General features: G+C 40.2%; 2 protein-coding genes and 3 long non-coding RNA genes across 5 annotated transcripts in view; 3 read left to right on the forward strand and 2 right to left on the reverse strand.

Annotated features, from left to right (window-relative positions):
- LOC116062204 overlaps positions 1 to 1621 on the forward strand; it is a 1930-nt gene extending 309 nt beyond the window's left edge. Inside the window, exons 1-3 of the long non-coding RNA XR_004107894.2 lie at positions 1 to 17; positions 1241 to 1358; positions 1578 to 1621. The exon at positions 1 to 17 is cut by the window's left edge and continues 309 nt beyond it. This is a non-coding gene — a long non-coding RNA (uncharacterized LOC116062204). The remainder of the gene's footprint in view (positions 18 to 1240; positions 1359 to 1577) is intronic.
- Positions 1622 to 31604: 29983 nt separating this feature from the next.
- Positions 31605 to 99514, reverse strand: opn7b (opsin 7, group member b). The gene is made up of 6 exons (XM_031316689.2): positions 99122 to 99514; positions 41418 to 41505; positions 41163 to 41325; positions 39166 to 39293; positions 33198 to 33532; positions 31605 to 33111 (listed from the first exon to the last, which is right to left on the reverse strand). Exons 2-6 carry the CDS (start codon positions 41503 to 41505, stop codon positions 32611 to 32613), a joined length of 1215 nt encoding a protein of 404 aa, XP_031172549.1. The 5' UTR covers positions 99122 to 99514; the 3' UTR covers positions 31605 to 32610.
- On the forward strand, positions 39081 to 40767 carry LOC116062132. Its single transcript, XR_004107887.2, has 2 exons — positions 39081 to 39217; positions 40404 to 40767. It is a non-coding gene; the product is annotated as an uncharacterized LOC116062132 (long non-coding RNA).
- On the reverse strand, positions 55952 to 57182 carry LOC116062224. Its single transcript, XM_031316874.2, has 2 exons — positions 56741 to 57182; positions 55952 to 56655 (listed from the first exon to the last, which is right to left on the reverse strand). Exons 1-2 carry the CDS (start codon positions 57180 to 57182, stop codon positions 55952 to 55954), a joined length of 1146 nt encoding a protein of 381 aa, XP_031172734.2.
- On the forward strand, positions 71136 to 84098 carry LOC116062130. The gene is made up of 3 exons (XR_004107886.1): positions 71136 to 71216; positions 72105 to 72111; positions 84087 to 84098. It is a non-coding gene; the product is annotated as an uncharacterized LOC116062130 (long non-coding RNA).
- Positions 99515 to 140023: the final 40509 nt, after the last annotated feature.

The following is a 140023-nucleotide window of genomic DNA, read 5'->3' on the forward strand; positions in this document are numbered from 1 at the left end:
TGCTGTCAAACCCCATGGTAAGCATCTTAACATAATGTTAATACAAATATTTCGACGTTTTCGCATGTGGAAGTTGGTGTTCCTCTGACAAATAACAAGATTTGTTAGTAAGTTACACCATGTCATAGTTTAAAGTAACTTTAGAGCCGTTAGATCAGGCTAACATCGCACTAGCCGCCCTTTTTCACATTCATTTAAAATTAAAATATCCGTGCTCTAGCTAAATGTACTAATCTGACTGAATCTGAATGTAAAGTTTACGTTAGCTAGCTATGTCTGTTGCTGTAAGTTAATTTACTGGCTGTTGTTCCATAATTTAATGTTAATGTAATTTGGCTAACCATAACGTTAACGTTACACAGGCCAGTGTTAGCTAGCTAGCTAAATCATATTTAAAAAAGGTGAAGAGGTTCAGGGGGCGTCTAATGGCAGGCTAACGTTTGTACTTTAACTCCCATTGTGATAAGGTTCTATTTTTACCCTGCTTATTACGAAAATGTAAAATTAGTTTTAGGACATTTTAGTAAAACTGTGGTTCGTTTCTGTACACTCAGCATTAAATCTGGTTAACAATTGGTTTTGAAAACGGGGTTCGGAGTGCCAACGGTCATAAAACATCAGTAATTAGATGGTGCCCGTTTTCGTTGGCTAACGTTAGCCTTCAAAACACCCCGATGAGCATAGCCACCTGTTACCACAATTTTCTTACTGCTAGCTATATCACTAACGTTGATTAATTAAATAAAAATAATTTACCTGACAAGCTAGCGTTAGCTTAATGTAGTTACTGCAACCTGATTAGGTTCAGTTACTGTCAGGACAGTCAATTTGACCATAAGCCTAGCTAACGTTACATAAAACTGCCATTAGCAGTTTATAATCGGCTTTAACAGGGACTGAACACATTCGATGGACGTATTGAATCACATTTGACTTTAAGATCAATACAATTATCAATATCACAATTCATTTTATTGGTACTTAACTTTTCTGTATCATGTTTATAGCAAGGGTAACTTTGGTAGACTTGTTTGCTTGTTTCACTAGTTATCCCTCATTAAAAAGGTGGTTCTTGCTAAGAATATCATCACCATCTTCTACTAAATGTCAGGAATACACTGTGTTCATTGCAAAATAATAGTTTGCAATACCTAAAATACTGCATCCTCACAAAAGAGCAGTATTTTTTGATAGTAGCTTTCACATAGTGTGTCTGTTTTTATGTTGGTATGGTGTATAGTGGAAGATCAGAAAACGTGGGCAGGAGTTGGGAGAGAAGGCAATGCAGAGATGAAGGACATCATACCACAAGAATAGTTGTGTGTGTATAAGCCTGATCAACAAGTAAAAAGAGTCAGGTATGTTATTGTCATATTAGTTTGATGCATGATGCAAATTACACACCTGTAATCAAAATCTGTCTAGTATTTGGGGCAGTTGTAGTGCCACTCATGATTCTTAGGCCTATTTGTTGCTCTATTTTTCCATCCCCTGTGTATTCAAGGGTTCCTAGACTTTCTATATCTACTACATTTTACTTGAATTATTAATTACCTCTGTATATTAATCTCTTTCAGATAACAGGAAAGAGTTTGAAAGCTATGATTTGACGACCACTGCTCAGAGGACAAGGCACTAATGATTCCAGAAAACAGAAAGCCAAAGAAGAAGACCTACACAGACTTTGAAATGGGTAGGTAATAAACTATTATTAAATCATATCCATATATCAACAGTACATATTTTAACCCTTTGGAAGTTACATTTTGCATAAAATACAGTGTTCAAAATGTAACCCTAACGTGGAGTAGAGGCTGTAGCAGAGACAGCCTTTTTTTTTTACTGAAATAATTGACATTATGATGGACAGTGGACAATATGATGACCAGTACTTGAATTTGTTCAGTAGTATTAGTGTGACAATCAGTTTTTGTTCTCCAACATGTACACGCTGCTGTTGTGAAGCAGGGATACACAGCTCACAAGTGTGTAGTCAAAAGAGAGAAATGCTGTATATTTCAGCGACTCCTAGAGATTAAGAAAAATAATGAATTTTCTTAATAAATAAATGTTATTCTTGGCTCAATTGTTCAGTGTTTTTAGGTTTAATTAACATTATCATGATCCCATAGGCATCCAAAAATTGAGAAAGGCTAAGCAAGTGACGTTTTTTAAAAAACTGAAACAGGGTGCGTTGGACATCCTGTTGTGTGTGCAAACACCTTTTTCCACGGGTTTACAGACACATCTCTACTGATTGGGTATCACCTAGAACACAGCCAATAATTGAGAGAGACACACCTTACCAAACGAGAAAACAACTCAAGTTGTTGCACACCATTCCCAGGAAACGTGCGTGCCCCAGCTCTTTGATTGAGGGGAAGCACACAGTCTCAGACTTTAAAAAACACTGGTTTAAGCTTTTAATAGTATTTTTGTACATTAGCCCTTAGTATAGACCAATGTAGGCTAATTATCTCAAAATCTAGCTACATGATCAAAAGGTTTTTTTTATTTTCAGAATAGCTTTTAATATGTTGTGTGCTATTTTCTATAATAATTTGAACTTGTGTAAATTGTCTTTGAGTACCCTGAAAAGCGCTTTATAAGTTGTACATTGTGCTTGATATGTCTGGTGCCCTTCTGATGCCATTTAGGGCAGTTTATTTTTGAATAAAGATGGAAATGGCAGTAATGAATTGGGATTTATTTGTATGTGTATAACTGTAGTCCCATGTTTCCAGAGAGTGGAGGACATGTGTTCTGTGCCAATTAGTTTTCCTGTAGCTTTGTTTGGCTCAGCAGCTAGTTTGAACTGGAAATGTATTAGACCTTTGTATGCGTCTCCAGTTATCTGCTGCTGAGACAATCAAATGGAGTTTTTGGAAAATGATCTAGTCCCATTTCAGAAGGTAGCATACTGTTCCAGATCATTTTCTAAAAACTCCATTTGATTGGCTCAGCAGCCATTGATAACTGGAGACGCATACCAAGGTGTAATGCATTTCCTGTTGAAACTAGCTGCTGAGCCAAACAAAGCTACACAGGAAAATGATCACATGGTACAGAAAACATGTCCTCCACCCTCTTGAAACATGGGACTACAGTTATAAAAGTAGTATAAAAACGACGTCTAAAATTAGTCTAAATTTGATGTTGAAAAGACGTCCACAAACGACCACATTTGGACTATAAATAGCTCTTACACGGAGGTCCCCTGGACGTCAACATTAGACGTGCGGTAGACGTTGAAAAAAGACGTCGCCTGGCGTAAACAACCCCTTCAGTGGACCGAAATTGGACGTCCAAAAATTACATAGAAAAGACGTCACTTCGACGTCACATTGCGCAGTGGGTGGGTAGTGCAATTGTGTCCAATATAGCATGCAGACCGTGGGAGCAACTTATTGTTTGTTGTTAAGATGTATACCCATGGGCAACGAAAGACCATTCTAAAGGTCAATGAAAAAACAGAACGCAGGAGATATTATTAAGCAAGATGAAACATTAGACCAAGTATAACAAGAAAACAAAGGCTAATCGATGAAACTGAGAAAAATATTACGTACAATTAGTGATAATTAATTACTTAATGAATTCTATTTTAATATTATAGCGGGTGGCAGTATCTCAGTCAGTAGGGAGTTGGGTTGGGAACCGGAGGGTTGCTGGTTCAAGTACCCATACGGCCCAAAGTATGGTGGTGGACTGGTTGCTGAAGAGGTGCCAGTTCACCTCCTGGGCACTACCAAGGTCCTTTTTAGCAAGGCACCAAACCCCAACTGCTCGGGGCGCCTTTCCATGGGCAGCGGCAGCCCCCTCACTCTGACATCTCTCCATTAGTGCATGTATAGGTACTGAACATGTGTGTGTAATTCAGGCCTGTGTGTAATTTGTATAATAACAACAGAATGAAAACATTGTAATTTCCCTTGCGGGATTAATAAAGTATAAATTATTATTATTATTATTATTATTATTATTATTAACAGTTAAACATCAGCATTCCTGCTACTAAAACCATAGTGACTTACGAACAACGAATGCCGTGCAAACAGTAACCAGTAACATAGCTCAAGCATGGCATTCGTCGTTCGACTGGTCGTGACTGTTTTCCCAAGATGGCGCCCGCCTGTATAGGTGAACGGTACTATCTTTTTAATAAACTCTCTGTACATTTACAAAGTTCTCAATGCTTCGGTTTACATGTAGGGACCCTCATTATGCTACCGTGGAAGTGTGGTGCTATTTTGAGCCTTGTTAGTGGTATAGAAATAGCAATTTCTTTTTACTTTAACCTTGCCCCGACGACTAGTGTTTTAAGATAATTAGCGGTTTGCGATAAAACCGGTCACATTCCATTAGCATGAAAACATATCCCAGAGAACGGTCGACTTGGTACACATATGTAATTAACCCCTAGGTTCATTTCATGCCAGATTTGTCCTTTAACTTGATTATTTTATTTATGGTAATACAAAACATCCTTTGTAACCGATCTCTTGAATACATTTTATCAGGTTTGAACTGCCAGTGTACACAAGGAAATTGGTATTTATCAAATGAACATATGCACAGCTGTGTTAACACAGCAAATTCAGTCATTATCTGCCTCATCTGAGTACATATTTGCTCTCTCAACAGAGGCGGCGCCAGGGAGGGGATAGGGGGTGCTGTAGCTACCACTAGGATTGCCATAGCACCCCCTTAGCACCCCCAAGAAATTGCTGTGGTTGATTTATAAATAAATAAAAAATCATTAATGTGTAAATAGTATAATTTATATTTGAAAAATGAATAAATACATTAATAAAACAAACTTTATTATTATTATTATATATTATTGATTATTTGTAGGCTAAAAAACACAGGTGATTGTATTCAGCCAAAGGGTGCAGCACACACTGAACTTTTGACCTTACTTCCGCAGTAACGTATTCACAAAGAAGAAGAAGAGCTCAATATTTGGAGCCGTTAGGATTAGAGAAGTGAGTCTAACGCTAGCAATGGATAGTTTTTTACTCCCTAAACGTCAAGGTGTGGAGACTTTATCAAAATCTGTAAATGAGACTGAAAGATATGGTTAACTTGTCACCAACCGGGACGAAGAAAAGCACAGCCAAGCCACAGTGGGTGAGTCAGCTGATAGGGGTCCATGCCAGAACTTATTATCTCTACTCTTATTTCTGCTTCATAGAAGAACATTACAGTGTGTTTTACAGAAATGTGAATAAATGGATCACCGAATCGCATAAAAAGTTAAACAGCGCACTGGACATCGGTTTATTTTTAGCCCAGAAAACGCGTTCGCCCTCAGTGGCTTATTTAGATATATTAAGTCGCTACAGATATGACTACATTATTTTGACCATACGTGCAAGTGTGAAAACTGTGAGGATACATGCGTGTGTGTGTTTATGTATGTGCTTGGCTATGGGTGGTGTATTTGGCCTGCTGCATTAAAGGGGTGATAGAATGCAAAACCGATTTTACCTTGTCATAGTTGAATAATGACAGTTTAGTGCGTAACTAGGACATACATAGAACCTCAAAATCCCATTGACACCTCTTTCCTCTGCAAATCTCACAATTTGAAACTGCCTCTGAAAATGAGCAAATCTCAACGAGCCGCTTAGTTGACGTCAACTTGGCGGCTCCTCCTCATTTGGCTCTAGTCTCTATCTTTGTCACGCCCAAACATTTACATAGGCTACACCACTGATCTGAGATCAGGTAGTCTTCTGAATAGGTCGCGTAGATCTCAGAAATTGTATACATTGTTAATCTGCTATTTTACCACTAAATTCACTTCTGAGACTTTTTTATGCGAGAAATCAACTATGTAGAGGTCAAATATGGGCCGGTTTACGAAAATTGATGTCTAATTGCAAATTTTGTCCGACTGTGTGTCGGAGTTCAGCGGCCGGTGCTGCCTGTGTTGCTGCCTCACCGCCGGCCTGCCTTCCTTCACAGACCCCGGCCTGCTGTGAGGTAGATGGCGCTCCGTCACGGCTGGCAGCCCACGGCACTCCATACCTGCGCAAAGTCACCGTTTTTTGGGTTAATGGACTACCAAACGCTGCTGCCCTGACAGAGCTCCAGGGCCTGCAGCTCCCCTCTTCCTGCTAAATGGCCGGTGTGTGTGAGTGAGAGCGCGGTCAGCGAGCTTGTTACGCCAGCAATCTCTTACCACAGGTTCCAGTTAATCTTATAATGTGTGTAATTATAATGTATTGAGTTATTTAAACAAACGATCGGGGAAATAAACACCTCTTGTCCGCGAGTCTCATTGATAGAGCCAGTGGCTGGATGGAGCTCTATCAATCAGCGCTAGCTAGCCTCCTCTTAGAATTCCTCTGAAATTCACAAAAATGCATTAAATTGAAATCGGACACCATTATTAGCTTTATAAGACCTTGGGGTAGATGTTATATAAGTGGTGTGACGAAATTCAAACTATAAATATACTCTAATTATGCCGAAAATGAAGCTAACTAGCCGCGATCTGTACACATAGGATTGAAGGGACAGTCGCAGCTAACGAAACCCCTAATGTTCACAAAAATTAATTAAATTCAAATCAGACACCATTGTTAGCTTTATAAGACCTTGGGGTAGCTGTAATATAAGTGGCGTGACGAAATTCAAACTGTAAATATACTCTAATTACGCCAAAAATGAAGCTAACTAGCCGCGATCTGTACACATAGGATTGAAGGGACACTAGCAGCTAACGAAACCCCTAATGTTCACAAAAATGCATTAAATTGAAATCGGACACCATTATTAGCTTTATAAGACCTTGGGGTAGATGTTATAAAAGTGGCGTGACGAAATTCAAACTGTAATTAAAGCTGCAAGCAGCAATGGACGGGCCCTCGCTTCTCTGTGCGCGTCGGGGTTACCGGCGTTTGCTACTCCTTGTGACCGTGCATTTGCGCGGCACTCAGACACTGCAAATCGTCACCAATGAAAAGGGAACTCCCTGCTGAGTTCAATGATACCTCACACAAGACTCTACGTCATACAGTTAATTAGCTGTGACAGCATAGGGGGCAGGCCAAACCATCACCAATGAAGAAGGAACTCTGCTGAGTTCAATGACACCTTACTTAAGACTCTACCTTAAATGGGTCACCAGTTATGAAAGGGGGCGTGGCTTAAGCATAGGGGGCGGGCCAAACCATCACCAATCAAAAACAAACTCTCTGCTGAGTTCAATGATACCTCACACAAGACTCTACCTTAAATGGTTCACCAATTATGAAAGGGGGCGTGGCTTAAGCATAGGGGGCGGGCCAAACCATCACCAATGAAGAAGGACCTCTCTGCTGAGTTCAATGACACCTCACACAAGACTCTACCTTAAGCGGTTCAAATGTTATGAAAGGGGGCGTGGCCTGAGTGAGTGGGCGTGGTTAAAGTATAGGGGGCAGCTTAGTATAACATGTAGACCACACATTATAAGTTTCATGTAAATCGGATGATGTTTGTCATATAAGGCTCATTTCCTGTTGCCAGCAGGGGGCGCTATGACCAAAAGTCAATATTGGCCTGTATTGACCCTTTGCACGTGACGTCACGCTCCACTCGCGCGAATTATGAACGCCATGACGGACGGCGGAAGAGCTATGCTGTAGATGGACGGCAAGCTAAACTCGTACGTTTTCGTTCGTGTTCTCACATTCACAATCTGCAGAGTAATCCTCACCAACACAAACATGCAGAGTAATCCTCACCAACACAAGCATGTGTATGTATTGCCTTTCAGTTTTAAATGAGTGATAAATAAAATTATCCTTAACCAGCTAGCTGCCATGCTAACCAGCTGTCCTGCTAACAGGTCCAACCCGATGACCCACATAACTAGCTAACATCGGTTATTCATTGACCTAGCTACATATCCAAAAAAGAAAGCCGTTCCCTTTATCATTTAACTTAAAACATATACAAAAATATCGGTTAAATTAAAGATGACATGGAACGGAAAATAGCTTCAAAAACAAGTTAAATGCGGGTCTGCGGAGCTCCTACCCCGGCTAGCTGACGAGTTAGCTGCAGCTAGCTTTGGACTGCTCGCTAGCTGCTACCCATCGCGTCGTAATATCCACTGATCAAATCTAAACATAGGCTATACAGCGAATATAATCACAGATAAGAAGATGGCTAGATGTTACAATTATGTGTGGTTACTACTGATCATAGACACTCCGTGATTTACTGCATGGATTAACGTGTGATAGATAATTAGTCTCAGGGGCGCCGGAGACCGGCAAAGTCACTGGGGAGATCTCAGGGGCGGTCTCATGGGTGCCAGAGACCGGAAAAATCTTAGGGGGAACAGGCATAGCAGGTTCAGGGAGGCTGGACGCCAGCCGGGGCTCAAGGAGGCTGGGCGTCAGCCGGAATTGAGGGGAGCGGCTAGCCAGCCGGGGTTCTGGGAGGCTGCTAGCCAACCGGGGCTCTGGAGGGCTGCTAGCCAGCCGGGACTCTGGAGGGCTGCTAAACCGGGACTCGGGAGGGCTGCTAAACAGCCGGGACTCGGGAGGGCTGTCGGGAGGGCCGCTAAACAGCAGGGACTCTGGGGGGTCAGATGCATGGGTCAGTTTGGGTACACTGGTCAGCTCGGTGACACTAGAAGGCTCGGAGACACTAGAAGGCTCGGGGACACTAGAAGGCTCTGGGACACTAGAAAGCTGGGGGACACTGGGCAGTACTGGGACACTGGGCAGCTTGGGGACACTGGGCAGTGCTAGGACACTAGTCAACTCGGGGACACTAGAAACATCTGGGACACTAGAAAGCTCGGGGACACTAGAAGGCCTAGGGCTACTAGAAGGCTTGGAGACACTGGGGAGCTCGGGGACACTGGGGAGCTCAGCCGTGCGTACGCTGACCAGGTAGCATCCGAGCAGTCCAATGCGCATGTGCGAGTGCAATCAAAGATAGTACAGAAGAAGAAGAAGAAGAAAAGAGGTCTCACTGGTCTCACTCTGTAGCTAAAGCAGAGACCAGCTGAAAAGAGGATCTGCAGTAGTGAGAGAGAGCGGTGCAGTACAACAAAAAATATGGTGTTTTTTGAAAATTAAACCATGTAAACCTATTCTGGTACAACCTTAAAATACAATTATGAACCTGAAAATGAGCATAATATGGGTGCTTTAACACACTTGCTTTTACACTGACTGATTGGAGGAAAGACTTTAAATTATATTTAATTTAATTTATTTGAATGTAAATATATTTGGGTATTGTTCTACTTGAACCATTCAATCCCTTTTAGTAATCCTTCATGATTTTTTTGATTTTTTTTTTGTATGTTTTTTTTTCCTATTGAAAAGGTCTCCCATGGCCCACCTGCAAGACACCTATAAGACAGCTCTGGATGAAATTATACCATGACAATTTCCGAGATGCAACCAATCGACTTACTGAGATACTTCAAGGAGACTTGCCTCAGCAATTCTTATGGCATAAGGACTGCCGAACAAAATACATGAATAAACGTGAAATAGAAAGGAAATTGAAGGCAGAATTGAAAAAAGATACCAAACCAAGTTCATCTGCATCCACCCCAACTCCGCAAAATGTTACTCTACGGAGCAAAATACCTCCAATAGATTGGAAAGAAAAACTACATCTCATACAAGAAATGAAATTCAGCAGCAGAATCCTACAAGCAGCAAAATGTGATTCATTCTTAAGAGTGTGACTAGCTTGTGTAAATGATCTTATAGCTGCAGAAGGAAGTTATCACATGACTTGCAAGACCAGGTTTGAACGTAGGACCAAACGCATGGAGTCACTTCCGAGCACAGACATGCCATTACAGTGGATATGCCAAGAACTTGAACAATCAGCAAAGCAAGCGGATATTCTGGATCTTGTACATGTGTGGGACCGGTACTCTACACTAGCTATTGAGGCTCAATTAGATATACCATCTAGATTTCTAAGCCGAAGGAACTCCTTCAAGGAACAAATAGCTGATCGTCTTGAGGGCTTATACGACTTTGTTGTACTGCATGATCAGCCTCAAAATGAACCTCTTACTGTCTTGGTTCCATCCAAATACCGGCATATTCCAGTATCAACAATGTTGAAAGACGACACCTCCAATATTCATAGAGTTATTCCTACTTTCAAACATAAGGATCAAGATATGTTCCTGAACATGGTCCATGTGGCATTGCAGATCCGAAGAGATATGATCTCACATCCAAAACAAGAGGGGATAGACATCAGTGAAAACAGAGCAATAGACAGTATACCCAACAGCCTGTACATGTTCCTCAACTTGTTACTAGGTGGTCAGCGCCTGCTGGAGGATGACGTTGAAGATTATGATAAGAACACAGCCAAACGACAGCTTAGAGTCCTCAGCATTGCACAGGCTACACGTTCGAAGGAGTTGGTGAACATGTTTCACCAGGCAGGTCATGTTATGAGTTACCGTGAGGTAATCAAACTTGACACTGAACTGGCTAAGACGACCTTGGTGGTTGGGATGGTGCCGTTGTTCCACAAAATCTGGTAAAGGGTCGCTTTGTTCATTTCTCAGCGGACAATGTTGACATCAACGAATACAGTCTGGACGGAAAAGGGACATTCCATGCCACTCAAGTGGCTGCCTGGCAATGTGGTCCACCTGAAGGTGATCTCCTTGAAGGAGTTGATCTTTACTCCAGGTCAGACACCCTCAACATTCCCAAGGCAATAACTGATATCATACCTGCACCAAAGAAAGGAATCACAGAGCGGCCAATCAGTGGTGTATTAGCAGCAGACTGTTTCACACAGTCATCTGAACAATGTCCCGCAGCACAGAAAGCACAAGCTACAGACATGGCCTTCTTCATGTCCAGGACATCTCAAAAACCAAAGCCTTCCTGGACATTGTATAATCGAAAGGCAAGCACAGTCAACCCAGAGAAAACTACAGTAGGGTACCTACCTATCATCCAGGCTCCTGCATCTGAACTTGATACACTGAACACAGTCGTCAAGCGAGTGCTCCTTGTCTCCAAATCAATGGAACAACAGCATGTCATTCTGACAGTGGATGAGGCACTTTATCCGAAGTTGCTAGAACTGAAGTGGTCAGTAGAAGAATACAAGGACGTGTTTATACCTTGCCTTGGAGGCCTTCACATTGCCATGAACTTCCTGGATGTGATAGGACAACACATGATTGATTCTGGCCTGAGGGAGCTATGGGTCAAGTGTGATCTTCTGGGAGCAAATGCTGCTCATCATGTCATGGCAGGAAAGGGGTATGCACGTGCTATGAGGACCCACAAGCTTACCCTGCAGGTTCTTTGGCAACTACTACTCCCACAGCTTTACACATATCTGGATGAGGCATGATGTTACACTGAGAGCTGAACTTGCAGATCTCTGCCAGTCCATAGATGCTGATCACATCGCACAAATGGTCGACAAACTGATCAAAGACCGATTCCAGCAGCCCATGAAAGAGTTTTCTGCATCACTTGCAGTTGATAACCCGAATGCTGCATTCTGGTGGGACTATATGACTATGGTCAGCATCCTACTCTGTTTCACAAGAGCGCAACGTGATGGATTGTGGGATCTCCACCTGTATGCTTTAAAATGTATGCTGCCCTTCTTCTTCAGGTATGATCATATAAACTACGCCAGATGGGGTACTGTGTACCTGGCTGAGATGTCTGCTCTCCCACCAGAAATCCTCCTTGAGTTTCAGAAAGGCAACTTTGTGGTAAAACGCAGTGATCGACGCTTCAATCAGGTTTCAACGGATCAAAGTACAGAATGGCTAAACGCTACAGGAAAAAAGAGTGGAGGCCTAGTAGGTATCACCAGGATACCAGCATCCCTCAGTAGATGGACACTGTCGTATAATCTGAGAACAGTCATAGCTTCTCAGACAACAGCGATGCTGAGACTGACAACAGATGATGAAGACGATGAGTACACACACACAGAGTGCACAAAGAGTAGAATGGAAAGAGGTGATGTGGATGAAAGCAGAATATGTCTATCATTAAAAGAGCACAGTGTGTTTCAAGATGGTGGGGACACACTCAAGAACATAATCAACAAAGACGTGGTCACACCCCAGATTCAACAATCTCTGCTTGGTGCAGAACACCTTGGACAGGCACAAATGAAAGTGTTTGTGGACACCAGATAGTGGCCAGCACTTGGATCTGAAGTCACCCATTCGAAAGAACAAAGCCAAAACATTTGCCTCTTTGTATGAAGTCGTGCAACTTTCCAAGAACAAGCAAAACATCATCAAAGTGGACAGGCAGATTCTACAAAGGCTCATCACAGCTTACAGAGCAGGTCGCAAGGTAGACCTGGAAAATATTCTCCAGCATGAACTCATGCCCATCCCGCCATCTCTGGCCGCAACTAACGGCAGTCTACATTCCACCAACAAATCTGTTTTAGCAAATATACTGACAAAACATATCCAAACCCCTGCAGATGTGCCCCTTCAGGAACCCAGCTGCTTTCTTATTGATGGCCAAGCACTTGTAATGGCACTTGGGAAGCCGCCTGACATCACAACATTCGGCAACTATGCCAACAGTGTGTGTGTGTGTGTGTGTGTGTGTGTGTGTGTGTGTTTGTTTGTGTGTGTATCTAGTACATAATGTAGAAAAACTTGGCTAGTCGAAGGGGAAAAAACGTGTGGGGGTTGCCCGCAGGCAGCGGTTGTAGGGGCAACCATATCAGCTGATGATAGGCTGAACCCCACCTCAATACATACTGCTTTTTATGCCTTAACAACACCTTAAAGCAGGGGTGGCCAACCAGTTAGGTATAAAGAGCCACAAAAAAAAACGCACCATATCAAAAAGCCACACAACACATGCACGTCCACACTACAACAGCAACAGTGTCTTCCAGATCTAATGACAGTCATAATACATAGCAGTTTTCATAGTTTTTTTTCTCACTTAGATTGACTCAGTGGGAAACCTGACAGTCTTTGTTATCCACAATCCTTTTCAGGTCTTGCTTGAACTTGGTTGTGGCCACTCGAAGCAACTCTCTCACTAATTTGTCACTAAAGGGGCTTTCAAACAATCGGATTCAGCAGTGAAAGGGTTAACGAGGAAGGTGATCTGTGGCCGCTGTTTTTCCTCAGGTTGCAGAATCTGTCCTCAAAACTCTGCTGCATTATTTTCCATTTTAAAATAATTGGCAAATGTATTGGCAGATGCATTCAAATGTGTTTTTTTTACTTATCTGAAATACTGTATGTTTCAGAAAAGTTAAAAACAACAATCAACCAATGACACAGCCCCCAGCCACACAGTAAGAGCCTCACAGGAGCAGGCAAAGAGCCGCATACGGCTCAAGAGCCACAGGTTCGCCACCCCTGCCTTAAAGGAAAGGTTTCACAATTTTTCAAGTCCGTCTTAAACCAATAGTCAGGTGCCCATATGAACATTGAAATTGAAACAGGTTTTGCTTGCTGTAATCATTCATCCTGTTTGTACTGGCCAAAGATACAACAAAAAGATCCCTTCCTAATATAGCGGGTACAAATATTTGCTGGCCCTTTAAGAGTTGGGCTTGTGAACGTGCAGGTGAGGGCGCACGGGCAGAGTTAGAGCGTGGTGCGGACGCGCAGGGAGGACAGAGCGGTAGCTGTGGGAAGCTATACTATTGCACCCAAAGTGATGATTTAAAGTCTATCGAGTGGTTATATAACGTGTCCTAAAGTCCGTAACGCGGCTACGTTTAGGTTTCCCATTTACTTTGCTTGTGTGAGCGACAAAACCGAGCTTCAGTGAACCAAAGTGAGTGTTAGCTTTAGCTTCTAACCGAGCTGCAGAGCGACGCACAGTCACAGACTAGCTACACGGAGGAAGACGGCTGGAAGAGCATTCAAGTGTGAGTCTAGTGCTGGTGTTCATATCGTCTAGGTCGTGCTAAATTTAACTTTACAAGAGTTTTGTGTAGTAAGAGCTAGTTTGAACGTCGTGGATATCGAGGAGTGCTGTGTTGAAAGTTACCGCCACCCCTCCCCCCACTTCGTGTGTGAACAGTGTGGGAAGACGCGATCTCAAGTTTGTAGCTGTGGGCCATCCTGCATGCAGAGGGAAAACGCCGGCTTTTCCTCCGCGGGTGCGACGGGTTCCCTAGGAAGTTTACCCTGCCAGCCATCAGACATCCTTCAAGTGCGATCTCTGCTGTTTGTGGGTAATATCTGCACCACACTTTGCTATTAACACTGACAACACAAGATACTGTGCGCAGTCAGAACCGAACTGTGAACTGGACCAACTGACGCTGCGCTTGTGCTCCCACACACACACACACACACACACACACACACACACACACACACACACACACACACACACACACACACACACACGCGCACACACTCATTTGTACTAGAAGGGACATCAGACTGCTATATACGTGCATTCCGTGCATTCACACCTACACCACACCAGCACCTAATGAACTGAACTTAACTGTACAGCAACGGCGCTGGTACGTACACCGGTGCTCAACATATGCAATACTCATGCCCACTCATACTGCTGAAGACCGAGAAGGCCACCGTATAGTCTGAAGCCCACTTTACTCTGCCTAAGAAGCTGGTGCTAGCCCAGGCTGCTAAACAGTGGACAACCTGCTCATTTATTTGAACACTGAGGCCATAGGCATTGGGTGTGGGGGACCTAGATCCAGTCTCACTCAGTCCTCCCCAGATTAAGTACTGAGTTACTCCTACAAGGCGGCGGCAATAATCCCAACCGTTACACTAATAAGGTTTTAATGTAAGTGATTAAAACACACAGGCCTCGTTCTGTGAAAGAAAACACATTCCAAAGTTTATCTGAAACTAATTTGGCTTCAAAGAATAATTTAGACAAATAAAGTGGGTATCATGCAAAGCTGGTTTAGTCCAAAAAGCCCTCTCTGTTTTACTATCCCTCCACTGCAGCAGAATACAAAAACATTGTCTGGGGAAACACAAAGAGGGACTTTTATTCTAAACAGACCGTAACTTTGGAATATATCCACTTGTTTTGACTAACTCAGACTGCTGAAGCCTCATATTATCTTAAGATAAGGTTTTGAGTACATTTTTGCACATAATGAGGACTGGATTTTGTACCCCATCGGTTACGTAATGGCCAGTATGAACAGGAGGAATGATTACAGGAAAGTAGAATTTTCTTGGAGTATAGTCTATTGTGGCCGTTCAATTTTTTTTCAAGTGAATCTAGAACAAACACCCATTTGAGGCATCTCAGCAGTGGTGGTTTCAGCTTGGTCCAGTTTTGCAGATTATGGACAGCAAACCTTTTGTTGTGTGGCAATATGTTAAATATATTCTCCCTTTGCTGATTTTGTTCATTTAAATTGCAATGAAATTGCGTACATATATTCATTCGCGTACTGACCTAAGTGATCCCCTGGCTTTTTCTCTTGTGCTACCACGCGATTGACAATTTCAACCCATTCTCACCCCAACTTGTAATATACTGACACTTGGTCAGTGTCAGGGTCAGACTTTTGGGCCAAAGGCACCTGACCGAGTGAGAATGTGTTGCCATTTTTGTTATTTAGTAAAATGTCTTGACAACTTTTGGATGGATTGCCATGAGAGGTTGGATTCATACTTTTGTGTTAAGGTGTTATGATGTAGTTATGGCGGCTACTTGCTTAGGCTTTTGAAATTATGTAGCAGGCTATGCTGTAGCCATGTAAAATGTAACTACACATCAGGGCTACAGTGGTGTGACAGAGAGAACACATTGCGACTGCAGGGATTGTGATTAGTGAGCCTGGGAAGTTATCTTTTCAATTCAATTCAATTCAATTCAATTTTATTTATAGTATCAAATCATAACAAGAGTTATCTCGAGACACTTTACAGATAGAGTAGGTCTAGACCAAACTCTGTACTTTACGAAGCCCCAACTATTACAGTGGTTGCCTCAAGAGCAAGCATTAGCAGTAGCTATTGCGACAGTGGCAAGGAAAAACTCCCTTTTTTGTTAGGAAGAAACCTCGGACAGACCCAGACTCTTGGTAGGCGGTGTCTGACGGCACCAGTTGGGGGAGTGGTGAATGGTGGCAATAATAGTCATAATAAAGATAGTGAAACAGTGATCACAATGGTAGTCATAGTAGTTCATGTCATAGTAGGGCACAGCAGGGCGTTACGGGGTGTAGTGTGGCACAGCAGCCTGGATGGACGCGGTTGGACGCGGCAGGACGCAGTCGGACACTGCGGGGAAACGCAGAGCGTAGCAGGGTGTAGTAAGTCCATAGCGTCAGCTGCACCCAGGACCCCGGTGTAGGTGCCACCCAATTCCAAGGCGATGTTCTGGGTGAAGAAGAAGCAAAGGGACTCCGGGGAGAAAACTCCCCAGAGCTAGGTTAGTAACAGGCATTTCTGGGACTAAGATGCACACAAAAGGAGACAAGTGAAAAGAGAGAAGAGGGAGCGGCTCATTGTGTCCTTGGAAGGAGCTTCCCACAGCAGTCTAGAGTTATAATAGCATAACTAAGAGAGGCAGGCTAAAGAGAGGGGCCCTGGACCGGGCTCGTACTCTCCCCTGCCGGAACGGGCTTGTACTTCCTGCCTCCCTCTACTCTACTATGCTGCAACTCCTCACTCCCTAACTATAAGCTTTATCAAAGATGGTGGTTTTCAGTTTATTCTTAAATGTGGCGACGGTGTCAGCCCCCCGAACCCAAGTTGGGAGCTGGTTCCACAGGAGAGGAGCCTGGTAGCTGAAGGCTCTGGCTCCCATTCTACTTTTAGAGACTCTAGGAACCACAAGTAGCTCTGAGTTCTGGGAGCGCAGTGCTCTAGTGGGACAATAAGGTACTAAGAGCTCTTCTATGTATGATGGTGCTTGACCATTTAGTGCTTTGTAGGTCAGGAGAAGGATTTTAAATTCAATCCTGGATTTTACAGGAAGCCAATGCAGAGAAGCTAATACAGGAGAAATGTGATCTCTTTTGTTAGTTCTTGTCAGAACACGTGCTGCAGCATTCTGGATCAGCTGGAGGGTCTTGAGGGACTTATTTGAGCAGCCTGATAGTAAAGAATTACAGTAGTCCAGCCGGGAAGTTACGAATGCATGGACTAGTTTTTCAGCATCGTTTTGAGACAGGATGTTCCTGATTTTGGCAATGTTACGAAGATGGAAAAAGGCTGTTCTTGAGGTTTGTTTTAAGTGGGCGTTAAAGGATAGATCCTGGTCAAAAATGATTCCTAGATTTCTGACAGTAGTGCTGGAGGCCAGGGCAATACCATCTAGGGTAGCTATATATTTAGATAATGAAGTTCGGTGGTGCTTGGGTCCCAGCACAATAACTTCCGTTTTGTTTGAGTTTAACATCAGAAAATTGTGGGTCATCCAGGATTTTATATCTTTAATGCACGCTTGAAGTTTAGCTAACTGACCGCTTTCGTCTGGCTTGATTGACAGATATAATTGGGTGTCGTCTGCGTAACAGTGAAAGTTAATTGAGTGTTTCCTAATAATATTGCCTAGAGGAAGCATATATAAAGAGAATAGAATTGGTCCAAGCACTGAGCCTTGAGGAACGCCATGGCTAACTTTAGCGTATTTGGATGGTTTATCGTTAATATTAACAAATTGGGATCGCTCAGAAAAATAGGACTTAAACCAGCTTAGTGCGATTCCTTTAATGCCAACTAAATGTTCCAGTCTCTGTAAGAGGATGGTATGGTCAATAGTGTCGAATGCAGCACTAAGATCTAATAAGACAAGTATGGAGACAAGTCCTTTGTCAGCAGCAGTTAGAAGGTCGTTAGTGATTTTCACCAGTGCCGTCTCTGTGCTATGATGCTTTCTAAATCCTGACTGAAAGTCTTCAAATAGACTATTTCTATGCAGAAAGTCACACAATTGATTAGCCACTACCTTCTCAAGGATTTTGGAGAGAAACGGGAGGTTAGATATAGGTCTATAGTTGGCTAAGACCTCAGGGTCGAGGGTGGGTTTTTTCAGAATAGGTTTTATCACAGCTACTTTAAAAGACTGCGGTACGTGACCCGTTAATAAGGACATATTGATCGTATAGATGTGGTATTGACCACGGGTAGTGCTTCTTTAAGTAGCCTCGTTGGAATGGGGTCTAAGAGACAGGTAGTTGGCTTAGCTGAAGAGACCCTTAACATTAATTGTTGGAGGTCTAAAGGATAAAAGCCGTCTAAATAAGTATCAGGTCTTATCGTTCTCTCTAGCCCTCCTGCGCCCAATGGTGAGCCGTTAGAAGCTGTGGGCAGAAGGTGATGAATTTTTTCTCTAATTGTTATAGTTTTATCATTAAAAAAGGTCATGAAGTCATCACTGCTCAGAGCTATAGGAATAGATGGCTCAACAGAGCTATGACTCTTTGTCAGCCTGGCTACAGTGCTGAAAAGAAACCTTGGGTTGTTCTTATTTTCTTCTATTAGTATTGAGTAATAGTCTGATCTGGCATTTCTGAGGGCCCTCCTATAATTTTTTAGACTATCTTGCCAATCCACACGAGATTCTTCCAGTTTGGTGGAACGCCATTTACTTTCAAGTTTTCGTGAGATTTGTTTTAATTTGCGAGTTTGGGAGTTATACCAAGGTGCTAGTTTCCTTTCCTTCATCATCTTCTTTTTGATAGGAGCAACCAAGTCTAAAGTAGTCCGTAGGCAGGCCGTAGCAGCGTCTACAAAGTTATCAAGTTGGGAGGGACTAGAGTTAACATAACAGTCCTTTGTTATATTAAGGCATGACATTGAGTTAAGTGCTGTTGGAATATCTTCCTTAAATTTAGCTATAGCGCTGTCAGATAAGCATCTAGTGTAGAAACTTTTATTTAATTTCGTATAGTCTGGTAGTAGGAATTCGAAAGTTATTAAAAAATGGTCTGATAATAAAGGATTCTGCGGAAATACTATTAAATCGTCAATTTTGATGCCATATTCTAGCACAAGGTCGAGGGTGTGGTTAAAACAGTGCGTGGCCTTATGCATCCTCTGACTGAAACCAATAGAATCTAGCAGTGAATTGAAAGCAGTACTAAGGCTATTGCTGTCAACGTCCACATGGATATTAAAATCACCTACAATAAGTACTTTGTCTGATTGAAGGACTACGCATGATAAAAACTCTTAGAATTCAGATAAAAACTCAGAATATGGACCTGGTGCTCGGTAAACAACAACAAATATAATAGGCTGTACTGTTTTCCATGTTGGGTGTTGAAAATTAAGAACAAGGCTTTCAAACGAGTTATAATTTAGTTTAGGTTTAGGATTAATTAACAGGCTCGAGTCAAATATGGCTGCAACTCCCCCTCCTCGGCCTGAGCCTCGTGGAATTTGGGTATTATTATGACTGGGAGGAGTGGCTTCGTTTAAACTAACATATTCGTCCAGCCAGGTTTCGGTGAGGCAGAATAAATCAACATGGTTATCTGATATCAATTCGTTTACCAATAATGCTTTCGATGACAGAGATCTAATATTTAATAGTCCACATTTGATTTTCCTATTCTGTTCTATCGTTGCAGTGGTTGTTTTAATTCCAATTAGGTTGTTTAGTATAGCACCTCTTTTGTTAGCGTTTGGTTTAAACGGTCTCAGTCGGGGGACAGACACGGTGGTTATGGGATTATGAATGGGTGATTGCTCTGAAGGGAGCACAGAGGGGCGTGTAGCGCTGTATCTCTGATTATTGACTTTGGGAGAGTGTGTCTGGTCAGTGTGCTTGTGGGAGTGTTTACGGGATGTAAACAGTCAATCAGAGGTCTGGGTATGCAGGGCGTGGTGCAAATTTCCACGTAGCATCTGGCTTCCGCGTGTATTGGGATGAATCCCATCCCTGCTGAACAGGGAGCCACGTTCCCAAAACAGATTGAAGTTGTCAATAAAACCTATCTTGTGAATGCTGCATGTGAGCTGGAGCCAGGTGTTAAGGGAGAGTAGTCTACTAAAGAGGCATGATCCGCGACCTAAAAACCGACTTCCCAGTGCTTTTTAAAGCCTCAATGAGAGTGGTAAAGTCTCGCCTTGTGCGCTCACACTCCTGAATCCGAGTGGACATGTCATTATGTCCACAATGGACTACGATGCGTTTGATAGAGGTCGGAAATGAGGGTATCAGGTCCATAACTTTAGCCAGGATGTCTGCAACTTTGGCTCCGGGAAAACAGTGTGTGACAGCATTATGAAACCGTAGGTCTCTAGTGATGGAGTCCCCAATAATTACTGTGGTTAGGGGGAAGAGCGGACGAGGAGTGGGGGGGTGTGGATAGCTGGTGACGGGAGCAAAACAGTCAGTGTCGGTTTCAGATGGGCAGGGAAAAGAAGAGGAAGATTGCTTACCGTTCGGTTGTGGGGATTGTTTTTGAGGAACGTTGTCATTTGGCCGATCCAGGCAGTGTAGGCCACCGGACCGTCTGACTACCGCATCCCTCAGAAGCTTTCGCCGCGCGGTAGCAATCGTCTTCCGTGACGACGGCTGGTCAGTCTGCTTTGAAGCGGGGCGAGCCCGGTGAGCCGCACTGGCCACCACCGGCTCCGACTCCGACAAAGCATTGAAGCGGTTGGAGAGGCTGAGGGCAGGAGGCGATGGAGCCCTACCTGAGGCTCTCTTTCGGCCGCAAACCACCTCAGTCCAGGGTGGCTTGATAACCGGTGTCGAGCAGGACGATGGGCGTGGGCAGGCAGCTGGGTCCCATTGCGCGGTATCCTGGAAGGCCGCCGAGAGAGATGAGATCCGGAGCGACTGATTATGAGCCACGTCCAAGCAGGCGGTTAACAAAGCATCTTTGGTTTTTAATTCCTCGGAAAGCCGACGAACATCTTCCCTGAGGTCTGCAATTTCTTTGTTTGTATTATTGAACAACGAGGAAATCCTGAGGGGGAGTGGGGACTCGCCAGGTGTAGAGGTTGCCATGAAGCTAGCGTTAGTTTAGCCGGTAGGCCTAGTCTTGATAAATTAGCGTGAGGCTAATACTTACTTACACGTAAAAATGTATCTTTGGTTTTAAAAACACTTTATTAGTATAATAAAAAATTACTCTTCAGTAATACAGTTGTGTTCAAAATAATAGCAGTTCAACATCACTAACCTCATGAATCAATTTTTTTGGTAGAAGTGATATTTCTACATGGCAAATAATTTACTAGTAAGTGTTATAGAGTCATAGAAAACCAACAGACCCAACAGTCATGACATGCATGCTGCTCATTCTGTGTAATTGAATCTGTAATTGAAAGGGGCATGTTCAAAATAATAGCAGTGTTGTGTTCAATTAGTGAGGTGATTGATTCTGTGAAGAAACAGGTGTCAATTATGGCCCATATTTAAGGAAGGAAGGAAGCAAATGTTGTGCATGCTGGTTATAGTGCATTTCACACTGAAATACTCAGCAAAATGGGTCATTCCAGCCATTGCTCTGAGGAACAGCAGACTTTGATTAAAAATTTGATTGGAGAGGGGAAAACATATAAAGAAGTGCAGAAAATGATAGGCCGCTCAGCCAAAATGATTTCAAATGCCTTGAAATGGCATCCAAAGCCTGAACAACGTGGGAAAAAACGGTCAACTACCATTCGAATGGATCGAAGAATAGCCAAAATGGCAAAGGCTCAACCAATGATCAGCTCCAGGAAAATCAAAGAAGACTTAAAGTTACCTGTGAGTACTGTTACGATCAGAAGAAGGCTATGTGAAGCAAAGCTATCAGCTAGAAGTCCCGCAAAGTCCCATTGCTGAAAAAAAGACGTACTGAATAGGTTGAAATTTGCCAAAGGACACATTGATTGGCCAAAGGAGAAATGGGGAAACATTCAGTGGACTGATGAGAGCAAAATTGTTCTTTTTGGGTCTAGGGGCCGCAGACAGTTTGTCCGATGACCCCCATACACTGAATTCAAGCCACAGTACACTGAAGACAGTAAAGCATGGTGGTGCAAAAATCATGTTATGGGGATGTTTCTCTTACTGTGGTGTTGGGCCTATTTATCGCATACCAGGGATCATGGATCAGTTTCAATACATCAAAATACTTGAAGAGGTCATGTTGCCTTATGCTGAAGAGAAAATGCCTTTTGAAATGGGTCTTTCAACAAGACAATGACCCAAAACACACCAGTAAGCGAGCAAAGATTGATGTTATGGAGTGCCAGCCCAATCCCCAGACCTCAATCCCATAGAAAACTTGTGGGGTGACATCAAAAATGCTGTTTCTGAGGCAAAACCCAGTAATGCAGAGGAATTGTGGAATGTAGTTCAATCGTCCTGGGCTGGAATACCTGTTCACAGGTGCCAGAAGTTGGTTGACTCCATGCAACACAGATGTGAAGCAGTTCTCAGAAATAATGGTTATGCAACTAAATATTAGTGCAGTGATTCAAAGTAAAGCAAACCCTTGAGACATTTTTCAGTTTATACAGTAAATATTTTAGTTTGTAAAGAAAAATGCAAATACTGCTATTTTTTTGAACAGCCTAATATTACTTTTTCTTCACTTTCTGTAATCGTATAGCACAAACTTGATCAATTTTGGTCAGGTTTTGATTTGGAATTGAATGTGCAGTGTTCCCAATGCATTGATATTATGTAATTAAAAGCTATTCTAAGGATTTTGAGCATTATTCACTTTTTTTAAATTACACAGATATTATTCTGAACACAACTGTACATCAAGCAAAGCCATTTCCACTGCAAAGCTACTGCTCACCGCATCACCATGGTTTTCAAGGTTGTAGCTGAATGAGCGCATTCAGTTTTGTCATGCTCCACTGTAACAATTAAAAACCATTAAAGAAAGTAGACATAAAAGTTGTAGGCTATTCATTCATGGAATCCTGAATTATATTTATTTATCATTCCATTTTACCCCAGAAGAAATGACGTGCCCTTGGATGTTTAACACTTTTTATACAATATTCAATATTTTCTAAACAAAAAAAGAATACCAAAAGATGTAAACATTTTTCACAATGAATCTGAAACTTCACTGACAACAATAATAATTTTAATAATTATAATGTAACAACAAAATCTATATTGATAGTTTTTCTTCAATATATCAACATACATATATGTAAAACACATCACATTCAGCCTTGTTTGTGTCTTAGAAACTGGGGAACTGAAAAACCTTTGACGTGTATGTATTTGCATTTATGTATGCCAGCGTAATAAAGTGCAGTCTAAAATTGCAAATCTACTGAGGGCATAGTTTGCTTTTCAGAAAAGACAAAAGGACAATAGGGATTCATATGAAGACTTTGCTCCACAGCTGCAGTCAGACAATTTAGATTCTAGTTGCATCCTCCTGATTGCATTTAACTTTATTTATAGTGGATTAGCACAGACATATTGAGAGTACGTATATGATTTAGCACATCATTCAGAATCAGTGTACTCTTCGAGAATTCAGTAACGACATTATAAACCATTATAAATACTGCATTTGAAATATTTCTGCTCATGTCTCAAATGGGATTAACAACGTTTTTTTGTCATGTTTCCAGGCTACTTTCTGACAGGTAAAATTCAGAAAGTTAAGAGTTTAAATAAGCACGTCTAATAAAAGTGTTGATGCCTTACACTGCAAATAATAATTGCATCCAACTCAAGCTGTTTCATGCACAATTCCATGTTCTGACATATCAGCACTTTAATTTCTCTGTAATTAAAATCACTCACAGGAAACTACTCGTCAAAGCTGCTGTAATGGCATCAATGACTTCTGCTACATGGATTTCTAAATATTAAATGCTTCATATCTCCAATTCAAATTTAGACAACATCCACAAATACATTCCATGATTCATTGGGAGGTAGAAACAATCACTTTCATAGAAGCTGCATATACTGTACAATAACATCATAAATGGATCATATTTCCCACTTGGATTATTATTTCCCCAACAACAACATTGTGGGAAATAGAGCTTAACTGATAATGGTCAACTGTAATGTCCATAATATTATGGCTGTGTAGTGTTAGTGATCTTGCTATTAGGAAATAAATAATAAATAAAGGAAAAATAAAGGAGCTAAAGGAAAATGGATTCCAGCTGCAGGGAGGGAAGCCACAAACCTGGGACCTGTTTGGCACTAAAACCCTATAATAAGAAACATTAATAGAAACCCTTTCAAAGCCACCAGTCAGAACTCACCACCCAGCCTGCCGCAACACACAATTATGACTGATGGATAGAAGGATGAATGGACCCCCATTTCAAGACACTGAAAGGGTTTCTACATCCCCTATTTACACATTGAGGCTTATATTCAAGATAATATATGAATTACATTTGGCATCTGTACAGACACATAATATGTACATACATGCAAACTAATGTTTACATGAAATCCCTGACATCTGATATAAATATATATGTGCATATGAGTAAAGTCAGTGGAGATGACCCAAGTAGGAATGGCTAGTGACTCAATAATGTACACTCAGGTACGTGCAGAGTTTGTTCCTTGAGTAACAGAATAGAAAAAAGAGACATCAGAATCAGATTTTCACATGTTTCCTGGTTTGTACATCCATCTTTACCCAAGAGAGTTAGCTGAACAAAGTCCACAGGACTGGAAGCCAAGTCTTTGATATGTATGTTCTTTGGTAACCTGCAAATTGTTAGAAAAATACCAGTGACCAAAACAACTTTTAGGCTTTGACAGTGAGTGTAAAGGTGACTGCAACCTTTGGTTCCAGCATGACACTTGTATTTCACAGATCCTTCAGCTTGTACATCAGTAATCTCCTAAAGCTTATATAGCCAACATGAAACAAGCAACGTCTTTCACAGATTGAAGTAGTAAGTATAATTGTATAGTTTTTCCTGGGCAAAAAATTTATCATGCACGGTTAGTAGGCTACTTATGTTCAACCTGGAGGTTATTAAGCAATAACCAGTAATGAGCTGCTACCCTGTACATCCATGAAGGTGTATACAATATAGTTGTTAGTTACATAGATGAAACCAGCAATTTCTCTGGAAACCTGATAAGAATCATTGACTGTATACATCAGTGAAAAAGCCTGTTTTTTTGCAAATGGTGCTTCTTTTAACAGCAGTAAGACTTTCACACCTACATGTGTCAGCAAAAGGTTCAAATGAGCAACATTGACATTAAACACAATGACAATGTCTAGGGGTTTTGCAATAATTCAATATTGACGTTCTTGCCTGACGATAGGGTTGTAAAATATGATCTCGAAAGGCTGGTTTAAGTAATAGATCCATGAGTTTCAAGGCTTATTAGATGCTTAAACACCACACAGCAATTTACAATCGTATGAGATAGGATTTTACAACTCCAGAAAGTTATCACGGCAGCAATCGTGTTGACTTTGACTTTTTCTCAACGAGGTAAACAGTAGAAAGGTTACTAGGAAGGTGCTTGCTAGGTTCAACATTTTTGCCAGATGGCACTGTGTGTTTTTGCTACAGCGCTCTGTGTCAATGCAGTGGCCTCATTGAAATGAATGAAGGGGGCTGCATTTTTTCATGCAGTGCTAATGTCAATCTAAACATAGCCTAAACCCACAGCTGAGATAAACTGTAAACTGAACTAACAAAGGTCTTACCTCAGGGCAAAGTGTTGTGAGAAAAGCGCAGGTAGTCTATTGATTCAGGTGCCGTGGGTGGTTTAGTATAAATTTCTTCAAGAAGCAGTCACTACGAAACAAAAATATTAAATAGCAACAAGTACAGTACAGTACAGTAGAAGTATCATAAGATTTTATGTGGGACTAAGATATTGCAACTGGTTTGATTATAGCTGGTTTTATTATTAAAACTATTTACTGTGTATATATATATATATATATATATATATATATATATATATATATATATATATATATATATATATATATCTCTTGTCTTATTACTACCAATGTCAGACCAGTAATTTGAGGAGTGCAGCCAGCAGCAAAATACATCACATGTACTGACATGCTTGTTTTGCATTACTTAAAGCAAATTATTTCATGACAAAGCGACAGTGAGAGATTGGAACTGGAAACGCTTTTATAGTTTTAGGTATTCTGTAAAACTGGATTGAACTAAGATTTTCCCTCTCACCATAGTAAAGAAAGTAATAATGACATGGCATGAAAGTCACTTCATTCAACCACAACATGCAATCCAGCAGATATTATTAATCTTGTCCATGGCAGGTATTTTTGTACTTCCATTTTATGAGTTATGCTGCCAGAGGAAAAGGTTAGTTGGACAAACACTGTGGTTAAGCTTTAGTATGCCCACTGGGCATTTTTTATTGGAACAATGTTGGAAGGTGATGAAGCAAAGCCTTATGTTTCTCATGTTACAAATCCAGGCCCTCTCTTTTGCAAGAGGAGCACTAACGCAAATAAATGGCCTATATACATGCATAGACATAAAAGTTAATTTCTCCTCTTTTGTTATAATAGCTTGTGGGACATGTTTAATATGTCCATTTCAATGTTCTTTTTTGTTGTTTGTGTGTCAGACCCAAAATAATTTGCTGATACACTGTTAGTTTCCCTTAGGAGCTGCGCAATAGTACTTATGCCCATGAAAGCACATGCTTACAGAGGGCAAATTACACACACACACACACACACACACACACACAGTATAAATAAACCACACGATTTTTCTTTCTCCCGCTTTCACACATGCATGCACACACGCACAAAGGCTTCACTAAAGGTTATCTGACCAGTTTAAAAAGAGCATTCCAGTTTATTCCTGTTTTGGGATGCATTTTCATAGGTTTGAACATCATTCCTGTTGGTGCTAATTACATACTGACCAGGTAAATTGATGAAATCTGGGAAAGCAACAACATTACTAAAGAGTAGTCTGATGCAAGTTTGAAAATAAATCTCCATATGTGTCCTCTGTAAACATCCATTACAGTTTACAGACAGACTTCCTGGCAATTTTGACCTATATTTGCCACGATTATCCACACACAGTTTTTCTATGCAATTAAGGATTGTAACTAGCAATACATTATTTATTATTTCTGACTAAATTATTGGCCTGTTTGTTCCTTGCCTTGTCTGACTTTGTTGTATAATCTGTCACAGTGTGCAATGGGCACAACTGAAGCCACATGTGCAAAACTCAAACTACAGTCTGCACAGCAGCAGTTCATGTGGACCAAACTCTAGCTCATTTTTCATTGCTTGCACACAGTTTTCAAAACTCTACACACTTATCCCATCACTTTAACCACAACGTGCACAACACTGTGGAATTACAGCACTTTGTTCAAATGCTAACATACTGCTGTCAAAACTGTTAACCACACATTCAAAACAGAATGGATTTCAGTCTGGTGCCTATCAAACACTGCTGATTGCAATTTTAGCTGAAAGCCTAAGCAGGTGTCTTGTTTTAGACTTGTGTTAGTGAACACTATTTAGTGAACACTACTGTATGTATGTGTATATATATATATATATATATATATATATATATATACAGTGTTGCTCATAAGTATTCATACCCATGCTAAAGTTGACTAAAAAAAGGAATAAAAAAAATCATCTTTTGGAAATTGATCTTAATGCCTTAATTAAAAAAATGAGGTAAAATCCGACCTTTTAAGGACACCAATTTTTTTTGTGAATGAATAATGTATTGTAAATAAATAAATGTTCTTCCTTAAAATACAGGGGCCATAATTATACATACCCCTATGTTAAATTCCCATAGAGGAAGGCAGATTTTTATTTTTAAAGGCCAGTTATTTCATGGATCCAGGATACTATGCATCCTGATAAAGTTCCCTTGGCCTTTGGAATTAAAATAGCCCCACATCACCACATACCGTTCACCATACCTAGAGATTGGCATGGTTTTATGTCAGTTAGCCTAATAGCTGGTTTGATTTGCATTGATATGGATCTTATCTCAGTTAGCTAGCTAGCTAGTATATATATATATATGTGTTCCGGCGCAAACGTTCCCTAGTGCTATTTTGCAGTTTCAGAAAACAATTTCGCCACAGAACAGGAAAAACCTAGTCTAAAGTCAGTGGCGCGTTATTCAGATGCTATTTTAAGGGCGCATTCTTGGCCGTAATGTAGAGTGTGCACACCGCGCAAATACTTTGCTTCTCTCATCTCACGGACCCAGCAGTTCCAATTTTTGCAAACCATACATAAATACAAGGAAAAATATGACCGTGTTTTACAAAACATTTCCATGAATCATGGATATGTTGATGACATAAATGAGGAAATATTAGAGGACTTAAGGAGATGTGATGTTGAACTGCATGTGCCGATGCCACTTAACCCAAATGCCCCAGCTGCAGCACGGGAGAGGAGAGACAGAAGAGCTGCATCGTCTATAGTGAGGTAATCTCGGTCTAATGTTAGTGACTGACTACATTGCAAAACTATCACCATGCATTCATAACCTCGAGATTCAGTGAGAGTGAGCCCAAAACATCATATGTTTTTGTGACGTTTCTTTATTTTTTTTATATTTTTTATATTTTAGATTTGCGTCGGGCGTAAGAGTCATTACAGTTTTCTTGATTGCTTTGACCTGCTTACAGTTTTTTTTCGATTGCTAAACGACAGTGGGCACAACTGGACCTACATGTGCAAAATTCTAACTACAGTCTGCACTGCAGCAGTTCATGTGGACCAAACTCTAGTTCGTTTTTCATTGCTTGAACACAGTTTTCAAAACTCTACACACTTATCCTATGACTTTAACCACAACGTGCACAACACTGTGCATTTACAACACATTGTACAAATGCTAACACACTGCTGTCAAAACTGTCATCCATGCATTCAAAACAGAATAGATTTGAGTCTGGTGCCTATCAAACACTGCTGATTACAATTTTAACTGAAAGCCTAAGCAGATGTCTTGTTTTAGACTAGTTAGTGAACATATATGGTATTTATACAGAGAAAGCTCAGAAAGCCTTTTTTGTATACAAACACCAAATAAGAATGAAAATGTAAACATATATACACAGCTATAAAAAAAAGTGAAAAACACTTCCTTTATTTAGAGATGATGCAGACATCCAATGTGATGAAGAAAACTTGCCGCATGATGCTGGAGAGAGGCATATACTATAAAATCTATATCTTTTCTTTAAATAAACTATTGAGTAGTGTGAAGTCATTCAAATTGTTCAAACTGTAAAGATGAAAAGTTTGTAATTTCTGTATTGGTGTTTGATACTAGTGTTTTTACTCTCAGTGTGTTCTGAGTGACAGTGTGTGTTATCTCAGTGAGGATTGTTCATAGTGTCTGGCTGCACTGAGCCTGTTTTGAGACGTGTGTGAAGAGTTGTGTTGCTGTGAATGAGTTTTGCAGGTGATGTGAACTGTTTAGTTCAGGTTCAGGACTGTTGGTAATGCAGACTGTAGTTAGAGTTTTGCACAGGTGGCTTCAGTTGTGACCACTGTCGTTTAGCAATCGAAAAAACTAAAGAAACTGGGATCCACTCGGTTTTCATTATCACTGTCTCAGCAGAGCAGAAGACACCTCTTGCAAATGTGTTAACCCTTTCTCATTGTATTGACACATTTTCCCCACCCTTTTGCAGAACAGTTAACACGGCTGTCATTCAAGCAGTCCAAACTCTATTGTTTTAGCAATGGTAACCAAACAGAAACAATCTGTTCCTAACTATTAGAAACTACCTACAGTATATGTATTATGTGTAATATTTACAGTATTTCAGTTTTCAGCCACAGTTTGAAAATAAGAATCAATGGAATCAATAAAATTTGCATCAAAGCATTTCTGATTCTGGATCCAATTCTCTGCAAGAAGGCAAATTTGACAACAAATGGCATGAAAGCTACGTACAGTAATAGACTACAGTGACAAGAAATGGTGCACTGATTCGCACTGATTGCTGTATTTTGTTGTCCACTGTGTAATGGTTGATTGGAAGAGCTCATACACTTGTTTGCAAGTTGTGTTGTTTGAAGGCAAAATTAGCTTTTGTTGCATATTTTAAACGTTTTGGCACGGTTAGAGCCTTTTGCAAACAAAATGTGTCATTTAGACCATGAGTGCCACTGTTTCGGCCTGTGTGTTAACTGTTTTGAAAATGTGGAGTTTGAGTTGACTGCTGCATCAAAGCAATCAAGAAAAACTGTAATCCCGCCGCTATAATAGCAACAGCGCCCCGAGATCTGCCCACAAAGCTACTTGCGTTTGATACTTGCGTTTCAGATCGTTAAAATAGGGCCCTATATCTTTACTATAGTAAAACTGCATTCTGTTTTTCAGAAAGTAATGAGGTGAAAGCAATGGAAACACCACATTCATTTGTATTTAGAGATGATGCAGACATCCAATGTGATGAAGAAAACTTGCCGCATGATGCTGGAGAGAGGCAGGATTAGTCGCACTATTCTTTGCTACTGTTATGTACCTTTAGTTTATTTCCAGTAATTCCATAAATTACTAGAGATAAAATACTATATTGAAGCAAACTGCTGATTTTCATTCCTTCTTGTTTACCTTACGTAAAAATTAGGGCTGTCAATCGATTAAAAAAATTAATCTAATTAATTACATACTCTGTGATTAATGAATCGAAATTAATCGCATACATAATTAACGGTGCCTGAACCGATACTTTTTAAGAAAGTAAAAAAAGAAAAGAAAACAAAGGGTACTAAACAACAGTTGGTGACATTAAAGAACGGCTTGTTTATTGCTAAGGCCATATGGTCCAAATTAAATGATTTAATAATAATGTATAACAATAACAATAACTTATTTCACTGGTAAATTGCTGTTGAATGACAAAAACAACCACCAGATGGGAAAAGGACATTTACAATAACTTCAAATGCACCACGAAGCTGTAGTTTACCAGTTTCATTGAACGCACCGTCTGTGTTGTTGCCGACGGCAGCTATAGATTGTTACATCCCGGTGTTGAATCCTCTACAGTAAAACACAGTCAAACTTTACACCGTTCAGCGTTAGCTGTCAGCATTGTAACCGTGTTTAATCCAGCTACTAGCTAGCGGTAGGCTAACGTTAGCTGCTGTCGAGTATAGTGTTAACTAGCTAGCGGTAGGCTAACGTTAGCTGCTGTCGAGTATAGTGTTAACTAGCGCCACGTGCAGCGGTGTTTGTGTTACCTGTATCGTCTTCAGAGCACCAGAGAGAAGTGCAGACATATCAGTGGCGCCAGATTTCGGTAGCCAGGGTTGGCAGGAAGAAGATTTTTAAACAAGTAAATGTTCCAGTTAATGATCCAGGCAGCACATTGTCGTCTCCCTCCTTAATTTTACAGTCCAATGGTGGTTAGAACGGCTCCGGGTCAAACGTCAATATGGAATGGATTAATCTGCGTTATTTTTTTAAATTAACACGTTATTTTGACAGCCCTAGTAAAAATTGGTATATTACATAAAATCTATATCTTCAATTGTTCAAACTGTAAAGATGAGAAAGTTTGTATTTTCTGTATTGGTGTTTGATGCTAGTGTTTTTACTCTCTGTGTGTTCTGAGTGACAGTGTGTGTTATCTAGATGAGGATTGTTCATAGTGTTTGGCTGCACTGAACCTGTTTTGAGAAGTGTGTTAAGAGTTGTGTTGCTTGGAATGACTTTTGCAGGAGATTTGAACTGTTTAGTTCAGGTGACTGTTGGTAGTTGTGGTATCTGCGGAGTTACTCTTCCACACATCATCACAGCATCACCACTATAGATACCACATAGTGCAGACTGTAGTTTGAGTTTTGCACATGTGGCTTCAGTTGTGCCCAATGTCGTTTAGCAATCGGAAAAAACTGTATCCAGCATATGTTCCTATGCAACATGTTTGGGTTTTGTAAATTTGTAGCTTACTTTAGCTGATGGTTCTCCCCGATTGTATAATTTATCCTAAAACAGGTTTTGCGTCGCTATCTTGAATATTGTTGTCTAGAGGACTCCATAGAGTATATTGAGAGAGAATAGAGCTTTTTCGGTGTTATAGATTTGATTATCTTTAGTACTGCCCCAATCCTTCTGCTTTTATAATTCAGTCATGCCTTCTGTCCTGGACACAGCTGATTAGACAAAATTGACATTGGCAACACCTCTTTGCAGAGGTATCAATACAGTACCCTGGGTAAACTATAGGAGGTCCATGTTCAAAGTGGGCCTTTGAGACATTCATCTATCCTCAGCAATGAGGAGACAGAGCTGTCTAATTTTAGGCATGCATTGATAAATACCTTTCAAATTAAACACATCATCAAATACAGAAGTCGTAATAAATACATAAAAGCTTAATGTTGATCAGTCAAAGTGATCGGATAGCTGAGGTGTGTTAATTTGACCTGATTAAATATTGTGGTTGCATGTTGGCTGTTCAGCTTGCTTATCCTTTATTGGCTTCTAACTTCTTGGCCTTTTTTTTGGCAGTATCACCTATTTGAGTTTTTAAACTTTGACCTTTAAAGTTATAAACTCTTTTCCTTCATTCAATGATTATCTTTTTTTCATTCCGTTTTTCCTTGCAATTAGTGTCTTTAAACCTTCATTGTTGCCATCTTTTACTCCATTACTCTTTTTATTTACCTTCTCACTGTCTGACTTTGTTTGATTCTCTAAAATAAGTCACTCTGCAACTCATTGGAGAGCTGACTGACAGCAACCTCATTATGTAATGATCCTTTAAGTATTCTCACAGTCTGCTGGGGGCTGTATTCTGTAAAGTTTTCTCTGGTACCAGTAGCTGTTTCAGGGTAAGGACAGTGTCTGCATGTCCTGTGGTTCTCCGGTAGCCCATTTGAGAACCTTGTCGAGTTACACTCTTCTTTGTGACTGGATTGCCTGCAAGTTCCCTTCTGTGCAGAGCTGTCCTGACACAGACATCCACAGAGTGTCGTCCTGCATTTGGCCACATCCCGACACAGGGACTTGCGGAAGTTGGGCTTGAAGACCAGATAGACAATAGGGTTGTAAAGGGTGGAGGACTTGGCAAAGATAGCTGCCAGAGCAAAAGCCATGGGTGGTACAGTTGTTGGGTTAACAAATGCTGCCCACATAGACACAATGGCATATGGACTCCATGCTGTCAGGAAACCAATGCAAACTGCCACTGAAAGCTGAAAAGAGACACAACATGTAAAATAAATTTGTTTTATTGATTTAGGTCTATATAATATGTTAGAAAATGAACCTAGGCATTTACCTTAACGATAAATGCCTGTGCATTGGTGATTTTGTTCTGTGGGGACATGTGCTGCTGCACTGCCTGGCGGGAGCCCCGAACGGTCAGCAGAATGAATGTGTAGGACAGAAAGATGACAGTGCAGGGCACAATGTAGCAGAAGACGAAGAGGCAGATTATGTAGCTCATAGCTGCAGAGTTTTGTCTTGGAGCATGCCAGTTGATGCAGCATGCTGTACCGTAAGGCTCGGCCCCATACTCTCCCCAGCCTGACAGGGGACCTACAGCAAAAATTCCAGCGTAGCACCAGACCCCAGCAACCAGAAGGCGTGCGTGGCAGTAGGAGAACTTGTTACCTAAGGAAAAACATAGCAGGGTAGAGACAGAGGCAGAGGAAGGAGATTGGGGGGTGATTACTGACAGATGAGGACATAGAGGAAGGATACAGACACAACAGCATAGTAACAATATGCTACTAAAGCATATTAAGTCTGGTTACCTGATGCTGATAACAGGCAATGATTGAGGAGGAGAAAGAGGAGGACAGAAGGAGGAGGAAGCGGGATGATATCGTACAATAAGATGAACAACTTGATAGGAAATTCCCCTCAGATGAATAAGTGCGTTGTTTACTGTAACAAGAACACGGATACAAATTACAATTTTTTTTCCAACGAATGCATATTTTAATGTGACCTCAGGCATGTTCAGATAAGAGATCCCACGACTCACGTGAATGCACATGTGAAGTTAGCAATTTTCATAATGCCAGGGACCCAAACATATGATTCTTTGTATATGGAGAGTAGCTGCTCTGCATGTTTACTTAGAGGCCAAAGAAAAGAAATTTGAGAAGTGCATACAAGACCCCATATAGGATCTTAATGGAAAATGTGTGGATTGTAATGTGTGATTTTTTTCTCTAAGTAATAATATTATCCTAATTACAGTATCTTCAGTTCCCTCTACTATTTTTCGCATTCACTCAATAACTTGCGTAATAATGATAATATTATATTGACTCCACTCACCACTTCTCTTAGTGATAATGTGGCACATAAAATCTATAGTCAATAGCCATTTTTTCTTTGTACAAGAGGCCACTGTTTCAGTACCTTGTGTAATGTTTGTACAGTCTAATTTCTGTGATTGGTTTTATATTTTATCCGTATCAGAACTCATATTAAAGCCATAGTGCGTAGTTTCTGTCACCCCCATGAGGAATTCTAAGTTATGACAACAAAACTGTCGGCGCATCCGCAAGACGCAAGCCTTATCTTTTAATTTGTATGCAACAGAAATGCGGTCAGTCCGTCTGTCACTTTCTTTTGTGTAGGTGTTTTCTTAGTAGTTCAATTACTAACTGAAGCATTTTGTGGGCGCTTTTTTGGGATTACAGCCATGCCTTCACCTGTTGCAGCAGTCGTCTTTGTCTCCAAGGCTGAACGCTGTTGTCCTTTTTCTTATACTTGTCCTGTTTTGTAAACATAGCCATACTGAGCAATACAGAGAGAGTTTTGTGGAGCTGATGGGCTTAATTAGCTTTGTGTCAACTCATTTGGCAATTGCTTGAATGTAATGTATGTTCATGAATATAAAATATCCATGCACTATAGCTTTAAATGTGAGTATACTACATTTATGAGACATTTATGTTTATAGCACGATTAGTGGTGGAGCACTCGCTTGTCATTACACTCGTGAATGTGAATAAGGGGATCCATGGGAAACACTGAACTGTCTACTGTAATTGATTTAGACGAGGGCTTCTTTAGCGTAGAATCAGTAAGAAGGAGAACAGGGAACCTAAGCTGCGATACAACACAGCCTCTTCAGTTGTATGTCAGCCCCTCTTACCCTTCAAGTTGAAGGTGAAGGGGGATGATTAAGCCCTGTGGCATTTGCTGAACTGTGTGGTGCTTGGGAAGGGGGCTGGTTAGCCATTACAGACGGCTTTTGTCTGATGTGAGGCTGATCACTGCACTCTCCAGCTATTCGAATGGCACTTAAAAGATTCAACCTGAGCTCTTTTTTCACATAGCTGAACTCAATTTTAAACAAAAGCCTTCAAGCATGTGTTCTTACATTTTATTTAAGGATGTACCAAACCTTTTCCTCCTGATACCGATTCCGATACCTCAACTCAGGGTATTTGATGGTACAGACTACCGATCCAATACCAGCTCTCCCTTTTGTCCCCAAATTTAAAATCTATTTACCAATGTACAAGTTCTGCCATATATTGTGAGCGATGTCGGCTTTGACTGTGATTGAGATCTATTAAGGCTCAATGGTGCCGGGAATGGTGAAATGTGTCAATTTTCACAGCTAACACAACTTAACATTAAGTGAGATAGCCCACACTGATTGTGTTGCCACCAGTTAACTGTGTCAGTCCTCTTTACAGTAACTGTATAGCAAATCCTCAGAGCCACCCTTCATTCTCCTCTATTTATACCTCATCTCTCACCTTTTCTCATTAGACCCTCTTATTTTGTTAATGAGGAAGAGTCATCCACCCTCAGACTTTTGTTTAATTGACTTTGATCTATAACAAACAAGTTCATCAGCAGTCATCAGTGGCTGTAGATTAAACCTAATATGAAGCGCCGGATCCACATGCTGCTGTTAGATAACTAATTGGTTGATGGACCTAAGTTGTCTCTAATCAGGGGATACTCCAGCCGTGACAAAAAACGAATAAAAGACAGGAAGAAAGAAGCACTCTCCATCATCCATTCTCCATCTCTTAAGTGTTTATTTCATCATTTAAGCACAGTCTTTAGTGCTTTGCTCAAGCAGGATATTTTAATTTGAATATGGCATGAAGTTTCCAGCGTTTACAATGAAGCCACCCTCCTCTATACATACAAATGGTTTAAGTTTGTTTTTTACAAGTGTTTAAATGATAACACACACACATGAAACATACATGTGTTTAGTAGCAGTTAGTATGTGTAAGTGTGTGAAGCATTTAACCTGTACAGATACACCTGCCCCTGAACCATGCACCAAAACTGCAGTCTTGTTTTCTCTTCTCATTTGGTAGCTCGAATATTTAGACTCAGACTGGGCAAAAGGCAATGCATTTCTTTTACAAACTGGAATAGAAATCTTTGTAGAAATAGTTTGCTGTCTCATCATTTCTATGAAGATATGTGTAGACTTCATGCTCTAAATAATAATCCCAGTAGGATATCTTTTTACATAGTCAGTTTCTTTAACATTTTTCCTCTTTTCACAGCAGTATAGAAACGATTTCTTTCAAAACAATTTGAACGTTTCTAATTCTGATTTCAATGTTCAATCCAATTAAACCAGAGTTTATTGTCCCTTGACAACTAAAACAGTTGCCCATTTTTAATTTAAAGAGATAACTGCTCTATAATAACTCAACGTGGAATCTAAACCTTGTGTCATCAGCCCATAAATGTTGTTGTTGCTGTACTCTCCTTCCCCCCAGTAACCCAATCCTCTGACATTTTTGGCGTTACTCCATAAACACAGCTCTTACACCTTTTTGTTTCTTTTCTCATATTTATGCAAAGTACTCCATGGAACTGATTCCTCACAAACCCACTCATCGGATTCTTAGCTTATCATCAAAATGACGGCATGCGGAACTGCCGTGACATCCTCTTCACACCACAGATCCTTTCTTCAGCAACCAAACAGAGGAACGTCTGAAATTCGTCAATTGTACGGCGTAGTGTACAGCATAGTTTTGCAGGCTGACATTTTTTTTAAATCTTGGTGAAGTGAATAAAATAATTTCGGTCATTGATGGTAGCTTAGCTTTTTAAAATGGCGAGTTTGTGCAGGATGTCCTGTGTCGTGCTAGTGACGATTCTCTTTGACCAATCAGTGGTTTGCAGTGTTTTAACTACACCTTCTAGCATCAGCTCGCTACGATCCTTGACCGAAGTGGTACCGCAAAAAGTACCAGGTATTAGCCAAAACGTTTGCTAATGGAAATCCAAAAAAGAAGGGTTTCAAGCGAGTTGAGTTGAGTTGAGCCATGCAGTGCCATACCATGCAGTGTAGATGCAGCAATAGTGACAAACCAGTGGGAAAATGCAAAACAGCTCACACAACAGCTATAAAAAATTCTGAACTGTGCCTCATTGCCTGTTGGTGTCACACGTCTAAAGATTGCATGATTATTGCATAGTAATTGTTTTCCTTATTGATGGTGTACATTAGCATATCGAAATCATGTCTAACCTGCTGCTGATCGTGTTTTTCAATTGGTGGTTGACAATGAGTTTGTCTGAACCTGCTGGCGCTGCAGGGCTGAAATTACCGTCTGGATCTTTGCATCAAAGATGGCGTATGTCCCTGTTGATTTTGTATTTGTGAGAATGAGCATGTCTGTGAGTCTGAATAGGGGAGCTGTCTGCTAGAGTGTATAAGGTAGTTTAGAAACAAGAGGACAGTAATGTAATGAATATAGTAAACACAGTTTATAATAATGTAAAATATGTCTTCATAAAAGAAGTTATAATTGTTGACAAACAATTATACATTAATTAACAGTTTAATATGTTCTTATAGCTGCATACAACTACATTATAGTGTGTTATAACACATTTATTAAATGTTTGAATACGAATACTGCTTAAAAATGTAAAACATTTAAATATGGGAATTTAAAGTAAATGTTAAGAAATGATTAAGAAGCATACATTGTTCCTGACTAATAGTCACATGTCAGCAATGTTACTAGATGAAGAAGGGATGGTCATAAGTAGAAGAGTAGATGACCTTAAAGCCAAAAATGCCACCAATATCGGTATTATCTCTCTCTCTGATGAAGATTTGACACAACAAATAAAATTAAATTGAATTAAGTGTCTAGTCATACAGTCCCTTACAGAGGTTATTCGTGGCTATCATGAGATTAGCTGAATAAATTACTCATTTTGCTCTGCTCTTGATGATGAACACCAATTAAAATTCATTAGTAAACACTGACAGTGTGGATGTAGCTGAAACATGCAGCTATGGAAACAGACAATTCCAATAATTGGATGGTTTGTAAGTTTTCAAATGCAACCCTGCAGGGGAATACATTAAAATGGAAGGGAGTACATTATAAAGCCTTGTAAACATCTCCTTATTTACATATCCTGCTGTTTTAAGAGGTTAAAGCTTTGAACATTTTACTTTGTAACAAGCCCTTAAGGTGCTGGCCTAACTACAATAATATTTCTCTCTAGATTCAAGGTTTGTTGGTTTCGGGGGAGAATCAAATCTCTTTCATTATCAATAAATGATTCAAGTCAAGTCAAAAAGCACACTCCTCATACCTAAACGACGTGGAAGGTCCATTTCCAAAGACTCCCAAAACGACACATATGACCGTTCTGTTTACTGTTGCAAAGTGGTGGTTTAATCATGTGGTCGTTCTGTTTAAAAAGGCTCAGTTTTAACTTTTGACAGTAGTAAATGTGAAACTGAAGTAGTTAAGTTTAGGCAACAAAAATACTTAGGGTTAGCAAAACATCAGGGATTGGCTTGAAATGAGTCAAGTAAAACTACTGAAATGAGGACTTAACGTGACATCAAGGACGTAACATCAACCGTAAAACTCGGTTCATTTCAAAATTACAGTTGACTTTTGGTTTCACATGGGCTATGAACCCCTCTTTCCTGAGTGAAAAGTTTGAGTGCGTTTGTTAGTTTGTTTGACCCATCCACCACCCCATCCTTGCTCCTTAAATGGAATTTGGCGCTATTATACTTTGTCACCTCAAATAATGTATAAATAATAGTGATAATTACTACAGTCACGAGAGGTCGCAGCCTAACAAGAAACAAAATTGTCGGTCGTTATGAGCTGCTTGCCTAATTGATACAGTGTTTTCTGGGTGAGTACAGGCTGCAAAAAAGCATTCCTTTGCTTTACAATAGTACATTGTTTTACTGTGATGATGTTTTTTTTTTTACATAGAATACTGAATTAAAGCATAAAGAGTGGTTGTCTTACCATAGTTTGGGCAGCAGACCTTGAGCCAGCAGACACAGGAGAGCACCGTGAGGTTGGTCAGACTGCACAGTCCAAACAAAACACCACAGAAGGCATAGGCAATACAGGTTGTCTCATTAAACAACCACCTGGATGGAGAGAGAAACAGAAGAGAACATTCATTTGTTACTGACTGATTTCTCTGCGAGATCCTTCTGGTGATTTACACCCAGTAGCTGAAATAGGTGATACATTTGCTGACCTTCCCCTGGGTCAAATACAACTGTAGTGAGCAGTGATGCATTTTGACCCAATCATGGCACATATGACATCTATCAGCCGCACATGCCCGAGGGATCAGAGCAAGCAGGGAAGGCCACGGGATGACGCAGGAGAAAAACAGTGGACAAAGTGCCATGTATTTCAACGTTTCATCAACCATTTGAATGCTTTATTTGCGTTGCATTTTTTTAATATCTAATGGAGACATTATGCTCCTACAGGACTGAGGTCAACCCCACCCTTCAAAAGAATTTTTGGACTATACAATAATTTAATTTTCTTTCAGATTTTCATTTCTTCTTATCCTCTATTCATTTAACTGTATAATGAAGGATGTAAGTTAATAGTGAAAGGTGAAGGGAACACAATGATATTAGAGGTAAAGAAGTGAATGCTTTTCCCTCCATTTATAAACATGTATGTCAATCTAGAAAATAGCTAATTATGATGAATTGGTTATTGTGCTTTAAAAAGCTTCTGAAAGGCCTACAATCGCATGGAAGACCTCATTGAAATGATGCCTTTCTCTGCTCCTGCACAAAAAATAAGTCAGTCTTTACACTGTAGTGATCTGGAGATATTGAATATGACATAAAATGTATTTTATAAAGATTTTTTTATTATATTAAGAGGACAGCTGCACATGGTCTTAACCGCCTTTACATGGGGGGGTGCACTTCATAAAATCTGAGCGACAATATGCACACATCACTGCTTGTAAAGCTTAAAGCTGCTGTGATCAATATTTTTTTAATACAATGTTTCAAGTGACTATGTGAAAGCACACAAGCCACACAATTGAAGGTTTAAAGTTGTACACACTCACCAACATCACCACATGTTCAGTTATTTTGAGTTGCGGTCACATAATGGTACATTAAAGACATTAGTTTGTTTGGCAATACACTGGTTCTACCACACAGTTTACACTGTTTGTCATTTAGTTTTGTATTAATTCATTTCTCTTTGTCTTTAAGTTACCTGGCTGCAGTTCTCGTCCCGGTGAACAAAAGATGGGACATTTTATGCAGAGGCCCTAGTCTTGAACCTTTCCAAAAGATCTGACAACAGTGGGGGATCAGGGTTTCTTCCTGCATGTTTTAGTTATGTCCATGTTGTCCTCCCCTCTGTGTGTTTATTGGTTTGGTCAGTGTGTATATACATGTCCCTCATGTCTCATTTGAAAGGTCTGTTAATTGAGTTAACATCTTGATTATGTTAGCCTTATTTTTTAGTAGAGTTATGTTTTGTTGACCTTTTTAATGGCCCTATAGCTATTTGCTTTATTTGCTTGTGGATCTTTGTTTTGGGGGAAATAAACCCAACCTTTTGAACTTTAAACCTGTGTTCTTGTGTTTCTTGACTGCTTGGTCCACGACAGTCGCTCATAGTGATGGACCTGAACTCAAAATTGTCACCTGAATCTGCAGATTTATAAATGTACTTTATTATTGGCTTAAATCTAAAAACAATCAAATTCAGATTTACTAATATTGATCTTTTATGTGTAATGTGAAATATATGGTAATGTAAACTCCGGCTCAGGTTGTTATAACCCTCTGATTCTCCGAAAACAATTAATCCAATCCAAATTTATTTATAGAGCACATTTAAAAACAACAACAGTTGACCGAAGTGCTGAAGACATGACATTCGTGTCCTCGATGGCAGCTACAGCCTGCTTCTATAGATAGATGAAAGGAGAAAGAGTGATGGAAACTTAAATGGCCACTTACATGTGAGTAAAGGCTGAGGGAATAGCCAGTGGAAACAGGGTTATGGTCATGCCCAGGTCACTGACAGCCAGGTTAACCACAAAGAACTCTGCCGGTTTCAGGGAGGACTTCTTTCTATAGGCCACAAACATCAGGATACCATTTCCCACCAACGATAGCATCCCTAGGAGACAGAGTGGCAGGAAACTTGAACTTTGAACACACATTCTGACAGATAAAGGCTGTAAACCGAGGAAAAAAAATCATATTACTTACCAAAAATTGTGTAGATAGTTCCCATGAGGAAGTCAAGGTCTTTTGATATTCTGGACACAAGCAGAAATGTTTCAGAGGCATTTCCCATCTTGACCAAACATCAAAACAAACAGACAGGGGAAAAGATAGGGAGAGAAAAATAATTTATGTTAAAATTGTTGCTATTGTTCTTAAGTTTTCGCCCTCAGGCAGCAAAAAATAAAAAGCAAAACCAATTTCTTCATTTACATCCTGATACCTCAGACAGGACAAAACACAAAGTGACTTGTGGATCAGACCACAGCTACTGTTACAATGCCCCATAACCGAGTTGCAATGATGAGCACAGTTTAGCTTCACTTTACCAGCCTCATTAGTACTGCTTTCACAATGACAGAGCCCACATTGGATGTGTGCTGCTGAGGTTTACTCCTACAGTGATGTAGCCTATATCTCTTACTACCAGGTAAAACTTGAGAAAACGCATAATAACCCGCATCACAACACAGCACTTCCTGTCACTTGTTAGCTCTATCACCAATTGTTTTGTGAGTAGTGACATAACAAACCAACCATAAGGGATGTTTACAATGTCTCCACCTCCTTCTCTTTTTAAAATTTGGAAGCTATAAACAGTCTCATCAAAGTGCAGAGGCTGCTCCCATGTACAAATCCAATACCATCCTTCACTTCAAAATGAGTCATTTGCATACACAGTATGGCCTGCAGTTTTCATTGTTGCTGAGGCAATCTTTTTTTAAAGGAATTCATGGGTGGAGATAACATGTAAATGTGTTCATAGCCTTTCTATTTACACAATGACTTCACCTCGACATACATGTTAAAGGGAGCCAGCAAAAGGAAGAGACGTTAAATCACCTGAGGGTTCAGAGTGGAGCTGCTTGTAGATAAATCCCTATTACACTAAACTCAGGAGATAATCTTCAAAGAGAACCAGAGGTGAGGAAATTATTTTAATATTTTCCTACATGGACCTTCTATTACAATTTTATGTGGCCTCCGTGCACAGGTTTGTGTGCAAATGCAAGTATTAACTTGTATTGTCCTTGTATATGTCCTCCACAGAGCTGCGAAGGAAGGTCTGGCTAGTCCTCACAGTATTCTGGGATGGGAGAAAAACGTGCCCTGGTTTATTGGCATTTCTTAAGTGGTGCTAAGCAATGGACGGCACCATGGTGCCGCTGCAAAATAGCCTCAGGAAGAAACGTGTTTTGGTGGAACATGTGTACTTTCAAAGGTTGTTTTAGTTGTGCAACAGAAAACTCAGATTGGACAGATAGTCTAGCTAGCTGTCTGGATTTACACTCTGAGGAGCAGTTAACCATAGTCCTCTTAAATCGACCAGAGTTTAAAATAACAACACAAAGAAAGCAGAAGGTAAAGGACATCCTGCCGAAAAGAGTTACATCCTGCGAAATTTCTGGCAGCACCGTAGCAATCCCGTAAGTGGAATGTCGTGGATATAGACTATACAAAGAATACACAAGTACAAGTAGTAATGAAAGTGTCAATATAATGAGAAATACATCCTATGCAAGAATACTTATAATACACCAAATTTAAGGCTAACAGTGTGCAGTACCTATATATGCACAAATCGAGAGATGTCAGAGTATCAGGTGCACCGAGCAGTTGGGGAAAGTGGCATCTCTTCAGCTACCAGTCCACCACTGTATTTTGGTCCATAAGGGGATTTGAACCAGCAACTCTACGGTTCCCAACCAAACTCCCTACCGACTGAGAGCCCATAACAAATGAATACAGGCTGTGTGTGTGTGTGTGTGTGTGTGTGTGTGTGTGTGTGTCTGTGTCTGTGTGTGTGTGTGTGTGTGTGTGTGTGTGTGTGTACAGCATAAAAATGTACTTATGCCTAATCCTGCAATTCCTATACTAAAAAGTAAAAGTAAAGTTAATTTACATAGGGAGAATGACACATTGAGTCCTCTGTGATTATCATGAGGGTGCGGGGAGTTAATGGTTTTGTTCACAGGTAGGAACCAGTGATGGAAGAAGTATTCAATTCAATTCAATTCAATTCAAATCACTTTATTCATCCCCAGTGCGCAATTAAATGACACAAAGAGCAGCATTATCCACCACATACAGTACATCATCAATAAAATAAATACATATATTACACAAAATAGTAATATATAAAAAGAAAAGGAAAAAAAGGGGGAATTGGGATGGGATGAGTGTGTCAGTCATCATGACTACACGTCTATGGAATGTTGTAGTGCAGTCCAAAGATTTGGGAGGTGTGTGTGTGTGGGGGGGGGGCTGGGAGTTTAGGAGCTGGACAGCCTTGGGGACAAAGGTCACCTTCCTCCTCTGGGTCTTACAGCCTTGACAGCGGAGTCTGCGCCTTGAGGGGAGCCACTCAAACATTGAAAACATGACGTGATGGATCACGAAGGATCCTACAGGCAGTCTTCAAGGTCTGCTGTTCGCATAGGGTGGACAGAGCTCTCAGGGGGCGTCCAATAACTCTGGAACAGACTTTAACAGTTTGATGTAAGCAGTTCCTGTTTTGAAGACTAATGGAATAAAACCTGTTGGTCAGAAAGTCTATAATCCACAAGGTAAGCTGATGATCCAAATGAAAGCGGGTGATGGGCTTCTCTGCCAGGATATGTGGCTGCATGGTGTTAAATGCCAACGAAAAGTCAGCAAACAGAAGTCTGGCTGTGGAGTTGGGGGTTTCCAGATGTTTGTGGATATTGTCTAGGATGAACATTTTAGCATTGTCGACCCCCCTCCCCACCCGATATGCAAGTTGGAGTGAATTCATCATTGGATCTGTTACCTTGGTGGTATAGTCATATATGACTCTCTCCATGTCACAGTCATCAAAATGATGACATCAAGATGTATTCACATCTTCAAAGAGACATTTCTATTTAGGAAGGAATCTTTTGACTAAAGCAGAAGGGATTTCAAGATGTCTACCCTGCCCTCTCTCTCAATGTCCATGATTCAACATATAAAGACATAAATACCATATTTACGAATTTTGTATGGAAAAACAGACACCATCATTTAAAAAAGAGCGGTGCTTTCTGGTTGTAAGGATGAAGGTGGATTTGAACTTGTGGACTTTTTGGTCTTGAATTACACCTATAAGGTGAAATGGTTGAAGGAATGTTTGAGAGCACCAGAGTCTTTATGGTATTTTATCCCCAATACCATTTTTAATAGTGTAGGAGGTCTTAAATTTGTATTCAAATGTAACTACAATATTACAAGATTGCTGTTAAAACTATCCCAATTTTATCAACAAGCTCTTTTGGCCTGGAAGCTGTGTCATTCTCATAACTTTTCTCCACACAAGTCTATCTTATGGAATAATGAATGCATCACTAAAGAGAACAAGTCACTCGATTTGCAGAAATGGATCAATAGAGATATTATCTTCTTAAAAAGATCTTTTTGATTGTAATAGCCAATTACTTAATTATGAATCCTTTCTCAGAGAGAAGGCATTCGCGATAACATTCAAAGAATATAACTCAGTTTTCAAATCTATACCTAATGGCATATTAGAATGAATGAAAAGTTATAAAAAACAAAATGAAGTCCCTGGTCTTAATTTTACTCTTTATATTGATGATATTGATATTATTAGCAGAAAATGTACTAATAAGCACATTAGAAAATGCTTTCTAAATTTAAAGAAAATAACACCTCGTGGGAAATTTTTCTGGAATTCTCATTTTACTGATGTTAACTGGCATAGGGCGTGGCTTGTTACTTTTAGATATTGTATCACGAACAAAGTTAGGGAATTACATTTGAAAATATTGCATAATATATATCATACAAACCTGTTTGTCTCGAAATTCATGACTGTTGATAACTATTGTAGTTTTTGTAAAACAGAACAAGAATCGTTAACCCACCTTTTTTATGGTTGTTCATTTTGTATTTCATTCTGGAAAAGCTTTGAAAATTATATGGTATCTAAAACAAAACATACGATCACACTTGAAGGGAAACAGTATTACCTATTTTGAATGTAAAGATAGAAAGTTATGTAATATTGTAAATCTCTTTATTTTATTAGGTAAGTTCCATATTCATAAGGCAACATTTTCCAGATCAACACCATATTTCAGACTATTCCAGATTGAATTTGACATGTACTTTGAGTCTCTTAAGTTGGTATCCAATAAGAAAGCTATTTTAATATCTGATGTCTACTCAGGTTTGTTTGATTAATTCATCTTTGTACCTTTGTATTTTTTTTTATTTGTTTCTGTTTAGTTTATTATCTTCATACTTAATTTCAAATTATATTTTTTGCACTTATTTATGTATAATTTTATTTGATTACAAACTGTGTTGACTGAATATTTGTAAACTATATTCTGAAAATAAAAAATAAAATATAAAAACAGAGAAGATGTATTCACATGATTTGGAAATACTCTATTACAAGTAAAAGTCCTGTATTAAAAGTTGTAAAAGTACAGAAGATTATTGTCAGCAGAATATACTGAAAGTATCAAGTATTTTCTAGGACATACTATACTATCACTTTTGAGTGACTTTTTTCGATATACTATACTATGACTTTGTTATCACTTTTTCGACATACTATGACTTCAACACTTTTTTCAACATACTATACTATGCCTTTTTATCACTTTTTTGACATTGAATACTATGTTTTTTTTCTAAATACTATACTATTACTTTTTATCACTTTTTTTCGACTTATGACTTTATCACTTTTTTGACATACAATACTAGGATTTTTAATCACTTTTTTCAATATACTATACTATGACTTTTTTTTAATCACTTTTTTGGACATACTACACTGACTTTTCAATGACATTTTTCGATAAACTGACTTTGTTATCACTTTTTTCAACATACTATAATATGCCTTTTTATCGCTTTTTTGACATACTTTAATATGAGTTTTTTATTACTCTTTTGGTCATACTATGACTTTTTTTATATACTATACAATGACATTTTTATACATTTTTTTCGACATACTATAGTATGACTTTTTTAGCACTTTTTTCGACATATGACTTTTTCATCATTTTTTGACATACTATACGATGATTTTTAATTTAAACTTTTTTTGACATTGAATACTATGACTTTTTTCGACGTACTACATACACTTTTTTCCGACATACTATACTATGCCTTTTATTACTTTTTTTTGACATACTATACTATGACTTTGTTATCACTTTTTCAACATACTTTAATATGAGTTTTTTATTACTCTTTTGGTCATACTATAACTTTTTAATCACTTTTTTCAACATCCTATACTATGACTTTTTACCACTTTTTTGATAAACTATACTATGACTTTTTATAACTTTTTTGGACATACTATACTATGACTTTGTTCGACATACTATACTATGACTTTGTTCAACGTACTATACTATGACTTTTTTGGACATACTATACTATGACTCTTTTCGACATACTATAGTATGACTTTTTCAACATATTGTTTCACTAACTGGTGGAAGGGGTTAATCCTGCTCCAATAAACACCAGCAATTAGGAACTTCACAATCTGACCCCAGGTTCGGCTCCCAGTCCGGGCTGGACCTCCTTGTGGGAGTTTGCATGTTCTTCCTGACTTTCATTGACATACTGTACCATGGAATTTTTATGACTTTTTCCCTGACATAATATACAATGACTCTTTTCGACATACTATACCATGACTTTTTTCGACATACTATACTATGACTTTTTAATGGCTTTTTTTTGCGACATACAATAGTATGACAGTATTCAATGCGGTATTTCAGTAGCTGATGGCTCAGTGATTACCTCTGTAGCAATGAGCCCCAGCAATTAGGGATAGCAGACGCTGACCCCTGGTTCAATTCCCAGTCCAGGCTGGGCCTTTTTGTGTGGAGTTTGCATGTTCTTCCTGACTTTCTTTGAAATACTATATTATGACTTTCGTATGACTTTTTTTTCCAATATACTATTCAATGACTCTTTTCGACATACTATACTATGACTTTTTTTGATGTACTATAACATCACTTTTTCATGACTTTTTTCGACATACAATAATATGACTGTTTTCAACGTATTTTTTACTTGCTGGTGGCTCAGTGGCTACGTCCTGCAATATGCACCAGAAATTAGGAACTTCACTCTCTGATCCCTGGTTCGATTCCCAGTTAGGGAATGTCTAGTTGTGTGGAGTTAGCTTGTTCTTCCAGACTTTCTTTGACATACTATACTATAGCATTTTTATGACTTTTTCCCCCGACATACTATACAATGATTCTTTTCGACATACTATACTATGACTTTTTCAACGAAGTATAATGTCTTTTTCATGACTTTTTTTGACATATTATACATTGACTTTTTAATGTTTTTTTTTTCGACATACTATACTATGACTTTTTTCAACTTACTATACCATGATGTTTTTGTGCCTTTTTTCGACATACTATACTGTGACTTTTTTTTCGAAATACTCATACTATGATTTGTTTGTGCCTTTTTTCAACATACTATACTATGACTTTTTTCGACATACTATACTATGACTTTTTTCGACATACTACACTATGATGTTTTTGTGCCTTTTTTCAACATACTATACTATGACTTTCAACATAGTATACTATGACATCTTTGTTCCTTTTTCGACATACTATACTATGACTTTCTTACAACCTTTTTTGACATACTATACTATTACTTTTTTTGTCACTTTTTTCGACATACCATACTATTACTTTTTTAATCACTTTTTTTCAACATGCCATACTATGACTTTTTATCACTTTTTCGACATACTATACTATGACTTTTTATCACTTTTTCGACATACTATACTATGACTTTTTAACACTTTTTTGATATACTATACAATGGCTTTTTATTACTTTTTTTCGACATACTATGTTTTTATTATCACTTTTTCTAAATACTCTACTATGATGTTTTTTTGACATACTATGACTTATGACTTTTTCGACACACTATACTATGACTTTTTAATCACTTTTTTTTTGGCTTTGTTATCACTTTTTCGATATACTATGATGTTTTATGACATACTATACTATGACTTTTTTCGACATACTATAGTATGACTTTTTATCACTTTTTGAACATACTATACTATAAAAAAAATTGACATACTATACTATGACTTTTTTATGACGTTTTTTTAACGTACTATACTATGACATTTTTGTGCCTTTTTTTGACATACTATACTATGGCTTTTTCGACATACTATACTATGACGTTTTTGTGACTTTTTTCAACATACTATACTATTAATTTTTAATAGTATAGTTTGTTTTTTGACATACTTTACTATGACTTTTTTCGACATACTATACATTTTTTCAACATACTATACTATGACGTTTTTGTTTTTTTAGATACTTTACAATGACTTTTTTCGACATACTATACTATGACGTTTTTGTGCCTTTTTCGACATATTATACTATGACTTTCTTATCACTTTTTTCGACATACTATACTATGAATTTTCATCACTTTTTTGTCATCAAATACTTTGACTTTTTTTTCGATATTACTTTTATATACTAAAAATGACTTTTTTCATTTTTTCGACATACTTTATGACTTTATTATCACCTTTTTCAACATACCATACTATGACTTTTTTATCACTTTTTCGACATATGCCTTTTAATAACTTTTTTCAACATACTATACTATGCCTTTCAATCACTTTTTTTTGACATTGAATACTTTGACTTTTTTTTCGATATACTATACTATGACTTTTTTAGCCTTGTCTCACAGAATTCTGTGAAATGATCACGAACTGTTAAACAGCGCATTACGTGGCGGTGGCATGGAATGTGTGAAAATTCTGTGTGGCCACCACGGAAAACAATGCCAATGTAATGTCAATGAGAAGATAACGTAGCATTAAGAGCGACTACGGTAGCGAGTAGTATGCAAGGCCGAAATTCCATGTAAGGAGGTTGGTTAGGGTGGTGGATGGGTCAAACACAGGCCTTTCACCCAGGAGACCGGGGTTCGTGTCCTGCATGTCATGTTTCCTAAAGTTGCTTTCTTCTTTTCCTAAACCCAACCGTCCCGTTCTTCTCGCGTGTCACAGAACTGTAAGCCCACCCACGACCTTTTCCTGAACCCAACCGTCCCATTCTTCTCGCATGTCACGGAACTGTAAGCCCACCCACGACCTTTTCCTGAACCCAACTGTCCCATTCTTCCCGTGTGTCAAGGAACCATAAGCCCACCCATGACCTTTTCCTTAACTTAAGGGGCCGTGTTCATTTCACGGAATTCTTCCGTGGGCCCATCACGGAATGTTTTGCGATTCGGTGAAACTGCCACAGATTTTGAGTTAAGGGGCCATGTTCATTTCACGGAATTCTGTGAGATCAGGTTGGACTTTTTTATCACTTTTTTGACATACTATACTTTGACTTTGTTATCACTTTTTTGACACACTATATTATGACTATTTTATGACTTTTTTCAACATACTATAATATGACTTTTTGATCACTTTTTTGGACATACTAACTATACTATGACTTTTTTCAACAAACTATACTGTTGCCACTCTTCCGTCCAAGACACAGCAAGAATATATGGCACTATATATGTCTAGTCTGACATAGTGACTGTCGTGACGTTCACTAACACTTGCAACAGACTTTGACCTGCAAAATAAGTTCATGAGTTTCCCTTTAATTCTGGAAAACTTGACATTTGTCAAAAAAACAACAGATTCATTCTGATACCTTCAGATGATACTGTGTCTGCCTGCCAGTCTAGTAATTTACATTTTTGCTCTCTTCTCAGCAGTGTCAGGGGTGCAACAGACAGGACTGGATTAATGTCTGTCTGAGAGGATGAAGTAAAGAGAGAGACACTGAAAATGAGAGAGGGAGAGAGGAGAGAGCAACCCCTGCTCACCCCATCAGTCTGAAAGGGGGAAAAAGAGATACAGAGTGAGGGAAAGTCATAAAGTGACTGTCAGCATGAAGCTGAATGGTGGAATTGGGGCTAATCATTGTAGAGGACATCTGTGACAACTTAAGCCTTGCTGACATACAAATGGATCTTACAGTCTACACACACACACAGACATATACAGACACATATACAGTACAAACAGAAAGAGGGCAAAATTGTCAAGGAGAGTGAAGGAGACAGACACTGTTGTAAAAGAATGGGAGGCTGGAACAAATAAGTGAGGACAAATGAAGGATGATGGAAATAATATAACTAAAACTGTCAGAAGTCGGGATTGAAAGCAGAATGAACAAAGGGACAATTTCAACATTCAGTAATACTGAAATAATCCACACTTATTGAATACCCTTAGGAAATACAAGGGTGAGTCAAATATATTTAGGAAACAGATAACTGTAGTGATATGTACACATACACTGATCCCTTGAGTCTCCAATGCTACAGTACACAGACTAGACACCAACTTCACTGTCAGACTGATCTTCTATCACAACAAAAGCAGCTGCCTTCTTATTTTTCCATCCTCCTCCTCAGTGTTTATGGAGCAATGGAATCAAACTGGCAAAACCCACATTTTAATTCACAGGGCTCCAGGTTGGGAGTTGTAGTGTTAAGCAGCAGTCGATGAATCATAATTGGAGCTAGTAAAATAATTATGACTTATATCAGATTACTAAACTTTAGCTCACCATTAAGATCCACAGCAAGGAACTAAATAAATCACATTTATCTGAGCACACTGCTACTATACATGAACAACGAACAGAGGGAAAACAGCAATATTGTTATCACATTTTCTGATCCTAAAGTTCTGGTCAATAATGGTTGCACACACACACACAGGCCAGTAACGTTTTGAATGTTATCGGTGATATCTTAACATAATTTTTAAGTGTCACAGGCAAGGATAGATGTAACATGATCCCGGCTGTAAGATTACGATGAAGCAGAGTTTCTGCATATTGAATTAGCTGGAGCTGGGAAATGGTTTTCTGAGTCCTGATTGCAGGTGTTATGTTATTCCAGCTGTGATGAAGTATCGGCCTGGATCACTTTTTAAGGTCGACAAATGATAGAAAAGACTGAATTTTGATCCAAAGTGTGTACTGTAAGCACAAACTCCAATGTACAGTGTGGAAACAAGTTACTCTATTTACTCAGAGCTCTGCACTTACTGAGCAATTACGAGTCTAGTTAGACTCATGAATAATGAGTCTAAACCTTGCATCAGTGACCTAAAATGTGCATGATATAGGATCCAGCCCTCTGGAGGGGGGAACACACATTACCCTCCAAATCACCCGGTCCAGATAGGTGCAACTGAGCCTGATTTTCATAAGCATGCTCTACACTATGACTGGGAAGGCAAATACTTTTCCCACAGTGCTATAAAAGACAAATGGGCAAAAAAAAATGAGAAACAACTAGAAAGAGATGTATCTTCAAGAGCTGAGATGATACAATGTATTAATACAGCCAATTCTATTAAATAACCATGATTATGTAAACAGGGCATGAGTGATTGTCTTGTTTTCCCCAGATATTACTGATGAAAGAGATACAGAAGAATGAGAATCCCTCTCTCACCCTTTTTTATTTTCCTCCTCAATCTTGTATCCTTTACCCTTCTACGATCAAAACTCATCACTCCTTTACAGTAGGACTGTCAGGGACCCAGCAGTTAGGCAAGAGGAGTCACAAGAGGATTTCAAAAAAGGGGTTTTTTATTTTACCCACAAAATCATTACAACAAAATAAAGATAAAGTTTGGGCCCTTAAAAGAGGTCAAACAAACAAACCGAACTTAAGCTCTGAACAACAACAAAAAAAACAACTAAACACTTATTCCAAAAGAAATATAATCTTAATTAACATTAACCGAATAAATGTACTAGATACAACACAAATCAAAACTCAAATATCTTGGGAAAAAATAAAGCTACACCCCCCCCAGACATAAGTAGTGGTAGAGTCCAATTTGGCCACCACCCCTTTAAAGCTGCTGTTGTTCCAGACACCACCCCTTTGTCCCAGCAGCCTGCATGCCTCACTCCAGGGTGTGGAATCCGCAACACTGGTAAGCTCAAAAGAAAACTGTTATAGCAAAAAGACAATCCAAAACTAATAAAGTATATATGTAAACCAAATCCAGTGTCTTGTACATTATTTAAACTAAATAACTGTTTACAACAAAATATATAATGTGTCTGAAAATATATAGAAACCAATCTTAAGGAAAACAGCATGAACTAAGATAAATGTTAGTGTATGAAGTTACCGCCTTTAAGATGGCTGTGTGGCCACAGCTGTGGCCATCACACACCCCCCTCCTTCAGAGCTGCCGCTGGGCCAGCGAGAGAGATAGTCTGCAGTGGTGTTGAACTTGCCAGGGATGTACTGGACTGTAAACCGGAACGGCTGCATGGCAAGGTACCACCTGGTGATCCGCCCGTTGGTATATTTCATCCTCTCCAACCACTGCAGTGCCTTATGGTCAGACTCCAAGATAAACTCTCGTACCATCAGGTAATACTTGAAGGAGTCAAGGACTCATTTGACTGCCAAGGCCTCCTTTTCCACCGTTGAATAACGGACCTCTCTGGGGAGCAGTTTCCGACTGATATGCCACAGGATGTCGTTCCTCCTTGGGTCCCTGGAGAAGCACAGCTCCCACACCCCTCTCAGAGGCATCAGTCTGTAACATGAACTGTTCCTCAAAGTTGGGATTATGTAAAACAGGGTTCTTACTCAGAGCTTTTTGAATGTCCTTGAAGGCTGCCCCTGCCTCCTCCGTCCACTGGACCTGGTTAGGACATCTTGAGCCCGTCCTATCTGTTAGTAGAGCAGCCCTGGCTGAAAAGTTGGGGATGAACCGATGGTAGAAGCCAGCCATCCCCAGGAAAGATCTTAGCTGCTTCCTGGTCTGTGGGAGAGGACATGACTCAATTGCATGGACCTTTTGAACCTGAGGTTTAATTAACCCGCCTCCAATGGTGAAACCCAGGTACTCTGTTTCCTTCTTAGCCAGAACACATTTGGCTGGGTTGATTGTTAAACCGGCAGAATGTAGGCGGTCCATGACCGCTTTGAGATGCTCCACATGTTTCTCCCATGTTGTACTGTAGATGACAATATCATCAAGGTATGCACAAGCAAACTCAGACAATCCATAGAGTACTTGGTCCATTAATCTTTGAAACGTTGCCGGAGCCCCATGCAACCCAAATGGTAACACCGTAAACTGAAAAAGCCCCCAGGGAGTTCGGAAGGCAGTCAGTTCCTGAGACTGCTGGGTTAGGGGGACTTGCCAGTAACCCTTACAGAGGTCAATGGTGGTTAGAAACTCTGCTTTTCCAAGGCGGTCAATGAGATCATCAATTCGTGGGGTGGGATAAGAGTCAAACTTTGAAATTGAGTTTAGATACCTGAAGTCGATACAAAACCTTATTGTCCCATCTTTCTTCGGAACCAGCACCACAGGATTACACCACTCACTCCTAGACGGCTGGATTATCCCCAAAGAAAGCATGAGGTCAACTTCCTTCTTCAGAGACACAAGGAGGCGCTCTGGTATCCTGTAACTCATACGTCTCACAGTTGCATCTGGTTTTAATACAATGTCATGTTCAATCAGGTTTGTGCGCCCTGGATATTCTTGAAATATTTCTGGGTGAAGTAGAGCTTGTACCTGAGATTGTTGATCCTTGGACAGATGGCTTACATCCAGCTCTGCTGACACTGGCAATGGCAGATACTGGTCATCCGCCTCCTCCTCTTCCTTTACAGCCTGAATCAGGAACACCTCAGCTCTCGAGACCCACTCCTTGAGGAGGTTCACATGAAGCACCCAGCTAGAACGCTGATGTCCTGGAGTGGAGACTTGATAGGTGGTGGGCCCCAACTTCTTCTGCACCTTAAAAGGCCCCTGCCATTTTGCAAGGAGCTTACTGTCACTGGTAGGCAGCATAACCAAAACTTTCTGGCCTGGTTGAAAGCCTCTCTGTCGAGCTGACTTGTCATACCAAGTCTTTTGGTGCTTTTGGGCCTGCATCATGTGTATTTGGGCCAATTCTCCCATTCGCTGCAGTTTCTCTCTCATCTGTACAACGTAGGAGATTACATTAATGGTCCCTTCTCTCCCCTGATCTCCTCCCCAGGTGTCCCTCAATAAGGCTAGGGGACCCCTCACCTCATGACCATACAGTAGTTCAAAAGGGGAAAAACCTGTGGAAGCCTGGGGTACCTCCCTGTATGCAAAGAGGAGGTAGGGAAGCCATTGATCCCAGTCAGATCCAGTCTCATTCACAAACTTACGGAGCATTTGCTTGAGGGTCTGATTGAACCGCTCCGTCAGCCCATCTGTTTGCGGGTGGTAGGGAGTGGTGCGTACCCTCTTTATGCCAAGAAGTTGGTAAACCTGTTTCAAAAGCTTAGACATGAAATTAGTACCTTGGTCTGTTAAGATTTCACAAGGGAAACCAACTCTTGAGAAAAATTGCACCAAGGAAAAAGCCACAGTTTTTGCTTTAACTGATTTCAATGGGAAGACTTCTGGATATTTGGTTGCATAGTCTGTTACTACCAACATGAAACGGTTTCCTGTTTTGCTTTTCTCCACCGGACCAACAATGTCCATCCCAAGGCGTTCAAAGGGGATACTTATAACTGGGAGAGGTTGAAGTGGAGCTTTGGAGGGACTTTTCATTGATGTCTTTTGGCACTGAGAGCAGCTTCTACAGAACTGGGCAATGTCAGATTGCAAACCTGGCCAATAGAAATGGCGCTTGATACGAGCTGTGGTCTTGTGTTTCCCTAAGTGGCCAGCCCAGGGAATTGAGTGGCCCAAGGTAAGTACTATTTCTCGGGCTGCCTGTGGGACCACTAGCTGCTTCACCTGGCCATTCTGATGATAAAGAACCCCGTTTTGTAGGACATACTCCTTTCCCCTGTCATTAGAGTTAATCTGCTTCCTTTCTCGTGCTCTCTGCAAAAGGGTAGACAAAGTTGGATCATTTTCCTGCATTTGCATTATATCAGTAGGTATTTGAAAACCCAGGGGCATATCTGGCGTAGTCTCGGCTGGTGGTTGTATGGCCGTGCCCCGAAATTTGTCTTGCCCTCTCTGACTGCGGGTCTTATGAGCCTTCCCGGGACATGACTCAAACTCCGCATCATAGAAGGGCAAGGCACTGAGAGCTATGGAATCTGCATCCACCTGCTTAGCTTGTGCTCTAGTGACAACATTACAACTTTGAACTGGCTTTATCAAGTCATAGAGCACAGGCAGGTCTTCACCCAAAACTACAGGGAAAGGTAAGTGATCCGCAACTCCCACATTTAACAGATAAGCCTGTCCTATCTCCAGATAAATATCAGCGGTGGGGTAAGACTTCTCATCACCATGTACACAGCAAATAGGAACCGTCTCCAAGGTGCAGATAGCATTAGCTGGTACATACTTTCTCTGTACAAGGGTCTGAGTGCTGCCAGTGTCAATCAGGGCTCTGAGGTTTACCCCATTGATTTTAACACCAACCATTTTCCTGATAGTTACTTTTGGGTTCAGGGTTAACACTCTGGCGTGAAACAAAACACATCTGGGTCAGCTTGACTGGATTCTTTGGGCACATCGGTTTAATATGACCTTCCTGTCCACAAAAGTAACAAATTGGTGTTCGGTTAGGAGCTCTGGGTGGTGCATATTGGTTCTCCCTCATGGAAGGCTTACCCGCTCCTGACGCCGACCTCTGTTGGTGCTGAGGGGGTATGGGCCTGTGGCAGTCCTTGCCACCCATACTACTCCATGGCTGGCCTTTTTCCCGGGCAGCCACAAACACATCCGCAAGAGTGGCAGCTTCAGCAGCAGATTTCGGCCCATGCTCCTTTACCCAAACCTGAAGCTCAGGGGACAGCATTCTCAAGTATTGTTCCATGATCAGAACTTCACTAATTTCATGAAGTGTTTTACCTTGCGGTTGTATCCATTTGACATACAGCTCTTTCAGCCTCCCATACAGCTCCTGGGGGCTCTCCTCAGGTTCCACATGGAGGGATCTGAACCTCTGCCTGTAGGTCTCAGGGTTAATATCATACTTTTTTAGAATCGCTGATTTCACTTTATCATATTCATGAGCATCATCCATATCCATATGCACATAGGCTCCTCTGGCCTTACCAGTCAGCAGTGGAAGGAGGCGAAAAACCCAGTCCACTTTTGGCCACTGCAATTCTCTCAAAGGTAATTAGGAAATGTTCAACATCATCATTTTCTGTTAATTTTTCAAGTCTAGGCTCATAAAGAGATCGAGACTGACCTGCTGAAGACATAGTAGGGTGGACCGACTCTGTAGAGGGTGAGGCTTGAGCTCTTGGATGATTCTCATTCAAATTGTGGTCCTCAAAGGGATCCGGTACTGTGGAAGCAGGCTCGGGGACTGGAGATGTACGATCCTCGACCTCTTGCTGCAGAAGGCGAAACTGATGCTGTAGTGCCTTGAACTGGTGCTCCTGGCGTTTGGCTTGCGCTCTCCATTCTTCTTCCCGGGCCTCCTGTTGACCCGCAAATGACCGGATAATCCCTGCCAGGTCACTCAGCGTTGGCTCTCTGCCATCGTCATCCTCAACACATGATGCTCCTTTTAGTGCTTCCTCCTCCATTGCGTCTTCACCGTCCACCCGATGTCCTCTCTCTGTATGAGTTGACTCAGTCTTCTTATTCTCTGTCTGACCGCCTCTTGTCCCTCTCACTCCTCGCATGCTTCACAAAATGGAGGAAAAACAAAAATGGTGGAACAAAAAAAAAACAAAAAAAAAAACCTTGCACTCCTCAACTGGCTGATCCCACCACTGCCACCATATGTCAGGGACCCAGCAGTTAGGCAAGAGGAGTCACAAGAGGATTTCAAAAAAGGGGTTTTTTATTTTACCCACAAAATCATTACAACAAAATAAAGATAAAGTTTGGGCCCTTAAAAGAGGTCAAACAAACAAACCGAACTTAAGCTCTGAACATAACAAACTCAAAAATACAACTGACCTCCTATAAGAGAAACAAAAGGGACTTATATACTGGCTGATCAAACCAGGTTTGACACCCAGGGGAAGACTAACAATAACACTAATACATAAACTACAAATAACAAAAAAAACAACTAAACACTTATTCCAAAAGAAATATAATCTTAATTAACATTAACCGAATAAATGTACTAGATACAACACAAATCAAAACTCAAATATCTTGGGAAAAAATAAAGCTACACCCCCCCCAGACATAAGTAGTGGTAGAGTCCAATTTGGCCACCACCCCTTTAAAGCTGCTGTTGTTCCAGATGCCACCCCTTTGTCCCAGCAGCCTGCATGCCTCACTCCAGGGTGTGGAATCCGCAACACTGGTAAGCTCAAAAGAAAACCGTTATAGCAAAAAGACAATCCAAAACTAATAAAGTATATATGTAAACCAAATCCAGTGTCTTGTACATTATTTAAACTAAATAACTGTTTACAACAAAATATATAATGTGTCTGAAAATATATAGAAACCAATCTTAAGGAAAACAGCATGAACTAAGATAAATGTTAGTGTATGAAGTTACCGCCTTTAAGATGGCTGTGTGGCCACAGCTGTGGCCATCACAAGGACACACAGATAGTACCCTTCACAGGAAGTCATATCAGTTTTTAAAAGTGACACAAGCTCACTGTGAACAGCACATCACTAGAATAATTTAAAAAAACAGTGGGGGAATAAAAAATATGAGTATAATGAATATTATAACTCAGTAGTAGTTTCTAACTTGCCAGTTAGCATCAGTAGTTTTATATACTATGTTGGCTGTGAGTCAAATTCCAGGTATGGTCTCAGTTCTGACAGAGCCCCTTCATTGACACGTGTCTATTTTTGATGATGGAGTGGAATATAAACTGGAATCTAAACTGCTCCAAATGGCCTCCATTATGGCTCGCTCCCTTCATTCCTCAACCGCCCGTCACTTCCTGCTAGTTGCTACTTGGTGAGTGGGAGAAGTGAAATTGCTTTTAGAGCCACCCCATCTCTCTTCTTCCCCTCCACTGTCTCATGTCCTCATATTTCATCCTCATGGTCTCCCTCAGGGTATTCATTCATCTAGCCTCCCCCCCATTTTGATGTTATTTCTCCTAAAAACTTAGCTTTTCTCCATTTTCATCTCCCTGGAATCATTTGTTTTGCTGTGAAAGCACAGTGCACAGTTTTGCTTGTTGCAGAGAGTTGTGCACATATCAATCTATCTGACATCTCCGTGAAGAGTCCAACTGTTAATATAACATAATATAAATGTACCGAGCCGTATCAGGGCCGATCCTGGGATATTTTAAAGGAACGGTATCGGTTTGAAATTCGATCTATTCTTAACTAAACTGTACTGTGTTTTTTCCACCTCAGCCTACATACTTTACAAATTTAATCAATGTGTAGGTAAATATAAGTACCGGATACGACTTGGAATATGCAGATACCCAATATTAAAGGACCCGGGGCCAAAGAAACTTGATCAGGACATCCCTAATATAGTAAGGTGAATATTAATAAGTGAAACTATGATCTCATCTTCAAACTTAAGTAATAGAAATTATTTTAAAATAAAAAGTCATATTTAGTAAAATGAAAAGGCTCTTTCATTATTCCTTTTTCAGATGTTTTGTTGAATGAATAAATCCTTCATTTTTATTTTTCAGCAACACAGGTTGTTATGTTATGTGTATGTATGTATGTATGTATGTATGTATGTATGCATGCATGTATGTCTCTGCCTCCATTTGCTAACAATTTCATGCTCTCTCTATTCTTTTTCAGCTTCTCTCTAAATAGGAGCTTTTAGAAGTGCAATCTTGTATGTATATAATTTCCGGTGTTAACATTTAAATAGGGTAATTCAAGTATGATGACTGCATGGAATACGGAGAAGGGAAACAATTTCACTTTGATAGGTAATTTTCATGTTCAGCATTGTGTCACAAACAACAACCAGGTGTTTGATAAATCGCAAACCTCAAACCTGAATCAACAGGGGAAATTTGCTTCTGTTCATGTCTCAAAAATATGTTAACAGTTCCAGAAATGAAATGTAAAATCAAATCTTGTTACTGTTACTGAAAACATCAAAACAGGATTCTGAATAGAAATCTGAAACACAATTGGTAAGAACCTAATTTGTAGACACTGAACTGTGGGTTCAAAGCAAGGTTTAGTTTTTTCTTGTATCTTTTTGTATCCTAGTCCCCTAATTATAGTGCAGAAGTTGTCATGTTTGTTGTTAATCCTCATATCTCATCTGAAATCCACTGTTCAGCTTTTTGTGCATGTTGCTCTCAGCTCTGCAAAGCTGTATCGCAAACTGTATTCAGCCTCTTTGGTTTATCCGATTATGTACTGAAGATGAGCAATAAAATAAACAATACACTTCATCACACTTGTTTTCCCTTTGAAAACAAAGAACATAATCTGAAAATACAGCTAAATAGGCTGCTGATTGCTCATCCTATGGGGACTTCTCTAACTCTGTTTTTACATGTATTTATAACTTATTTGTTGTTGTCAAATATGTTTTGATGCAAATGTAAATGCTGCATGGATTATAAGTAGGGCTGTCAATCGATTAAAAAATTTAGTCTAATTACATACTCTGTGATTAATTAATCGAAATTAATCGCATACACAAATAACGGTGCCTGAACCGATACTTTTTAAGAAAGTAAAAAAAGGGTACTAAACAACAGTTGGTGACATTAAAGAACGGCTTGTTTATTGCTAAGGCCATATGGTCAAAATGAAATGATTTAATAATAATGTATAACAATAACAATAACTTATTTCACTAGTAAATTGCTGTTGAACGACAAAAACAACCACCAGATGGGAAAAGGACATTTACAATAACTTCAAATGCACCATGAGGCTGTAGTTTACCAGTTTTATTGAACGCTCCGTCTGTGTTATTTTTCCGACGGCAGCTACAGATTGTTACATACCGGTGTTGAATCCTCTACAGTAAAACACAGTCAAACTTTACACCGTTTAGCGTTAGCTGTCAGCATTTTAACCGTTTTTAATCCAGCTACTAGCTAGCGGTAGGCTAACATTAGCTGCTGTCGAGTATAGTGTTAACTAGCGTCACGTGCAGCGGTGTTTGTGTTGCCTGTATCGTCTGTTTCAGAGCATCAGAGAGAAGTGCAGACATATCAGTGGCTCCAGATTTTGGTAGCCAGGGTTGGCAGGAAGAAGATTTGTATAAGTAAATGTTCCAATCAATGATCCAGGCAGCACTGTCATGGACAGCTGTCCTGGGGGTGTTTGTTTTTGTCTGTTTTCCCTCTCTCCCCTTTTTTCCCTGTTTGTGTGTCTGTCTGCCGGAGGAGCGGAATCTAGGTCAAGGGGCGTGGCCGGGCGAGCGACCTACCTGCACGGCTGCTGGCTATTCTTCATCACCACTGCTCAGCTGTGACAGATTCTCTTAATTACGGCTGCAGCTTTTAGCCCCGTTGGAATCGGCATTCGGCGCCAGATCGTTTCGTTTACCATAGTGACTACATCTACACCTGTTCGCCGTTTGCCGCTGTACACAAGCCCCTCGCCTCTCAGCCGTGCCACCCTCTGCCCGGATTCCTGTGAGCATTCTACAAGCCCCTCGCCTCTCTGCCGTGCCACCCTCTGCCTGGATCCCTGTTAGCTTTCGGACACACGACATCCTTCTTCGTCCGCTGCTATCCTGACCTCGTCACCAGCGCTGCAAGCTGACCTTCCTTCGTTGATTTCTTTTGTGATCATTAATTAAAGACACTAAAAACTTTTCTCTTTGTGTTCGTGTTGTGTGCCTCTGTGTTCTGGGTCGTAGTCACAGCCATAACAGAACGATCTGGCCATGGACCCTACAGAGGCATCACACACGGTTAAGGGAGATGGCGTCCAGCACGCCATCCAGTCCCAGGGAGCTCTATTAGGACAACATGATCAGTTAATCCGTTCGCTACTAGACAATAACCAACAATTACTTAATCAAGTCTCCAAGTTAACCGCTGAAGTAGCTAATCTGTCTGCCTGCAATCTTCCTCTCCCATCTCCTCAGCCTCCCAGCCCTCCTGCCGTCTCTGCAGATATGGTGGCGAGCCTGCCTCATCGGGAACCCCCTGTAACATCGCCCGAGCCTTTCACTGGAGAACTAGATAAGTGCCGGGGATTTTTTGCTCCAGTGCGGACTGATTTTCCAGCAAAGACCAATGTCGTTCATTACGGAATCCTCCAAGGTACATTATACACTGGGGTTGCTGAGAAGGAGAGCGTTGGCTTGGGCAGAGGCGGTTTGTTCCAATCAACAGCTAGTGGGATTAACTTTTGCTGATTTTTCTTTACAGTTTTTGACCACCCTGACCATGCAGGTAATGCATCTAAGAGGCTGTTAAACCTGAGACAGGGCACGGGCAGTGTGGCGGAGTATTCAGTGGAGTTTTGGACCCTAGCCGCAGACTCCAAGTGGAACGAGGAAGCGCTACGAGGAGTTTTTGTCAATGGTTTGAGTGAATCAGTCAAAGATGAACTAACATCTAGAGATGAACCTAGTGACCTGTTTTGTCTTGTTTCCTTGGCCATCAAATTAGACAATAGGTTACGGGAGAGGCGCCGGGAGAGAAACAGCCGATCACACAATTCATGACGAGCCTTTACACCACCGACCTCCCGTACCTCACCGCCTCGGGGACGCCCCTCCTCGTCACCAGACCCCATCACCAAGCCCCGGGAAGAGCCAATGCAACTGGGTCGTGCTCGGCTTACCCCTTCAGAGCGGTTGCATCGCCTCCAGGCTGGTGAGTGTTTGTACTGCGGGACGCTTCCCACTTTCTGGCTAAATGTCCTAAGAAACCAAAAGACCAGGCTCGCTAGTTAATGTGGGTCTACTAGCGAGCCCAGAATCAGATCCCGAACCCACTATCCCCAGACTTCAAATCCCAGCATCTCTCCAATACCAATCTTTGTCTCTTCCACTGTCTATCCTAATTGACTCCGGAGCTGAGGACAATTTTATTAGCCAAGAGCTAGTTACTCGGACCGCTATTCCCATTGAGCCACTCCCAAAACCCCTCCGAGTCACTTCCCTAGACGGACGCCTCCTAACTAAAGTAACTCATCAAACCGTACCCGTTACGTTAATCTTGTCAGGCAACCATCATGAACTTATTCGTTTCAAGATTATGACCTCCTCTACCACACCTATCATCCTCGGTTACCCTTGGCTTAGTCAACACAATCCTCAAATCGACTGGATCCGTCACGTCATTCATGGATGGAGTGGCCACTGTCATTCAGAGTGTTTGGGTTCAGCTGTGCCTCCCACTCCGGGTAAACCAGTGCGCCTGATAGACCCCCCCGACCTGTCATCAGTCCCCGTGGATTACCATGACCTGGCAGAGGTTTTTAGTAAGGACAAGGCGCTCTCGTTACCCCCCCATAGGCCTTACGATTGTGCCATCGAGCTGCTTTCTGGAGCCCCTTTTCCTTCTAGCCGTCTGTATAATCTGTCCTGTTCAGAAAAAGAGGCAATGGAAAAATACATAGGCGACTCGTTAGCGGCCGGCATTATCCGCCCTTCATCGTCCCTTTTGGGAGCCGGGGTTTTTTTTGTTGACAAAAAGGACAAGAGTCTACATCCCTGTATTGATTTTCGGGGGTTGAATAAAATAACAGTAAAGAATAAATATCCCCTGCCGCTAATAAACTCGGCTTTTGAACCCCTTCAGGGGGCCACTGTTTTTTCTAAACTGGACCTTCGAAATGCCTACCACCTCGTTAGGATTCGCCAGGGAGACGAGTGGAAGACTGCGTTCAACACGCATCTGGGTCATTTTGAATATCTAGTCATGCCTTTTGGGCTTACCAATGCCCCTGCTGTCTTCCAAGCATTGGTAAATGATGTTTTGAGGGACTTTTTGGACCATTTTGTTTTTGTGCATTTGGATGATATTCTCATTTTTTCCAAGTCTCCAGGAGAGCACGTGACTCACGTTCGGCAGGTTCTTCAGCGTCTCCTGGAGAATAAACTGTATGTGAAGGCGGAGAAATGTGAGTTTCACAAGCAGTCTGTTCCGTTTTTGGGATTCATCATCGAGAAAGGACAGGTTAAGGCGGACCCCGAAAAGATCAAGGCGGTGACAGAATGGCCCACACCATCAACCCGTAAGCAACTCCAACGTTTTTTGGGTTTTGCTAATTTTTACAGAAGGTTCATTAAAGATTTCAGTTGGGTGGTCGCTCCTCTCTCTAAACTTACATCCCCCAAAGTGCCTTTTCTGTGGTCCTCTGATGCTGAGCAAGCTATGAGTGTGTTGAAAAAACTGTTTTCCACTTCACCTGTGCTTATTAACCCTGACCCTGCGTTGCAGTTCATTTTGGAGGTGGACGCTTCGGACTCTGGGGTGGGAGCCGTCCTCTCCCAACGCTCCCCCTCAGATTAGAAGCTTCACCCATGCGCCTTTTTCTTAAAAAAACTGTCACCCGCCGAGAAGAATTATGATGTGGGTAATCGCGAACTACTGGCAGTGAAGCTGGCGTTAGAGGAGTGGCGGCACTGGCTGGATGGGGCGGAGCAGCCGTTTGTGGTCTGGACGGACCATAAAAACCTGGAATTCATCCAATCCACCAAAAGACTCAACTCTCGCCAAGCCCGATGGGCTCTGTTTTTCAGCAGATTTAATTTCACTCTGACTTTCAGACCAGGGTCCCGTAACATTAAACCTGACTCTCTGTCCCGCCAGTTCTCGGATTCTGAGGAGACTGGTGAACTCGGGAACTGTCCTGTCCCCCTCCTGCGTGGTGGCTGCGGTCCAGTGGGAGATCGAGTCCCTCGTTAGAGCTGCTCAAGCCACGGACTCTGGACCCGGAGATGGACCCCCGGATCGGCTTTTTGTCCCTGAGGCGGTACGGGCTCAGGTACGGCACTGGATTCACACCTCTCGCTTCGCCTGTCACCCAGGTATGCAAAGGACTCTTACTCTGTTAAAAAGACATTTCTGGTGGCCTGTGATGGAGGCAGATGTCCGGGCGTACGTTTCGGCGTGTTCAACCTGCGCTCGGGGCAAAACATCTCATCAGCCTCCCTCGGGTCTTCTTCAGCCTCTTCTGGTTCCCAGTCGTCCCTGGTCCCATATTGCACTGGATTTTGTGACCGGTCTGCCTAAGTCTGAAGGTAATGACACTATACTTACCATCGTGGACAGATTCTCTAAATCTGTTCACTATATAGCATTACCTAAATTACCGTCTGCCAGTGAGACTACAGACCTCTTAGTCCAACATGTATTCCGTCTCCATGGAATACCTGTGGACATCGTTTCTGATAGAGGCCCACAGTTTATCTCTCGTGTGTGGAAAGTGTTCTGTGCTGCTCTGGGTGCGTCTGTTAGTCTGTCATCAGGTTTTCATCCTCAATCCAACGGACAGACGGAGAGAGCAAATCAGGATTTAGAAGCGTCTCTTCGCTGTGTGGCTGCCCAGCATCCGACTTCATGGGCCAAACACCTTCCCTGGATAGAATACGCTCACAACTCCCTTACCACCTCAGCCACTGGCCTCTCTCTTTTCGAGGTAGCCCTGGGTTTCCAGCCCCCCCTGTTTCCTGCTCAAGAGAGGGAGTTGGCGGTTCCTTCGGTCCAGGAGAACCTTCGTCGTTGCCGTAAGGTTTGGAGCGATGCCCGGGAAGCCTTGCTGCGGACCTCCGAACGGAATAAGATGGTAGCAGATAGGCACAGGACCCCTGCACCCCTGTTCCAACCTGGGCAAAAGGTATGGCTCTCTTCAAAGAATGTTCCTCTCCAGACTGAATCCCGAAAATTGGTGCCTCGATTTTTGGGACCGTTTGAGATCAAGGCCATTGTGAACCCTTCCGCGGTTCGGTTGAAACTGCCGTCGGCTATGAGGATACACCCAACTTTCCATGTTTCGCAGTTGAAGCCCGTTTCCACCAGCCCTCTGTGTCCCCCTGCGGATCCCCCGCCTCCTGCTCGCCTGATAGATGACCACCCTGCCTACACGGTTCGGAGACTCCTGGACGTCCATCGGCGGAGTAGGGGTCTTCAGTACTTGGTGGATTGGGAGGGGTATGGGGCCGAGGAGAGAACTTGGGTACCTAAACGTTTTATTCTGGACCCTCAGTTGATCAAGGACTTCCACCGTGACCACCCTGATGGACCTAGTGGGACGCCGGGTGGCGGCCGTTGAGGGGGGGGTACTGTCATGGACAGCTGTCCTGGGGGTGTTTGTTTTTGTCTGTTTTCCCTCTCTCCCCTTTTTTCCCTGTTTGTGTGTCTGTCTGCCGGAGGAGCGGAATCTAGGTCAAGGGGCGTGGCCGGGCTAGCGACCTACCTGCACGGCTGCTGGCTATTCTTCATCACCGCCGCTCAGCTGTGACAGATTCTCTTAATTACGGCTGCAGCTTTTAGCCCCATTGGAATCGGCATTCGGCGCCAGATCATTTCGTTTACCATAGTGACTACATCTACACCTGTTCGCCGTTTGCCGCTGTACACAAGCCCCTCGCCTCTCAGCCGTGCCACCCACTGCCCGGATTCCTGTGAGCATTCTACAAGCCCCTCGCCTCTCTGCCGTGCCACCCTCTGCCTGGATCCCTGTTAGCTTTTGGACACACGACATCCTTCTTCGTCCGCTGCTATCCTGACCTCGTCACCAGCGCTGCAAGCTGACCTTCCTTCGTTGATTTCTTTTGTGATCATTAATTAAAGACACTAAAAACTTTTCTCTTTGTGTTCGTGTTGTGTGCCTCTGTGTTCTGGGTCGTAGTCACAGCCATAACAAGCACATTCTCGTCTCCCTCCTTCATTTTACAGTTGAATGGTGGCTAAAACGGCTCCGGGTCAAACGTCAATATGGAATGGATTAATCTGTGTTATTTTTTTTAATGCGTTATTTTTTCTCAGATTAATTAATCGAAATGAACGTGTTATTTTGACAGCCCTAATTATAAGATAAGATAAAATAGACTTTATTAATCCCACACTGGGGAAATTCCTGTGCTAGTGACAAAGTTGTTCTGTGTGCCAGAAAGGGTTTATTTTAACCCAAACCACTATCTTTTTTTCTCTACTTAACCAAAGTAGTTTTGTTTTTTAAGAATTATCCTGGCAGAAAAGACTTTCTAGCAGAAAGCCCTGAAGGCCAACTTCTCCCATGTGTGTTTGTAGTCATTATCCTTGAATTTGTTGTGCTTTTTCCAACACTATTTTCAGAGTTTTAAAATAGCTTCTAGTACAAACTTCAGAGGCCCACTCCTTTCTTCAACCTTTACTGGAAGTGTGTTAAGCTTGCTAGCCGTGCACATACATCCCACCCACAAAGTGGGTCACAAGATCTCTATTTGATACTAATGTATCTGTTACGCGCTCCCCACCCTGCTCTCTTTTTCCTCTGTTCATCTCAGGTGTTCCTGATATCTGATTGAGGGTGGCCCTGCCCCTGGATATAAGAGAGGCTGGGAGACAGAAATCTCTATCTGAGACTGAAGCAGCTCTGACCAATGTTGTCTGCTTTTTTCTTTTTTTGTGTTTTATTGTATTGAGGATGGAGGTCTGGTAGTCTAGTTTTCACGGCTTTGTTTATGTTAGTTAGTTACTACAGTGTAGGGGGGGGTAGTTCTGGGTCCAACGGCCCTTGATGGGTTGGCTTAGGCTTCTTCCCTTCTTTTGTTCTTTTTGGCCAGACCTCCAGACTCCCATAGTTTTGGTTTAATCAACCATAGTTAAGTTGTGAATAAACTTTAATTTACTTTAATTAATCCTCGGGTTTGGTGTTATTCAATATGTTGACATTTAGCCTAAGTTGTGTTTGTTTGCTGTGGCCGTAACATTATCAAAGTAGTGTAATCTTCCAACAACAACATAAAACAAATTGATCTAATATTTCAGCTATTACGAAATACAATCTATGGGCTTAAACAGTCATCTATCACTCTCTAAAGAAAGAAGAACAAGAGCAATGGGAAGAAATGTGGATAAACTATTCCTAAGCTTGTGTCTTTTTGTGCATTCGTAGGTGAATAATGATAAGTGTGGAGCTATGTAGGTCCATCTGACTCCTCCACGCCCTGCCGTTGCTCTGCCTGAGGCTAACGCTAGCATGCTAACGCTAGCATGCTACCTCGTTCTCAATAGCAAAGCACTGCTACAACACACACACAAGTTCACCATAATCTACAAAAGAACTACTTACATGTGCGCCCTCATTTAGAAGTCTCCCAGCTAATCCTGCCTTGTAACTGACTGAAGTTGTAGAAACCAAAGCCTTTCTTTTACTGTCTATGGAGCTAGCTAGCTGACATGATTTACATCTGAGCTACTGCACATGTGCGAGTGCAATCAAAGATAGTACAGAAGAAGAAGAAGAAATGAGGTCTCACTCTGTAGCTAAAACAGAGACCAGGTGAAAAGAGGAGCTGCAGCAGTGAGAGAGAGCGGTGCAGTACAACAAAAATATGGTGTTTTTTGAAAATTAAACCATGTACACCTATTCTGGTACAACCTTAAAATACAATTATGAACCTGAAAATGAGCATAATATGGCTGTTTAAGATGTGTACATACTCAATGATTATGTGACATCACACTAGTTTGAATGCCAATCTCTATGGAGTGATATTCCTATCTTTATTCAAGAGTGCATTATTTCAATTTGAGAGCATTTCTCACTAATATTACGTTCAGATGTTGTAATAATTTCCCTCAAAACCTTGCTCTCACACTCAAATAGTCACTGCTCATGCTTGGATTTGCTGTACTTGTGCTCAAACTTTGTGCTTGGACTCAGATATTTCTCCTTGCACTCAGGCTGATTCTGCGCGCTTGGAAATCTTCTCCTCTCGGATTTTTCCTGCGCTCGGATTGTTTGTGTGACAACCCTATCAAAATTCAGCAACCAATAGAATGCCAGCTGTAGTGTTGACCAATGATATGATCAATGCCCCGTTGAGGGTGCATTTGTTTATGTTAGAACATCCGTTGCGGACGCTCCTCTGTAACCCAAGTTTATTTACCCCCGCCGTGCATCGCTTTATTATTAGTATATGTCAATAATGTGCACAGAATGGTCGACGCTCTTTCACCTGCACCCATCAGGAAACGGGAGAAAGCTTTGAAGTGGGACATATCAAGTTACGTACACAAGTAACAGTAACAGAGTAACAGGGGCGGACTGGGACAAAAATTCTGCCCTGGCACCGTAGTCACACCAGCCCACAATACCATGCAGCCCACGGCATTCACTAATTACATTTGTGTACAAATGGTGAAATAATATAAGCAGTACCTTATGTAACATATTTTTAAACATTTAATGTAAGTAACTGGCAAACAATGCTTACTACTTTTTAAAGAGCACACGTTTATAACAAATCTGTTTATGCCGTTTGTATGCTGTTACTGTCATTCTCTACAGTATGTTGTTCTTTGTTGTCACTGTCTGTCTGTTTGTCTGTATTTCTCTCTGTTTGACACTGTACATATTGTCTGTCTGGTTCTCCATCTTTTCATCTTTTTTTAACTCTAACTCTGCCATTTTAATGTCTTTATGGCTGTCTGTGATTATACTTCAGGGTTTTTCCTTGCTCAGAATTTGCCTTTGGGGGAACACATAAAGCAGGGGGGTCTGGGGGTCCTCCCCCATGAAATTTTGAGGGTAAAAGACATTTTGGGCACCAATTTATGGTAAAAATGTCTATATTTATGGCAAGGAAATCACAAAATTCTGGTGGCAGGTAACAATTTAAAATACAAAATATAATGGAATATTATAATATTCAATAGTCCAGTAAGGGGGCTTTCACGTCCGGGACATGGGCCGGACAGACAAAGTCCAGTTGTTTTATGGGCTTTATGGTAACTTTTTTCCCCCAAAGAGCACGTTTTGCTCCCAAGTTGAAAAATGTAGGATTGACTTTCAGAGGCTACTGCTTTTACTGCTAAATTGTAGAATAACACAATTATGTTATGGATACAAAACGTTATGAAGTGTGTTTTCTACATTCTATTGATCAAAAATGATCAGTGATGGTGCATGGATTTTGAGACTATTGTAACGGACCACCACAGTTCATGCATACATGTGAACCGCGGATTAATTGCAGAGTTAAACCTACAAAGTGTAAAATGTGACACTACGTGAATGGGGCACAGCAGAAAGACAGCGCAGAACGACGCTGCTTGTTCAGGGTTGTCATGTGTAGGCTACTCCTCTTCGCATCAGGTGTTAAAACCAACTGTACCAAAACACTGAATTAGACTACTATTTAACGCGACAACGAGACGTTTTTAACCGGTAATGAAACTGTCAATGTAATACTTGATGCCGTCAAACGGCTGCGTGGACCGACAGCAATCAGAGCTCCGGCGGAGCTCTGCGCCCGTCAGCAGCGGCTTCTCGCTGCTGCAGCCGGTCCCCCAGAACATCATGATCACCGGGAGAGTCCGGTACAGCCTGAACCCTGCAAACGGAGATCCCGTTTGAAGGTGAAGTGCTTGATTTTGACTGAACGTCCCAATTTGAGTAACTTCTGATTGGGTCGGTCGGCCCATCTCGGGACCAGGCCGGCCGTTGCCGACTAGCCAAATGCTTAATAATAATAATTATTATTAATATTAATATTATTATTATGATTATAATCATAGTGAAATCGCGCAAGCGATAAAAAACAGCCTATGCGCTGTCGGTCTGTAAAGACAATTCATTTGTATATTTAAAAAAAAAAATCTGACCGGCCCACATTAAAAAAATTGGTCCGGCCCCTCTGGCATTTGCCAGATTTGCCAGATGGCCAATCTGCCCCTGGTGAGTAACATAAATTAAGCACGTAGCATATGGTGCTAGCCATAGCTAGCCTAGCTTGATGTCCGTAAACAAATAGCTTTTCTTTATACCGGTAGTTTAGCTTGCTAGCTAGATTGAACGACATATGACGGACAGTATGAGTGTATTTACAACTGGTATTTAATGACCCCACTTTGTATTTTTTCCTCATTTGGTTAACCATGTTCCTGGGGATTTGGCTAATTTCAGACATGCTAGCACATAGCCTAGCTTGATGTCCGTAAACAAATAGATTTTCTTTATAGTTTAGCTAGATTGAACAACATATGATGGACAGTATGTATGTATTTAATGACCCCACTTTGTATTTTTTCCTCGTTTGGTTAACCTTGTTCCTGGGGATTTGGCTAATTTCATGTTAGAGCCAATAGTAAAACCTAAACTGTAATATAACTGAAAGAACACCAGAAACTGGATTGTGTCCGTTTTTGCATCACTGTTGTGTGTTGTTCATCAGAATTTAGTCTTCATTCCTTCATATAATGTTAGTTTGAAAATGATGGATTCATATCAGTCTGTATAAAACGTTGTAATGTTAAGTACAATTGTATCACTATAATAAAAACAGATCTAGAAATGATTTGCTCATTAAATAGCAGTTTTTTTAATGAATACAAAGCAAACTGAACAGAAAAAAACAAGCATTTTGTTTTCTTTTCTTTTCTTCCAGTTGAGGCTGAAGGGCTCGACCAATGCTGCATCATAGCAGCACAGTGTCTTATCACCAACCCATGAAAGCTACAAGTCACCCTGCTGTTCCAGATCTACCTACTGTATGACTGACTACAGACTACAACCATCTGCAACATCATCTGCTCTTAAAGTCTCTTGGGGTCATATGGGACTTGGTTGTTCTCCATACTGCATCATACACTATATTATTTTTCTGTTTTGTTATATTACTAGGCTACAGACACTAAGAATCATTACTTAATCACAGTATATATTATTCTGGTGTACACTGTTGACATGACTCCCTGCTATTGATTATACGTCACTTTAGCTTGCTACTACCTCATAACTTTACCTTAATTGCTCTTGTATAGTTAATTTATCTTCTACGTATATACCTCCTATTTAATTCAATTATTCTTAACTTGTGTTGCAATACCTGAATTATCCCTCTTGTGAACACTAGGCTTATCTTATCTTTATTTTAGTTCATATCATAACCCTGCTCACAAACTCACCTGTACCTGGGTCATCTGTTTGCCAATATCAATGTTCCTGCTACAGTAAATCCTACAGGCAAAGTGTACTGCTTCACAGGAGTATGAACCATACGCTTTTTAGGTTTTGTGTCAAATATTGTGCAGTTTGTTATGAATTACTCATTGTTTTGATAAGGTAAATTAAAGCCGTTTAACAACTGCAAGTGTCTACTCTGGTAAATTTAATTGTACTGTTTTTTTTATAAAGATTACAGAACATGGAAAACCTATTTGCCTTGATAAGGGTTTTAATTTGTTGCAAATATGAACATGGCTTTATTCTTATTGCTCTGAAAAACTACAATGATTTAAGAAATATCAGTGATACTTATCAACATTTATTGAATTGATTGTATATGTGGGCAGACATTACAGGCACCTATTCATGTAAGCAGATAAAACAATAGTTCTCTCTTTTGTCACTTGGATGTAGGTGATGGTGCAGAAACAGGTGTGAAGTCCTTGTAGATCTCTGGCACTTTGAGGACAGACAGATCCAGCAACTCTCCACTGTTGTCTTTGTATAGTGTGCTCCTATTTAAGACAAATTCATAGACATCAACACATAAGATATTAGGTGTACATAGCTTTCTTTAACATCATTACTATCTTACCTTACCTTCTCTGCTTTGGATTTGTGGACATCACAGTCATTTTCTCTCTCGGGCCTTGTTGTGCACCCTGTAAATTTAAGCAAGATAAAGAAATGATAAGTGTATGTAACATGATTTTATAATTAAATTATTATCAGACTTGCCAACGTTCTTGATTTGTGCCACTACTGCCTGCCCTCTGCACACAGGTGAGTACAGGGGGAGCCAATGGGATTTTGAGTTTGGAGTAATGTACTGACTGGAACAACACAGTAGTGTGGTTGTACAACACTGGTCCATGCACACAGTGCAGCTGTGATGAGGCTCAACAGGGGTACTTCAGCCCCACCTGGAAGAAGGGAAACTGAAACAAAATACTTGTTTTTTTCTGTTCAGTTTGCTTTGTATTGATTTCATTAGGGTAAAAATAAATAACTGCTCTTTTAAATAGTGTTTTATTATAGGAGTGAAATTGTACTTACAACTTTCTATACAGCTATGTATGAATGTTTTTATTGTTAAAATAGTGTTATAAGAATTTAGAACAATATCTGAAAAACATACAACAGTGATGTAAATACTGATACAAACAATCCAGTTTCTTTTGTTTTTCAGTTACAGTATATTACAGTTTAGGTTTTACTATTGCCTCTAACATGTCTGAAATTAGCCAAATCCCCAGGAACATGGTTAACCAAACGAGGAAAAAATACAAAGTGGGGTCATTAAATACCAGTTGTAAATACACTCATACTGTCCGTCATATGTCATTCAATCTAGCTAGCTAAACTATGGGTATAAAGAAAAGCTATTTGTTTACGGACGTCAAGCTAGGCTAGCTATGGCTAGCGCCATATGCTATGTGCTTAATTTATGTTACTCACCCTCATAGTTGTGTACGTAACTTGATATGTCCCACTTCAAAGCTTTAAAAAATCCGAGAGGAGAAGATTTCCAAGCGCGCAGAATCAGCCTGAGTGCAAGGAGAAATATCTGAGTCCAAGCAGAAAGTTTGAGCACAAGCACAGCAAATCCAAGCGCGAGCAGTGACTATTTGAGTGTGAGAGCAAGGTTTTGAGGGAAATTATTACAACATCTGAACGTAATATTAGTGAGAAATGCTCTCAAATTGAAATAATGCGCTCTTGAATAAAGATAGGAATATCACTCCATAAATCTCAGTACAATAAGCAACCTAAAGTGTGGTGTGGAAACTTGAAACCTCCAGTGCACATAGACTGAGAATAGACTTTTCAGTGAAGTAAGACACATTTTGTGTCCAGTAGTTAAACCTTTGAAATTAACAATATTTGCATATTTGTATATTCTGGATTTTTGAGGACTAAGTGTAATTTCAAGAATTTGTAACTAATCAACTTTTTTTGTGTGTGGAAAACTCAGATATTATTATTCAAAGCAAAATATTTTGAAATGAATTAAAACATGTCTGGAGGGTATCTTTATCTTTATAAATATATTTTTTTACAAGAGTGAAGTTAGACGGCACTGGCATGTCTGGAAAAGTGCAAGTCAACAAAACTACAAAATTGTTAGTAGTAATTGCAAAGTGAGTATGGAGAATGTCTCTAACTAAAAAGTAAACCTAACTCAGACGGTTTTACAATCGGAACAACATACAACACCCTCTTACCATAGACCCGTAATTTGGATAAGGAAAATCTCCCAAATAAAAAGGGAGAAACCTCAGGAAGAGCAACAGAACATCCTTCTTCCAGGACGAGAGACATGCAATAGTTGGCATATGTAAATGACGGAAATAGAAGAATTACAATACTAGCTAAGTGCATATATAGTAAAGTAAATATTGCTCACTACTCTCTGTCTCTCCCACTGACTACAGCTTCAAATCCTTCTTGCCTCCCATTCTCATCTCATGGCCACCACTAATCCCAGAAGGCCTATCATTTATCAAAATGTACTTTAAAGCTTTTTGCACCACACACAATTCTCCCAAATATAATTTTTTGAGTTAGGAAAATGAATTTTGGATGATTTTAAGGAGAAGAGTGTTCAGCAAACTGATTCTGAAATAAAGGAGCATCCACCGTCTCATTTTGGTTGGCTGCATTTAGTTTTTTGGATGTAGTATGCCTCAGACCAATTCTACCATTCCTACAGCAGAAACATGGTCAGAAAATCTCAGATGGGCTTTCCAGCTGCATCACTGACACTGTCCTTATGCCAGCTGGCCTGCTGTGGCACAAAGCAAAACCACAGTTTGTTTAAGTTTCAATGATTTATAGACACTTAACCCTCACTTGTCATAATTGAATTACATAAGCCAATCGCCATGACATCACACATGTATGTGCATCCAAAGAGCAGCTGTTGGAGCAGTGATAATCAATAAACAGGGTCGGTGTGGAGAACTAAAATGCACCATGTCTGCAGCTCATGTGAAAACTATGACTGAGGTTGGTGATCTTCTAAGTAACCCCACATAGAGTAGAAAACAGAACAAGAAGGTAAGAAAAGAAAGAAAGAGAAGAAGGTTATGACAGCTTGTCTGTGCTCCTGTTTGGCATGTGGCTGACGGTAGCCCATCTAGGGCTCTTATTATCTTGTCTTGCACGCTAAGACCTCAGAGAAAACTAAGCTCTCTCAACCTGGTTTCCACTACTGACAGTATATAAACAACACTGGTGTACTGCAGCAGCCTGCCAAGGCAAGATTAGCTTGGCAAGTTCAACAGTTAGACGAGAGCGAGCCAAGTCAAGAGACAGGTGCAGGACCTCCAAGGGCAGACAGACAGAGGGACAAACACACACTCACATGTACACTGTTAGACAGCAGGCGCTTGCAATATTGTAAAAGAGTCACAAGTCCTGTTGTGATGTATCCATCATCTTCCATTTACAATTTGGGATTCATGAAAAGAACGACTTGTTACTAATCAAAAGCACTCAGTCTCATTACTAATCAGATGTGTGGCTAAGGGATTTTTTACTTGTCATGGTCTTTTTGCTGATGAATGTGGATCTATTAACTTTGAGTACCTGAACAATATTTGCGCTTGTTTTCTCATATGCTGCTATGATGCAGCAGTCACAGCACACCTTACTTACCCTCAATATAATAAGTGTGATTAAATAGATTTACATATTGGCCATGTCTAATAAACATTTTCAATACACAATGATGGCTTACGATGCATTTGTATGTTTTATATGCTATTTTCTTTCTTTTTTTGGCATCCTCGTCAGAGTTGAAATTTATAGCTGGTTTCAAATAATATAGCTCAATCACTCACATAAGAAAGAAGACAATAAAATCATCCTTGGGTCACCACAGCTGAGACCTTACAAAGGCAATTCCAGGGCATACTATTTCTCAGACACCACTGACTCAGGTAGTTAAATGGATTCATGTAAGGGCCTCTTGATCGTCATCAAAAATGAATACAGATAGCAGCAAGGCAATGCAACTTTATTTATATAGCACATTTTAGCAACAAGGCAATTCAAAGATGATTTTCTTGATTGATCAGTTAAATGTTTGGTCTATAAATTGTAAGAAAACAGTAAAACATGCATGCTATAATTTCATTTTCCATTTCACTTCCATTCTCATGTGTTTTTTCTGAAATATGTATCACTACAGTAGAGGGATACAGCTACATCATCTTCTCTCTGGTTTGACAAAATGAGTCACCCCTTTCACATTAGCCTACATAGAGCTATTTAATTGTCAATATCACAAATATTGTCCAATGCAGGTTTAAGAAAACATTACATGTTTACACTAACCACAAAGCACAGCTGAAGCTGACAATGATGGCATTAGTTTTGCAGGTAATTAGTCATAAACCAAATTGTTGTACAAACAAATTGATGAAAGGTTGGGGGATTAGCAGGATTTGGTAGGATTCATCCTTTAACTACAGACACAGCTCCTCTGTAACTCAACATTACAGTTAGTTACACTGGGATCTATGGCCTGAAGCGGCAGCATCTAATGTAATAAAGAGGGCATGTGAATATTCTTATTAGGGATGAGCGAGTACAGCATTATCTGTATCTGTATCTGTATCTGTTAACCATATGAATTATCTGTATCTGTATCTGTTAACCATATGAATTATCTGTATCTGTATCTGTACTCGGACTGGGCGGGGCCTAACCCGGAAGTGGACAGGATTTAACCTGGAAGTGGGTCGGGTTGTCTTGAAATGGCTTTAAAAAACTCCGATGACCGGCAGAGAGAGGGAGAGAGAGAGAGAGAGAGAGTGTGTGTGTGTGTGTGTGTGTGTGTGTGTGTGTAGCTAATTAATTTGTAATATAGTTTTATAACACTACTTCCTTTTTTTTTTTTTTATGAAATACAGTAAGACAGTGTCAGACACTCATGCATGAAGTAAAAAAAACTGGTTAGAGCCAGCTGACGGTTTAAAAAAGAAAAAAAATCTCCGACAGGCAGAGATGCAACGCAAGTTGCATTCTACCAAGCACCACATCTGAACAAACCCCACGTTTACCAGAACTCTACTGGTTGATAAGTAAGTACTACAAACCGAAGTAAAAAACAAACCTGAAGCTGAAGAAACCCTAAACATTAACAGAAAAGACCCGCAAACCTGAGTGACTGAGGGAGAGACAGAGAGAGAGAGAGCTGTTCTCTTCTCAGTGTTCTGTGTGTGAGTGAGCAGAGCGGGACACAGCAACACAATAAATCTGTATGTGTGTAGGGGAGGGGCACTGTGACTAGCCTATCACAGAACGCAGACACAGTCAGCTACCCAATGAGGATTTTTATTCAATCCGAGCACAGATATTGACTCGTATTACTCGTATAATACTCGTACTCGGCAAAAGTGCTTTATCCGTACCGGATACTCGTTTCAGCCGAGTATCCGGCTCAACTCTAATTCTTATATAGTGTTTGTTTAAGCTATTGCACCTAAAGCAGCTGAATTTGATCCTGTTGCTTTCACTTCTGAACTGCAAACAGACTAACTGAAATGCTGGGATTTTTTTCTATTGTTCTAAATCAATTCTAATTGCATATTTCCATTAATATACCTTATATTTATAAACTGTATATATAATGTATAATTAACCTTACCTAAAGGGGGTTTGGACAGTCTGTCCTGGCTGTCAGACTCATGCTCTTAAAGGAGAACTCCGGGAAATTTTTACGTTCATCTTGATCACTATACTTTTTTGAGTACTGTCTATAGCAAAAACCACGAGCCGAATTGGTGCTAGCAACATGGAGCTTCTGTAGCTAATGCCCAGAGCTCCCGTTAGCTAAAACGGCAGTTATGGGGGCATAAGCTAAAGAGTGCCTTTGTGCCTCTTAACAAACTCAAAATGCTATTAAAATGTCTGTGCAACATGAACAGGGCCCTTACATGACAACAAGATACGTTTAGCAACTTAGCCATTGTTGAAATTCACATACCCTGTTAGCTGCTAGCTGCCATCTAGGATGAGTGAGTGTGTTCAGCCAGGCTTCGGTAATAATCATCACGCTGCAGTCCCGTGTGTATTTGTAACATAAATATCCATTTAGTGTGCAATCCATCTGGCGTTGGTGAGTAGGAGTCTTGTCCGTGTCGATCGTTGTGGTTTCCTTAGCCGGACTAGCATGCCCGGCCGGCATCCCTGCCTCTGCTTCCTCCCAGCCCTCCTGGCTTCACGCGGCCGACAACAATCCAACGAGCGCCCGCTGGTCTGGTGTATGTCTTCCAGAGTCTTTCAAGCCTTCGCCGCGAAAAATTGTATTTTATTTCCCCCTCAAAAATAGGTAATTGAGCACTGTAGTGGTTATGACCATATTAGTGACTATGCTACATGGAAACAGACCAAATTATGTTTGGGTCCTGTACAGTAAAATAGTGATACTATAAGCTAGCTGTAGTATCGCTAAGTCCCATGGGAATTCAGTTGTAGCAGGAAAAAGGTAAATAGCAAATTTCTCTGTACAGGTGACACAGTTTTCATTACCTGGCTGTATGAGATCCCACTCTTTACAGCACAGGCTTTCTTCCTCGGTAGGCATTGGGTCACAACACCCACGCAAACACCACCAGTTGCCCGAAATCCGTGTCCTTGAAGCAGATGCTTCATCTGCCAGTTGCCCCTCTGTCTGTCTCGTTCTTTCCAACTCTTGTGATGCTAGTTCTTCGCCTGTATACTCGGGTTTGAATAAATAAGGACGACCATCAAACTCAAACGCCTCTTCCATGTGTTCAGTATCTTCTATATTCTCCAGTTACGTTACTCCAAACTTCTTCCCTTGTGAACAACTCCGATCTTCACTCTTCACAAACTACGCTCCTCCAACCTGCACACTACTAGTTACCTTTTTCCTGCTACAACTGAATTCCCACGGGACTTAGCGAGACTACAGCTAGCCGTCTAAAACACTATTTTACTGTACAGGACCCAAACATAATTTGGTCCGTTTCCATGTAACATAGTCACTAATATGGTCATAACCACTACAGTGCTCAATTACCTATTTTTGAGGGGGAAATAAAATAATTTTTTTCGCGGCGAAGGCTTGAACGGTCTTCTGGAAGATATGCGGGCGCTCATTAGATTGTTGTCGGCCGCGTGAAGCCAGGAGGGCGGGGAGGAAGCAGAGGCAGGGACGCCAGCCTCGTTTTGTTTGAAAATACTTCGAACGTCAACAAGAAGTGCCGTCACCCAACATCGCTTAGAGCACCTTTCAGCATCTATCCCTGCACATTCTTTTCAGTCTATGGTGTTATGTGCTTAACGCAACTTCCGTTTTTCCCTTGTCTAGTTTTCTTAGTTTTCTACACAGACTTGATAAAGCCTGCAGTACATACCGTAATATCATGGTTTTGAGGAATTATTAAATAAACTGCCAATAGAAATAATGTAAGAAATGGTAATTAAAGTCAATGTCATTGTAATCTTGCATTGCCAGACCTATCTTTACAGCGCTGTGGAGTAAGGTCTGGCTACACCACAGATACATTCTAGGATAGGAGGAAAAACGCTCTGGGTTGTTTGCATTTATTTAAACCAATCACAATAAGCCTTAGGTGCAGTGAAGGTGGCTCTGCAAAGTAGTCTCAGGAAGGAACTTGTTTTGGTGGAACATTTGCACCTCGCAAAAGAAAACATCACATAATATATAACAAATGAAGTTAACTGTTCACACAATTCCAGTAATGTGAGCTATTTAAATTAGCTGGATACATGGTTGAACGCAATTTGCTCTTACCAGTGTATCGGCGCGTGTACTTCGTTCATAGCAATTCCCACCAATCGGTCCCAAAACGTCCCAGTTAGATAGTAAGTGCCGTAAACATATTCTTTGTAAATCTTTACAATTATTCACTGAAAGAACCATGCAGGCCTGCCTTAATGCACAATCCAAATATTCTTCAAAACTTGCAACAGTAGCTCGCTAGCTCGGAGGTTGTTCTTGTTGTTTCTTGTGGCGAAGGGATTTTGATACATAGATAGCACCTGGGAAGACTTATCCTGGCAATGTACTTCTGTTGATTCAGACTTATGTCAATGTGAAATGGGATTTGTAGATCCTTGACTGTGTGCGGTCCCATTCTGTGCTCTGATGGCTTAACTTACATTTTTTTTGAAAGAAATGTCATCATTATTATGATGATCATTCTCTGTTATGTGTTTTTAATGTTTAGTTTTATCTGGGTCTATTTGTGTATGCCTGCATGTTGCATGTGTCCATGCTTCGGTGGTTTTTTTATAGTACATGTTTTGGGATTTAGGGTTTCAGATTTCTGCCATGCAGCTATTGCATGGAAGGAAAACAAGCAGTGACATTTGGAGCCGAGAGAAGAGCGAGTCTCAGGTGATGTTTTATTCATAGCAATGGGCCGGAATGCGCAAAGGGGAGAATGGCAACACACACCAAAAAATGGGGATGACAGAGGTGCCCAAGGTGTGATGGTCAGATTTTCTGGGATGTGTCTGTGTCTGTCACCTGATGCCAGCACGCAGAACAGATTACGTCAGGTTCTCCCGTGGTTACCATCACTTCAAAGTTTCATGACACGCTTTACTGTTGAATGAATCAGAAGTGGATAATCCCTAAGGGTGGGTTTTAGCCTGTTCAAATTTAAATGCAGAATACCCAGAATCTTTAAGCTCTGACGCTAACACATTTGTCATTTATCAAACTATCATCTCTTCTCACTCACTTTTTTTATAAGCAAAAAGCAATGGAAAACAAGATGGCAAATTTCTGACGCTTTCACCCATTACGATTCCATCACCAGCGATAGGTTAGATCAGCATTAAAGGCGTAGCAGCTTAAATTTTACGTTTGCCTGTTCTCTGGTCAATGTGCTGTCTACAGCTGTCATCTGTTGTTTAGCCAAAGATTGTTGAGCGAAAAGACACTGTGTAACACCATTGTACAACTTTGAGTGGACTGTGTGTTTTTGTAGTTGTAACAGAGTGGCTACTCGTCTCTAAAGAAATGATCTGACACCTCACATCAATTTGAGAATCTCCCAGGTAAACTTTGATTCATATCAACATTTTCCAGTAATGTGATCAACTGCCTTCTCAGCTTCTCAACAAAAGTTGATTACACTTTTTATTTTACCTTTAAGTTAGAAGGTAAACAAGGGATTGAAACACTGGACCACACTGGATTTGAATTTGATAAAATTGTATAGAACCCCATCCCTAATGATTCCTTTCTTGCCTCCAACAATGAAAACCTATATAAAATGGCACGCAGGGCCACCTCGCTACAGGACTATCAGGCTATTAGGTCACTGCCACTGGAGCCACTCATAAGACTGGCAGAGGAAAATCCACTTCAACACATCTGCATGAGAGGAGCACACCACTGTATGCTGAAGTGCTTATGCAGCATAGAATTATACTAACATGTTTCTGCTAAAAACAAAAAGCACTTTTTATCACCAAGCAGCACAGTTCAGACGAGAACGCTTTTAGATTACATATATTCAGACCCACCTATAAAGAAGAAAGATACAGAGCATTTTCCAACACATGCAGGCTGTTACAGTCAAGGCTTGTGACCCGAGTCCAAAAATGACAAATCTGAGCTAACCTTAACATTAGAACGAGCTGTCAGTCACTTAGTAACTGCAATTGGCCTTAGAAAGGAAAAAGTCCCAGGAGGCACATTGCAAGGATTATTACACTCTCTGCTGATGCCACTTTCACCCATTCAATCACACTTACATAGCTCTCAAGGTTGTTGTGTCTGGAGACCCATATGTCACCATCGATCAAGGCCACCTAATTCTTCCAGAGCTTTTGCTCCTTGTAATTATATTTTCGGTCTCCCTTTCTGCTTTCCAATGTTAAACTGCTTATTCCTATTACATTGAATAATGTCCTAATTCTTCAATGTGGCAGAGTGTGACTGAGTTTTGGGCCAGGGGCCTTCCTGTCATGTGGTTGGTCATTTGGTTTGTCATCAGGCAGATGATGCACTGAGGAGGTCATCGAGAAAGAATAAAAATAATACATACAGTGGAGCTTTTGTTCCTCTTTTAACTGTGAACTGCTGAACTGACCAGTACTAAGGGAAAAACAAACTGATCACATCAAATGCTTTTCTGTGATTGCATTGGCTGAGAATGTGACTGATAGACCAATGAATCCTGGATCAATTATTGTTAGAAAATAAATTGAAGCAATCATTTAAGGTTGAAGGAAAAGATTAGAAGCCAGAGTAAAACGCAATTAAGTGTTGGATTTAGACAAACAGGTGCAGCATACACAAAGTTAAAGGGATATTTCACAGCTGGAAAGATGAATATGTATTTAAATTGGGTCATTTATGTAGTAGAAATGTGAAGTAATTGTAGAAGTTGGTGTCTTCTAGACCGAGAAAAGCAAGAAAATATATTTTTGGCTCATGTGGATGAAAGAACCACTCCCAGAATGCACTTGCTTTGCTTCCCTATGAGCAGAGTGATAGAGAAAGACAGAGTGGCGACACTCCCATTGGACTCCGTTGTACGCTTTTTGCCGCCTACTTCCGGGGTATGCAGTCTTGCATAGTTCCAAACAATCCATTCACGGCGTCGGACATCATTCATTTTCATTGCTGGCCGTCGAGTAACTGCTGAGGTAAGTTGATTAAATAGCTACCTCTTTTGAATTGTCAACTGTCTATATTTTATCAGAGGCCATTTATGACGCATATACTGATATTTATTTGTATGTGTGCACAGCGTAATTATATATATTTTTATCTTGGTAGCCGACCGATTGCCTGCTAGTTTGTTAACTTGACTTTGCCAGCTGTGAAGGTATCGCTACACCAATACTGTTTTTACTGTTGATTTATTTAACGTTTTCCACTGTTTAAGTTCAATAATTGCAACATCTTTCCAGAAGTCAACGAGTAATCGTATTAAATTATCGTGATTTCAATATTGACCGAAATAATTATGATCATATTTCTTTCCATATTCGAGCAGCCCTAGCTGGTGCTGGCGACTGCTGCTGGTGCTGGCTGCTGAAATAAGAGGCAACTGGAGGCTGCGGACGGTGTGCCGGGGATGGAGAGGCCAAATACATCCATGGCAACCAGTAAGGTGTTTGGCAGTGGACTAGATGTTATGACCTTAGTTGAGGAAGTCTGCTGTGTTGAAATTGCCTTCTTAGTCTGACTCTTGCTGCCAAGGTACCCCTTATCATGGTTGTTTACCTTCCTGGCTCCAGCTTTATATGCTGCATCCTCCTTTGCAGTGTGCGGATGTTAGGCAGTAGAATCTGCATTTGCTGAAGGGTTTTATAACCAGTGGTGCCAGCGGTAAATCTTATTTGTATTGCTTTTTTTTAATTGTCTCCTTTCCCCACTGTATTCCCTTTTTTCTGTACGTGTTCTTGTTGTGTCACTCATTGTTTAATAAACAAAATACATTTCATTTATTCATCCAAGTGTAATGAGTTGTTATTCTTTAATATATGTGATACTTTGTGTATGGCTTAGTCTTAAAATTATCATGGTTGTGTGGTCAACTCCTGCCTCATCAGAAGAAGTGGGCTGGACACTAGCTAAACGCTGAATGGACTGTTGCTACTCTGCTTTCTCAATCACTCTCTGACCACGGGTAAGTGAATCGGAATTACAAGCAAAATCAAGGAAAATACAATAGTCCAGATGTGCAAAAAAGAACATCTTGAATCATCTTTGATTTAAAAAAAGATGTAGTAAGGTTAAGGTTAACCCTTGTGTTGTCCTTCGGGTCCCCGGGACGTTTTTTGCATTGGCATTGTCCCAGACATGTCAGAACGAACGCGTTTGGACAGGCTAATACAAAATGTAAATAAACTAAACAAGCCCCCGTGACACAAAGGACAATACAAGACAGTAGCCTAGTGCTACCCATGCTAACAGGGACGTGAAGCTTTCCCTCCAAAACTTAAAAACGTATCTATACATAGCTTTCAGTTGTCAACCTACCACTCCAAATGTAAAACTGACATTTACAAATATGCAATAACAATCAAACAAGTACATGCATATGTGTTTTTATTTATGTTTACCATTCAATATAGCAATCGCTGCTGTCAGTACCATAGTAGAACATGACAGCGCTGCGTGTGTTTGGAACTATACAGGCTTACATGAACCACGTGACCACACCGCTAGCGAGATCAACGAGTGTCGCAACTCTTACTATCTCTATGGCTCTGCCTACGAGGCCACACCCAAGCCACGCCTACCAGTTACAGAGGGCAGTCAAGTCAAGTCAAGTGGGTTTTATTGTCATTTCAACCATATACAATGTACGAAACAACGTTTCACCGTGGCTCAAGTGGTGTTACACATTTAAAATATATAAAAACGACATTTTATAAAAACATTATAAATATATAATATAAAAACGACATATGAGACAGGCTACATTTAGTGCACACACATTATAGACTATACATAAAGTGCAATTACTACTTAAAGTAGAGCATTTAAGACAGACAAGGGACAGGACAGACAACAGACAACAAAAGACAGGGCATAAGTAGACTTGTAACAGAGCACTGATTGTTGTAAGTTAGGTTCACCGTGAGGTGAAGGTAGAATATAAGAACTTTCTTGAGATTTGCGTGGTTGAAATCACCAGCAACAATAAATAGTCCATCTGGATGTGCGCTTTGGAGCTCACTGATAGCTCCGTAAAGGTCAGCTAACGCATTGGTAGCATTAGCGCTTGGTGGGATGTAAACACTGAGTATAAACACAGCCGTGAATTTGCGTGGAATGTAGAATGGTTGGCATTTAACAGTCACAAACTCCACCAGCGGTGAGCAGTAGCTGGATACAAGCACCACATTTCTGCACCAGTCCGTGTTAACATATACAGTATGGACAGCCCACCTCCACGAGTTTTACCCGACAGAGAAGCAACTCTGTCTGCTCGGAAGGCTAGCAGGCCTGGTAGCTGGATAGCTAGATAGAGTCCGGTACACTGTTGTTCAGGCATGTTTCGTTTCGTTGAAGTTGGATGTAGTCCAGTTTGTTATCTAATGAGCGGACATTTGCAAGCAGGATGGATGGGACAGGTGGCCGGCTAGCATTAGCTTTCCACCTAGCTCGAACTCCTGCCCTTGTTCCACGTTTCCGTTTTCTCGCACACCACTTTCGATGTCCCCTTCCAAGGCTAGCGGCATCAAGCGTCACCGCAGGCTGAGGTGCTGGTCTCCATAGCAGGCGAAGCTCACGTAGTGTGTCGAGTATTCCGTCTGTAATAAAGTTTCCTGCATATTCTCCGATCTGTACCAATGTATCCCGGTGGTACACATGTGCAGTAGTTTGAATGCACATAATTGCAAGGTTGCTGTTGCCTGTTAGCTTAGCTTCAAGATGGCTGACACAAATTGGACATTCTGGGAGTGAGGTCCCACCCCCTATGGGCGGGTTGAAAACATGCGGAACTAGCTCCTACTGGCTGTAGTCTCTAGCCTTTGGCCAAAAAAGCCTCCGATGACGCATAATGACGATTTTTGTGTCATCAGAGGTTTCTTTCCAGACACACAATACAGAGATCTCTCGTCTCAGGGGGACATGAGGGAGGGAAGCACGGTCACTCGAAAATACTACCCGGTTTCTACTGATACAAAGCTTAATGCTAATCGGTGAAGTATCCCTTTAATACCCAATGGCACTGCAACAAAAAAAGCATTCACTTCAATGAGACCACTGAGCATGTTCCTTGTATTATGATCTACTATGAAGTATCCACGCAAATAGATGCCACTATGATAGTAGTCTGGCTTACTGATGTAGAGTGCGGGTATAAAGCCTGACATTGCGCCGGATGTCAGGCATTCTCCTCCCCTTCCGATATCTCCGCTATCTATTTTTCAAGGGGACTGTCGCTGCATCTGAGGCTTAGCGCCACTAAAGACAATTGTGACTGTGAAGAAATACAAAGCACCCAGAGCGTTTTTTCCCCCGATACCAGAATGTTTTTTTTTTTTTTTTTTTGTGATCAATTTTTTATTGAAAAATGTACAAAATATATATAATCACATCATATACACAGTGTATTCCTTTCTTTTCCTACCCAGCAATGTAACAGAAATAAAGTCCTTTGTACATCCTTAGGAAAGCAACAGTATTAGAACCCCTATAACACCCCACACCCCCCGACCCCAAGGCGACTCCCTATAATCCCCCCCACCCAGGATCTCTCCCCTAATAAAAATATAACAGAAAGATCAATCATCAATGATCGGCCATGCTGCACCCTTTCTTTAACTAACTTGTATGCTGCCTCCCATGCCTGCAGAGTCTCATGGCTGGCCCTGTGCATACGGGCAACGGACTACTCCATCAGCACAATTTCAAGAAATGAATTGGCCCAGTGCTGCCAAGCCAAGGAATGTGGCGGCTGCCACCTAAGGGCCAGCATCTTCTTGGCTGCTGTGAGACCGGCCCATAGTATACGTTTATGCTGCAGGGACAGATTTAAAAAGGAGTCGTCATTAAGCAGAAGTAAGGCTGGGGAGACTGGGATCCTGATCTTAAGAATGTCACTTAAAGTGAGAGATATTTCCTTCCAGAATCTAACCACGCCGGGACACTCCCAATAAACATGCAAGAAAGACCCCTGGACATTAAGTGGGCAGAGATCACAGTTTGGAGACGTGGTGATCTTCATAGAATAACGCCTTCTGGGGGTGAGGTACATCCTATGAACATACTTATAGTGTATTAATTGATGGTTGGGGTTTTTGGATGTACCACTAAGATTTCCCCACACTGTGTTCCAGCAGATCTCTCTATCATGTACTTCATTTAAATCTCTATTCCAGATACCCTCTACTGGTAGGGGTTTATAGGGTCCAGAAATGAATTTGTAAAGTTTAGAAATCATCCCCTGTGTAGGTCCTACTGAAGCAAGTAACTTACGTAGGGAATGTGTAGGGAGAGCTGTTCCCCACGGGACACCGTATGCCCTCATAGCTGATCTTAACTGCATATAAAAGAAAAAAGATGAACCTGGAAGATCAAATTCAGCTTGTAGGTCATTAAAAGCTCATAAACCATGGGCACCATACAAATCTTTTAATACATTCACTCCCCTATTCTTCCAATGTGGAAATGAAAAGGGCACGTTACCAGTGAGTAATGAGAAGTTATTAAAAAGTGGTGTGTGGTTATGCCATTTATAATCTGTGCCAACATGCTTCATTACAGCATGGTAAGATGTGAGCAGAAATGATATAACAGGGCCTAGTCGTAATTTGGCTTTTTTCAATGGTATATTAGCATACACCAGGTCTTGCAACCTGTGAGGTAATACAATATTCTCCTCAATTGGTCTCCAAGAAGCGGAGGAACTAGGGTTGAACCATGTAGATAGAGGGCGTAGCACATAGGACCAGAAGTAGATTTTAAAATCTGGCAGAGCTAGCCCTCCTAGCGTCTTGTCTCGCTGGAGTCGTGAGTTTTAGGCGCGGTCTCTTTCCTTTCCATATGAATTTAGAAACTAATGACTGAAGCTTATCCCAATATCCCAAAGGGGGAGCAAGAGGGATCATGGAAGAGAAAAAATTAACACGAGGAAGTATATCCATTTTAACTATTGCTATTTGGACTTGAAGGGAATTAGGAAGATTCGACCAGCGCTCAAAGTCCTTCTCTATCTGACTGCATATACCTTGAAAGTTTTTTATTGCAATGGACGACGTGGAGGGAAACATTTCAACTCCAAGATATCTAAAGCTTTTAACTACTGGTATATGGGAGGGCAGGGTACCTTGAAGCGCATCTGAATTTAAATGCATCAGCGCTGACTTCGTCCAGTTAATTTTGTACCCTGAGAGTGAGCTGAATGTATCAAAAGAGGAGAGCAAATGTGGGATCGAAGAACCAGCACTGCCTACATAGAGAAGGATGTCATCAGCGTACAAGGATATACGATGCTCCGTGTTACAAAAAGTGATGGGTTGTACTGATGGATGTTGTCTTATTTTCTGCGCCAATGGCTCGAGGGAAAGAGCAAAAAGTAAGGGTGAAAGGGGGCAACCCTGGCGAGTGCCCCTTGATATTGGGAACTGGGCAGAACAGACTTGGCCTGTGCAAACCATTGCTGAGGGATTTGCGTACAAAACCTTAATCATATTAACAAAATGCATACCTAGCCCAAATTTGTCCAACGTTGTCCAGAGATATTCCCATTCTAATCGGTCAAACGCTTTTTCAGCGTCCAGCGATAGAATCGAGCAAGGAGGATCAATATTGCTAGCTGCATGAATAATATGTAACAGGCGACGCACATTATCAGCTGCTAGGCGAGTTCTAATAAAACCAGTTTGGTCGTTGTGTATAAGTTTTGTAAGATGTATCTCCAACCGGGTTGCAAGCACTTTAGCATATAGTTTAACATCCCCATTCAGGAGAGAGAGAGGTCTGTAATTATCACATTTAGTTAAATCTTTATTTGGTTTGGGCAGGACTGTAATTATAGCTGTGTTAGTGCTAGAATTAAATGCACCCTTATCAATGGCTGTATTAATCATGTCCAATAGTGGTTTGCCCAGTACATCCCAGAAAGTAAGGTATAGCCCAGGTGGAATTCCATCCCACCCAGGGGATTTGCCCTTTTTCAAATTAACAAGAGCCTTCCTCAATTCTTCTATAGAAATGGGGGTATTAAGTCGCTCTGACTCGTTGTCAGACAAAGAAATTAGATTAAGATCCTGAAAAAAATCTGCACACACCTCCGTATCAAGGGAAATTTCAGATTTGTAAAGAGACAAATAGAAAGATTTAAATTCAGTATTGATATCAAGTGGGTTGCTCAGGGTGCGAAGAGGTGTTTTAATGGCTGTAATGTGTGAATATTTTTCATGATTTTTCAATCTTAGAGCTAAAAGGTGACTTGGTCTGGCGCCACTGAAATAATATGTTCTTCTGGTTCTATGCATTAAGAACTCCGCCCTACGTCTTAACAAAGAGTTCAACTCACTTCTTGTCACAGCTATTCTGCCTTGTAATGCCTCAGAAAATGTGGCTTGTTGTTGCGCCTCTAGCTGGTTGAGAGTATTCTCCAGTTCAGTTATCTTAGTTAGTCTACTCTTATTAGGGAGGGATGAGAATGAAATTGAGGAGTCCCTAATACAACCCTTTATAGCGTCCCATAAAAATCTAGAGTCATCTACTGAGCCTGCATTAACATCCATAAAAGTATTTAACTTTTCTTTGAGAAAAGTACAGAAATCTCCATTTGTGAGAAGTGAGACATTAAACCGCCAGCATGGAGCTCTAAGAGGTGTACCCAGGAGTGTGAAGCATGCTGCGACAATGCTATGATCTGATAACGAACAAGGTTTGATGACAACATCATGTATTTCAGAAAGGGAAGTAGCTGAAGTTAATAAATAATCTATTCTAGAGAAACTCTGATGTCTTGCTGAATAAAAAGTATATTGTTTAGATGTGGGGTGGATAGCACGGTAAAGGTCTTTAAAACTAAATACTGACAGAAAGTTTTGAAAATCTTTTGATGCTTGTAGCTGTGTGGCCGTGGAGCGCTGAGCAGATTTATCTAATATCACATTTACATTACAGTTCATGTCTGCACCAAGGATGAGCGAGAAGTCCTGAAGGTGCAATAAGGCTTCTGTTAAGCTGGGAAAGAACTCTGGTTCATATTGGGTTGGGGCATAAACTGAAATAAAAGCAAATTTGCGTCCAGATATAATAGTCTTAATATAAGAAATCCTCCGATACCAGAATGTTAACTCATGCAGCCAGAAAATACTCCAGCGCTGACACCGTACACTCACACTGGTCTGAAGACTAATACAATTACAACCATACTGTACTGTTTAAACTGTTATACAGTTCTGCTGCCTGACCACAGCCCAAAGGCTATTGTCTGTAGCTTCGGGTTGGGTTCAAATTTGTAATTTTTTGATCAATCAAGCCAATCAAGTCAATGAAGCCCCATCTTCAAATCTTCCCTCCCACACATGCACCTATAAAACTAAACTTGGCTTTCACATTCTCTGATAAATACTCACATTAGTATAATACTTTGTAATACTCACAATCTTTCCATTCAGCCTACAATTGTCATACAGCCCACACACCAGTCTGCAGTCACTAGATTAGAGCAAACAGATAACTCCTGTTTTGGATAAAAACAGCCCTCAGCAGATTTCATGTAGGGATGTTAAATGAAGTTGTTTTTTCCTATTGAGGGAGAGTTTCAAAGCATTTCCACTTCAGAGGACTGTGGGAAGATATTTTTCTGTCTACCATCATGAAAGCAACCCCTCCAACCAAACCAATGCTTCCCTCACAATTCAGTAGATCCAGTTTCAAATATTCAGTGACTGGACAACATTCAAAATGCATAATAACAGAAAGTACAATAACATATATTAGCCTCACAGGTAATTTAACAAGACCAAGAGTCTACAGCCATACTATCAGCTCTGTGAGTGAGTGACTGAGTTTGCATCCTCAGGTGGGGCCAGGGGCCTTCTTGTCATCTTGTTGGTCATTTGGTTTGTCATCAGGCAGATGATGCACTGAGGAGGTCATCAAGAAAGAATAAAAACAATACATACAGTGGAGCTTTTGTTCCTCTTTCTGTGAACTGCTGAGCTGACCAATACTAAGGGAAAAACAAACTGATCACATTCTGTAAATGCTATATACAAGACACAGAGCCTTGTGTAAGACTTTTGTCTGACAGTAATGAAAAAACGGTTTCACTTACACCATTAATAAAGCTATACAATTTCAGAAATACTATAAACCATTGACACTAACACTGTCATTCATTAAAAAAGTTTTTATTGAACATATTAAGTCATTATTACTGCAATAGTCATTTTATTGTTAATACAATACCATAGTTATAGATAATATTTGCATTGTCAGCCATGCTATCGGCTCTGTGAAGCTGCACTGAGGCACAGTAGTGCTTTGAGCTAAATGCCAGTAGTCAAACCATCCTGTAGTTTTTGAGATATTTTCAATTTGGACCAAAGTGGTGGATCGACCGACCAACCGATAGAAGAACACTGCCATCTCTAGAGCCACGCTGCTAGATAAAAATGAACTTAAAATGAAGTGCAAGAGCCTCTGTAATAAATAACTTGAATGTTAGTGTGGATTAGAACATATCCAGTCTGTTGTATTGTAAGAGGGAAAGACAACAGAGAATTCCTAAAGTCTTTTATCATTATGTAGAGACAGATTATTTTTTACACATCATTGTTGGCTTGGCCATCAATTTATTTTTATTTCTGTGGTATATCCTTTGAGAGAATTTCAGAAACCAAATGCATGGATGGATAACCAAACAGGCCTACTAGGCACAGAGGTCAGTAAGCTGTCTGATATGTCTGCAGTATAAATGTTTAATTCTTCATCATTTAGTCTTTCTCCCTCCTCTCCCCTCTTATTTCTAAAACAGATTTTCCTCCTCCTGATAATGTAAATGAGTACAATCTATACCCATTCACAGAAAGCAGCCCAATTATTCTATTCAATTCATAAACACTCATGGCCTACTCCACAAAATAATGCAGTCATTAAAACTGTCTGCTTTTATTATCTACGCTGTTTCAATCTGTTTTTTTTTGTGACAATGTGGCACTTCACTCACCAGGTAATTTTCTGAAGGGCACTCTCTCTGGGGCCCGTTTCAGGAAGGAGATTTAACAAACTCTGAGTCTTACCCTGATCTCTGAGTTGATTTACCCTCAGATGGGAAACTCTGAGTTTTCGGTTCCAGAACAGCTGATTTGAGTTGGTTCAATCAACTCAGAGTAGGTTGACTCAGAGTTAAGCGTGTGCACCACCACTATAAAAAGGCAGCAAGAATGGAGCAATGATACTACGATTCACCATGGTAACAACCACAAACAAACTGGTCGGCGGAAATACTCATGCACATACAGCAAGTTTGAACATGTATTTCGTTTGTATTTTTTTCGTATTTTCGTTTCGTATTTTCGTTTCGAAAATTGCTGCTGAAGTACTGTAAATGCGTAAGTTCCAATATAGTGTATTAATATCATATTTAATCTTAAGTTAAATATTACTGGTGAAATGGTATTGAACCTTTAATCTATTTCATTTAGGTGCAATCCTGCGGGCGAAAAAGTACTAGGCCTACTAATCCCATTCTGAGGCTGCAGCACCATCATTAACAGAATTATAATTCATAATCTTTTATTTCAAAGGGTTTACATGATTCACCTGCAATACTGTGGGTCTCCTTTTTAATGACTTACTGGTTTGTGTCCAGGGAACACTACAAAAACGTTTCAGAGCGAGTCTCACTCTTCTGACGGCGCTTTGCTATACAGTGGCTTTACTAATATGCTCCGCATCACCAATGTTGTAAAGAAAACTGCCGTTTGCAAAAAACGTAATGCGACACAAATAATCTGCTGGGATGTAGAGCATGTCCACGAATGGTGACGTTAGTGATATTAGGACGGATAATGTTATAGGCTACATAACTGATAGACTGATACCGCTCAGGTAGGCTAGTATCTGGAAATGAAAATGCATCTATAGTCGGGGCCTCAATATCATCTCCCAACGTATGTTTAAATTCCTGCGGACTAATACAGCTTCTTCTTTAACGGGATCGTCGACAAAAGGAAATGCCGTGTTTTGAGAAAAAAACATGTTATAGTCTGCCTAACATGGTTAATAAACCAACCCTGTTTGTTTTATTCATGCAGATGACAAACTGCGGTAAAATGCGCCTGATACAGACTGAATGAATGAATGAGGAAATGAAAGCGCACTGTGTCTGAGGGAGGAGACTGAGAGAAACTCGAGGTTTATTGAAGAAAACCTGCTCCCGACCAGGTTAGGTTCACAGGCTCAGTTACCATAGTAACTGACTATGAGGTTAAGTTACCTCTCTTTCTGAAACGGGCTGGACTTACCCCTCTCTCTCAGGTTTGATTAACACCCTCATCTCAGGGTTAACAAACTCAGAGTTTTCACTAAACCTGCTTTCTCAAGCGGACCCACCTCTACTTTGCTTATTGTACTCTCAAGCCCCTCAGCAGCTCCTCACTGCTGTATTCATCATCTGCATCAACAGATGCCTCCTACATCTGCCCTTACACCATTGACCTCCACCTTTTATTGTCTTTTTATCAGTAGTACAGTATATCTACCTTGTTGGTTTCCATTAAAATATTTAATTCTACTTGTATGTATCCTATAAAATTACTTCTATTGCTCTGTATATATTTATGTCTTTATGTATACACTGCAACAGCACAAAAACACAGCAGCAGAGTAAGAACAAAAAGGAAAAATGATTTGATCCAAACACCAATAGAAACGTATACCAGACTAAAACAAGACGGGTCTACAGCAATGCTTGCAGCTATAGGCACACTGGTGCTTTGAGCTAAATGCTAATGTCAGCAACATGCTAACATGCTCATAATGACGAGGCCAATATTCTGATGTTAAGGAGGTATAATGTTGACAATGTTAACATTTGCTTATTAGCACTAAATGAAAGAGGCCCAGGCTATCTAATATTTTGAGGTTTCATGAACAAACAGCTTCCCAAGCAGCACAGTAGTACTGAGTGAACTATCTATAGTGAACTAACTACAGCTATCTTCGCAAATATTCATTCAAGTGGGGTCAAAGATAAAGAGACTACATAAATAACCACTCTGCCCCTTAAAATATTATTTTTATTTTACCATAGCCTTGCAACTCGTGAACAAAGAACAATGACAGATTTTGCACTTCTCTGTACAGGTTTTAGTGCTTGTTTCTATAAACTTCTGCAATTTATAGGGAGTTTATAAGGTGATATTTATTGCATTTTCCTAATAAGCATTATAATTCATTTTTGCTGCCTTCAGCGCCACCCTGTCGAGAATTCACCATACAACATGGTTGATGATAGATGACTTCACCATACTGCAGGCACCAGTAGCACTCTCTTGTCTTAATGGTATGCCATTCAGGCTCTTAACTACTATTTCCTAATTAAGAATAAGCCTTAGTCTTTTGTAAAACTACAACACCTCTTCCTTGCACTTCTCCCTCTACCTTTGTTTTCCCTGACAGGCTCGCTACTTTTACTACTTTACTTTCTACTTCACCCCCTCATCTTTCAAAATTATCTTCTCATCCTTTTACCCTTACATTTTGCTTTCCCTACTCAACATTCATTTGAGGAGCTGGAACTGTTGAACACCTTTTTCTACTCCACCACCTAAATGACTTGTCCTCTCGTTAAGATTGTGTCACCCCAAGACCTGACACAGTTGCCTAATCGTAAGTGTTGAGAATATTGTAGTTTAGGATCTGTGTCAGACAGACATGAGAGGCAGAGGACCAGAGGGAGAGTAACACTAAGAGGGAGACTGTGATATAATCTTTTCAAAATAGAAAGAAAGTCATGAGATGAAAAGAGACAGCAAGACATTTGGCTTTTTCCACTAACTTCAAACCAAAATCCACAGAAATTAGTAATTTCAAAGTTAATGGGATTGGAGTGTTTGTGTGCATAATACATGAGAGTTTGCAGTATGCAGTGTTTATTTAAATGTTTGAATGTGTGAAGGTATCTTGATTGTGTATGTTTAATCTAGCAAATGTGTTTGCATGAAAGTCTTTTGTAATGTTTGAATAAATTGAGGGAGGTTTATAAAGGAGAATACATGGTGACTATACAACTGTTGCCATGGATTCAACTTGGGAGCAACTTTCATGATTGCAAATTGTTTGCATTAGAACAACTGCTTTGATGATGGCAAAGCATCTGGTGTAATGCTGATGGGAAAGCAGTTACACAACTATTACAGTGGATTTCAGCAATCACACAGAACAAATGAGAAAAGCAGGAATAACTGAAGCAGCAGAACAAGCTGTAAGCGCTTTTGCTTTAGCTATGACCTACAGGATGTTAACTCTGACTGTCGTTCGCTAGATATTATAAAAAGATGAATGAGTCTATTTAGTAGTAGTCTATTTACGTCTGCCAACACATTAATTATTAATGTTGCAAAAAATACTACACTCATAACCACGAGAGACTTGAGACATGACTCGTGAGACTTGTGAGCATCTCTGTGACAGCCTAATACATAATGCACACAGTACATGGGGATAAGGATAGCTGACATTTGGTTGCTTGTCATTCAGGATATACTGTATCTACTCTGGGGAAATGTCCATGCTCGCAGATAGTCACCCACGGGTATTTATGCACAAACACATACTGTACAAAAGCCAAATCGATTTGTCTTCAGGGTACTGTAAATGGAGTAAAAGGCTTGATTAAGCTTTGAGGCAAATACCCCAATCTCTGTATAACATACAAACAATTGTTAAGCTTCCCATGCTCTAACATATCACACACTATACAATATGGGTTCAGAGAGGTTTCACAGTTTTATTACATGCTGTTACAATGTTAATTTCAGAGTCAAATATCAAATGTTTAATCTGAGAATTTGTGTAACATTGTTTAACTGGAGGCAGGCATGGATCGACTAAAATTAGCCAGAACATTTGGTAGTATGACAACACTACATTTCTCACCTTATTCGGCACACAACCAGCCTATTTTACAAATCCATGTAGTCTACTGAAACACACACAGCATAGTATAGACACACACTTAACACTCCCACAGAGTCATGGATAAGCAGCTGCTCAGCTGTTGGAAAAACACTTTTATTTTTAAACTGGCTGTTCAGTAAGGAGACACAAGTGAAGGGAATGATGGGAACTTGTCACAGCAAAGCATTTGGAGGGCTGCCCAATCATCATACAGTTACATTTTTCAATCTCTTGTTGATTCTTTTGGAATGAGCCAGGATTTAATGAACCTGAGACTAATTACCCCCGCCAAAGAAATTATGTTTTCGGCTTGGTTTGTCTGTTTTTTTGTTTGTAGGTTTGGTTGTCTCTCAGCAGGATTACAGAAAAAAAACTACTGGCCCAATTTGTATTAAACTTGGTGGAACGTTGTAGCATGGGACAGTCAAAAACTCTAATTGAAGTACAAGAGGCAATGGGTAATTATGGTAATATACAACTGCCATAATCAGAGTTCATTAGTAGTTCATTCCACAATGTTGCAGTTGAGAAATAAGCACACTGTGCTTGCTTTTGTGTAATCATTTAGTGTTGGCATCAGCTATGGTCACAGCTTTTAAAAATGTGATCTCAGCTCTCTGTCAGCTGGCTAAAGATTTACCCCACACCAGCCACAACACAGTGGGAATGAGTGTGAGCAACATCACTGCAGTTGTACCTGCAAACATTTAGACAAACAGTAGAAGATTATTTCATAATTCAGCAAATAATGTTGTTCTGACATTGTGTGACTTATTACAGTTGTGTTTGGACAGTCTCTTTAAGGCATGGTAACCAGCATTGTTCTTTGGCCAGCTTTGAGAACATCTTGTACCTTGTAACCTGTAATATTGTACGTGAATATACATGAAAAGGAAAATAAACTAAAGCCAGACTAAAGCCAATTCAATTTCCAACCCGCCTCCCCAGCTTGTTACACTCACTGACCACAGGAAAGGGTTATAATAACAATTCACAGCTATTAAATAGATATGCCTCTTGACTACTGATTTTTTCTTATCTGTATGCAAACCTATAGAAAGGACAGAAAAGATAATTCATCATCAATTCATGGCATTGCATTACATGGTTGAAAGGTCTAGGACTACAACGAGGTACAGTAGACTATGAATGGAAGTACATGCAAGGCATACCTGAGGACTGAGAATGACGAGGACTGTAAACGGTACGTTTTTCACCTCCACTCGGAGGACAAATTGGTTTTCAAACGTAATGACTCCTATTTGTCAAAACAGATTCTGTGCTTTCTGCTATGGTGCTCAAAGACTCTTTGTTGTAAGTTTTTTTTATGTATACAACAATTGACTAGTGTAGCTTTATATGTTCAAAGAAGCAACCAAGTGTACACAATATTCTTCAGCTGTGCAGAATTGTGCTCTTTAAGTTCACTGTTGCATCATCATGCATGAGGCGTGTCCTGTGACTCCAGTTGATTCATAACAGTAAGAACATTGTGGTGTCAACTTACCATGGAACCGTATCTCTCAAAGACAAAGGTTTTCTGATAAAAAGTCAGTGATTACTCTGTTTAAATGTGAGAGCACTTATTGTCTCCTTTATTGGCAAAGTTATTGAGCTCAATACAAGATACTAAATCAAAATATCAAAATTGTAGGAAAGTATTTGGTTTACACTTCCTCTGACCCTCATAACACCAAAAGCTGTATTTGCATCCCCTTACAGTCCAGCTTCATCAATCCTAACTTATGAAGTCACAAATCAGAGAAAACAATCTCATGATTAATATGAAGTGAGCCACTAATACCAGATCTTTAGAGAACCAAACAGCCCTGTGGGAACAGAAGGTTGTATTTTCCAGCGGTTCCCATCACAGTCTATACCCTCAGTCCCCAGACCTCTTATGTTGATATTCGTCGCACCAAATGCTTGCTCTTGGGGGGGAAATTGTTGGGTCTTTGTAAATTATAGAGCGTGGTTTAGACGTACTCTATCTGTAAAGTGTCCTTAGATAACTCCTGTTGTGATTTGAGACTATAAATCAAATTGAATTAAAATTGAATGTTGGATATTGGATGTAGGTTGCTTGATTATTTTTGCGCCTAGCAGGGCAAGTTTAGAATATCAGCAGCATAGGATGTTTGGATGTCTAGTCCTCAACCTAATATGGGGACATAAATCCTCTGCAACTGTAACGCAGATGACAGGCAACTCTAGTCCTGTCATTCATCCTCTGACTATTAAAATTCCAGTCACACAAGTGGATTGATTTCATAGTCTTCATTTCTTTTTAACCCTAAATACCTTGTATCAATATTTATTCCTGCCCTGATTCAATCAGAGAACAAAAATCCTTGAAGTCAATCAAATTTGAATCAGTGTTATGTGCACACAGAACCATGCTTTTGTGTTATACAACAGTTTAACTGTGCAACATTGAACTAAGCAAAACCAATTAGATAAATCAAGTTAACATCTGTTGAGTCCAGGCAGCAATTCAGTTAGCTAATCAGTTAGTGTATTTCCAAAATAAAATAATTATCCTTAGAATGACTAAAAATCCATAAAATGCTCAAAAAAGCTGCTAAACTGTGTTACTTCTTTTAGCTTAATGAAAATGATACCATTTTGAATGACATGTTAATGCATATTAAGCAGTGCCCATGGTTATTTATGCAATGTTCATAATAACTAACATCTAAAAGCAGATCCATTCAGAAGACACACGTATGTGTCACGGTTGAGGTAGACTGCAGAAAACAGACCACTCTTTATTACAGGGTTAGTGCAGGTAAGGCAAAACTGGTCTCAAGATAACAAAACCAATGATCCAACAGACTGAACTGAAACCCATGACTTAAATACAAACTAATCTGACAAGGGGATGAAGTGCACCTGCAGAGATGGTCAGAGAAACTCAGGTGAGGGGAATGAGGTGATAATGCATGAACACAGGTGTGGTGGTAAACAGCCGTGAAAATCACAGGAAGTAAAACGTTGCAAAATAAAACAGACTAAAACAAAACCCGAGAGAATGTTGCAGAGAGACGCAACAGCAGAGAGTGCTTCAGAAAGTTAAGGTTCACATTTCAAAAGGAAAAAAAAGCTGCTGAGAGACTTTTGATTAACACTGTTTGTCATGAAAGTCTTTATTACAAGCACTTTCATGCAACTTCCCCCATCCACTTAGAAAAGGAGCGACAGGAAATAGCAAGCCACATGTGGGACAGGGAACCACTTTGTTGCCTGTTAATTAAGATTTTAAACAGTTTATATAGTTAAAAAAAACACTTCCTATGATAACTCACACTTGACACTTACTACTGCATCTATATGATGTATTAAACATACACTTTCTGTACAATGTATGCCAGACTCAAATCTAGTTTCTTTAGTCGTGATAGGACTGCTAATGGCTAACGCAATCCACATGGAAAATTCCAAGTAACTTTCACTCAATAAACCGTACTGTACGTCTTCGATTAACCTTCAGCATGCGTGCTTAATAGAGGTTGAAGTCTACAGACTAATAAAAACGCATCGCCACAATCTGCTTAAGCCACATGAAAACAATCAGCCAACTGCCTTTTGGCAAATATAGTTTAGTAATAAAGTAATGTATATTTATCACATGGACACAAGAGCCGGGAAGAAATAGCATAGCGTTCATCACTTTATATAGGAAAGTCCATTTGGATGTTTGTACACATAAATCAGGTCAAATTAGACACAATAAACAGTGAAACTTAAGCCTAAAACAAGCGCAACATGATCTACTGTGCTGTTGGGTTCCAAGCTTGTTTTTTTTCTAAATCAACAGCATGCTTACATAACAAAACATGTCATTGGGGGTTGCAGTTAATTATCTTTAGAGAACAAAAGTATCCAGTGCAAGTCCCACACAGCATGCAGTAAATAAAACACTTTTTTTCTGCTTACCTTAATGAGAGGGTATGCCAGAGATGGCTGGGGATCATTGGTGTTGAGTCAAGTCCAGAGAAAAACTGGTCAAACCTTCACCAACGTGTGGCAACACCATAACCAGAACAGTTCAAAACAGACTTGTATGTAGCCGCTGGGACACTCTAGTGTGGGCTACGCACTCAGGCACTCCCTCAAAGTCACTGAGCGAGAGGATCCACTCGCAGGCAGCAGCACCCAGACAGCTGTGCTAAGAAAGATCCAATAGACGACAGATAAGACAGACGTGATGCTGCCTAGTGCTGCTGGTCTCTCCTTCTCGCTCTGTTTCTAACAGCCTGCAGCTCCCACTCTCTCCACCCAGTCTCTGTTGCTCCGCAATCCCTCTCTTTCTTGAATACACATGCATTCTCCACACTGCATCTCCCCCATCTCCCCCACTTTCCTCTCTCTCTCTCTCTCTCTCTCTCACACACACACACACACACACACACACACACACACACACACACACACACACACACACACACACATTCTCAGTATTAGCGTTTTATGTTTCGTTTTTTATTCTTCACACAGCATGCTCTTGTCGTAGATCCCTGCATGCAGAATGACTTTCAAAGGTTTTTAATATCTCAACCAGTCTGTATTTTATAGTTCACTTATTTTTCAAATTGCCTGTTTAACAGAGTCATTATATTCGCAAATTCTAACTCAAACCCTGAACATAAAGAAATGCATTCTCTTGACAGTATTTATCATTGCTGCACAAAACCTGAGTGGACACCTCATTTTAATTTTAAATATACACTGTACAGTATACAAGAGGAAGATATAGAGGCACAGAAGAGGAAAAGACAAAGACAGAAAGATAAGAGTGACAACAAGAGGCAAAGGGAAAATGACATGATACAAAATGGATATCTGGATGTGGAGAGGTCTGCAGGGTGATGTTGAGAATGGGGCAGGGGTTTGGCTTTGAAGTGCAAATGAAAGCAAAATGTCATGGTTTATCTCTGCTAGCAAGCTCAGTTTTTCGCCACCAGCAAAGGCACACTGGCGTGATTACACCCTTGCTCGCTAGTCTGTTTGAATGCAACACATTAGATGATCTACTGGGAGCATTATCCATAAAAAATAGGTTGCACACACAGTAAATTAATTAATGTATGAACCTAAAAATGCAATTAATATATGCTCAAGAATGACAATGATAGTGCTATTGCATCCATTCATCTATATATTTGAATGCCTTAATTCAGTGCAGAGCTGTGAATGTGGAATACATGAGAGGGGGATAGAAAAAAAGAACGGGTAGGGGCAAAGCAAAAGCCAGTAAGCATTAAATGAATTAAATGAATGAAAAACCTAAATTCTAACTGAGGAAGAGTTACTTTTATGACTTAGCAGGGGTTCTGGCATTGCCGTTTGTCTTTTACAGTGAGGAGCAATCCAGTTTAGATAGACCACCCTCCTTCCATACCCCTCTGACCATCTCTGCTGTGTCTTGTGGTCCAGTGTGACTCCTTATAAGACACTAGTGATGTTTACAGGGATCAGTTTGAAATTAACATTTTGCACACAGCCTGTGACCACACAGGACAACACATGCCATGTGCACACTCATGAGTACTCCTAAAGGGAGGTTGACAAGGACACACCATTGCTGCCAGGTCTATTGAAGTGATCCAAATTGAAGAGGAAGGTCGTAGTTGCCATAATTGAGACATTTCACTCAAAGCCAGAAAAGCCAGACCATGTATAAAGATCTTCTGGGCACTATGAATGCCTGTACAAAATTCTGTGCCAACCCATCAAGTATATGTTCAGATATTTTACTGGATAAGGGAAAACATTAACCTGCTGGTGGCATTACAGAAAAAAACTAGGATATTACCAAAGTCAGTAAGATTCATCCTCTGCAGAACATAACGTCTTTGCAGAATGTCATGGCAATCAAGCGAAGAGTTGTTTAAGCCTGAGCTTTCAAATCAACTGGAAATCAAGAGTTTTGATTGAGTTTTAAATCGTAACAAAGTGATAACAGTGACATTGGGCTGCAGTAAACAAGCAGTACGGTAAAGGAAAATGCATTTGCCTCTGGTATGAACAAACAAATACACTCACTAACAAAGTAATTTATGCAGTAAATAAATGCGCCTGTACCATAAATACTACAGAGAGGGTCTCTGTATGTTGAACTGTCTCTGTAAAGCTCTCTTTGTGTAATCTGTATATACATACACTATTTCTTGTTTGGCAGAATACTATATGTCTATATGTATATTCTCTGATAGACAATCTCTGAAAGTGTGTGCAGTCTCTTGTAACATCAATTCCATCATCCATGCAAGCCCCAGGGCCATATTGACTTTGTACACATCAAGCACATTTCATGAATCGTCTAACAGCTTTAAACACTGGTTATGTTGCACTATAGGTTTTTCTTCCCCAACCTTCATTTAAATTGGCTAATTGGCTACAGTTTAGATAATGTAGATCACCTTCTCATCTTTTTTCCCCTCCTAAATGCAAAGTAGTGACTCAAACAGTGACTGAAGACTGAGATTCATATGGTCATATGTATTTTAATTAAGCAGAACATATTGAACTGTATGTGTGCATGCACTTGCATGTTTGTGTGGTAGGTGATAAATCCCAGTTTTGCAGCTGGATGCCTTTCATCTTTTCTTAATGTATATTTCTTTCGATTTTACTCCTTCCCCCTATTCCCCTTGTTGCAGCATCTCATGTCTCATCTCACTTGTTTAACCTTTCGCTTGTGCTTATGTTCACTCCATCATTCAATGCTTACTCATTGAAAATGACTTGCAATCTCTCCCTTCTTCATCTTACACTGTATCTGAGCACATCTCTCAAAAAGCTCTGAGCTAAATGCCAAATAATTAATTAAATTAAATAATTTAAATGATTTAGGGAATGTTTTAACATTTCCATCATACATTGACTTAACCCATATGTTATCATAAAAGAGCTTGCATATAGAAGGAAATTGTTTTGTGATGTTTTTGAATTCCAATTAGTTTTGTTTTTTAAGCTTGCAGCAACATTCTGTGAGTGATGATTTTAGAGATTCAACTTTAGATTACATCAAAATGGCCAGTAAAGGATTCTGCACATTACAGCTTTCCACTCTATCTTTTCTATTACTTCTTTGTCTTTGGTCCCTGTGATATGGATTAGCCCTACCAGGGGCCAATTCATCATTTCCAAACTGTATGGCTCTCCTTCTCACCACAACTCTGCTGCTGTCACTGCTCCTCTTTCAACCCCATGTTCTCTATATCGCTCTCTAAACCATCAACATTTAATCAGTCTACCTACCCTTTGATATCATATACTTAGATTACATGCATTTACAGTTGTGTTCAGAATAATAGCAGTGTGATTTAAAAAAGTGAATAATGCTCAAAATTCTTAGAATAGCTTTTAATTCCATAATATCAATGCATTGGGAACACTGCACATTCAATTCCAAATCAAAACATGACCAAAATTGATCAAGTTTGTGCTATACCATTACAGAAAGTGAAGAAAAAGGAATATTAGGCTGTTCAAAAAAATAGCAGTATTTGCATTTTTCTGTACAAACTCAAATATTTACTGTATAAACTGAAAAATGTCTCAAGGGTTTGCTTTACTTTGAATCACTGCACTAATATTTAATTGCATAACCATTATTAACTAACACCATGGAGTCAACCAACTTCTGGCACCTGTGAACAGGTATTCCAGCCCAGGACGATTGAACTACATTCCACAATTCCTCTGCATTACTGGGTTTTGCCTCAGAAACAGCATTTTTGATGTCACCCCACAAGTTTTCTATGGGATTGAGGTCTGGAGATTGGGCTGGCCACTCCATAACATCAATCTTTGCTCGCTTACTGGTGTGTTTTGGGTCATTGTCTTGTTGAAAGACCCATTTCAAAGGCATTTTCTCTTCAGCATAAGGCAACATGACCTTTTCAAGTATTTTGATGTATTGAAACTGATCCATGATCCCTGGTATGCAATAAATAGGCCCAACACCACAGTATGAGAAACATCCCCATAACATGATTTTTGCACCACCATGCTTTACTGTCTTCAGTGTACTGTGGCTTGAATTCAGTGCATGGGGGTCGTCGGACAAACTGTCTGCGGCCCCTAGACCCAAAAAGAACAATTTTGCTCTCATCAGTCCACTGAATGTTTCCCCATTTCTCCTTTGGCCAATCAATGTGTCCTTTGGCAAATTTCAACCTGTTCAGTATGTCTTTTTTTCAGCAATGGGACTTTGCGGGACTTCTAGCTGATAGCTTTGCTTCACATAGCCTTCTTCTGATCGTAACAGTACTCACAGGTAACTTTAAGTCTTCTTTGATTTTCCTGCCATTTTCGCTATTCTTCGATCCATTCGAATGGTAGTTGACCGTTTTTTCCCCTCATCGTTCAGGCTTTGGATGCCATTTCAAGGCATTTGAAATCATTTTGGCTGAGCAGCCTATAATCTTCTGCACTTCTTTATATGTTTTCCCCTCTCCAATCAACTTTTTAATCAAAGTCTGCTGTTCCTCAGAGCAATGGCTGGAATGACCCATTTTGCTGAGTATTTCAGTGTGAAATGCACTATAACCAGCATGCACAACATTTGCTTCCTTCCTTCCTTAAATATGGGCCATAATTGACACCTGTTTCTTCACAGAATCAATCACCTCACTAATTGAACACAACACTGCTATTATTTTGAACATGCCCCTTTCAATTACAGATTCAATTACACAGAATGAGCAGCATGCATGTCATGACTGTTGGGTCTGTTGGTTTTCTATGACTCTATAACACTTACTAGTAAATTATTTGCCATGTAGAAATATCACTTCTACCAAAAAAATTGATTCATGAGGTTAGTGATGTTGGACTGCTATTATTTTGAACACAACTGTATGTCTACTCCACGTGATAAAGAACCATTATAGAGATGGTTACACACACACATTGGCAGAATAGGCTCTATACTCCCCAATGAATCCAAGCAGTGAATCTGCAGCACAGAAATCTGCTATATAGAGCAGAACCCAACATACACATGTCACTGTGCAGCACTGTGGAATAGGAAATACAAAACACACAAGGCAGGAGTCTCCATCACCAAGTGTGATGGTGTTAAACTAGAGCAAGAAAAGGGTGGGGTGGTGGAGGGGCAGATGATCATGATAAGTAAACTCAAAGCGGTGGCCGATAAGTGCGTGAAAATGTATTACATTACTGTGTAAGGACAGCCTCATATTCCTAATGAACATAATACAGCTCTCTGTCTCTTTTGGGCTGCTGAGCTAAAGTAAGCGAACATTATAAGTTTACAGACTGACACGACAAGCTTGTGCTCAGCCCTGAATGTGCAGAGATCCAGATATTGATTAAGATATTGATGTGATGTGCTTAAAACTGAGGGGTTGAGAAAATTATTTAATATCTAGCCAAACTGTACAGGGCTAGAAAATGGAATGTCAGTTCACGCAATATTGTTTACTGACTGACAGAGTCAGCACTGTGGTAGCTGGTAATGTGCCATTTCACCTCCTGGGCACTGCCGAGCTGCCTTTGAGCAAGGCACACCAAACCTCTAACTGCTCTTAAATCTGAATCCGGCAATCTTTAGCCTAGGTTTATTGTAAAGGGACGGGCTGTACGGACACTAATTTGCAAGCTCCTAAGTTTATATAAATGCAATGTTTCAACTTGCAAAATTGTTGTCAAGTGTAAAGAAAAAATAAAGTGTTCCCCACTCTTTTAATCCCTTTGGTTGTGCAGTGTGACCTTCCCCCCTAAGCTCCCACTCCAACTTTCTATTTCTGCACTTCTATCTTTCTCACTCAACCTAAATATTAGGGGAAATGAACGAGGACAGAGATAAATATTGTTCCAAGCCTCCAGAAACTGGATCCTATGGAAATGACTTGGATATGAACAGGCAAGCATTACATTTGTTATGACATACAGAGGAGAGGAAATCAAACATGTGCAGGGAAATCAAAATGACACCATGGACACCAAAGAAGTGGACATGTTGCTCCCGTGTGTGTGTGTGTGTGTGTGTGTGTGTGTGTGTGTGTGTGTGTGTGTGTGTGTGCGTGCGTGCGTGTGTGCGCGTGCGTGCGTGCGTGCGTGCGTGTGTGCGCGTGCGTGCGCGTGCGTGCGTGTGCATGGTTGCCTCTCCGGCAGTCAATGAAAGGGTCAAAGGACTGAACTCCCCTGGAGAGTCTCTACACTTTAATGTAAACGATGTTGCCCACTCACACTGATACAATTCACAATTATTCATTTATTTAGAATTCCAAATAGTTCTGTGTGTGATTTGTCCAATAAAATAAGCAATGGCTGAAAGAAAATCAACTGTCATTTGGCAAAAACAGCTTATATTCATTTGTAAGCACCAAGCTAAAGCTACTAAATAGTTAAACAATCCCAACTTGATAACAGGGCTCTCTTAAGATCCATCTGTGTGTGTGGGGAGAGATCTTTTCCTTCTTTCAAGGCAATCCCTGATAGCACTTAAATCAGTGTTTTTAGCACAACACAGAAGCCAAGAATGGTGCTCCACAATGCATAAGGTTTTTGTTACCAAACAATTATGCAAAGCACCATTTTCTTTGACTGTGTTACAATTGGCTGCAATGTAATCCTATGGGACGATAGCGACGGTCGATGTTTTTGACACTGACAGGCTCAGATTGTTATATTAAGTGTCATAGCTTAGCATCTTAGCATTTGTCGAGCTAGACGTTACCTTTGACTACAAAAAATGTTGTTCCCATTAGTCACTTAGGGACCGTTCTGTATTTATGGAATGGACCACCGGAGGAAAATAGGGGAGGGTCATGTCTTTTTATATTTTGCTGAGGGGAGGGTCATCCAACATTTTTTAGTCTGGGTGGGGGGGTCACCCAACTTTTTTATTCATGAAAAGAGCAAAATTTCAAAGTGGCTTGTTTGGTGCATATTTATCCATGTAGCTCGCAGTCTCGGCCCCCTAGCAGATGGTCTGACCACATACGCGGAGTTTGCTGGGGGGGCAGGAGGAGCACTGCTCCCCTGGTGGCTCAAACGGGTAATTGCATTGTTTCAAAAATTAGTGGAATAATTACATCTGGCATGACCAGATATTAAATAAATATCTTAAATAACACAAAACAACTAAATGGTGATAGGTAATGCATCTGATTTCATATACTGCTTTAGCAAAAAAAATATTACCTGGCTGACGATGGGAGCAGCAGGATGCAAAAAAACGAAAGTTACTGTTGCACTAGTCTGGACATCTTGCCGTGCCAACCTTGCAATAAAGGTTTCCTAAATGCCATGTATATAAATGTGATGTCAGCTTACTAATTGATTGCGGGTTTTGTATAGATTTGGACTTTTATACGTTTATTCCACTTTGTTTAAACAGCGAAGTGGAGAGGCATTGTATGTGACGCTCGTATCGGCCTTGCTGGATACACCGTATCATTTACCTTTTTGTGGATCTACTGATCGCTGTGGATTACTTTTTTTTGTGTCATTGGATTACGGCAAAATAGGGATCTTTTTTCTCAACGTGTCTTAACGTTTTATGGCGTGACTGCGCTTGGTTTCTGCATTTGGGGAGGCATCTCAACAGACTGTAGGTCCAACATTGATTGTTCACTGTTACATTTTAGTTGAATTTAAGCGTCTGTCTATTGCGTTCCAAAACAGCCGTGTCGCGATTGGATTTCATAAGGGCGAATTGTTAAATTGTTAGCCTACAAGGTAACTTAAAAACTTTAAAAATAAACATATGTGTTTTGGAATATAATGTTCAGCTTCGGCAGCTTTACCTATGTGCTAAAATATACAATGACGGTAGTGACAAGTCCATAGCAACCAGTGTTGAATTGGTTATATCCCAGCGTCCTTTGCTGAATGGTCTTAATGTTTTATTGTTTTATTTCATGTGAATACTAGTTTACTAGAGTAGTAACTTAGTATCTGAAGTAATGCAGTAATGCATGAAGTGTGCATTTAGTTTCCATGCTTATTGTGTTTCCACAACAATGTTAGTAAGTAAATCTACTGAAATGGCCACCACACCATAACAGAGGAGTGTGATGTGTAAGATGAGAATGCAGAGGTTAACTCCTGAACGTCATGGCTGTGAAAATCAAATGGCATCTGTACTTCTTTGCTAAGTGCATTTCTTTTTTTCAAATTGTTTTGGGGGTCATAGAAAAATAATTACTGACGAGGGGAGGGTCACGTCTTTTTAGGTTAGAGGCCACAAAACTCCTCCGGTGGCCCCTTAATTAAATAACGAACAGTCCCCTAGAAACAAAAGCATGGGAAAATAGGTGAAAAATAACAAAATTCCCCTTTGTAGGGACTATAGAGGGCTTTTAGCAGAACCCACTTGGATTGTATTTTCCCAAAGGGGAAAATTAAAGGGGCAGTAAAAGTCATCACATTTTTTATTTTTTTATTTTCATTTCTTGAGAAAAAGAGACTTGTAACTGAACGTGATAGTGGGAAAGCATAGTAAGGGACAAAGTTTTGGTGTGTGATCACACAAAATATGTGTGATATTTACATTCAAGCAAATGACTCCCTTTAATGTCAAGGGGTTGTAAAATCAAAACAATGCAGCTTTACACAGGTTTTAGCCACTTTAAGTGGCCTTTACATACTTTTGGTTGTCTCACCAACAGCCCATTAAACACTGGGCAGCCATTTTCACCAAGATGCTCAAACAAGCCAGGAACAGGCACAGGATGTAAATAAAATGAGTGGAGAAAAAGACATCCATCTAGCAAGCTATAGAGACAGGTATTTGTTTGTAAATTGTGCGACTAAACAAGACATAAAGGAAGGGAAATAAAAACAAATTGTGTGTTAAATGGTGGTCCCCAATAACCCCCCATCCTGCCCAAAACTTCAGCCACAGATTATTTGTCTCCTATGCAATGTCCTGCTTGTACATAACTTAGTAATTGTGCCACGGGACTGAGCAGCATCTCTACTCGTCTGTGCATGACTGAGCAGCATTCTAACAGCTGTCAATATAAAGACATTAATAACTCCTTATTATTCACCGTCACTTTGATTATGTTATTTGTCAGTCACATTGACACTGGAACAGACCAGAAAATACCACAGAGTCCTGCCTCATGCTGCTTGTCATCTAGTATGTAATGCCACCATTAGTTAGGATGATCCATGTAGTCCAAATGGTCTGTGCTAAGGTACTCATAGTTATTACTGTCCATATAATATACAATATCATATAATATTAATACAGTCAGTTGCATAAAAAGTAACTCTGAGTTTGAGCATCATTATCACACAATCAATGTGGCAGATGCAGTGATCCATCCTTGTGCTTTCACTGTTGGATGTTCAATAACCGGTGATGTAACTTTCATTATTAAACTTCTTTGACTGGCAAGAGAAAGGCTTGCAGCATGAATTAGGTGACTAGTAGATTAATTTTAGAGGATTCTTCAAGAATTTATCAACCCTCACAACTACATGGAGAATAGTCTATGTTTTACAGCCTTGTTTATAGGGAGCATTTACCATCCCATTGGCCACATAGCCATTACAGTTTATCGTCTTCTTTAAAATCATACATTTATTTACTGTAAATTTAGTATTTTAAATCTTAAAGCAGTGCAAATGCACAGAATGCATGGCATAAAAAAGACAATATATCTGGTTCTGTTGCATCGATTTTAATGCGTGTTTTTTAACTGTTCATCATGAGTCCGACAATGTTGTTGGAGTGCAATGACAAATTGGTGGAGTTCTTTTACAAGTGGTACTAGTACTCACAAGTTAAATGTAAGCATTATATACTGTGTGCAAGTGTGCATTCTATATTTTTTATTTCTGCTGTTGGCTCATATATTATTTCTCACTTTTTCATTTGTGTAAAAGCTTTGCATTAGCAACATCACAATCTACTATTCTTATACGTACATTCTATTCTTAGCCTCAGAGTGGACCATATTGTGACTTAAAAGAACCTATCGTCATGTAGTTCATTGGAGAACCAAATTAATGTAGAGGAGTGGATGAAGCAGATGGAGGAGGGGTATGGTATAAACTGAATGTCAGTTGAGTGAGCTGTTGAGCACAGATAAGAGTAAAGTAGAAATTAAAGAGTGTGTGTGTGATTTGGCCTAAGGTTTCGGCACTGGCCAGTTTAATGAAATATGGTAATTTGATTAAAGAATATACTTTAACTCCAACCTGATGTCATTCATTTTCACCATGCGTTCCTCATGTAAAGCGAGCTGCAGATTTAATGTCAGAAGTGATGGTAAAGCAACAGTTGTAGTCATTGTGCTGGTTTTGGACCAAAAGGTATGTCTTTGAGAAGTCTTTACTGAGAGAAGAAACTGAATCAATCATGCAACCATATACCACGTCGGCTGGGGAATGCATGTGTGTGACAGACATATTTATCTTCAAATCTCATGCATCTCCAAATGAATTATGTAAGGCAGACACTGCTTGGTGGTTAATCACTGTGAGGCACCAGCTGCTGAAAGTGAAATATAGAAAAAACATTGTGCATCGCGCGTTCGAATTACGCCACAACCCTCTTGCAGCTCACAGAACCTTTTCCCAGAGGACTTAATTTAATTATGGCACCTTTTCCATTATAATCCAACCAGCTATGTTAAAGGAAAGGTGCCTATACCACCACATGTGAAATGTGTATGCATGTGCACTACAGTATATTATTATATACTGTATGTATATAATATATGATTTTGACTGATTGAAGTCACAGACACAGTGAGGCCACAGTAACAAGGCCACTCCGAGAATGTGATGACCTTTAATGCCAGTACAGCAGCCATGCTATAACTACAGTCTACACTCACCTAAAGGATTATTAGGAACACCATACTAATACTGTGTTTGACCCCCTTTCGCCTTCAGAACTGCCTTAATTCTTTGTGGCATTGATTCGACAAGGTGCTGGAAGCATTCTTTAGAAATGTTGGCCCATATTGATAGGATAGCATCCCCCACACCATTACACCACCACCACCAGCCTGCACAGTGGTAACAAGGCATGACGGCTCCATGATCTCATTCTGTTTACGCCAAATTCTGACTCTACCATCTGAATGTCTCAACAGAAATTGAGACTCCTCAGACCAGGCAACATTTTTCCAGTCTTCAACTGTCCAATTTTGGTGAGCTTGTGCAAATTGTAGCCTCATTTTCCTATTTATAGTGGAGATGAGTGGTACCCAGTGGGGTCTTATGCTGGTGTAGCCCATCCGCCTCAAGGTTGTGCATGTTGTGGCTTCACAAATGCTTTGCTGCATACCTCGGTTGTAACGAGTGGTTATTTGAGTCAAACTTGATCTTCTATCAGCTTGAATCACTTGGCCCATTCTCCTCTGACCTCTAGCATCAACAAGGCATTTTCAGACCATTCTTTGTAAACCCTAGAAATGGTTGTGCGTGAAAATCCCAGTAACTGAGCAGATTGTGAAATAGCCTCAGACCAGCCCGTCTGGCACCAACAACCATGCCACGCTCAAAGTTGCTTAGATCACCTTTCTTTCCCATTCTGACATTCAGTTTGGAGTTCAGGAGATTGTCTTGACCAGGACCACACCCCTAAATGCATTGAAACAGCTGCCATGTGATTGGTTGATTAGATAATTGCATTAATGAGAAATTTAACAGGTGTTCCTAATAATTCTCTAGGTGAGTGTATGTCTATAACCCACAGATGGATTGTGGGACTTTATTCAACATGTAAGGGGTTTAAACTGATATAGAGAATAAAGTGAAATAAGCCCTATCTCAACCACCTCAATCACTTACCTCCTGCTACACCAAGCTGGAGTTGCACTAGCAAATAGTCATATAGCTTAAGGGATACAGATCAGGAGTGTTTGTGCTTGTGTGTGTGCACAGGTGTATACTTGTGCTTGTGTTCCAGTGTGTGTGTGTGTGTGTGTGTGTGTGTCATACCTGCCAACATTTGGTTTTCTAAATCCGGGAGATTTGTGCGGGGGCATGGCGGCGCGACCGGTGGGGGGGGGTGGTGGGTGGTGGGTTACTGTTAAGTGTATAGAGCAGTGGTTCCCAACCTGGGGTCCGGGCACCCCTCAGGGGGGCGGCAAAGATCACAGGGGGGGGGGGCGCAAGTCTTTATCTGGTTTGAGGTTGAGGTAAAAAAAAAAATATTTGCACATGTTAAACAAATTATGATAATACACTAGAATATATAATGTACAGTGAGGAAAATAAGTATTTGAACACCCTGCTATTTTGCAAGTTCTCCCACTTAGAAATCATGGAGGGGTCTGAAATTGTCATCGTAGGTGCATGTCCACTGTGAGAGACATAATCTAAAAAAAAAAATCCAGAAATCACAATGTATGATTTTTTAACTATTTATTTGTATGATACAGCTGCAAATAAGTATTTGAACACCTGTCTATCAGCTAGAATTCTGATCCTCAAAGACCTGTCAGTCTGCCTTTAAAATGTCCACCTCCACTCCATTTATTATCCTAAATTAGATGCCCCTGTTTGAGGTTGTTAGCTGCATAAAGACACCTGTCCACCCCATACAATCAGTAAGAATCCAACTACTAACATGGCCAAGACCAAAGAGCTGTCCAAAGACACTAGAGACAAAATTGTACACCTCCACAAGGCTGGAAAGGGCTACGGGGAAATTGCCAAGCAGCTTGGTGAAAAAAGGTCCACTGTTGGAACAATCATTAGAAAATGGAAGAAGCTAAACATGACTGTCAGTCTCCCTCAGACTGGGGCTCCATGCAAGATCTCACCTCGTGGGGTCTCAATGATCCTAAGAAAGGTGAGAAATCAGCCCAGAACTACACGGGAGGAGCTGGTCAATGACCTGAAAAGAGCTGGGACCACCGTTTCCAAGGTTACTGTTGGTAATACACTAAGACGTCATGGTTTGAAATCATGCATGGCACGGAAGGTTCCCCTGCTTAAACCAGCACATGTCAAGGCCCGTCTTAAGTTTGCCAATGACCATTTGGATGATCCAGAGGAGTCATGGGAGAAAGTCATGTGGTCAGATGAGACCAAAATAGAACTTTTTGGTCATAATTCCACTAACTGTGTTTGGAGGAAGAAGAATGATGAGTACCATCCCAAGAACACCATCCCTACTGTGAAGCATGGGGGTGGTAGCATCATGCTTTGGGGGTGTTTTTCTGCACATGGGACAGGGCAACTGCATTGTATTAAGGAGAGGATGACCGGGGCCATGTATTGTGAGATTTTAGGGAACAACCTCCTTCCCTCAGTTAGAGCATTGAAGATGGGTCGAGGCTGGGTCTTCCAACATGACAATGACCCGAAGCACACAGCCAGGATAACCAAGGAGTGGCTCTGTAAGAAGCATATCAAGGTTCTGGCGTGGCCTAGCCAGTCTCCAGACCTAAACCCAATAGAGAATCTTTGAAGGGAGCTCAAACTCCGTGTTTCTCAGCGACAGCCCAGAAACCTGACTGATCTAGAGAAGATCTGTGTGGAGGAGTGGGCCAAAATCCCTCCTGCAGTGTGTGCAAACCTGGTGAAAAACTACAGGAAACGTTTGACCTCTGTAATTGCAAACAAAGGCTACTGTACCAAATATTAACATTGATTTTCTCAGGTATTCAAATACTTATTTGCAGCTGTATCATACAAATAAATAGTTCAAAAATCATACATTGTGATTTCTGGATTTTTTTTTTAGATTATGTCTCTCACAGTGGACATGCACCTACGATGACAATTTCAGACCCCTCCATGATTTCTAAGTGGGAGAACTTGCAAAATAGCAGGGTGTTCAAATACTTTCCTCACTGTATACAAAAGTCTGTATGAAAACTATATATTTTTGTTCTCACTTAAAATTGCAGGCAGGCTACTTAGTAGGCCAAACCTCCGGGACCTCTTAACCTGTGACCCTTGCTGTCATCAGGTCAGCTGCTAGCTGCTATCATCCTCGTTTTTCCTGCCGCCACGGCATCACTATTTTATGAATGAAACGGGAACCACTGGTATAGAGGGTTTTCACGACGTGTCATCAGACCAGAAGTCGCCATATTGGAGGTACTCTGCATCACAACAAAGCACAGGCACTGAAGTAGATCCCGAACACTGTCAAGGAAAATGGTTAATTATTGCTGTGTTTTAGGTTGTATCAATAGGTCAGACCGAGAAAAACATTTGGAATATTATCAACTTCCAAAAGTTATTAAAAATCAGGGAGAGGAATGCCAGAAGTTATCAGAGGAAAGGAGGCGCTTGTGGTTGGCAAAGCTTAACCAGGATCTACGAGGGAAAAATGTCTTGTTCGGTCTTTGAAATGAAAAGAAACGATTGAGAGTCACTTGGCTACACCTTGAGTATCGCAATGATATCATACAGTTAAGGTTAGGTTGATTAAAGACGTTATTGCATTACTTACTTTGGCCTTCACGACAACGGTCGTTGATGACTTGGTACTGCGTCTCCCTCACCCATCCACACACCACCTGGTTATAGGCCTCCAAACCTTTGTAGGATTTAAGGTCTTCTGCTGTTTATGGGCTCGGCACCAAAACCAGGTAGTTGACTATATCGGGATATGCAAATGAAGGAAGAATCACCAGGTCGCCATGGATCCAAGAAGAGGGAGCCAACTTGTAGGGATCTGGGTCAGTAAACCGTAATTTCTCGAAATATCGCACCTTTTCTTGTGGTCCAAGTCCTTCCCTATATGCCTTTGCATCTTGGACGTGTTTTGATGAGCTTTTCTGTTGTTTAGAGATAAAGTATTAAAGTATCCAAAGCGCACAATACTCCATTACTCCATTCAGTTGTTTACACCGAGTGCCTCCAATATGGCCGCGCATCCAGGTTACCGCCCAGAACGTGACGTCGGTGAAAACCCTTTATTGTAAGTGTTAAGTGAGTTCAGCTCGCATAACGTTTTCTGCCTCTGTCTGTCCTTTCGTGATGAAGGATGAAATCGTGTGTCTTTATGTGCCTCTTCTGCGCGATGGTGCTGCTGTGTTTTAATGTACTGGGTAATGTCATTTTTCCCGCCGTGCGCTACATTAAAATCAATGTGACACACCTTACAAAAAGCGTGGAGGTTGTCGATATGACTAGATAAGATGCATGTAAATTGTTGTGCCCAACACTGTTGAAATTTACAGCTATATTTTGATTTCTTTGCGGGAACACCGCCTTCACCTGCCTTTTTATCGGCTCGCTTTCAGGTCTGAAATTGTGTGTGTGTGTGTGTGTGTGTGTGTGTGTGTGTGTGTGTGTGTGTGTGTGTGTGTGTGTGTGTGTTTTCAGTTTCACTTGGAGATAGATTTCCATAGATGGGGTCAGGTTTTGTGCCTGTTACTGGGATAAATATTATATAAATAGGCTTAATGGCTTCATTGAACGGGTGATCTATTCAAACAACCTTTGTCAGCTTGTAAATTGGTTCTGCATCCTCTTCGTATTGTGTGCGGAAACGAGTGTGTCTGTGAGATAGAGAGGTGCTTTGGTTGCAGCCATCAAAATAGACATTTCATTTAGCCCTTAAAGGAGTCCTATTACACAGGAGATTGAAATCTATTTCTCCCAGTCAAAACTCTCTCTGGCCAATACAAATGCAGATGTATTTTTGAGCACATTGTAAGACAACCTTGGATGTCCTGAAAGGTGCCCTAAAATAAAAAGTATTATCATGATTAAGCAAATGCACTTACATGCAATACATGAACTGATGTCATAAGATTTGAAAGGTTTAATGCAAGATTTAAATGTAATCTTTAAAGCGTTTGGTTTATTTTAATTTGTATTTATGTAAGATAAGAGCAAAAGTGAACAAGTGGAGATTATCTGCAATTTTCTCTCTCTAAGCCTTTGCACCAAAGCTGTTTTGTCTTTGTTCAATGACAAAAAGTTCTATAAAATCCAATAATTATTATTAATAGATTGAGTCAGGGAATGTATGGTGCGCTCTATACATAGTCTAAATCAAATACGGTTTATTTACGGGGTAGTTCCAGTGCCGTCGGATGTCCCTCACTTTCCACTTTCTTTGAGTTAACTTTAAACTCCAGTCGCATCGAGCAACTATCGGAACCTCTGAGCATTGTTACAGGTTGAAAATGGCAAGTTTTAAAGAAAATTTGGTTTGTTCGGGGAATGATTGGAAAGATTTACAAATAATTTGTTTACGGCATTTACTCTCTAACTGGGATGTTTTGGAACCGATTCCTGGGGATTTGCTATAGACAAAAATCACACAGCGATACACTGGTAAAAGAAAACTATGTACCATGTATCCAGCTAATGTAAATAACTCACGTTACTGTATTGTGTGAACAGTTAACTTCATCTAATATTGTACATGGCGTTTTCTTTTGCGGGGTGCAAATGTTCCACCTAAACAAGTTCCAGAGACTATTTTGCAGAGTCAAACTCGCTGCATCCAGAGCTTAGCACCACCCAAGACGATTGTGATTGGTTTAAAGAAATGCAAACAACCCCAGTGAAGCCCCCCGCCTTATCACTACTTAATTAAGGCTGTATTATGCTGGTTGGATATGTGTGTCTGTAAAATGGGTGAGCTAAACTTTTCAGGATTTTTTACTTTTCTGTCAGGTGTCTGACTACCCCAGCCTTCTCAAACATTTCTCATTTTGCAAAGTTGTATAACTCCAGCAATATTTTCACCTCCCTTCAGAAAGAGATGAGGTGCAGAAAATATTTCATTATCTAGACATCTCCCCACGTTGCTAAATATCTATCCTGGAGGCAGGATATGTGACCCAGCCCCTGACTGATAACTCTAATCGAAAACCAACATGGCAAAATCCACATTGACAAACTGTCACCTCTAAAATATACGCTGACCCACCTGCTGATCCAAGACAACCATTTGCTGTAGTGTGCCACTGCAGGGGGGCGTCATTTGTCGAACAAATTGTTTTATGCCACACTCATACACATTTTATCAAAGCAGTCAAAAACACAATTTTATACAGAATGATGATTTGTGATTATGTTTATTAATGCATAAAAATATGCATGCAAGACTGTAGAATGCATGGGCATGCTGATTTCCTTGTAGCGCAAAATCCAGATTTACTTTGTGGTCTGTATTTGGTTCGACACACATTCAATACAATGCATATGAAATTAAGCAGACACTTAAAGGTTAAAGCTTAAAAGCTTAAGCTTAAAAGGTTTTTTATTCAACTTGGACCCCATTTCCCCATGCATTTGTGTCTAAGAGACTGATTGGACCAAAAATCTTGGAAATTGGTCCGCCTAAAACTTCTATAGCCTACTCTGAAACAACAGACTCCCAGAATGCCTTTTTCCTGGTTCAAAAAACCCCAAATTACCCTTTAAGAAATGCAGTATTGTAAACGTGTCCAACAAGCTTATCAGAGTCAGATTTAAAGCACCTTGAGGACAAAGCACACAAATAGCAGCTCAATAATCTGTCCAATCAACAGAAAAATCAACACGTTGACCACGTTGGGCTTCATTTATTCCTTTCTACTGCTAAGATCAGTACTGTATAGTATGTGCGTTTGTGTTTGTGTTGGAATGTTCATGTCCTCAGCAGGATGTCTGCTCTGACCCTGCAGGGATTATTAGTGTGAAAGATGAAAAAAGGGGCCATGACTCTTTCACCCTGGAGAGATGACAAAGATTTAAATAAAGAGTTCACAAAGGGCTTGTGTTGTTTTTTGATCAGCGTCATCAATTGCTACCACTGATAATTCATTTACTTTGAACAAGATGTGAAATGAAGGCATTCCTTGTGACGCCAGACAGACATAAAAATATAATTTTGATTAATTATTTTTCCTTTCATGACCCCAGGGCCATACATTAATAATCTTGCATGTTTTTTGATACAGCTCCAGAGAAGCACATTAAGCAATCAAAAACACAAAAGAAAAAAAGAAAGAGGCAGAAATGCATTTGGGTAATGTTATTGATCTGTTTGTTTAGGTTAATTTAATTTAATTTTTCATTTTATAATATATACATGTATAATATACAGTATATCAGAGTTCCTATTAATACACCATGCAAAAGAAGAGATGAGATGAAAAGAACATCAAGGTCTTCTTCTGCGGGGGAAAGGGATGGAGAAGGGAGGATAAGGACAGGACTATAACTACTGATGTTGAGGGGAGTAGACAGTTCAGAACTAAGTGGATTAATATGCTTCATATGCTCTGTCTAAAATGAATAGATGTACAGTATATGCCCAGATGGGTTAAGAAAAATATGATTAAAAGAAACATTGGGAAAAAAATTGTAAGAAGATGAAAACTGTTGACATTGAGATCTGTGGCTTTCCAGTAGTAAGTATAGAATCAGACTTGTTATTAAAGGACTCAGATCAGGTTCAGGGTGGAAAAAAACCTGACTGGAACATCCCTATTACCCAGTGTAATTGGATTACTTTAGTGCTTTTGAGTAATTTTTGATTGGGAGATAGAGGGGCGCATTGTCATTTGCGAATGACTTGCACTGAAATGCTGAAAAACAACAGAGGAGAAAAGATTTAAATAGTGTAACAGTCGTGAAGTACTGCGGGCATAACAGCAGCATGAATGTACAAAAGGCAGAGAGAGAATCATATTTAAACAAAGGCAGCAGCAGGATAACAGGCTTACAATGTAGGTGTGTCTCTGAGCTATTGTATGGATTAGATCAGCTGATGAGAGCAGCTGATAAGATGATTGACAACCCCAGATAGAACAGCAAGGAATAATGAGTGAGCATGTGTGAGAGGTTTGAATGCAGATGTCTAAGAAATAAAGAGGGCTAAGCATGCAACCGTTTTGTCATCTTCTTGACTGAACTTATGCTATAGCTTAATTAGTTTAGCATTATATAGATATTAGTATAATACCTATATTAGATAGTATTTGTACATCTGCATTGTACCACAGTAAACAAAACAGCAACACAGATTCTCAGTATGGCTTGTGTGAGAATGTGTGTGTATATATATGTGTGTGTGTGTGTGTGTGTGTGTGTGTGTGTAGTGTGTACATACTTCGTAATATACCCGCATGAGACCGTGTAGTGTGTATGTCACTATAAGTCACATCTCTGTCTGTGTTCCTGTGAACAGTTACATAATCAGAACCCCAACAGAGAGAAACTGAAAGAATGGGAAAGGGGAAAACACAACAAAGGTCATTATGAGATGAGGCTCGTTCTCCTCCTGGCTTAGAATGCTGACAATGCTGCAAATTGCTTAAAATAGCCCCCTGTGTTGTTATCCACATTAGAGAGTCAGCAGCATCTCACTGTGAATTGAGGCCAAAGACAGACACAAAGAGAAATCTGTAGCCTGATGTGTGACATTCAGATTAGTTGTAGGCAATATGCCAGGCTGTAGAACTATGTTTGTGTTTACAGTATGTGTGTGAAAGCAATAAATATGAATAGGGCTAGGTGTCAAATCTTAATCTCTTAACTTTTTTTGTATCAGCCGAAATGTGTCTGTAGCACCACATAGCAGTATCGAACCAATATCAATATTCGACAGAATAATATACTGATTTATCAACCAATATTAATTAATCTACATGAACACAACATGAACAAAATATTTTGATAGTTGGTTATTAAAGAATTATGAAAAAGATATAAACAGGGTTTATTTTACAGTTGAACAATAGAGAGGCGAAGTCCCTTACTTCTGATGTTCCCCATTGGACCTTATTTCCGAAACAATTTGTACAGTAGTCAACAAAAAGAGACAAATATTTTTTGGTTGTGCCTTGAATTACACATATGATTTTTTTTTTGTCAATTTAAAAGATAATTTTGCAAGTCAACAAGTCGCAGTTTATAGGTTTATTGTAGTACCATTGAGTTTTCTGTGAAACCGCTTAGTGTACTACATCTCGCGTCTCTATTATATTATATTAAAAATAACAAATATTAACAAATACTGAAATAAAATGTACAAATATCACACTGTGCAAGTAAAATGAACATCCTCTCCAACACAGTAACGATTAAAGCCCCAAAAAATGTGATGAACAGTGGAACGTTAGCAAGCTAGCAAAATACAGATAATAGCAGCTTCACATTACAGGGTAAAACGATTTCTCACGTAACTTAATTAGCGTACGTAACTAACGTAGACGTAACTACACACACTACACAGTCTCCGTAGCGTAAGGAAATCACAACAGTAACGAGTAACGATGCAGCACATAAAAATGTACCGGAGTAAAAGTATTAAACTCATGAAAAATATGTACTCAGGTAAAAGTGGAAGTAGGAGAAAAAAATAACACTCCAGTAGAGTACAGATACAGCCTTTTAGTACTTAAGTACAGTAGTGAAGTACTTTGTTACTATACATCTCTGTCCATGCATACATGTAACATTAACTTACCTCATGTGTTTTCAGCGACTCCTGGTCTTTTTATTGGCAGGAAAGCAAAAGAACAAGCAAGACCGGTTTCTCATGTGATTAACGATACATCCCACTACAAAACACACAGGCATTATAGCTTCAGCGAGAAGTCTTTCTAATTGCGCATTAAGCACAACACATAAAGTACAGGCTTATGGGAATGCCATCAGTTTTGCAAGTGTTTGGTAATATGACAATAACAATGCAAATGGACAAATTTAAATATTTGACCAAATGATGGCACTAGATGAAAAGTGAAGCGATAACCAAAGTTATTACCATTCACCCTAAGGGGGACATAAATGTATATACCAAATCATATGGCAAGCCATCCAGTAGTTGTTTAAGACATTGTACTTAAAACCATGAATGTCAACTTCATGGTGGCACTAGAGGAAATCAGGGGAACACCTAGCTTAATAGGATTCATCCTCCTATGAGCCATGAAAGACTGTACAACATTTCATGACAATCCATCCAAAAGTTGTTGAGATATTTCATCCATCCATTCATCCATTAATTCATCCATTATCTATAACCACTTATGTTTCAATATCATGGGAAGGCTGGAGCTAATCACAGCTATCAAGAGCGTAGCATAGCACAGCATACACTTTCAATCACTGTCAAAAAGTCAATCACTGTCACAGGGCTGAAAAGACAGCCATTCACACTCACATTCCCACCTAGGGGCAATTTAGAGACCAAAGTGGTAGATCAACCTCTAGCATGTTGATTTTTCTCAAAATAAGTAGCATTATGGTATCGGTCCCCTTAACTCAAGGTATTGTATCAGCCCTGGTATTCAAGAAATTCAAACATTACTCAGCCTTAAATATGAATGGGATGAAAAACAATGGAAGTCAATGGAAGTAATAATGCCAGCACATGGGGTACAGCAATAAAACAGAGGGGCGGGGAGGTAAAGCCACAAAGAGGAAAGAATAATCACAGAGCACAGCAGTTCTTGTTCTCCCTGATATTCTCCTATGTGACATCTTCTCCCTCAGGGTAATGGGACATCCAGAGGACACATCCAAGCAACTCTTATCAGCAACACACACACACACACACACACACACACACACACACACACACACACACACACACACACACACACACACACACACACACACACATGATTCCCACCCGGTCCCAGCTAGAGGAGAGTGTGCACTGACAAAACTGTTCTGGGTGATTTATTTGATGTCGTACCCTTTCAGTACTGATCCATTACTGTCATGGTCCCTTTTCAATTTCAAAAGACAATTAAGTAAAAAAGATAATGACTTAGATGTGAGCCCGTTACGATACGGGCAGACATGCATATGTGCACTGCATCATTACGAGGCCTCTCTATCTTCAGACCTTTAGTAAGCCAGGCACTGTTAAAGAGGGACTATTTCTGTCCTGCACATGATGGGCAAAGCGCTTCATTAATGTATATATATAAGGGGACAGTCGTCACACGTGACCATCATGTGCTCTGTACATGACACTTGCAGTACATGGCACTATTGGAACTATAAATGGCTAAAGCACAGTTAAGCGTCAGCACAGTTTTAGGCAGCCTGCCATGTGGATATGTAAAAACTGATGACAAGATGACAAGTAAAAGAGGCTGGGTGTTTATTGTGGTAGGTGGTGAGGGAGACTATAAATAGCATGAGCGGAGCTAATTGTAGTATAAATATAAATGTGAAAATACTACTACCTCAAGTAGTATTTGAGCAAGTAGTATTTGAGTAAATGTGCTATTTACCACTAAATGGGACTCAAATCCAACACTGTAAGATTTTCTACTGAATGTTTGTGAGTGCGGGTACAACAGCTGGAGGGAGCAGATGTTACATAGTGCCCCAGGGGTAGGACAAGGCCACGCACCATCTCGCCCTGTCCCAGTGCTAACACAGACAGGTTGGGTGCTGGCCACAGAAATATTCAACCATCACCAAGGCAACCATCCAGACCCAGCACCATTTGTCTAACACATCACACACTCAGAAAATAAATATAATCTCCTGAAATCCATCAGGTACAGCTCAAACCTTCTTAAGCTGACTTATTAAAACGATTAGTAAGTCAAAACATGTTGCAGCTGGTTCAAATAAGCGTTGATGCACACAATGCCTGCCCCATACATTTTTTTTTACTACTCTCATAAGTAGAAATTGCATATTTTACGTATCTCTGATATTGATGCAAGCGGCTGCGTGCAGATGTTGTATTTACAACACAATACAGACTACAGATTCATATTCCATTGCTTTCATCTTAGTTTCAGATAAAATATTGTTTTAATTACTTTAAATTCTATATGGTCTCTTTTACTGAGTCTGGGCTGTTGCAGCAACGGCTTATTTAACACCAATTTTCCCAGAGCGGTGTATTTCAATTGGTCCCATTCACAAATGTCTTTGCTTAACGTGAGCTCTCACAGTATAGTCAGAGAGGTTATAATCATAAGAGGCGACTCTCTATTGTGTTATAAATACAACTTCTGAACGCAGCCGCTCACATCAATATCAGAGATACGTAAAATATGCAATTTCTACTCATGAGAGGGGATTCATCTGTTTAAAACCACTAGTGAACAACAGCCATACATAGCAGTCATTTAATCTAACGTTTTCCCTTTCTTTACCTGTTTCTCACATACTAGTGACATTGGCCCTCATTTATGAAACGTGCGTACGACCTAAAACAGGCGTAGGACGGGTGTTCGGTTAACATGTTGGGACCCTCATTATGTTACCGTTGAAGGTTGGTGATATTTTGAGCCTTTTTAGTGGTATAAATAGCGATTTGTTTTTACGTTCCCTGTGCCTCGAATACTAGCATTGTAAGCTAATCATTCGATTAGCATGAAAACATGTCCCAGAGAGCGACAGAATGGGTACACATCTGTTAATAACCCCTAGGTTTGTTTTGCGCCGGAATTGTCCTTTAACCTTGAGTCTTGATTTGACAGGTGTATTTTGAACTGAATAATAATTTGACATGGGAAGTGTGTCTTCTAGGCAATCAGACAGTCTTAGTCTTAGTGTAATAGAGGTCTACGTTAAAGCCTATAGTTTGTAAAGGACATAGGTTATATTAAGAAAACTTGTGTAGCATTCGCTAGAATGTTAGCATTTTTGCCAAGCCAGTTTGACAAGTTCAGTCTGTCTTCAAATTCAAATTTTTGTTAATAATTGCCTGTCGGATTGCTGGGAAACCTAAAAGCTAGCTCTGGATTCTTACTTGAATATTTTGAGCAGAAAAACCCTACTTGGGGTTCTTCATAAAAATGAAATGTTATTCTTATTCGTCACATACAATTGACAGTACAATGTAGTGAAATTCAATTACTGCATTTAACCCATCCTAAGTATTAGGAGCAGTGGACAGCTATACCTAGAGCATCTGGGAAGCAACTTGGGGTTCAGTGTCTTGCTCAGAGAAACTTTGACATGTGACTGGAGGAGCCTGGGATCAAACTCCAATCTTGTGGTTGAGGACCTTTGAGCCACAGCCACCCCTGTGATACTGACATACAGGTAACTGATGCTTTATGCTTTTAACAGCACCTTGGTATTAATCAGGGCAGCATTCAGTCCAGCTGCACTGTAAGTGGCTGCTGTGCAAAAAGAATGTGAGTTTTGCCTCTTATTATTATGACCACCCAACTTTTTTGTGCACCTGACTTGTAAGTCATGTCATGCCTCATGGTACTTAAGCCAGCCAGCACCCTGGACTCATGGTCAATTATGATTTCACTGCTGCTTTATAGGGTGCTGTTTGGTAGGCATCCAAGCAGTGTTTATGTTCAAGGGCGAGTCCCTGTAGAGCTAATGTCACTCTCTTCATTGATCCAGAGTGGAGGCAGTAAACAGACGTACAGATTTTTCTGTGCAGAGTGACATTATATAATAATAAATCCTGTGGAGGATAATCTCACTTCAATGCACATGGGCCTAAAGCTATAGCAGTCTTTAAAGATGATCCTTTTCATTTCATTCAAAGAGGCATTGTAATGGAAAACATTTTATCCCCCAGTAAAAGTTGTGGTTGGCTATCGTACACTTTTGTATTAAACAGTTTGAACACCGCGTCTGTTAACAAGAAATTTTCAAAATGGAGAGAGCCTGACCGACACGTTATTGTTAGAAAAGGGAGGACAAAAGCCTAAGGCACTTCACAAGCGCTGTAATAAATGGTTGGTACGCTCACAAATCCGTCACAATACAAACAAATCTGCTAGTGATTTACGGCACTGTTTGATATGCAAGAAAGCATGCAGTGTGGTCTCCAAGAAAAGCTGTTGTGCTGCAATGATAACTACAATTCAAGCTTTGTTTCAACAAAAGTCTTACTGCTTTCTCATAATTCTTGCCTTAAAGGAAGATCATAACACTTCAAATACCGTTATGCATATCATAGAAATTGAGATGACCTTGAGCAGAAAGTTAGACAGAATATATATTTAGTCCTGAGACCTTTTTGGAGTGCAGATAAAGAAAAGCAATCTGAGAACTGGAGAATGAGTGAGAAGTGTGACTATTGGAGTAGTAATAATAACCATGCTGTTTGCAGTACATTCTCAGTTTAATTTATTAAAATGGGTAAGTGTCCTCGGCATTACAATTTTATATTCAGTTACCTGCTCATAAAAGTGACAAATATGATGCAGATACATATAAGCTAACTGTCCAGAAAAGACTGGGCAAGTTTCAATGAGCATTAATTAGCTTTGATAGAATCAATCCACTGTTCGTCCAGACAAAATGAACTTGGCTTGCAATCATTTTACATTGTTCAATTTCAGCTTTTAATGGCCAGCTAAAATCTGTCGATCTGTCCTAACTGACCCACTGCCTTGCGCCTGAAGAACAGTGGTTAAATATGACTTCCCACATGTACAGATATTTAGTAATTTCAATAAGATTGAATTAAAATGTCTCAGTACTTCCTGGCGAAGAACACCTCATTCATTCTGCATATTTATTCATTAAATCAATAAAGGTAGATGCAACCTAACTATGCCAAGGTACAATAATGCTTACCATAACCATACTCTGTAATGATGTAGCCTAGTTTTGACTTCTACTCCACTACATTTCAGAAATAAATATTGTACTTTTTACTCCACTATAGGCTATTTTTGACAGCTGTAGTTAGGTTACTATTTACGATTTTACATTAAAAAATGTGGTGAAATTTTAAAATACAATGCATTGTTTGAACTTAAACAACATACAGCCTGTAACTCCTAAGTGAATTATTTACTTATAAAAGAATACAGTAGCTGCATAGGTGGATTTATTGTTTTGAAAAATAACAGCTTGATCTCAATAATATCAGTTGTGAATATGATCACAAGGTCATGTGACACTGTGGCCTTCAGAGGCAGAACAAATCTGTGTCACACTCTGTTCCTCACTATCAGTCTAATTTTGTTTTTCTTTATTCTTCATTCTGTCACTCTACATATTCCTCTCTTCACCACCTCTGCATCCTACTGACTCAAATAGCTCTGCTGTGATGCACACCATAGCACTCTGTCATCGTGTAAGGTAAGGGGAATTTGTTGATGACGCAATTTCCGAGAATATTTTAAATATTTAGCTGAGACAGTGTTTTGGGAAAAAGCCAGGGACACACATCTCTCCTAATTTATTTACATTCCAGTAATGGTACCTATTTACACACACATCCTGCTTGCATGCTCTGAACGTGAAGGTCAACATGCAACCCCCAGCATTGTGGTGTCAGGGGTAATGAAAGCTTAACATGTTTTCTAAATGTGTTTGTATGCATGATTACAAGTCTGTGCTTAACCGCACACAGTTAGTTGCTCAAATTGTGCTGCTTTATTCATGTGCCACCATGTTGGCTTTGCAGCTTATAGCAAACGACCTTAGAAACGACTACAGTGTGCATGACAACCATGGATAAAATTGCTGCCCAATCAATCTGTTAGGATACATGTTGTGCTCTATGCTTACAGATGGAGACAATATGGATTTATCACTGTAGGCTGGAGATTAGCTGGTAGCTGGATTTCAAAATAGAAAACTGATAAATGTTTTCTGTCTGCCCATATTATTGATATCTGAGTTTACCTCTTACTGCTGACAAGAAAGGTTTTTATCAGTTATATTTCATGGTTAACATATTCATTAAGACATTTACTGTGGACGAAGATGCACTCCCTACTCTCTGATTACAAAATGTTGATGAGCCCGTCATGGTTTAATATACATGTTCTGGTTGACAAGGCTAGTAAAGTCTGTTCAAAACAGACCCGGAACACTGGAAGCCACACATTTCACGCTATGTTTTTATTTTCATGCATCACAATTAGCAGACTGCAAGCCAGAGTTTCTCAATTTAAGGGTCAGGAACTAATGGAGGTGGACTGTATTTGTTAGGGTCATGATAATTGTAATAAGTATTTCAGTGGTGCACTACTTTTACCATGTTGTGATGTAGTGCAATCACTAACAAACATTCTTAAAAATAGTAAATGTTTTGCTTTATAATTTCCTGTAAATTTTTACTGCCAAAATAATGTCCTTTCATCATATGTACATAGTATAAGACTGATTATAAAAATGCTACAGTATATAGTCTGTCAATAGTGACACACTAGGCTGGCACATGGCTAGCTAGCAGTGCGGTAGACTTGAGATGTCTACCACTAAATGTGTCTACTTTTCTACATTATATTTTCCCTTTGTGCGTTGTTATTTTAACAAACATATGACCAGTAGTGGAAGAAGTATTCAGATCCTTTACTTAAGAAAAAGTACTAATACCACACTGTAAAAATACTCTGTTGCAAGTAGAAGTCCTGCATTAAAAATGTTAGGTAGGTCGTTAGGTAGAAAATGTACTTAAACTAAAGTATTAAAAAGTAAAAGTACTCATTAGGGACCGTTTGGTATTTATGGAATGGACCACCGGAGGAAAATAGGGGAGGGTCATGTCTTTTTATTTTTTGCTGAGGGGAGGGTCATCCAACATGTTTTAGTCTGGGCGGGGGGGGGGTCACCCAACTTTTTTATTCATGAAAAGAGCAAAATTTCAAAGTGGCTTGTTTGGTGCATATTTATCCATGTAGCTCTCAGTCTCGGCCCCCTAGCAGATGGGTCTGACCGCATACGCGGAGTTTGCTGGGGGGGCAGGAGGAGCACTGCTCCCCTGGTGGCTGAAACGGGTAATTGCATTGTTTCAAAAATTAGTGGAATAATTACATCTGGCATGACCAGATATTTAATAAATATCTTAAATAACACAAAACAACTAAATGGTGATAGGTAATGCATCTGATTTCATATACTGCTTTAGCAAAAAAAATATTACCTGGCTGACGATGGGAGCAGCAGGATGCAAAAAAACGAAAGTTACTGTTGCACTAGTCTGGACATCTTGCCGTGCCAACCTTGCAATAAAGGTTTCCTAAATGCCATGTATATAAATGTGATGTCAGCTTACTAATTGATTGCGGGTTTTGTGTAGATTTGGACTTTTATACGTTTATCCCCCTTTGTTTAAACGGCGAAGTGGAGAGGCCTCGTTCACCTGTTTGGAGCTGGCTGGTGAATGTGACGCTCGTATAGACCTTACTGGATACACCGTGACTCTGTTTGTGGATCTACTGATCGCTGTGGATTACTTTTTTTTTCGTGTCATTGGATTACGGCAAAATAGGGATCTTTTTTTCTCAACGTGTCTTAACGTTTTATGGTGAGTTTGGAGAGGCATCTCAACAGACTGTAGGTCCAACACTGATTGTTCACCGTTACATTTTAGTTGAATTTAAGCGTCTGTCTATTGTGTTCCAAAACAGACGTGCTGCGATTGGATTTCATAAGGGCGAATTGTTAAATTGTTACAATGTAACTTAAAATCTGCTTTAAAAATAAACATATGTGTTTTGGAATATAATGTTCAGCTTCAGCAGCTTTACCTATGTACTAAAATATACAATGACTGACCTAGTGACAAGTCCATAGCAACAAGTGTTGAATTGGTTATATCCCAGCGTCCTTTGCTGAATGGTCTCAATGTTTTATTGTTTTATTTCATATGAATACTAGTTTACTAGAGGAGTAACTTAGTATTTGAAGTAATGCAGTAATGCATGAAGTGTGCATTTAGTTTCCATGCTTATTGTGTTTCCACAACGTTAGTGAGTAAATCTACTGAAAGTCTGAGGGTCAAGTCTTTTTAGATTAGAGGCCACAAAACTCCTCCGGTGGCCCCTTAATTAAATAACGAACAGTCCCTTATGCAGAAAAATGTTGTGTTTTTCTATCAGTTATACTTTGTGTTTAGTGATAATTTGCATGTGTAAGCATGCTAACACGCTAAGTTGGTGGACATGGCAAACATACCTGTTTTGCATCACCATGTTAGCATTGTCATTCTGAGCATGTTGGGATGCTAATGTTAGAATTTAGCTCAAAGAACCGCTGTGTACAGCTTCACAAAACCGCTAGCGTTTCTGCAGACTAGCCGTGTTGTTGCACCATTGAGAAAATACAGCCCATAATATCTCCAATGATCGGGCCTCAAAATGATTTCTCGTCCCAGAAAAACAGAGGCTATGGATAGTCTAAGTGATTTGGGTGAGGGGTCGAAGATATTTGTGTTTCAATTCAGTAGCCTACACAATACACTGGGGGTCAGCTATTGATGTTCCATACGGATGGATGTCCAATGAAATGTCAGTGCTGTTGGCCACCATAAACCTCTTAATTACCACCAAAATGTTAACCATCAGCCTGTAGCATGTATTATTGATTGCTGTCATTGCCACCATTGACTTTATGCCACTTTCTAGTGGGCAGTCAATTCAACCCGCTCACATCCATTCCATGTTCTCTCTCTTCAGTACATTGAACACACAAACACACGTGCAAACATGCTTACAGTTACACATAGCCTGTATGATCTATTGGAAAAGTAACTGACCGAAAAAACACATTCACACATCACAAATGTGTTACCTTTCAGACCAGGACAATTGCGGTCTTACTCAGCAGTCTCCTCATAGCTTGTGTGAGATCTCTTACAATAATGCAAAATGTGTGTAACAGTAAATTGTAATTGTCCCATTTACAACTGAACGTTTGGTTGGAACACACTGATTGCTGTGAACATAAATTCAAAAGTGCAAGTTCCAGCTGAAAAGCTTAGGAAGAGATGATTGATTGTTGATTGTTGTCTGCCAGCTAAACGATGTTAGTCGGGTTGGCACAGCACATATAGCCATTTAGCTTTATCAATATGGAGGACACACATGAGAAGCGAGAGCTATAGAATTCTTCCCACTGACCTGGTCAGTGTCCAGAAGCAAAAAGCAGGATTCGTTTGGGGGCAGATAATGACTTATATTTTTTTTTCTTTTTTTTTTTTACAAGATTAACAAAATGCCCAAAGGGTGATATGCTCTGGGATAGTAAAATTGTAATACTATTGAAATGTATTTATGGTACAGCACCTTTCAAAACAAAGTTACCAGGTTCTTTAGTTTCGGCCCTCAGGCTCTCTTCAAGATCAACATTTGGCCTGAGGGCCGAATCCTTATCTAAATAAAATAAATGCATAGGGAGCCAAAGTGTGCAACACTTTTTTTTCCCACTTTCAAGTTGACTTTCACTGATCAGCAGCACCTCACTACAACCCTTGGTTGTGGTGCTACTTTTCTGTACAAGGTCACGGTACCAGAAACACCTTCTAACATCAACAAGAGGGGAACTAAACAGATTTATTTCCACTACCTTAATGCCTAAATAAAGCAGCACTGAAGAGTGGGTGTTGGCTTCAGAACCACAGTTTCAGGCTTTGGACTAATTCAAATCCCAGAATTGTGCCATTGATTAAAAAACAAAGGACACCAGGCAGTTAGCTCCTTTACTATAATGAGCTTTATATTGTTTGTTTTTTTTCAATGAATTTCAGTGACAGCAACTTTCATACAGTTTCAGGTTACCATCAGTAACAAAAAGTTTCAAACTACTCCCCAAAGAAGTCATTGAAATCCTCCCATGCCTCAAGAGTAAGTCAGTTCCCATGGCAACCTATTGGACTTAAGTCAGAGAAAGTCTTTCACATCCCCAGTGTTCGCTGCCTGCTAGATATGTAACCACCTGCATCTGGCTGCGGACATGGTGAGTTCAGCGCAGGGCTCCCTCAGACACAGAACGACCAATCAGTATGCATATGCTCATTTCTACCTCTATGTTCCTCACTGTCATGTGTGTGTGTGTGTGTATATATATATATATATATATATATATATATATGTGTGTTTTGAGCTGTAGCGTTATAGTCACAGAGTACAAGTACAAGTACAAGTAACACACAAAGTAACTGTGCATGTAGAACTACAATGACAGGAAAACAAACTGGAAGACATGAATAGATTGGCTAACAGACAAGAGATAGAGAAGCCAATGAGTCCATGACCCCAAAGAAAAACACGAAAGACAAGATTCTCAGAGCAGATGTTATGTCAGAAATGACGTCAGCACTTCTCCCAGTCCTTGGCATCCTGCCCACATCATGAGAGCATGCACTAATTCCCCTCTTCCCGACTTCCCACTTCCTCTTGTCCGGTCAATTTCATTCATCATTCAGTTGTCATTTATCTCCTAAATGACAACTGAATATTTCAGTGATATAATGAAATCATTGTTGCTTCTCAGCTAAATGGGCCAGAGATTGTTGATTGGATGGATTAAATATGGGTCTTCCCTCTTCCATACAGACACAACTGCAGGGTCAACCACGGCCCAGAAATAGATCTTCCCTATGAACATAACAAGAAATAGTCCAACACTTTACTAAAATAGCTTATTGTCGTTTTTACATCACACATACACCTCATTACATCACAGACAAGATATAACGTGGTAATTAGTGACCTTTAGAGGTGCTGGTAGTGGATTTTGTTACGGACAGTAAAGCCTTGCTGTTTCCCCCTGTTTCTAGTCTAGTTGTGCTAAGTTAAGCTAAGGCTGCTTGTAGTAACATACATGAAAGTGGTATCAATCCCAAAATGTTCAACTATTCTTTTAAACAAATACTGGGTTCCCCTTGTGCCTGGAGTTAGGGGTGACCATTGTTAGAACATGCAAAGTGTGGAGGCGACTCAAATTTTCTATCGCCAGCCAACTGCATTTCAAATATCTGCTCTGCTTTAACTGACATTCAATTAATTTAGCAGTTTTCTCAATCGTCAATCTCTTGACATTCTCACTTATTGAGACAGATAATTCATTAGAAAATGAACGGAGTGATTTAAGGAATCAGTACCTGATAAACAGAGCCTTTGGGATGAGCGAGTAAAACAAAGACCGATGGCAAAGAATAGAGAAATGGTATTAGGAGATGAGCAATTGAGTGAAGAAGGAGAGAGAACTGGAATGGACTGTCTATTTCTGCTTTTCTGTTTACTCCTCCAGTGACCATTAAGGTGTCAACAGTCAAACCGTGACCCAAGAAAAAACTGTGAAAAACACTTTTAAAGTTTCCTTTTTGATTAAATCTTTGCAGGTCAACACACCACACTGTGAGTCTGTGTGCTTGCTGTAGCTGTGCTTGAAGTAATGTGTTGTAGTTCTCTGCTGGATGTTTCAGCAGGACACCCAGAATGACAGAGCGCTGGACATACAGTGTTTTTCCTTTCCTCAGTCTACATGCTACAGTGTGCTGACTTCTCTTTATGTTTTCATTGCTGTCTTCTATTGGCCCACCACCTCATTCAACAGTATTTGGATGTGTGCAACTACTGTACTATGCATTCATTTCTCAAAGATAGAAAGATAGATTACATAGGGTTGAGGTGCAAAACCACTGCAGTAAATTAATGTATGACAATAAAGAAAATAAAATCCATCACACATGCATGTTTATATGCATTTAGATGTACATGCATATACTCAGACGCTTCCAGCATGCCACTGTATGAGATATTAATTAATCACCTGTGTAAAATGGTAATTACAATCTTCATTTGGTATTTGGCAGGCAATCTGGCAGGATTTACTCACTGTGTGCTTCTTAATCTTTCATTAAAATCTAAAAGAACATTGTAAATCAACCAATGATATCTTGAGTTATGATACTTGTTCCATCCATATTTTAGGAAATTTGGCTCAGGTGATAGTGAATAGATCATAGTTTAGGATTTGGGCAATGGAAGAATAACAAGAGCTGCAACTATCCGAAAAACATGACATCTATACTGCTGATGTTTCTGTTTAAACAGAGAAAGAAAGAAATACCTAAATTGTGTGTCTTTGAGGTACAGTATTAACATGCAATAAATCAGAGAAAATTAAAATAACCTGCTTTACACTTGCTGGCAGAGAATTTTTATGCCACTGTATACAAATCATTGATGAAGAAATATCTGTTTTGAATGTGTATTACTAGCTGTGTATCTTATTAGAAACTGCAGAAAACTACACTTTCAGAAAAATGGTCAAGGTGTCCAAGGTGTAGCAATGCATATTGTTTGATGAGTCACCAGTCAGCATAAACTTACAAAGAATAGAGTGACTTTGTTTATATACAGTTGAGAGTGAATGAAGGCTGAGCTATAAATGCTCTGTATCAGTTCACTATACAGAGTAGGTTGAGCTCTGTACTCTTATATTAATATTTAATCTTAGTAATATTTGTGCATATTATAATTGCATATGCAGGCAATAGCTGTAAATTGTAATTTACTCCTTTCCCCTGGTATAGGCCTACTATTACATTCATGTCAACCAGTGGAATTATATATAATGCACAGTGGATGGGCTTATTGAGTATAACTGGGTAATAAAAAGTAAATACTGTAGCACTGTCATCCACTGTTGTGAGATTATTAAAAGGTGCAGTAAGCAATGCTGCGCAAAACAACAACCCCCCTTTTCAGAAGTTCCACCCCCCAGATTCAGAGATGGATAGATATTCGCTGAATTTGACAAAAAAAGTGTATTGGATTGACATCATTTACTCTACCTTTAATCTTTCATGGATCAATGCTGTGGATTTAGACGCCCCCCTGCTGGTTGTAAATGTATATTACAAAAAAAGCACTTAGCACCAAGTGCTTTCCAAAACTCAAAAATACTTGACGTACTGGCTTCTGCGTGCATTCAAATTCAGCCATTCACTGTGTTTTCGGATTGGTGTCCTGGGCTAGTTAGTGGTGGCAATGTGACACTTTCTGTAGTTGCAGCTAACAGTTTTTCAAAGCAGCAACACTTTTTTTTTTATTACCTGATGTTCAGATTAAAACGTGTTTGCAAAGCATGCATTACAATCTATTCACCTTGCACAGACTTGCTCTGTGTGGAGCCACTGCCAACACAAATTACTCTACTGACTTGGACACTGCGATATGATTTCTTTCCCAAGTTCAACACCATCGTCTCCTCATCAATATGCCTAATGAGATGACATTTCAAGGATGTACATTTGGTAATCCTCAGGGTTGGAGATGAGAGCTTTGCCTGTAGGTTACAGGATACTGTCCATGACCACACATTAACCTTTTTTATATATTCTTATTACCCAGGACTGGTCTGGCTTCCTGTTTTACACTTTATAATCTCCCACTTTACAATCTACAGTTTAATTAGCACATGGTGCTTATGAAATGAGTAAGAGATCCAGTGGCATGACATTAAAACAGAAACCACATTGAAATCCAAGTTTTTACATGTAAATAAATATGAATATCTTGTTAAGTTTTTATTTGAACTCAGGTGAGGTAGTTCCTTACGAGGCGTTTTATGTTTTGGTATTTCTTATATCCCCTTTTTCTCTCTCTATACTTAAAGTGGCTATATGTAACTTTCAGTTTGTGTTGATTTCAGCGGCCCCTTTGGACAAAAGCGGTAGTGTTTTTACCACACTTTCTGTCGTAAAGTTCTTTTCTATACGGTGGTGTATTACCCACTGTATAACCAAGTTAGCGTTAGGGGAGGTCATATAGTTGCAATGAATGTTTTGCTCAGAGAGAAAATCATTAATTTACAATAAGAGAGTGCGTTACAGATGCATTGTTGCATTTCAAGTGTTGCATGGGTAACTTGGCCTGGATTGTAAGCTAAACCGGGTAACGTTATGACTGTCACTGTGTCACGAGCCAAAGCAATAACCAAAATAATAACTTAGATTAATAACCCATGGATGCTTTACACAAGTACAGGGGCACAAGGGAAAAGAAAATAGTAAGCCAACACAAACACGGACTAAAAGGAATAAAACGTCTGCGCTAAATTCAATTCAAACAAATGGAAGGGGGACGTAATTTATTGTCGGCTACTGACGTACAACACTTTGCGCATTGTAAAGTTATTTTATGAATGAAATAGATATACTTTATTACATACCTGAGGGCCAATTCGGGGTCAGCTTTGAATCATTTACAATCCCATAATTGTCTACATCTGTTGTAAGCCAGACCGAGTGTGACTTGGGTTTCGCATGTCGTCTTTCTCTTTCAGCTTTTAATTGTTTGTTTATTTCCTTCTTTTCTGTGATGGTCATCATAGTCATAACTACAGCAGATAACTTCTAAAATACAGTTAAAATACAATTAGGCCTACATAAAGACATCTCCTGCTACTTTTTATGTATACTCACCAACACAGGCTTCTCCAGTGTTGCGCCAAAATCTGTGACCCTTCAGAATGTGTTCTCTGTAGCGCCGTCTACCTGCTGTAAATCGTTTTGTGAATTAGCAAGAAAAATCTGACCCAGGCATTGGCATTAATAAAAAAAATAGCTTTAAAAAAGCGTTCTTTTCACTTTCAAACATTTTAAAAGTTACATATAGTCACTTTAAGCACTTTAAAGGGATACTTCACCGATTTAGCATTAAGCTTTGTATCAGTAGAAACCCGGTAGTATTTTTGAATGACTGTGCTTCCCTCCCTCATGTCCCCCTGAGAGGGGAGATCTCTGTATTTTGGGTCTGCAAAAAAAAAATCTTCCGATGACGTAAAACGACGATTTTTGCGTCATCGGAAGATTTTTGCCCAGAGGCAAAGGACTACAGCCAGTACTAGGAGCTACTTCCGCATTGCCCATAGGGAGTTGGACTCCGGCATTCTCTGAAATCTCACGAACCAAAACGACTGTCAGCCATCTTGAATCCTCGCGTAGCTTAGTGGCTTCTCAGCATCAAAACTTTAGATAGATAGATAGATTTATTTATCCCGAAGGAAATTTTAGAACAATTATGTGCATTAAAACTACCGCACACGTGTACCACCGGGATACATTGGTACAGATCGGAGAATATGCAGGACAGATGGAATACTCGACACAGCTTTGCCCGCCTGCTATGGAGACCAGCGGTGTTGCTCGAAGCCTCTGGCCAGTGAAGGGACATCATCAGCGGGGAGCGTTGAACGAGTTTGCCTGTGGAAAACTAACGCTAGTCTGCCACCTGTTCCATCATTCCTGCTTGCAAGTGTCCGCTCATTAGACAACAAACTGGACTACATCCAACTTCAATGAAACTCCCAACGCGAGTTCAGAGACTGCTGTGTTTTTGTTGTTGTGGAAACAATTGCTGTATCGAACTATCTAGCTACGGACTATCCAGCTACCAGTCTAGCTACTCTACTAGCTCTGTCGCCGGGTAAGGCTAGCTAGTGGAGGTGAGCTGTGTTAACATGGACTGCCTGGTGCAGAAATGGGGGTGCTTGTATCCAACTAACTGCTAACTGCTGGTGGAGTTTGTGACTATTAAATGCCGACCATTCTACATCACACGCAAATTTGTATACTCGGTGATACCGAGCTACCAAGCGCTAATGCTAGTAGCTAGCTATGTGTTAGCTGAACTTTACGGAGCATATCATGTGTGTCCATTGGAGGGACAGTCGCAGCTAACGAAACCCCTAGTGTTCACAAAAATTCATTAAATTAAAATCAGACAACATAGTTAGCTTTATAAGACCTTGGGGTAGATGTTACGTAAGTAGCATGACGAAATTCAAACTGTAAATATACTAAAGTTATGCCGAAAATGAAGCTAACTAACTGCTAGCTGTACACATAGGATTGGAGGGACAGTCGCAGCTAACGAAACCCGAGAAACGGTGACTTTCACTGGGTATGGAGGTTGCCGCTTTCTCGTCAGACTGTGTGGAGCTCCTGAAGTCCGACACGTCTTACGAAATTAGCAATTAGCCATCAATTTTCATAAAACGGCCCATATTTGAGCTTTATATAGTTCTTTATATAGCACGACAAACAATGTTTAACTTTGTAGTGGCTAGCCATAGGCTAGCGTGGAACAGATCGTGCAGGTCGTATGGATACGTAAAACAGTATTATCTTGCGCATGTGCAGAACGGATCGTGCAGGCAGAACGGATCGTGTACCGACACCATCCATGCTGTTTAGAGTGAGATACAGTTTCTGAATGTGTCCTGCCTTCAGTCTCTGGGTGAGCTGTTCAAAATCGTCACGGCTTGTGACATCACAAGCCGAAACGAGCAGGCTAACCGCAACCATTAGCTCGTAGCGTTAGCATGCTAACGCTAATGCTAACGCTAGCATGCTAACGCTAGCATGCTACCTCGTTCTCAATAGCAAAGCACTGCTACAACACACACAAGTTCACCATAATCTTCAAAAGAACTACTTACATGTGCGCCCTCATTTAGAAGTCTCCCAGCTAATCCTGCCTTGTAACTGACCGAAGTTGTAGAAACAGCCTTTCTTTTACTGTCTATGGAGCTAGCTAGCTGACATGATCTACATCTGAGCTACTGCGCATGTGCGAGTGCAATCAAAGATACTAGAGAAGAAGAAGAAAAGAGGTCTCACTCTGTAGCTAAAACAGAGACCAGCTGAAAAGAGGATCTGCAGCAGTGAGAGAGAGCGGTGTAGTACAACAAAAATATGGTGTTTTTTGAAAATTAAACCATGTAAACCTATTCTGGTACAACCTTAAAATACAATTATGAACCTGAAAATGAGCATAATATGGCTGCTTTAAAGATATATTCAGCTTTCCAGCGGTGAAATATCCCTTTAAGGAACTACATCCGATTTTAGTATGCAAGACTGATATATTTGTGAAGAGTAGACTTGTACGGAAGCGTATTAGCCTACATTCACCATAGAAAAAATAATATTGAGAAAATAACTCATAATTTCGAGAAAAGATCTCGTAATTATGAGTTCCTATCTCATAATTTTGAGGAGATCTCGTAATTATGAGTTCCACAGATCTCGTATTTATGAGTTCCTATCTTGTAATACTGAGAAAAGATCTCATAAGTTTGAGAAAAGATCTCGTAATTATGAGAGGAATGCATTTTCACAACAACAGAAAACAGCTCTCATGTGAAGCTTTCAGGCTAGCTGATGCCATGGAAGCAAATAGGCCTACATCTCACCTGTTTAGTTTAATCCGTTTTTATTTTGGTTTGGGTTTGAGACATTGGGAGATGCTAATGTCTTTAAGTAGGCCTACTATAGATGGGATTGTTATCAGTTTGTCGACTTTGTGCAGGCACCTCAGGACTGTTCCGGTGGAAAGGCCATTCTGATCTGTTGGACATTGCAGTGTTTCTGCAGGATCAGTTGAACAGATATGGCATGCTTCACGGTTATAAGCTGATGCATCTGAAATGCGTCCAGGCTGGCTACGTGGTGACTCAAGAGACAACCAGGCAATGTCTGAAAATACTGGATCCCCACGGAGTGCAACTACAGCGCCGGAATCGCCTTCGGCGACGTTTGCATCAAAATCCAGGCCCGAACTTTTTATGGCATGTAGATTCATATGATAAACTCAAACCATATGGGATCTGCATCGATGGATCAATTGACGGGTTTTCACGAATGGTAATATGGCTACATGCATTCTCAACAAATAATGATCATAAGGTCATAGCTGGATACTTCATTGATGAGGTGTTATCAAGAAATGGGACACCTACTTGAATTCGGTCAGAACTAGGGACCGAGAACTGTTACATGGAGCAGATGCAGATGTTCATGAGACATGATCATACAGACACATTTTCGAAATACTGCTATCTGTATGGCTCAAGCAATCATAACCAACGGATAGAGCAGTGGTGGGGATTTTTAAGGAAGCAACACACACACTTCTGGATGAGTTCTTCTCTGGGGACTTCCTAGATAAAAGTCTGATACAATTCACGTCTTGATATAATACAGGTAAGATGTGTAGCTTTAGGTCTATATGATGTAGCCTACAATTCAAGTTGTGATATGTCATTCTATGTTGTCTTGGGCTATATATAGTGCCCTACGCCAGCTCAATTGATAGGCTATGTGTAATACCTTACCAAAAAGGGATTCATTTTTGCAAACTGAGAATTTACTTATTTTGTAGCATTTTCTGACAAAATCAGAAAACTAGGCTATCTGGAATTGGCAGATAGGCCTAAGGTTAACTGTAACCAATACAGTTGTCATTTTCCATCCTGCACCCATGGTTAAATAACAAATGCACTTGTGCCGGCGCCCATGGCACATTGTTTCATAACAATTAGAGACAGATAGTGGTGGAAAACGTATTCAGACAATTTACTTAAGTAAAAATAGCCTACTACCACACTACTACCAAACAAGTAAGTTTAAACTGCAAGATTTAGCTACTTAACAAAGGTAAAAGTAGGCTACTTTGCAGAGACATTTTCACTGTTAGTGTACTGTTATAATGCAACAAGGTTAACCATTTGTTACTTCCCACTCTTTTTCTTTAGAGAGAACTGCAGGACATTGTTCACCTTTGGAACACTCACAGAATTCGCCCAAGCAGAAATGCTGTGTCTCCAGGTGGACGTCCAGTGATGATGTACACCCTACCTCAACTCTTTGGTGCTAGGGAGTACCTTAAAGAGGTATCCCAACAAAAGATACATGCTTGCAGGGAGGAATGCCTTCAGAGAGGACCATATCCCTGTGATAATACTGTGTTTGACATTTGTTGCCTTGCCATGGCAATGCATGTCTTCATCCACCAACCTCTCCAGAGGAAGCTATTGAGCTTTACATGTTCTTACGTGCTTACATACGTGACCAAATTCTATAACTTCTTCTACTGGATCAAATGACTGATTGTTGTAAGCATCAACCCATAGTCAAAATCACAATATGTAATAAAGAACAGTGCAACAATGTTCTTCCTTCCCTGGGTGATGTACTGTGTTTGAACTGTTTGCACCCACTTCGAATGTTATCATTTGATTGAATGGGCGTTATCAGTGGTTATCAGCCTCATAGATATGGGTCAGAAGGGGCCTGCTGGTACCTACTGGTAGGCTCAGAAGGCTGTTATCATTGACAATATGCCTTCCTAACTGTTGGTGTCTTTTTTAATGGGTTAGTTCCATTGCAGCCAAACAATTATATGTATCACAATTGGGTAATGTGGAGTGGCTGTATGGTGTTAAATATGTTGTCTAAAATTTGTTGGTGATGATTCAACTATCTAGTTTTTGTAAAAATCCCCAAACATAACATTTTATTAGGGCAGTCCATCAAAATACTGGACCCATCCAGAACCACAGTTTAAAATTATATACAGATAAATTCTGTATATGACTTTTTTGCTTATATAGTGAAATAGAACAGGAGGTGGGTGAGTTAAATGGGATTATTGTGTGAAAATCACCCATTTTTGAACAATAATTCTGAGTTAAAAGTTAACCCTTTGTGTTGTCTTCCCGTCAACCATGAAAACACTTTTTTCACTTTTGTTGTCCCTATCTCAATGTTTTAGCTGCTTTTTTCCAAGTTTTTTTGCGTTTTTATTTCAAAATTGATCTTAATCTGACATTTTGTCATTTTTATTTTTTTCGACGTTTTGTCACTTTTTCAATGTTTTGGGCGGTTTTTTTAAATGTTGTGGACGATTTTTCTGAAGTTTTTGACGTTTTCTCCTGGTGTTTTTGACGGGGGGTTTTTTTTCATTGTTTTTGTTGCTTTTCCCAACATTTTGTCGTATTATTTTTTTTACATTTTCGGAGCTTAATTCAACATGCCATATTTTCTAATATAAAAAACGTTGAAAAAGTGATGCGATGCGAGGGGCTACCTTGAAACCACCACAACAAAATTCCAACCTCTGGGTAACACGGACCATTAACACATCAATGTTTGAGAGGCTGTGGCAAATCAGACATACTGATAAGAACACAAGTAGACAATTATGAATTAACATGACAGGAATTACATACAGTGCATCTGGAAAGTATTCCCAGTGCTTCACTTTTTCCGTGGCCTACTGACAACTAGATATGCCGCCTTCCAGGTGTTTAAAATTATCTCATAATTACGAGATCTGTTCTCAAAATTACGAGATAGGAACTCATAATTATGAGATCTTCTCCCAAAATTACGAGATCAGGATCTCGTAATTACGAGATCTTTTCTCAAAATTATGAGTT

The sequence above is a fragment of the Sander lucioperca genome, chromosome 12 (assembly GCF_008315115.2).
Source record: "Sander lucioperca isolate FBNREF2018 chromosome 12, SLUC_FBN_1.2, whole genome shotgun sequence".
NCBI classification, from domain to species: Eukaryota; Metazoa; Chordata; class Actinopteri; order Perciformes; family Percidae; genus Sander; species Sander lucioperca.

Coding starts and splice junctions, on each gene's coding strand:
- LOC116062224 (XM_031316874.2), bottom strand. CDS start 57,182: ATGCGAGGAGTGAGAGGGACAAGAGGCGGTCAGACAGAGAATAAGAAG. Junction 56,656..56,740: donor CCCTACTATGTCTTCAGCAG/GTCAGTCTCGAT, acceptor TACCTTTGAGAG/AATTGCAGTGGCCAAAAGTG.
- opn7b (XM_031316689.2), bottom strand. CDS start 41,505: ATGGGAAATGCCTCTGAAACATTTCTGCTTGTGTCCAGAATATCAAAA. Junction 41,326..41,417: donor AACTATCTACACAATTTTTG/GTAAGTAATATG, acceptor TCTGTCTCCTAG/GGATGCTATCGTTGGTGGGA. Junction 33,112..33,197: donor CACAGGCATTTATCGTTAAG/GTAAATGCCTAG, acceptor GTCTCTTTTCAG/CTTTCAGTGGCAGTTTGCAT.